The following is a 118,648-nucleotide window of genomic DNA, read 5'->3' as shown; positions in this document are numbered from 1 at the left end:
GGAGACTAACATACCTTTCTTAGTCTTTAATGAATCAAATAAAAATTAAAGGTCCATAATATTATAACTTAAAAAGTCAAATGAATACAAATAGATTGAATTTTGTTCCCTTCAGAGAATACACTTTCTTCTCCAGTTTCCTGGGGATAAAATTAAAAATTTATTAGTTCCCTAGAAAACATCAATAAATGCCAAAATACACAAACTTACAGGCCATACCCTCTTTGATAACAAGGCAACAAAACCAGAAATTTGCAAAAAATGTTAATAACAACAACAAATATCAAACTACCTGGAAATTTAAAAGTAGAATATCAAATAACTCTAGTAAAAAATAAAGTCAAATTTGAATTTATAAATTATTTATAACTTAGATCATATACACAAATTTAAGGAATACGGATAAAGATGAATTCAGAGGAAAAGTCACAGCCTTACAATGTTAGTAACTTTTTTTTTTTTTTTTTTTGAGAGACTGAGTCTCACTCTGTCGCACCCTATGCAGTGGTGTCATAGTAGCTCACTGCAACCTGAAACTCCTGGGCTCAAGCAATCTTTCTGCTTCAACTTGCTGGGACTACAGGCGCACACCATGATGCCTGGCTAATTTTTCTATTGTTAGTAGAGACGGGGTCTTGCTTTGCTCAGGCTGGTCTCAAACTCCTGAGCTTAAGCGATCTTCCTGTCTTGGCCTCCCAGAGTGCTAGGATTACAGGCATGAGCCACCACACCTGGCCTAACTATGTCTTTTATTAAGCAAGGAAAAGTTAAAGTGGCATTTCACTTGAGAAGGTGAAAAAAAAAAAAGGAAAAAATACAAAGAAAACCAAAATAATCATAAAGTGGTAAAACAGTAAATTAAGATATAAATCCCAGAGTTGGTTCTTGGAAAAGGCCAATAATACTAATTCCGGAAAAGCTAATCGGGACACAAAGGGAAAGCATGGACACACAGCATCATGAGTGAGAAAGGAAGGTAACCATGCCAACAATTTGAAAATTTTAATAGAATCACTATTTAGGAAAATTTAAATTGCCAAAAACTTATGGAATAGGAAGGTAGTTTGAAGAGACAAATGAACATGGGAAAAAATTGAAAATATTATAATTATTTCCTAAAAAGGCACTAGACTTGGACAGTTTTATATATGTTATAAAAACTTCAAAGAGCAAAAAATTCTCAATTATTTAAACTGTAACAGGACATGGAAAAAGAGACTGTCCCAAGTTCTCTTTAATTGTTTTAAGAAGTTAAACTCAACATCAATACCTGACAAAAACAGCAGAAAAAAATTATACAACTCTTCATCTTACTGAGATGAAAAATTCCAAAGTAAAATTAACAAACCAAATCCAGAAGAGTGTTGTTCTCATTTTAAAGCTCTCATTTTTATTATATAAGTCATACATGATCTCTGTAGAAAATTCAGAAAATACAGATAAGAAACACAAAATAAAAACCTATCATGGACCGACCAATCATAAATAACCACTGTTAACATGGAAAGGAGACGTTGAAAGAATGATGCACTGTGACTACATAAGGTTTCTGTACAAATGCGGAGGCCATAACAGTAGCAAATCTATTAAAATGACTCATCTGAAGTCATAATAGAGAAAAAAGATTTGACCTTCTTGATGTGAAAAAAAGCCATTTAATAATAACATCCATTACTGATAAAATTTTCATCAAATTGGAAATAGAAGAGCATAACTTTAATATATAAATTCAAATATTAAGACTATCTTACACTAAAAGTCAAATTTATACTTTTTGAGAAACACTAGAGGTATTCTCGCTAAGTAAAAAAAAAAATTTATATATATATATATATATATGAACGAACAATACCAGCACAGTTATAGATGTGTTATTTAACATTGTTCTAAAAGTGCTGCTTGATGTGATAAGAAAATAAAACAAGATTATTAAAAATATGGAGATAAAATTATTATCACTACCCAAAACTATTACTTACCTGAAAAAGGAAAAATAAATGAACAACAAAAAACCCTATTAGAACAAAGAGAATTCAGTATTGGCTAGTTACAAAATAAATAACCAGTTGCCAAATTAAATAAACTATTATACAACCACACACTATTCTCTTATGCAGAGGTAAGAATGAGGTAGATTGACATGTACTGACAGAACATCTATTGCCAAGAGCAAAATACAAGTAGCAGAAGGGGTATGTCATATGGTTGAAATGATAAACATTTTAGGAAAAAAATTGAAGAATATGAATCAACTGTTGATTGTTTATCTTGGGGAAAAGAGATTTTAGTTTCATTTTCTACATTATGTTTTTTCATAATGTTTAAATTTACATAACTTTCAATGTTCTAAATCAGAAAACCAATGGATTTACTTTTCATAGTGTATACTAACAATAAGCAGTTGGAAAACATTATGGACAAAAGGTCTCATTTATAATAGTAACCACAACTACAAAAATTACCTATACTAGAAAAAATAGGCTGAGGGACATAAAACAAATTTACTGAAAGGCTACATATTATAGGCTAAATGTTATAAAGATGTTAAATCTATTGTGATATATAAATTTTACACAATCTAATTTTTGGTTCTTCTAAACATGACAACATGATCCCAAATTTCCTTTGGAAAATATTAATATGCAATGTGAGGAAATTTTTGAAAAAGCTTGATTAATGGGGATATCTAGTCCAAAGCTATAATGACCAAAACGGTGTGGTGCCCGTGCTGGAAGGGACCGCAGCAGAGTCTGGAGTGTGCTGAAGGACAGCCAGTGCGATCCAGCCACCAGCAGGAGGACTGGGTATAGACGGAGTAAAAATGGGATTTCAAACAGAGAAATGGGGTTTCATAGAGAGTAGAGAAAGAATAGACTTTGCAATAAATAGTGTTCGGGCAAGTTAGAAAATAAATTCCAAATCAGATATTCGATTTTTTTAAAAGAAATACTTTAAAAGTGCAAGAATAAAATACTGGTGAATATTTATACAACCTTGGAATCAGACTTGGGAAGACCTGAATAAACATGATAGCAAAGGCAGTGATCATAAAGGAAAAGATATACTTGACTAAAAGAGTTTTTTATTTAGTGTCTGAACATTTAAAAACATTTTTTAATTGAGACAGGGTCTTGCTCTGTTGTCTGGGCTAGAGTGCAGTGGTGTTCACGATAGCTCACTACAACCTCAAACTCCTGGGCTTAATCAATCCCCTCACTTCAGCCTGTCTAGTAGCTAGGACTACAGGTGTGCGCCTCCACGCCTGGCCTTTTTTTTTTTTTTTCTTTCTTTTTTTTTTAAAGAGAGACAGGGTGTTGCTGTGTTGCTCAGGCTGGTCTCCTGGCCTCAAGTGATCCCTCTGCCTCAGCCTCCCAAAGTGCTGGGATTACAGGCATGAGCCACCACACCCGGCCAAATGTTCAAACATTTTTAAAATGCCACACGTGCAACTTGATTTTTTTTTTTTTACAATATTTATAAAATAAACCTCATAGAAATCAATAAAACTGCTAAATACCTTATGAGAAAAACAACTAGAGGCAATGAATAGGGAAACTACAAAACATAGAGTTAAATAAGTATTTTTGCTAGTGAGGGTCACATTTTAATAACAAAATTATTATTTTTTTTTTTTTAGCTCCCTGCCCCTGTGGTAACACCAGTGTTACAGAGGAAGCAGGGCACTCTCAGACACTGCTAGTGGGAGTATGATTTGGGACCATCTTTCTGGAAGGCAATTTGGGGAAATAGATACTAAAAGTCCTAAAAATATACATACCTTTTTTATTGTTAGTTAGGATAGGATACTTTATGCTGCAGTAACAAATTAACCCTAGAATCTCAGTGAAACACTCAAGGTTTATTCTTTGTTCATGCTACATGTCCATGCAGGGTGGAGGGCAAGGGTGACGTGAAGGGAGGAGGGGAGCTGTCTGCTCCACAAGGTCACTCAGGGACCCAGGCTGAGACTCCACCCCTAGGACGTAACCATTTGCTGAGAAAAGGGGACACAGACACTTGCACAACTGCACATGGGCACTTCACAGTCTCAGCCTGGAGTGCCATGTCACCTCTGCTCACGTGTCATTGATCGCTGTACCCAGAACGCCTACAGCGGCTGGAGAGTGAAGTCTCCCGTATGCCCAGGAAGGAAAGGAGCTGCACATACAAAGGGGCATTCTTTGGAGCCAGCAAGTCCAATTATAGAAAATTATCCTAAGTAAACAGTCTGAAAAGTTCACAAAAAATGTTAGAAGAATTTCATCATGTCCTTGACTACAACAGTGAAAAGCTGGAAACTAAGTATCCAAGGTATGACCTACATAGATGTTAAAAATGATGTAATTACATATTTACTAATATAGAAACACATTCACAACATAGCCTTTAAAGGGGAAAAAGCAAGTTATAAAACAGTATGTATATTTCATGGAAAAATAAAACAAATAGAGATGCATAGAAAAATGTCTGAAAGATATATATACTGACATGTTAACAGTGGTTATAATCAGATGGTGTAATAACAGGTGGTTTTTTTCTTTCCACTCATCTGCAGTTTCTTTTTTTAAAAAAAGGTATATATTATTTATGTACTAAAAACCATTTTTAAAAAAAGGGGAAAAGGAAACCCAGTACTCTTGGGAGACTCCACTTATCCACCCCATACTTTTATATATCATTTGATGCAAGAAATGTCTTCCTGCCTGTCACATCACAAGACATCGCTACAAATGATGTAAAGTCAAGACCTTCTATTGAAAGTGCAACAACAGGGTAAGAACAGGAACACCCCCGGACAGTTGCGCGTTGTCAGTCCTGCCAGTCACCTGCCAAAAGGTACACCAGCCGGGACTCTGTGCCGGGGCTGCTGGGGCCCAGGAGGCCACCGCAGGGGCTCTGAGCCGTAGGAGAGCGCAGGCGCGGCACGATTCCACCGCGAACACAGACCCGCACGCTCTCCTCGCTACTGGATTCCAGAACACAGAATGCCACCACCAGACATATGAAAATAAGTTCTCCTCTTAGGTCTACACATATGTTATTAAAAACTCTTCCTCACCGTTGCTCCCACCTCCCCGTGCTCCCTCCTCCCCAGCACACATATGCAGTCCTAGGCTCACCAGAACATTTCATCCCGCTCAAAATTATCAAAGTCACCTTCTTGCTTGCCCGGTCAACCAGAAAACCCATATTTTTGACATAGGTACACGGAAGAGACATGCAAATCACACATTTCTAGAAAGGAGTCCCTCTCCATGCCGGTACCGCCACCATTACCAGAACATATGCTGTTTCTCTGGGGAAGCCACATACTCAGAAATCAGGGCCCTTTTCAACCATGCACATCGTTTGAAAATACATATTGACATCGATCTACAAGCCTCTAGTTTGCAAGTGCTTCAAACCCAGTGGCATTGCAAGGCAGTAGAAGAATCATAACTTCTAGAGGGAAGAATGGCACACACAGCCCACTCTGGGTAGTTAGCAGACAGTGGTGGCGCCACCAAGTGCCTGCACTGAGTCACGTGCCAGCTGCTTTTTTTCCAAGGGTGCACCTGGCCACGTGTGAGGACACACTGTAAGGTCCCCGGCACACCCCACGGTTGGCTGATGTCCAAAGTGGTGCTGGTTTCTATAGAGAGGGAGGCTTCTGGGCAGCGCATGAACTGTGTTATGTTCCACCCTTCGTTTGATGTTTCATGAAAACAGTCCACACCAGCCAGGGCCTGTCGGCCACCACTATGAGGCTGTGTGCACAGAGCCCGCAGGCGGGGACAACCATCCTCTGTGGACAGTCATCCTGGGTGCTGGCTGGGTTCCACTGAACCCGCTCCACCCACCGGGCGAGCCTCCTCCCTCCCCAGGAAGAGCTCAGCTCCAGGAAGGCGGCGGGCAGCGGACAGGCTGCCTCCCAGCCGGGCTCCGTTTGTGTCCTGCAATCTCAGGGCCTCCCGCTCGTTTGGAACAAATTGCTCTGCCTCCGCTAAAGCCATCAATACAGAACTCCAGGTGGATTTGTGTTCCACACAACCGGCCTCCTCGCAGAGCACGGTCATTTTAATCAACCCTCTTGGAGAGATCCCTGCAAAACCAGAATTATTCAAAAATGGAACTGTTTATAATGAACATTCCTAGAGGTAATTCTGATCATGCCTTTGTGAATTGCTCTTTGCTATGGACACACGTTAAAATGATATAATTGCAATGTGCTCCTATCAGGATACATAAGAATGTTTTTTCTCTCGGCACCCAAGGGTCACCAAAAGGGGAACAGCGATCTGGCTCAGAAAGACACTGTACCAAGGCCCGGGACATCTGGATGCAGAGCCCGCACTACTGGTCACAGTTGGGTCACCCTGGGTACGTCACTTTCTCTGTCTCTACTTCCCGTCTGCAAAACCTGGGTAACAATCTCTGCCCAGTCCTCTCACCCGAATAAGGTCTAAAGCGACCGCCCGCAGCAGAGATGAAACCGAGGGACCGCACAGCTGACCACTTTAAAATGCAGCCAGTCGGGTCTTTACCTCATGGGTAAAGAGGTTCCAAGTTTTCATTGTCGAGTTTTACGCCCCAGGTTTCCCAGATGCAGAAAAGCAGCCCCACCGAGGGACAGAAAGCCAGTCTTGGAAATGTCAAAAACTGGGAGACCCGACCTGGAAACTGAAACGCAGCCCTGGCTACACCTCCTGGGGGGAGCGACGAGGGAAGGGCTTGCGCCCCGCCCGCACACACCGCGGCACTGAGACGGGGCTGGGCGTGGGAATGCACAAGGGCGTCTCCCACCGGCCCAGGTGAACCCCAGGATAAATCCAGCGGGACATTTTCACCGAATCGAGTCCACCGTTCACAGCCCTAGAGGCTATCAGAGAGGGCCAGTCTCCGACTGCCTGCCTAGGTTGTTCCTGGGCCATTATCATCATTACTATTTTTAAAAGAAAATGAAGAAACACTAAGATCTCCAGAGAAAAGCAGAAGGATGGGGAGTTCAGTGCTTTCGTAAGGCGGTGCTCTCGCTGCCAGACCCAAGTCACCTTCCCCATGAAGGAGTCCCTGCGACTCTCGGCTCTGGGGCTGCGAGTTTCAGAGCTGGGCGCAGGGGGCGAGGAATCTACGTCCTCACCTGCTGCCGGCAAGATGCTCACAAGCTCTGCAGTGGCTGGTGAGCGGGGACCAGGGGTCTCCACCTCACAGTAGCCCTCGGTGGCGGCGGCTCCTCCCACTTTCCTACGCTTCCACTTCTGTGGTTTTCTGAAGTCGCTGATACTGGGATGCGTAAGTGGCTTTAGCAATTATCCTACGATGAATACGTCACCTGAGCGTGCTCTGGTCAGTCAAGATGGCTCCTTCTAGACTAAGAAGTCACCTAACAGAGGTGGAGGCCACCTAAAGACCCAAAGCTGAGGGTGTCTGGATCCAGCATCTCCTGCTCCTGCCCAGTCCATGGACAGGTGGGCCAGGCTGGATCGAGAAGCAGCCCCTCTGTTCCCTCCTGGGCCATGGGGCCAACTCTGGGCCAGGCCAGCTCTCTGGTCTCCTGGCACAGCCAGCAGGGAGCTGCTACCAACTGTCCCAAGAGCCACATGGCGCTCTGGGGAAACGGCAGGTCCAGCAGCGCCCTAGCTCGAATCAGCTAGAGGCCAGACCACGCGTTCATTTCCTACCTGCCAAGAGCCCCGTGTATTCGACCAAAGCCCCCCATCCCGCCTGCAGGGTCTCCCCTAAAGTGCTCTGGTGCTGCAGGTCACAGCCTTCCCTTCTATCCCCATCCCAAACAGGACTTCCCAGCTCAGAGAGCTGTCCTAGCGTGGGGAAGCAGAGCAGCAGGACTTGGACGCTCACCCTGGGACCTGGGTCAGGCCTGCGTAGACCCCTCCCCGCAGGCTGCCAAACCCTAACCCGTCCATGTGAGAAAATGTTTCCAGAGGGAGAAGTTCTCTTAGGTGGTTCTCAAAGGGGTAAGGGGGCACCAAGGCCTCCCCTGCCCAAGGCATTTAGAAACGCGCAGGGCCAAGGATCCAGACCTCGTGCCGTGCACAGCCACTCCCTCCTAACGGGGACGCCAGCAGCACCCGCATGCCCGCTGGCCCCACTAAGCAGCTCTGTCAGAGCAGAGGGTTCCTGGCTCCAGTCCCTTCCTTAGCAGGAACCGAGACAGAAAGGCGGGGCGGAGGTGGGCAGGGTCTCTCTGCTGCGAAGGCCAAGGCCAGCCAGCCGCGTTCTCCCCCTCATGGGCCTGTGTGATTTCTTCTCAACTGTGCGAACCGTAATAGGATCCCACCCTAGATCCCAATCCCTAGGCAGCCCCTATACCAGGGACAGCCGGTGGCCCTGGAATCGCGCGGCCATAGGCCTCCCTGTCTGGAGAAGGCGGTTCCAGGGTCACAGACCCCCAGGGGCAGAGCATCACCCAACGGGGGTTTGAATTCTGTTGTGGGGTTGGATTAAAACACTAAGTTCTGTTTCTATGTTTAACTGAACAAATATTTATTAAGCACCTACTTTGTGCCAGGCACCGTGCCAGGCCCCTCGCTGGGTGCTGTTCTCACAGCACAATCATCTGCCTAGAAATTAAAACCAAGAAAAGGGACATCATCGCAACCATTTGAACTGGCAAGCGCGGTGGATGCAGGCGGTCACCATGCCAGAAACTCACCCGCCAGCAGCTTGTTCTCTTTCTCTGGCTGAGACTCGACCAAAGGGTTGTTTTAAAGCATCTCAGCGCTCACCGAGAGGGACGTTGCTCCCTCCAGCCTCAGGGACTGGCCTCGGTGGCCGTTCGGGGACTCTGAATGCCATGTGACAAAAGGAGCCATGTGGCCTGGTGTGAAGAATATTGATATTTGGATTAGAAAATACTTTTTTCCCCCCAGTTCCTATGGTTGCAACAGCCCTTAGGAAAGATAGAAACATCCCTGCCCTGACTGCGTAAGTGGTTAAGGTAGACCTAGTTCTGGATTCCTGAGTCAGAACCTTGCGGGCGTCCACAGCCTCACGAGGCCGAGAAGCGAGAGGAGCCGTCTGCGCCGGAGAGGAGGAGCGGGCGGCCACGAAGTGACACGACAGGGACGTCCCGGGCGGGGCTCCTGGCGGCGCACTCGGGGCTCCTGGCGGCTCTAGTTGTCGGTGCCCAGCTTGGAGAGGCCGCGGCGGAAGTCGTGCAGGTCGTCGATCTTGCCGTCCAGCACCTCCAGGAAGCTCTTGAGCTCCACCTTCAGGTGGCGCTGCCGGTACTTACTCTCCTCAATGTCCGTCTTCAGAGAGCGCACTTTGTCTTCCAGGTTCTGGTTGTCTCGCTCCGCCGCCTGGGAAGACAGGAGGGAGAAGGCTCTGGAAAACAGGGCGGCGGTGGGAGTCGTCCACAACACCCGCTAGAGCAGAGCCCGTCACTGGCCACCAGGAGCCGAGGCTCCCTGGGGACACGTGAAGCCCAACACACGAGCCTGCGATGACGTCAGGGAAGCTGAGCGCACTTGGCTGTACTCCTCCTTTCCTGTCCTCTCACGGCCGGCCGAGCGTGCGACCCACACCTGGCCCGAAACCCCAGGACAGACTCGAGAACGCGGGGTCCTGCTGGAGGGAGCCCTGGCGAAGGGCCCAGCAGAGAAAGTAGGAACCAGACGTCACCTTTCAGTTCCATCCTGACAGGGACAGAGCAGACGGGAAAGGGCCCTGCCCTCCCGCTCCCACGGAGAAGCGAGGCTTTCTCAGCCCCAGGGGCTGGCCGCCAGCCCTTGGTGAGGGAGCCCTGGCCACGGAGCGACTCGGGACGGCCAGTCAGTGCCCTCCATGCTGTTACCATGGAGATGTTCTGTGGAGTCGGCCCCACAAGCCAGCCGAGGCTTGTCCAGGTAAATCAAACACAGCAGACAGGACAGCGGTGAGGCCGTAAGTGACCTCTGCCTCCCAGTCTTCGTGTCAACTGAGGGTTTTTTTGTGGGCATAAACTGAGGCTTTTGGGACCCGTGCACAGGAAGCAGTTCCCACGCTGGGTTCCATTGTGCTCTTGGGGGTGCTGAAGGGCCTGAAGGGAGGAGACCCACAGAGGGGCAGAGGGAACTGGAAACCCTCATTTGATGGATCAGAAATCTGAGGCCAGGGAGGAAGGCCTGCCCAAGGTCAGCGCCCAAGGTCAGCGGCTGGGAACAGCCAAGGTGGACTCCCACCATCCCGCCCCCTGCTCCCCTGAGGCTCTGCCGGGACTTTCTGTGGGTGGGAAACTGTCGCCTACTATGGTTATACACAGGACAGCTTCGTTCAAGTGGAAAACCCAAAAGACAAATGCCACTGAGCCTGCCCCCGGGACATGGGTGGCCCGCAATGCCATCTGGCGTGCAGTCACCGCCAGCTCTTCATGAGTAGAAAATTGCGCTTCTTCCCCATCCCAGGAGCGAAAGCGAGAGGCGGCAGAGAAGCGAGTAACACGACGACTGCCTCCAGTCTGAGCCGGACGGCCGCGCCCCCACCCTCTGCTCACCTCTAGCTTCTCAGAGACATAGTCGCACTCCGACATGAGCTGAGGTATGATTTCGCTTTGTTTGCGGAGATCTTTCAACTCCTATGGGAGACACGAATTAGAGAGAGAACATGGCGGCAAGTCAGATAAAACGTGCTCTTGATCGTCATGGACCCGGCACACCCTAATGGAAGGGGCTTTTGGGACCTGTCCCGTTTGCACAAATGACAGTAGGTGACAATGCTGACACTTAAACATCGGGTAATCCCAGGGGCCACGTGACGTGCGTTAGCGCATGAAATCCACAAACCGACATAAAAAGGCAGATGTTCTTATGATTCCCATTTCTAGATGGGGAAACTGAGGCCTAGAGAGGTTCAGTAATTTGCCCATGGTCTGCAACATGTGTGTACTTAACTGTGCTGCCCACAGAAAACACATGGCTGTGTGGCTGGGGCCCTCGAGGCCCTGACTGGCCAGCAGGACTCCGCTGCTGACAGGTGACCCGCAGAAGTGACCGAGTGTCCTACCAAACGTAGCGCCCTCTGAGGCCTGAGCGACTGACCACGTAACACTGCGACGAGGACGCTGCCGGGTGACCACGACGCCTCTGCCCTGCCACAGCTGCACTTAGGGGCGGCTCCGGGTGCTCTCTGTGCCAACATCCAGGCAGCTGCCAGGGCTGGTCACATGCCCCAAGCCACCTGCTCCGTCCCTGGGTGGAGGTCACCTCCCAAGGCCCACAGGATGCCAGGGGCTGTGCCCAGAGCAGCGTCACTCACCGTCTCCTTTTCTCGGAGTTCTGCCTCCAGCTCCTCGATCCTCCTCTTCAGCTGGGAGTTCTTCTCCTTCTCCCTGTTGATCTCGCCGCACTGCTCTTCGAGCTCGTCAATCTAAGGGACACCGCGCATCAGTTTGCCGCAGTTGCTAAAGAGGGCTCAGCACAGCTACGTTCGTGCTTTCTTTTAAAACAAGCCATACACGAATCCACTCATGGATATTTCTTTGTGGCTAGGGATAAACTCCCCGCACGGGGCCATTTGCCCTCATGTGCACGGGACACCTTGCTTGATACCGGCCGAGTCGGTAGTGACACCCGGCTGCAGGACGCTCTGGGCTCCTGGTTTCTCTCACGGCCACAGGAGTAACCTTAGTTTGCTGTATGGATCTGTCTCAGGCTAGAGCCAGATGGCCCCCGAATTCATCTGCTTATCCCCAGAATGATGTTTAGATCACTCTAATCACGTCCTGAATTATTCTGTTTCATCTTAAGGATTTAAGCCGGCAGCGTAGACAACCGAGCTACTCTGTGGGGCGTGGCTGCCAAGTGGGAAGCCATGACATTTCAAACACTCTAAATCGAGATGACCTTCCCCTACTTATATGCACAGAAGGGGCCTGGCCTGTGGCCGCCTCTCACGGCTGAAAGGCAAATGCCCAGACTGCACCTCTCCCTCCTCCCCAAGTCTAAGCCCTCAAAAGGGTCACCCGTGTGGGGTGAGACACCCTGACACTGCCGTTAGATGCTGGGCACTTCCTGGGGGCCAAAACGTGTGTGCAGAGTGGACAGCAGGAGTGGACCCACGTGTGGCACCAGAGCACTGCAGCCTGCGCCAACCCTCAGGGGGCAGGCTCCCTGCTTTGCTCTTGCTCCGCTGCCCGCACTGCCTTTGGTCCTGATGCTCAGGCCCCAGCAAGAAACTCAGCTCTTTGCTTGAAAAATGAAAGAGAGGGCCATCGGTCCCCCTCTGGCAGGCAGCTCTGCCAGGCCTGGGATGGGAACGTGCAAAGTCAGCAACTGGCCTGGTGCCCCGACTGTCAGCACTTCCCGCATGGAGATGTAAAAGTGACACAAGCCCGTTTTACGGGCCACCAGCACCAAAGCAAGATGGTGTGACAGAGGCCTGCAGTGGCTCTGTCAGAGCTGAGCAGGGCAGGTCATAAACAGGGCTGAAGGGGAGTGGACACCAATCTTAATGGGTCGTGTCCCCCCGACACCCTCCCTGATGGCACAGACCTCCATGCACTCACAGCTGGGGGACTGACTACCGTCATCAGAACGTGGTTAGTGCAGAGCCTCAAGGCCTCAATGGGGGAGTCTGTGGCCGCCCCCAAATCACCTTCTCAACTCGGCAGAACGACAAAGAGCATGAATGACTAATTACAGGTGAATTTTGAAAAAATCAAAGTGCTGGGATGTCAAGGTCAGAGAGCACACGCGTGGTCAGCAGGCGCCCATCCCCCATGCCTGTCACGCTTCGAGCGCCATGTTCCTGTCTTGACTTCCAAGCTGACGTGTTTAGAAATGCTGACTGTGGGGAAGCCGATGCTTCTCATCATTTCCCAAACCTCGTTTCTCACTTGCCCCCGGATCCCTCCTCTCCAAATGGAAGTGCCACGGGAGGGCCCCCACAGTGAGAGGCCAACCGACGACTAGGATCAGGGTGCCCTGGGAGAGGGACAGGGCTGACACCTCCAGTTTGTCTGTCTTCGCCTCAGCAGCATGAATCATACACCTTGGTTCAGGAAAGGTAATGCTCTATGTGCATGTTACAGGCCTACCAAGAAGGGCAGGGAGGTGGAGGACGTTCCGCGGGAGGGGCAGCAAGGCCTCTGGACAAGGGCAAGCGAGAGGGGTGAGAGAGGACCACGGGAGGCCCCGTCCCCCACAGCCCACCGAGGCCCACCTTGTTGCGGAGCCGGTCGTTCTCGTCGCGGCAGATGGAGAACTGCCGCTTCCACTGCTCCACGCTGGCTGCCGACTCCTGCAGCGCCGTGGTCAGCCGGGCGTTGCTCTCCCGCAGGGTCTGCAGCTCGATCTCCCACTTCTTCACGTTGGCCGCGCTGCAGGGCAGGACAGGCGCTGAGGACCACTCTGCTGCCCCTCAGCCCAGCCCAGGGGCCACCCCTCTCCCGCACTGGGCTGGCTGGTGGGCCTGGCTGCACCGACCAAGTGCCAAGAGGGACTGGCCCCCTCTGCTGTGAGCACGTCACCTTGCCGGCTGGCTCCTTAAAGAATCCCCTTACAGGAGAACAGAGTTCTTAATGGATGAAGACACAGAGCTAAGCGTGAAGGCCGCAGAGTGTGGCGGAGACCTGACCCCAGTCCCTGCTGACGTGCTGCCAAGGAACCTTTCACGCCGGCTCCTTCCCAAGGACCGAGGCTCTGAGTTGCCAGGCTGGCCCAGGGGCCCTTTGAGAATCTCACGGAGGCCTGGGACGCCTCAAGGACCCGGGTTTAAACCAACAATCGAACATGCACCCTGGCTCCAGGGTGGTAACAGCCCATCTGTGACCTGGGCCTCCTCAGAGCCTTTAAAGGAATCCGTACTTGAGAGCCCAGGGCTTGAGGACAGAGGGGCAGTGACAGGGAGTCCACCACTGTGGGCAGAACGGGGGCTCTAACCCCGAGGTGTGTGAGGGAGCCCTGGCTGGCCCACGTCCCCTCAGGGGTGTGAGGAGACCGGTGGCCTGAGGGACACCTATGGCATCTTATCTTCTATTCTCCGTGCTCAGTGTGGAAGAAGTTCAAAACAAACAAACAAACTGGAATCAGGTTCCCTCAGTCACTGTTCCCTTCAACCCTCCTCTAATTTCCTTGCCTCCGAGTCCCGGTATCTGTGGCGCCCACTGTGACCTGAGTGACAGGGCAGAGCTGCGCATGACAGCCCATCAGGACGTCCACGCCTGGCAGAGGGGAGTCCTCTTTCTAAAGGATTTACATTTTTTTTTTTAAAGTAAACACAATTGTGTCTGAATCATCTGTTATCTTTCATCCCTTAGCCTCGAGGACCTAGGAATGCAAGTGGGAAATACTTAGTTTCAGTTTCAAACACTGACAGAAAAAATAGTAAAGTGTTATTATCTGGTGAATTTTAGAGTGGATGATTGAGCATTGAAGCTAATTTAGGGAAACGGCTTCATGCCCATTCCTGTAGCTCACTGTTCATTGAACTTAGCTTTGAAAACGTTTATTTTTAGGGGTGAAATGCTTTCATCCAGGCAGCCCATTGTGACTTGAACCACCAAAAATAGCTCACAATTTCCTGATGAGTAAGAAAAGAGATTGGTCACAGTTGTGTCCTTTGAAGTACCTGAAAAAGACCCACCGTCCAAAGGCAGGTGGTCAGATCTAAGGGTCACACATGCTTTCCAAAACCTCCGTGTCAGGTGACTGGAATTGAGCTCCGAGCACTGGCCAGGCCAGCTGTGCGCCAGCTGTGCAAGGGACTGGCTGCCTCTGAGAAGGTTCCTGAAGAGACTGCAACTGCAGCCTTGAGAGGAAAGCAGGCAGGGAAGGTGATGGAAAGATTCACCAGCTAGGTGTCCCTGGGTAAGGAGTCACTTTGTCACTTGGAACTCAGTTTCCAGAACTGTGAGAAATAAAGGTTTGTTGTCTAAGCCACCCAAGTTTGTGGGATTTTTTCATAGAAGCCTGAGGTGACAAAGCTTCTAAGATGATCCAGTTCTTACACGGGCAGCTCTGGGGAGGGCAGTTTCAGGGGGACTGGGCAGGATGGGCAGACCCCCGGCTGGTGAGCGCAAAGCCCCGACTGCGCACATGAGCCCAGCCACACCATGACGTGCAGCCTGCGGGAAGTGAGCCATGTTCTCAAGATACAAAACCAAGCACGGCTCATACAATCATTAAAAATTAAAATCTTACTGACATCATTATACGGATTGTATTAAATTTATAGGTCAATTTAAGGGAAACATTTTTTTAAAAAGATATCAGGGCTTTCAACCACTTCTCAATAGAATATACAGAATATATGTTTTTAATTTTTTAAGAGGCAGGATCTTGCACTGTCACCCAGGCTGGAGTGCAGTGGTATGATGATGCTGCTTACTGTAACCTTGAACTCCTGGCCTCAAGTGATCCTCCCACTTCAGCCTCCTAAGTAGCTGGGACTATAGGTGTGCACCACCACACCTAGCTTTTTTTTTTTTTTTTTTTTAGAAATAGGGTCTTGTTATGTTGCCCAGGCTGGTCTTGAGCTCCTAGCCTCAAGTGATGTTCCCACATTGCCTCCCAAAGTGTTGGGATTATAGGTGTAAGCCACTGTGCTCAGCCAAAGAATGTATCTTTCTATTTGTTGAATGATTTATTTATGATCCTCAAAATCATTTTAAAGATTGCTTCATGTAGATCTTATACATTTAAGTTTATCCCTGTGTATTTTATGATTCTAGATCATATTGTAGAAGAAATCTCTTCTTCAAATATATATTCTATGTGACTTTTTGTATATAGGAAAGCCATTCATTGATTTTTGTGTGATTTCATATTTTTAATAGTTTCTTAGGTTTTTATATGTTTTTCTTAGATGCCCAACCAAGACTCAGACTTACATGTGAATAATGAGAAATCTGCCCCCCGGAAAACAAAAGCAAGCTTAAGCACAGGGACACACCACACACCGACACACACAATCACACCTCTCGCACTGACACGCTGGTACACTCAGCTGACGCTGACGTGGCTGGCCAGACAGAAGGGCCAGGAAGCCCTTCTCCCCTTCCAATCTCCAGAAACCCTGCCCACCAGGACAGGCTCGCCAGGAAGTGCCGAGCATGGGGGAAACGGGACCTGGATTTCAGACCGCCCTTACCTCTGCGTCAAGGCAATCTTCAGCTTGTCATTCTCAGACTTGAGGTGCGTGTCGGCTGGACCCGCGTGAGAGGCCTTCTCGTCGTCCGTCCCGTTGACGCTGGATGCCTGAGCGGAAGAGGGGGTTTCACACGCACATTCTGGTCAGGGCCAATCACCTGCACACATCACGGCTCAGCCTCACGTGGGCAGCAGATCAGGCGTAAGGAGAAACTGTCGTGAGTGCGGCCGAGCCAACTCCCCCAGCCAGAACACAGCGGACACTAACGCTCAGAAGGGCTGACTATGGGAAAAGGCCTAAGGACCACGTGAGCCGTCAGGTCTGTGCGCTCTGCTGATAAAAGAACTCCAGGCTATGCTCAGAGCGCCTCTTCGCTCAAACTTACAGATAAACCTGCCAACCTTGGATACCTGGTCTCCTTAAATACCACAGGAAGGAAGTCACAGAAGAGGAGGGACTGTCATAAACAACAAGGAACGGGAAGTAGTGACTCGGGAGGGAGAAAAGTGCGACAACGAAGACCTTGGGGCTCTGGAGAGTTAGATCATCACGTTCATTAACAAAACAAGAACCAAATAGGATGTTTGCCACTGTCTCACTGTTTAGCACTGTTATGAATGCTCTGATGTGTTTTCTGTAATAAATCATACCACATGAGGCCGGGCGCTGTGGCTCACGCCTGTAATCCTAGCTCTTGGGAGGCTGAGGCGGGCGGATTGCTCAAGGTCAGGAGTTCAAAACCAGCCTGAGCAAGAGTGAGACCCCGTCTCTACTATAAATAGAAAGAAATTAATTGGCCAACTGATATATATATAAAAAATTAGCCGGGCATGGTGGCGCATGCCTGTAGTCCCAGCTACTAGGGAGGCTGAGGCAGGAGGATTGCTTGAGCCCAGGAGATTGAGGCCACGGCACTCACTCTAGCCTGGATAACAAAGCGAGACTCTGTCTCAAAAAAAAAAAAAAAAAAAAAAATCATACCACATGGAGGGGAAATCTCATCTAGTGCTACATAAGATCTTAGATCTCATTTAACCTCCAATAAGCACAAGGCAAAGAAGGAAACCAGAAGAGAATGATGTATAAGTCTGACTAAATTTATGCACTGCAAAAACATGCCATAAACATAATTAAAATGCAAACAAAAACTTGCGGGGAAATATATGCAGCACATATAAGAAGCAAAATGTTAATACCTTTCCTGTACTGAAAAACTATTAGTCCTCATCCTTTAGAGCTACACACTGAATATTTATGGATGAAATGGGAGGATATCTGGAATTTGCTTTAAAATATGGGGGAGGGGAAAGGGGAAGTAGGGAAGAAAAATTGGTCATAAACTCCTAATTGCTAAAGCTCACCTATGGGTACTACGTGGAGGTTCATTACACAAGTCCGCCCAGCTTTGAATATGTTCAAAATTTTTCATGTTAAAAAACAAAGCTCTTGGAAATCAATATTAAAAAAATGAACACCTTAACTTAAAGAAAAGGCTAGGCAACTGATATTTACAAAAGAAGAAAAGCATAGTCAATAAACATGAAAAATATTTAATCTCACTAGTAAAGAATACAAAATGAAAAAAGCCAATAGGATACATTTTTCATCTGTCAAACCAACAAAGCTTTGCTGATGACGGTGTGGGAGGAAAAAGCCTTATTCACTGCTGGTGGGAGTGAGAATTGTACATTTCTGTAGGCTAAGTTTGCAGCAGGCATCAAAAGCTTTACAAACATCCGTATCTTTAACCCAGAACTTCCATTCCAAGAATTTATCCTGCAGATATCATATACACAAAGATGTGCAAGAACCTTCAACACAGTGTTATTTATATTAATGAACAATTAGAAACACAGATGGCCCAATTTATAGAAGGTTAATGGAATAAGTTTTGATACACACACACACTCGAATACTGTTTAGCCATTTAAAACAGTTTTAAAAAGGAATGATTGTGACATAAAAAGTTTTAAAAAGGGTAATATAAAAATATACTAGAGAACTATATTAGAAAGATATACACAAAATTATCAACAAAATAAATCTTTGAATGGTGAGAGTTCAGGTGATTTTTTATTCCTTTCTTTATAACATGGTATATTTTTTATTTCTACAATAAACATGTATTGCTTTTATAGTCACAAAACCCCCACATTAAATGTTTTTTAAATTAGGTTGGTTAAATCTTCAACTATTTGGAAACCTTGGTCAGGAAACCAAGCAATTGTGTGGTTTCTAATGAAAAAGAAATGTATAATAATATCTGTACTGGGGCAAATATCAGGAAAGGTAAAAACAAAGTTTAGAGGCAAAAAAAATTTCTACATAATTAATGCATATACATAAAATAATATCTTATTAAGTATACTTGACTTTTTAAAGGTTTAAAATACTTTTGGGGGGACAAATATTAAAATGAAACCTGATTTAGAGAAATTCAGATACTGACGTTTAAAGATATCACTGTAATAAGTGGTATTCAGAAAAAGATATTAGAGACTTTCTAGACCATGGATCATTCAGGTGCCCAATGATACAGACTCTCAAGTTAATTAGTATACAAAATTAACAGTGTCCGTCTTAGATTATATTAAAGATGATTCAGAAAGACTCAGGGAAGTTCCCATCTACCTGAAGCCCAATATATATTCGCTTCCATAAATCCATATGGAGCGTTTGTCATACGATGAGCCCAGAACGAGGTGCTGGGATATAACTCAAGACAAACATACATAGGCTCTGCCTTCGTGAAGCATCTGGAGCCACCAAATCTCCTGTCCACAGCAGCTGGCAAGCCAGGGCCCTTATCGGCAATTGCTCTCTGAGCACTGATGTACCGAACATGCTCCTCCCTGGGGTTCAGCCATGCTGAAGTTCTCCTCCCCTCCCACACCTGGGGCTCATCACCCAGGGCTCGAGCTTTTGCCCTCCTCTCCCCACTGCTTCTCCGTACATCCAAGTCTCCGGCTACTGCTTCCATGAGGCTGATAGTCAAGTCCAGGGTGTGGATCTTGACTGCTCAAGATGCCCAGGCCTCCTGATTCTCTTCCTGTACTCTGTCCCCATTTGCCCCCTGGCCTAGTCACTCTCCACCCCACAGTCTCCTCGATGACCTTCCTGCCCTGTCACTCCCTGACTGCCTTACCACCCGCACACACACTCATGTCCATTCTAGATCAACAGTCAAAAACCACTCCTAATGTCTACCAATCACCCAGTTATAAACCATAAAACCGACAGCTAATAAATAATCAACTGGTCACTGATGAAGAATGCTAGGTCCTTCCCAGCAACTGCAAGCGCATCTCCGTGCGTCCCCCGCCAAGCGGGGCCCTGGCTGTCTTGTTCTTGACCCAGAATCACTCCTAAGTCTCCCCTTTCCTTGTCTGTCTACATATGACCTTGTCACTAGGTCAGGCCTTCCCCTACCATCACATACACTAATCTAGACATCAGGAACACAGGTATTTTTATTTCGGGTTAAAACAGGTCCTTTTCAGTCAATCCTCACACTTTTAAGTAAACAGACTACTCAATTCCTGGCAAAGCCAGATCTCTGGCTAAAACAGAGCTGTTGGAGCATCATCTCCTACCTGACGTTTGTTAAAACTGGAAGGACACAAGGACTCTCTGGCTCAAGTTTTCCCTCTCATGGACACAAGTACCTGCATCTACGAACAGCATCCTACGTCTAGGCTCACCTCCCACCAGAGCAGAGAAACATGATGCTTTGCCCCTGGCGTTTAAACAGAGTGACCAGAGAACATCTCTCAGGGCTACAGACATATTAACTCGAATCTCACCATTTTCTGCCAAAAATACAGTACCACATCCTGAAAAATTCAACAGTCTCATAAAAACACGTCTTGTCCATTTCACTGTGATCAGGCTCATAGTTGAAAATTTGAAATTGCCCTGCTACCAAAGTTCCCTATTTCTCGCCCAAAGTGACAAGGAACAAAGAGCCTCGATTACTGATCCCACTCAGACGTATTTTGTGGACACATTTCTTACCTGGGAATGATTACTCGAGGTCTCGATTTTCTCTTGGGACTTGTCTCTGGCTAGTTTGGCAGCTTCTTTCACCTCCTGGAACTTCTCTGCAAACTGAACAAGGAGAATTAAGGTTTTTATTAACTTTATTCGTGGCTGACATTCTGAACCCACCTCCATTATTCTGCATCCATTTAAACCAATAAAATCTGCATAAATCCAGAAGAATTGTATTTGAGATTAAAAAGAAACGAACATAAATAATGCTTTTTCCAGTAAACACTATTAGCCAAGGTCAGACCTGAATCAATTTATAAGCTACGAAAGCTAGTTTGATGACGAAGTATTAAAACAAACCCCAAAGCCTTCAATGAACTAACACAAAAGCAACAAATGAAATGTAGCTATACCACCAAAGGAATCCATGAAAAACTTCAAAATCTATGCTGCAAAGATCCAAAAACTCCTATAAGTTGAAGTTATGAAAAATACTCAAAAAGTTTGGAGGCGGGGGAAGAATGGCTCTAGATTTTAAAAGCTTAAGATATAAAAAAAGTAAAGTGCAGCATATAGCTTATGATTGGATCCTACTCCAAACAGACCAACTCTAAGAGACTACTGGGGACAAACAGGAGAATTGGAACATGGACTGGATATTAAATGCTACCCAGGAGTTATTATTTTGTCATAAGTGCTAATGATGTTGTAGTTATGTGGGAAAATATCTTTTTTTTTTTTTAGAGATGAATACTCATGTTTAGGGGTAAAAGGTCTTCATATGTCTAATTTAAAGCAGTTCAACAAAATAAATGAAGAAATGTGGCAAAATGTTAATAACTGTTAGTTCTCGGTGACATGTATATGAGTGTTCATTATCCTATGCCATCTACTATTTTTTTAAAATGTTTTAATATTTCTATAATAAAAATTCTTAAAATCCTAGGGCAACCATATCAATCACTAGCTCAGTCACTGACAAGGTAACTGATTTTCATTAGCAAATTTATTGTTTGAACAGAGAACAGCCTGTGATAGATAATGCTGGTATGTATTAAAAAGCAAGAGAACGCTAAATGTGGTTGCTATAAACCGAAAAAAACAAAAAAAAAAAGCTAGTGAGTTGCAAGGCTACTGACGCGTCTGTGGGTTTTGCTGGGAACTCATTTATTCCTGAGCCCGGCCATCCTCTGACAACCGTGGTCAGCTTCGGGAAGCCTTGCCACATACCAGACACCCTGGTCCTAAGCAGCAAAGGTCAGCCTTTCTGTTCTGGCCTGCGTAGCTCCTGCCAGTCCTGTCAATAACGGCACAGCCACAGGGCTTCACATTTAACCTTTCCAAGACTGTCAGGGGAGAATCACATTCCCTGTTGCTTAAAATAGGTCCAGCGAGGATGGGAAAAGTCATTCTCCCGCCCCCCGCTTTGGGGACCCCTGAAGTAAAAACATCATATTGTGAACTCCCTGATGGCAGAGTCCACACCTTTCCTCTCTGCACACTTCTCCCACACCTGGCAGAAAGCAGGCACGGCACAAATAAGGTTGTTCAGAGGATGAATGAACTCTGGGTTCCAGGCTTGCACACCCCTTGTGCAAGAAATAAAAAAATAATCATGTCAAAGACTTGGTTCCTGTCCTCAGAGGCACACTGAGTTTGTAGATGATTTTGTTTACATTCAAAGAGGCGAGAATCAAAAAGAAAATTTCAGACAATAAGCTTAAAATGTAATGAGGTAGGATAAGCCCTGCCGGATATATTTTAAATAATCATTTAACAAAATGTGGTATTAGTAGACGTATGATGGAACAGAACAGGTGAGAAATGGATCTTAGCATTATATAAAAATTACCTATGACAAAGGAGGAATGAAAAATTGATGGGGAAGATTATTCAACATATGATTGAGATAACTTCAATAAACTGGGGGAGAGGGGGAGGAATGAATTTAAATCCTTAACTGTAAACCCATAGCATGAGAAATTATTGATGACTTAAAGGGTTAAGATTAAAAAAAAAAAAAAATCAAGCCTTAAAAAGTCTGGATGCTGTTAGACTAATTTTTTTTTTGGAACAGAATCTCGCTTTGTTGCCCAGGCTAGAGTGAGTGCCATGGCATCAGCCTAGCTCACAGCAACCTCAAACTCCTGAACTCAAGCGATCCTACTGCCTCAGCCTCCCACATAGCTGGGACTACAGGCACGCGCCACCATGCCCGGCTGATTTTTTCTATATATATTAGTTGCCCAATTAATTTCTTTCTATTTATAGTAGAGATGGGGTCTCGCTCTTGCTCAGGCTAGTTTCGAACTCCTGACCTTGAGTGATCCACCCGCCTCAGCCTCCCAGAGTGCTAGGATTACAGGCGTGAGCCACCGCGCCCAGCCCTGTTAGACTAATTTAAAGAAAAAAAAACCTGGATCCAAACAGAAATGAACATGTATCAAACTTCTGCTTGAGAGGTGGGAGGGTAATTTTCTAAACTTGGAAGAAATAAAAGAAAAATCACAGAAGTGACAGACTTGACTACATAACAATTTAAAGCCTTTGAATAGAAAAGGGAAGAAAAACTAAACCAGCAAGGAAACAAGAGCCTGGGGACAATATCCAGAGCTAGGCTAGCACAATTAGAAAAGTGTTATTTTATTTAGTACAGAAAGAGTTTATATAAACCAAAAGTAAAAATATGAAAATCTCAATAGATAAATGGCAAATTCATGAATAAAAAATACAATAGCTAAACAACTTGTAGAACAGATCGTTCTGCCTAGCTAGAAATGCAGATCAAACTAATGAGGCACCATTGTTTGTCTGCTAAATTAGCAAACACTAAAGGCAACTGCAATAGCTGGTGCTGGCGAGAGATTCCTGGTTATATATTGGCACAGCCTGGCTGAGAAGCAACATGGAAATGTGTATTGTAAGCGAAAAGAAATGTTCATATCTACTGACCCAGTGATAGCACTTCTGGGAAACTATTCTGTGAAAATGACTGAGAACACAGGGACAAAAAAAAAAAAAAGGCCTTCAATATGAAGATGTTCATTCCATCCTTATCTACAATAACAAAACTTTGGAAGCTTCCAGAGCACCCTGGGAGGACACACAGAACACTACCTCTCTAGCCTCCACCTGTGAGAAGAAAAGAGCCAATGTCATGGGCTGCCAAGTGACTGGTCTTTGATAACAAATCCCCTGCCTCCAAGTCTTAAGTTTTCTAGAATTTCCCTTTTTATAAAAACATAGCACGTATGCTTATAAATTTGGAAAACACAGTTTAGAAAAAAAGATGTTTTTAAACCTACAGTCCCATCACCCAGAGATTAGCACTAAGCACACAAACTTCTGACATTTTTCTATCTGTATGTGTGCATCCATTTATATATGTCTTTTAATAAAAGGAACAATACTGTATACCTCACTTTATAGCCTCTTTTGAAATTAACGATATGACATTAATACTTGTGTGAAATTATATGATTTTCTACTACATTATCTTTCTTAATTGCTATGCAACATTACCCTGAAGACATACTAGAGTTTAATTAACCAATTTCCTACTGCTGGACATTTAGATTGTTTCTCTTTTTTCTTTTCTTTTTTTCATGCTGTTATAAATGATGCTGCAAGGAAAATCCTTGTAGCAAATCTTTGTTCTCAGTTATGGTTATTTCCTTATAGTAGATTCCTATAAATGAAACCCACAGATCCAAGGATTTTCAAACCACAAAGGTTTCTGAAATACATTGCCAAATTCTCATGTCTTTATTTATTAAGGTCATTTTCTGTAGTTTTTAAAGTTGTGATGATAATTTTAATAAAAATCACCATTATTATCCTGATAGAAAATGAAAGACCATTATTGCTTGATTTTATTTGTAGCTTTTGTTTGGCCTTGGCCACTGAGGATCTACAGCAGACTCTACTGTTTGCTTATTCAAAATCCGTTTTTCTTTTTGCTTAATTTAATAGAACCTCAAATTTACCTGTGGCAGGAAATTCCCTAGTTGCTGGAGAATGAGAGCTGGTTTAAGCCAATCATGGTGACCCATTTCCCTGGTTTTTTTGTTTGTTTGTTTTTTGGCGGGGGTTGGCAGTGGTGGGGACAGCCAAGGGACTGGGGTTAATAATGGGACCCAACTGCTGGGGCAGTTTCCAAAGAAGATGCTGTCGTTCCACCCTCCCCTCCCCAGAATGCCAATGTGATGGATGGAGCTTGAGAAACAATCTCGTTGTCATTAGGGAAAGGCCAAGAAAAGAAAAGAGAAACGAAATTATGCAGAAAGAACCCACACCTCAGAACCAATGTCAGGGAGCCACTGTCCCAACGCCAGCAGCCACCTGCCCCAAGACTTCTCTCCTGCAAGAGAAGAACCCCACTTGTTTAAGCCCTGTGATTAGGTTCTCTGTCACCTGCAGCCCAAAGCATCCTAACTAAAATCTATCAAAAGAACGATTAATACCCCCATTTAAAAAAGACTGGCCCCTTAAATCAGGAGGCAGAAAAGTAGATGATAGAACAAAGTTCTTACAACTACCTGAGTTAATGAAGTGAACGTAAGGGGACAATTTTGAATTACAGATGAAATCACTGAAATGGGTCAAAAGCAAATACCAAGGAAATTTGGATTTTGAGACGAGAAGGTCTGTCATGTTCCCTCTTTTGCCAGCAAAGTAATAAACCCCCCCCCCCCACCACCAAAAAAGCAAACGCCGCGTGTGTATCAGGGTGTAGGCAGGTCCACCACACAGCACTAGCAACACCATCCCGGACCCTTCCCTCGTAATGGCAGAAAGCATTTCCTCCGTCTTAGAACAGCGACAACTCAGGTCAGATGCCAGAAAGAATCTAAACTTCAACATTTCGTTCTTACATTTGGCTCTCCCTCCTGTCCCTTTTCATAAGCTCTTTTATCAGAACACGCAAGTCCCTTTTTAACACTCTGCAGCAGGCTGAGGTAGGATGTCCTCTCCGGTGGGTAGACAGACGAGTCCCAGTTTAATTCTGGGAATACACAGCTTCTATTATTTTTGGAAAGCTTCTCTCAAGAGCAGAACGCTGCCCTGCAATGCTTGCTGGACTGCGGTTGAGCAATAGTCCTTCTAATGGCATCAGCGAAGACCAAGGCGTCTACTTTCCTTCCGGGAGGTAGAGAGAGAAGGATGGGCAAAGGGTTCTTAAATGAAAATGCCCACACTGGTGTTCCCTTCCCTAGACTAGTTGTAGTGTTTGGTTCCCAATTGCCCTACAGGCCTGGGGTGGCGGCTCAGGGAGGGCAGGAACACTCACAGCCTCACTGTCCCCTTAGCACACTCCTTGGGATCCCTTTGGGCGATTTCCTCTGTGCTAATTGCTACTTGTCAAGACTGCCAACCTCACTTCAAGATAATTTGTGTCCGCGTGTGGTTAACAGTTCCCTTCAAAGAGAAGAGGAAGAGCTGATTTGGAACATTTTGGACAAAGGAGACATCTGAGGGCTTATGTGAGAAGTCTCGGTGACAGTGGCAGGTCACAGTCACGCAGCGGGGACTCTGGTGCTGCAGCCTTGGCCGGGCGACTCAGGAAGATGGGACACGCCTCCTTAATGATAGGACATTTTCCTCTGATTTTCTGGGGAAAATCAGAAGTGGCCATCCTGGAAAGCAGACACAGCTCAAGGTCTCTCCAGTCCTCAGAGGCACAAAGAATTGAACTTGAACAACGTATTCTGGTTTTTGTTTGGAGTTCTCCCTTCTTTCAATTTTTTTTTTTTCATAGAAACTTTCCCCCTTTATCCTTCCTAGCAACTTGGATTCCTCCGAAGACTGAAGAAACTGTTCCAGGCAGCTGTGAGTGATTCTCTCTAACTGTCCTGGGCTTCAGGGAAGAACTCCCAGCCCTGGGCAGGGTCAGCAGCATGTGACCAAGAAGGGCCTGGCAGGACCGTCTCTGTTCATCTGGACGTGAGGCAGGTGAGAGCATGGGCCCCTCGGCAGGGGAGGGGGATCTGCAGGAGGGAAAGCCACACACCCCACTGCCCACCTCAGACCGAGGCTCCAGCTCGTCATTTGTTCAACAAGCTGCCATCACACCTGCTCCCCTCAGCACCTGTTCCTCTTCCATCTCAGGAAGCGGCCTCAGCCTCCCACCTGTCACCACCCGAGGCTTTCTGCCCTCATCGCCCACCCAGTTCTGCCAATTTAGCTCATATATATATATATATATTTTTTTTTTTTTTTTTTTTTTGAGACAGTGTCTCACTCTGCCACCAGGGCTAGAGTGCCATGGCATCAACCTAGCTCACAGCAACCTCAAACTCCTGGGCTCAAGCAATCCTTCTGCCTCAGCCTCCCGAGTAGCTGGGACTACAGGCATGTGCCACCATGCCCGGCTAATTTTTTGTATGTATATTTTTAGTTGGTGAATTAATTTCTTTTTATTTTTAGATGGGGTCTCACTCTTGCTCAGGCTGGTCTTGAACTCCTGAGCTCAAATGATCCACCCACCTTGGCCTCCCAGAGTGCTCCCTCAGTATTTTTTAAGTCCCTCCAACTCTTACTCAACCCTTCATCAGCTCTACCCTGGACTAAAACATTCTAATCTGACTTGCTGCCAGGAAAAAAAAAATCTACCTAAAATGCAAATCTGATCATTTTCCTTCTAGGCTGAAAACCCCATCAGGCCAAAGGATCGAGTCCAGAAGCACTGCGGGGCCTCCGAGGCCTTCTGTCTCTGGCAGCCTCCCACATGCTGCAAAGCCCGGCGCCCCATCTAGAGCGAATCGCCGGGGCTTCCTCATGCACCGAACTGAGCTGTGATTCCACTCAGCTGCTCCTGCTGTCGGAGGGCGACCCGCACTGTGGCCTGGGACTTCACCCCGTGCACGGGAGAGGCAGCGGACTTGGGACCCACACAGAAGCCTGGGGAAATGGCTGAGTGCCTAGCTGCATGGGAAGGGACCAGGAAGAAACAAAATGACGACGAGATTTGGGAAATGGCAATGTTAATGAAAATATTCGTGTTCCACATGAGCGCCCTTCAGAAGTCCCTACCCTTCAAGCACAAGAGGATCTTTCAAACCAGGCGCAGGAAAGGCTGTCCTGTGGGTGACCCCGCCATTCGCCTCCTCCCGGCAGCCTAGTACTTGCTCAAAGGATCTATGGGCACACTGGCCACCGCGCCAGGGGTAAAAGTGCCCCATGGCCTTGAAAACACGCTCACGCTCGCCACGGCCACCCCGACTCAGCCCTGTCGAGGTCCAGCAGCCAACACAGAGCCCCCCACCCGGCACTGCGCCTCTGAGGCCCAGCCCGCTCCCTGGCGAAAGCTTGTTACGCCAGGCCCCTGCTGCCAGGGGAGCAGAGATCTGTCCTCCCCAGAAAGGCCACTGTGGCCCGCTGTCTCTCTCCGGCTCCGCTATCCATAGTTACCTGACGCTCTCTACACCACACAGCACTGCTTCAAACCAACTGAGGCTGCAGGGAACTCACTTCCCTGCAAACGAAGTGAAGCAAGAGTCTAACTGCCACAGGACTCTCAGGTCCTCCTGCGTACTGTACTGCATCAGCCAAATGCGGCAGGTCCCGCGGAACTCTGCTGTGCCCATGCCTGCTGGAATGTCACATCTTCCAGAGTCACGGTGCACAAGTCCAGGGATGGAGGGATCAGGGCTGGAGAGGACAGATCCCCTGACTGCATCCAATGACCGACCCTCCTAATGTTTGCTCCCCGCCATGTGTCCCTGGCGCTCTGGAGCTTTTAGCGCCCAGGAAAGAATGCTTCTGAGAGAGGGTGGCACGGGAATGGGCGCTCAGAGTGCCACCAGCCCGTTTTGGGTTTCTCAAGCTTCTAAGGGAACAGAGTCCTCATGGAAGTATCTTAGGATGCAGAGGAGGACAGTCTGTGGGGTGTCCCCACCGCAAAGCTCATTTGTGACTGGGTGTAGGATGGCTGGATCTGCTTGCTGCGGCCTCCTCAGCAGCGTGTGTACGTGTTTACTCTGAACAGATGAAGGGTGCAAGTCGGCAGGCCCCTTCTTTGAACACTGTCCTCAATATATACAAGAAATCGAGCAGCTGAGTCTGTACCGGGAAACTCTGTCAACTCCCCAAGAACCTGGGATTTTGTGAAGCCCCTGGGAGCAGGGACCACGTACGTCTCCGCATCTTCAGTGCCCAGCCCAGTGTCAGGAGCTCGCTAAACACGTGCCTGGCCAGCCAGCCAGGTGTTTACAGGAATTGTCTAGAGAAAAACAACTCAGAGAGCCAAGCTTCTGGAAGCCAGCCTGGCTTCAGTCCCTCCTGAGGCCTAGATTTCCAAGTCTCCCTTGGATTCCTTGAGATACTCTGACATTCTTCCAATATGTTTCTTTGTCATGTAAACTAGCCAGTCTTACTTGAAGCCAAAATATTCTTAATACCTTCAACAGGGCTCCTCCACCCCCTAAAAGACAGGCGTTTAGCCCCTCAAACTGCTGGGGCGATCAGTTTGTTCCCTTGGTTCCTGGGGTTCTCTGAGTCTGTGGGCCAACCATGATTTCTAAACACCTTTTCAACCACCCACAGGTTATGTCCTGGACCACGTGGAAAATCGAATCAAAGCTGTGAATCCTCTCCCTAGGAAAAAGAAACACAACACAGTGTGGCATTTGAAGGGGTATGAGAACTCTGGGCTAAGACCCCTATGAGCATCACCTTACTCTGTAAGGGCTCCAGCCAGGGTCACAGACTTTGGTGGCTGTCAGAGACAAAATACAAACTGCACCATCCTTTCAAAGACGTAACACGCTCATTTCATCAAGACGCACCACTGGCAGTGGGAACACTGTCTTTTCCTTGGAAGTCTTAAAGTAACAACTCTCAGCCAGGCACGGTGGCTCACACCTGTAATCCTAGCACTCTGGGAGGCCGAGGCGGGTGGATCATTTGAGCTCATGAGTTCAAGACCAGCCTGAGCAAGATTGAGACCCCGTCTCTACTAAAAAATAGAAAAAATTAGCTGGGCATGGTGGTGCATACCTGTAATCCCAGCTACTCGGGAGGCGGAGGCAGAAGGATCGCCTGAGCCCAGGAGTTTGAGGTTGCCGTGAGCTGGGCTGATGCCACCGCACTCTAGCCGGTGCAACACAGTGAGACTCTGTCTCAAAAAAAAAAAAAAAAAAAGTAACAACTCTGCAACAACTGTGCCCTCACACGGGAAAGCCACCTAACCCTCAGAGTCCTGAAAATCCAGTAGACCTGGTTGCAGCAAACAAGCCAGCCCCTCGGTGTGCATGCCTACTCAGCTGGCACAGAGCAGTGGCTGGCACCCGGAGGGGAGGAAGGACCCACTCTGTGGCTCCTTCATGCTCCAACTTCAGGCCCCAAAGCAGCATCTGTTAGATGTGAATTTCCCTCCCCTAAAGTCTTCAAGGAACCTCAGCAGGCCCCTGTTGAGATGGCTTCCTGCCTGACTCAGCCTAATTTCTCTTCTTTGAAAGTCGTCCTCAGTATATACCAGGAACCCAAGCAGCCGAGTCTGCACTGGGCAACTGTCAACTCCCCAAGAGTCTGGGGTTCTGAGAAGAGCACCTGCTCCAGCAGCCCTGCAGGGCCAGACGGGGTGAAATTGAAGACTATCAAGGAATCCTGCTCACCAAGAGCACCCTCCCTCAGTGGCGATTACGAACGAGAACAGCGCCCGGCGTGGCACTTACTGTGCCGTGGAAAGGACGTTACCTTTGTCAGCTGCTGCTCAGAGGAAAACCCCAAACCAAACACCGTGTTGGCTCTGCTGTCGGCCCACTGCCCAAACTTCTGCGACGTTTTGGTGAAAGTCATATTCGGTGTGATTGTGCTGTTTATGATCACCTGCGGGAAAACAGCCCAAAATGTGGAAATTAAAACATTGAATTAGACACCAAAGCCACTCCTTAAGTCTTCTGTTGTCAAAGCTCAGCGCTTACAGCACGCGTCCTCCGCCCCGTCGTATTCCATCCCGAGCGCTCTTCTTCCGGCACATCCCATGCTGAGTCAGATACACAGCCACGTAAGGGGCAATTTCAGGGACTTAAGACAGCCAGCTAAAATAAGGTCTTACACACTATCTGTGGGAGAAAGTCTCTCCTAAGCAGAGAATAGTTCTAAAACTGCTATTTATCTCCCCAAAGCTGCCATGTCCCACATTCTCTGAAGAACTGCACTATGTCGTTTTTTTTAAATGCCCAGAGCCCCAGTATCTAGCTCAAACAATTCGAAATCTCCATAAGCAACTGGGGCCTGCTGCTTCCCACTAGGATGGAGCAGGTACGCTCCAGTTAGGGTAATTTGTAGGGGTTAACTGACAGAGAGACTAATTATACACATGTGAGCAAGGTACAAGGAAACTATAAGGGGTGGTGCAGGAACCTGGTGCTAGCTGGCACCACTCCATGGTCCCAAAGGATGAGGGATGGAGAGGCTACAGAGCCTGGGGGGCGGGGACATGTAGAGCAGCTGCCTTGAAAAGAGGTCCCCACAGCAGCACAGGATGGGGAGCCAGGGGATCAAATACCCTCCCATCTCCCCTCTGATCTCCATCTGCCACTGGCCAAACCCAGCCAGAAGTCAGAGCACCTGGGAGCCCACCGATGCATCTGCAGGTCAGCCTCTCAGAGACCAGAGCGGGGCGAAGAAGGGTAGAGAATGGATCTGGAGGGGTAAACGGATGATATCCAGCACATGGTACATTTAGTCATTCAACAAACATTTGCTGAGCATTTACTATATGCCAGACATTCTGTTACATACAAAGATGGGATGAGTCAAGATTCCTGGTCTTCAAGTTGCAGGTAGTCAGGAAGAAGGCAGAGACAAGTAGATCATCATCAGAACTATTGATATGAGTCATAGAATATCAACCCAAGGCTTACGTGGGCAGAAAGCACTGGAAGCCCTATGACTCCAAGAAACACTCAGGAAAAATATCCTTGGAAATAAAGGATTCTTGGATGTTTACTTAAGGGCAGGGGTGGCAAAAACCACAGGCTGTTTCTTCATCAGGTAATCTGAGCAGGGAACAGCAATAATCTAAGCAAATATTCTAAAGGATGGATCTACCAGCAATTTTACTTATTAAAGTTGTGTTTATTTTCAACATCTCAGAACAGTTTCCTTTTAACTGATAGAACAGGGAAGAGGAAACTGTCTTTGAATGGCATAGGCCTGGCTTTCCTTGGTAGGAAGTTCAGGTAGCTTTTTGCTAAAGGACAGACTTCCAGATACAGACCCTTACCTTAATAAGGAGATCTAGACAGTGAGTTATAGCTGTCACTAATAACAGAGGTGTCATTAATATATCAGTCTACTGAATTTTATGAGGCATTCGTTTAAGAATAAACCTTAGTTTAGCTGGTAAAATAATTTTTAGAGTATTAATAGCAGCAACTACTATTTACCGAACAGTTGAGTGCCTTACCTACATTAGCTCACTTAAACCTCACAACAAGCCTAGGACATATGACTATTCCTTCATTTCAGGGAAGAAACTGAGGTCCAGGAAAGGTAAGAGTAACTTGCTCAAAGTGTTATAACATAGCAAAGCTGGAAAACAGCGGAGCATACAGATAAAACCCACTTGTCTGACTCCAAAACGTGCACTGTGAACTTCTATATCATGAGGCTTCTCATTCCAAACACAAAGACCACAGTCTTATCACCTCTCTTCTCTCCTCCATCTGCAAAGCACTGACGTACACCCACCATAGTCCAAGGGCTTGTCCTTTCTATGATAGCTCTTCTGTAACATCAATGCCCATGTCAGTTAGGACAATTTATCAAATAATTTCCATCTGGAAAACTAAATCAACACAGTAAAGAGCTCTGCCTGCTATCATTGGACACTATCAAGAAATGGGGGCAGGAGAGTGGGATGTGGAAAACACAGATCTACCCCACAGGCTAGAAGAGGGGAAAGCTTCCAGGACCTCAGAGGTTGGTGGGATTCAGTCTCAGCCTGCGGCACTACTGCTAAGGGGGAACCAAGGCAGACCTGGGAAAGGCCTGTGGCTGGGAGCCGGAGCAGAGTGGATCCCATGATCCCAGAAAGCCAACCCTGGTCATCTCTCAATGCCCTACCAGGATCCTGGGAGGGCAAAGCAATGACCACACAAGATTTGATCATTTTAAATCTTGCTATTGCCTCCCTGCAGACCTTTGCCTTGGGTCAGCTGGCCCCATTTCCCAAATCCCCGTAAAAGGCAGTGGATAGAGGCTGACCCCAACAGGTCGTCCCAGAGTCAGTGAAGCTAGAACAATAACAGTGATGCACCCTGGTATTTCTTTAAAACTTAACAGTTCCCAAGGCACTTTTTCATATAGTCTTTTGTCTAATCCCCATTTTTATAGATGGGGAAACTGAAGCTCAAGGAGGTCAAGTGATTTTGTTCAGATCATGAAAGTAATAAATGGTTAAAAAGATTATAACGTATATATTACTCAGAAGCAATGATTAACTGATTTCAAGAGCTAAACCTATTTATCATGGTTAGGGGTTCATTCAGCTTCTCAGATCTGTGAACTCATCCCCTGTTTTCAGAAAATTCTTAACCATTCTCTCCATGAAGGTGGTTTCTGCTTCATTCTCTCTCCTTGCCTCTCCTTCTGGAACTCTAAATACGTACACAAGAGACCTTTTGAATGTTAGATGTTTTTACACTCAATTATTTCTTATTTCTCCCCATCCCCAATTTTTGCTTCTCTCAGCTTCAATTTGGGTATTTTCTATAGACCCATCTTTCAGTCCACTAATCCTGCCTCTACTGCTGTATCCAATCTGCTGTTAAACTTATCCACCAAGATCTTAATTCCAGACATTGTATTTTCAGTTCTATGTCCATTTGATTCTTTAAAAAAAAAAAAAAAAATCCTACATCTCTGGAGATAATCTTTCATCTATTTTGTCTATGTTCCCCTCTATTTCCTTAAATATATTAATCATGGTTATTTAAAAATCCTTGATGCTAACATCTGGATCGTCTTTGGATCCATTTCTATTATCTGGGTTTCTTTTTTCCTCTTGACTCTAGGCATATGGTCTTGTTTTATGTGTAGTAATTTTTAGTTTTATTTCAGAGTATATAGGGTTGCAAATGTTTTTGTTACATAAATTGCTTTTGTACACTGTGAGTCAAAGTTAAGTGTGCATTGTACCGGTTAGGTATGGATTTACTCATCCCCTCTTCCCTCACCCCACGATTTCTAAAGAGCTTTATTTCCCAAGTGATTTTTTTACGGTATGTTGAAAATGGGTGTAAAAGAATTGTTAAGGCTCCACGTTATCATACACCAGCAGACGTTTTCCCTTTCCCTGCTGGGCAAGTAGGGTAGACGGAGAATCCTGACTTCATTCAGGAGCAGAGCTGGCTGAGGGCTAGGTTTCAGTTCTGGTAGGGCCAGTCTACCTCTGGCTCACCCGTGTTTAGGGCAGGATCTTCAGAAATTTCAGTTGAGAGCCTAGCAGGTCTTTATTTCCTCTGCCCTGAAAGACTGTCTTTGAGGGATTTTCGGCTTAGTTCTGCAGCCTTCCCAAAGCACGCATCTTCAAAATCTGGTAAGTCTCGAAGAGGAAACTGGCCATGTGTTTGGATCCACTTAAGTCTCCCATTTTGTCACTCAAGCCACACGTAGATATCGAAGTCTCTGCTGGTCTCTCTCTGCCAGCATCAGCCTTTCCCAGGGAGTGGCCTCTCGCTGCTCCTAGAAACAGAAGTGCTCAGGTCTTCAGGGTCAGTTCCCCACTCTTTGGGGCTTTCACGTCTGAATTTTTTTTTTTTTAATTCCTTGGCAGGTCTTTCTTTCTATGCACTGTAAATTTGAGGAAAATGCACTCTGCCTCTCAGAAACATGCAGCCCCACTCTTCACACTCTGGCACAGATCTGGAATTCAGCAAATGTCTCATGGGAAAGCCAGCCGTGGCTTTGCAGCTCCTCAAATGTCCAATTTTGTCACTCCAGCCCTGCACAACTGCTAAATTCTCCGCTGGTTTCTCTTTCCCCTGGCAGCATCCCTCCACTGGGGCCAAGCCCCAACCTGCAGCCTGCACCCGGAATCGGCAAACGCTCCCAAGAGAGAATAAAGCTGCCAACTGTCATCTGAGTGGTCCTCACCTCTCTGGAATTTTAGTCCCCCTAGTCTTTTGTCATTTCTGTGGCACTCTGATGCCTTTAAATTGAATTTATCTGTTTCTTTTTTTTTCTAGTTGTCGTCAGAGGAAACACTGGCCTGCTGGACTCTAGGTACCTTACTTCTTAAGAAGAAGCAGGAGTGTTGAGTCTGTATAAGTTCATAGAGATGTAATTTACTATGAGGCTCATGTGACATTTTTCTAAAACGTGTAGGGCAAGCATGCAGCCTCTCACTAGGTTGCTGTTTATAGCAATTAAGCAAAACTGCTCAGATGTGCCAGTCCAGCCTACTGGTGTGACTTCAAGCTGCAGCTACTCCCCAAGCCCTCCAACATCCCCGGTACAGTTACACCTGAGATATTTCAGGGTCGGTTCCAGAGTACCACAATAAAATGAACACTGTACTAAAGCAAGTCAGGCAAATATTTGGTTTTCCAGTGCATATAAATGTTTATACTACACTGTAGTCTATTAAGTGTGCAATAGCCTTATGTCTAAAAAGATATATATGTAACTTAATTAAAAAATACTTTATTCCTAAAAAAATAAGGGTCATCTGAGCCTGTAGCGAGTCGTCATTTTGCTGGTGGAGGCCTTTTCTGAAGCTGACGGTTGTTGCCTGATCAGGGTGGTGGCTGTGGCAATTTCTTAAGACAACCGTGAAGTTGGCCACACTGACTCTTCCTTTCATGAAAGATTTCTCTGTCGCATGTGATACTGTTTGACAGCATTTTATCCACTGCAGAAATTCTTTCAAAACTGGAGTCAACTCTCTCAAACTCTGCTGCTGCTTTATCAACTGCGTTCATGTAGTTTTCTAAATACTCTGTTGTCACTTCGACAACGTTCACGGCATCTTCGCCAGGAGTAGGTTCCACCTCAGGAAACCATTCTCTTTGTTCATCCTTAAGAAGCAACTGTTCATCTGTTCAAGTTTTATCATGGGACTGCAGCAATCCAGTCCCATCTTCAGGCTCCACTTCTAATTCCAGTTCTCTTGCTGCTTCCACCACAGCTGCAGTTACTTCCTCTGCTGAAGTCTTGAACCCTCCAAAGTCAGCCATGAGGGCTGGACTCAACTTCTTCAAAACTCCTATTAATGTTGATATCTTGACTTCCTCCCATGAATCACAAATGTTCTTAATGGCATCTAGAACGGTAAATCCTTTCCAGAAGGTTTTCAACGTCCTTTCCACAGATCCATCAGAGGAAATACTGTCTATGGAAACTATAGTCTCATGAAATGTTATTTCTTAAATCATGGGACTTGAAAGTTGAAATTGCTCCTTGACCCACGGACTGCAGAATGGATGCTGCGTCAGCAGCACAAAGACACCACTCGTCTCCTGGTACATCTCCATCAGAGCTCTTGGGTGGCCAGGTGCATCGTCAGTCAGCAGTAACAAAAGGAATCTTTTTCTGAACAACAGGTCTCAACAGTGGGCTTAAAATATTCAGTAAACCATGCTCTAAATGGCTGTGTTGTCATCCAGGCTTTGTTGTTTCATTTATAGAGCACAGACACAGCAGACTTAGCATAATTCTCATCATTCTTAAGGGGCCTAGGACTTTCCAAATGGTCAATGAGCTCTGCCCTCAACTTAAAGTCACCAGCTGCATTAGCCCCCACCCAGAGAGTCAGCCTTTCTTTTGACACTTTGAAGCCAGGTTTTGACTTCTCCTAACTACAAAAGCCCTAGATGGCATCTTCTTCCAACAGAAAGCTGTTTCATCTACACTGAACATCTGTTGTTGAGTGCAGCCACCTTCATTGATGATCTTGGCTACATCTTCTGGATAACTTGCTGCAGCTTCTCCATCAGCACTTGCTGCTTCGCCTTGCCCCTTTATGTTACAGAGACAGCTTCTTTCCTCAAACCTCATGAACCAACCTCTGTTAGCTTCAACTTTTATTTTGTAGGCTTCCTCACCTCTCTCAGCCTTTACAGAATTGAAGAGAGTTAGGGCCCTGCTCTGGATTAGGCTTTGGCTTAAGGGAATGTCGTGGCCAGTTTGATCAGAAGATCCAGACCACTCAAACTTTCTCCACAACAGCAACAAGGCTGTCTCACTTTCTTATTTCTGTGTTCACTGGAGTAGCACTTTTTCCACTTTCTTTTTTGTCTTTCCTTTTCCTTTTTTTTTGAGACAGAATCACACTCTGTCTCCCTGGGTAGAGTGCAGTGGCATCAATGTAGCTCACAGCAACCTAAAACTCCTGGGCTCAACAGCCTCCTGAGTAGCTGGGACTATAGGTGGGTACCACCACGTCCAGCTAATTTTTTTATTTTTTGTAGAGACGGGGTCTCACTCTTGCTCAGGCTGGTCTCAAACTCATGACCTCAAGAAATCCTCCCACCTGGGCATGTACCAAGCACAACCCACAGGACCCCACAAGATCAGCCACGAGGGAGAAAAATGAGAGCCGGCCCCTTCACCATGATGCTCTCCCAACGCCCCAGGCTGGCTCCTTACCAAAGGCACTGGGACTTCCTGGATTCAGAAGGGAGGAAGAAAGGGGAGAAGAGAGAAGAAAGGGAATGGAAAGCCACCATGTCCCTCTACAACGTCCTGCTACCTTGCCCTGATGTGCAGCGGTAGCTGGTGTGAACAATCTCAAGGCCGCACGGCAGGCCCATCTCTACAACTCAGTGGGAAACTGGCCAGCTGCCTCTCCAGAACCCCAGCACACTGATCTTCACACAGGCAGCAAGCGGGACAGCTGGGGAAACCATGTGGTCAAAACAGTCCACCCCGGAGTCTTCCTCCTTCACTCCCCACTAACATGGGAACTCCGTCCACGCTACACTTGACTCAGCCCCCCAGGACCAAGCCCTCCTGAAAGGCTGGGCAGATAGACGCTTCTAAGGATATATAACTTCACAAATGTCCCTTTCAGGCCCCTATACCGTTTCTGGCTAACTGCTCTTGTGCCTGACACCCTCCTTAAGGCCTTTGTTTCCTTTTGAGGCTCCAACTCATTTCTGACTTTTGCCCTCCTCAGGCACAAACACAGCAGGGAAAGAAAGCAAAGCGTCCACACGTGAAAAGACCTTTGTCTGCTTCGAGCGTGCAGTTGTGTGGGCAGCAGGGACGTCCTGGGGTTGGTGCCGACCTGGAGACCCAGGGGACCAAGGGAAGCTTAGTCCTGGGCGGGTGAATGGACCCTTCTCTTGCAAGACTGCAGAGAACGAGGTAGGCTGGTTTGACGGACTAAGACCTGAGCTCAACGTCACTAGTAATGGGGAAACTGCATTACCAACACGTGCTCATCAAATTCAAAATACAAGCGCTGTACGGAAACTATCCAGCCATGTATAACCGTCCTTGTTATATTAACAATGGCTGGATCCTTCCCAGACAGCCCTCGTACGTCTGAGGATACCGAGGGTATGTGTGAGGATGCGAGGCAATGGGAGCCCTCGTGGATTAGCGAAACCACTTTGAAAAGCAACGTGGCTTATCCCAGGAAAGTTGAAAATACGCATTCTTACCAGCCAATGGTTCCAATCCTCAGCATATACCTGAAAGAAAACCTTTGCATAGACACAGGAGAAATGTACACGCGTGTTCACAGTAGCAGCATTTGCAAAGAGTGTCTACCATCAGCAGGATGGACACAAACTGTAGTATTTTCATACAATGAAATATTAATCTAGCAGGAATATCAACCAAGGCTAACAAGATCAATCAACATGGATGAAATTTATGAGAAAAACAAAAAAGAAGTCACAAAAACACATAATGAGTCTCTAGTATGATTCTATTTAAATCAAGGTTAAAATTAGGCAAAACTGACTAATATATTGTTTAGGGCAGGGGTCAGCAAATTATAGCCCTCAGGCCAAATCTCCCCTATAGCCTGTTTTTGTAAATAAAGTTTTATTGGAACACAGTCATGCCCATTCATTCACCTACTGGTCTATAGCTGCTTTCTTGCTACCAAAAAAAAAAAAAAAAGAAAAAGAAAAATACCTGCCACAGAGATTGTACTGATACAATTTTTTTTTTTAATTACTCTCTGGTCCTTAGAGAAAAAGTTTGCCAATCTCTGGTCTAGGGATATATACACGGGGCAAAACCATAAAGAAAAGCCAAGGAAAGCTTAACACAGATTTCTACAGGGTGGTGATCTCTGTGGCGTGGATGGGAAGAGCAGACGGTTGGGGAGAGGTCCATAAACACACGTTTGTGATACAATAAAGACGTACTTCTTCAACTGGGTGGTGGGCACATGAGAATTCACCTTGCTATTAGACATTAAATAGTAGACATAAGCAGTTAAAAATAAAGAACACAAAGCTGTAACAAAGCAGGCAGAACGACTCATCTCCAGGGCATGCAGACGCTTGTGAAAAGGGCAGGCATTGTGTCAGGGACAGAGGAAGGGCTAGAGCTGCGGGTTCTGGCTTCCGAGGAGGGGTGGGGCTCTAGCAGACTGAGGGGTAAGGGGTGAGCAGTGAAGGGGTCACAGGAGTAGAGGGTGTCACTCCGTGGGAGGGAACAGAGGGACAAGTTGCCTGGGCCAGAGGGCAGACTTTAGGCAGCAACCAAGCAGGTGAGGGAGGGCAGACACGGCCGGGATGGAGCAACGGGAATCAGGGAAGAATGAAGCCTGGGATCCCGGAGCAAGTGTGGAGGACGAGGGCACAGTGGAGCACTCGACTCGACGCAGCCATGGTTCAGCAGGATGGGAGCTGTGCCTCACCAGGCAGGGAGGAGGGTGAGTCTGGGAGGAGAAACTGACGCCCAGGAGGGAGAAGGGCGTCTGTGAAGCACGCTGGGCACGAGCTTTAACGTGGGCTCCCAGCTCCCGCACACACCCGCTCCCTTCACTGCCAGCCCAGAAACTTTCACAGAGAAAGAAGATGCCCTAGCAGAAGACCCAGTCCCTGCAGGTCACTGGAACCAGGTTTTCTTAAAATGCACAAAACACATAATCGCGAGCTCCTTGGAGGAAGCAAAAAGCTCAGCTCCTCCTGTGTGTGGCCTCCCTGCTCCGACTTCAGAGGCAGCTGCTCGCAAGGCGGGGTGGGGACAGGCCCACTGGAGTCCTCACGGGAAGGCTTTCCCAAGTCCAGGGGATGGGAGTCAGGAGAACTTGGGCGTTTTCCACAAGAGGCTGGGACCGGGTGACAGCGATTAAAGGATATGTTGTCTGTGTCCAAGGTAGTTATTAATGGATGCTTTTTTCAGAAACCACAGACAGGGGAGAAAAGAAACCAACGATCACTGAAAATTGACCATGTGCCAGGAACCTCTATGTGCTCATCCCTTACTAGGAGGTGCTCTATATTTATTCTAAAGAGGACACTCTCATGATGAGTAGAGGAGGGGACCCCAAATGCATCCTTGGAAGCAATTTTACTTTCCCAGAATACCAAACAAGACAGGGGCCTGGATAAGGATATGCTCTGAGCCATGATCTGGGGGTACCTGCAACCCAGCGGGCGCTGCTGAATATTTGTAGAACGGATGCCCTCTAAGGTCTCTCCCAATACGGATTTCTCTGATCTTATTTATAGGAGAACCAAGGGCAGCAGAGTCATCCAGAGCTCCTGGGAGCAGCACCTGCTCCAGGCAAGCCTTGTCCGCAGGCGCAGTTTCTCACGAGGATGGCAGTGATTAACTCCATGTGCACACAGTGCCAACAGCACAGTGAAATCCAGCACTGTGACGGCTCAATTAACAAATGCTCTGGAAATGGAGTTTCTTTATAATGGAGTTGGCCGTTCTGCCCCAAAAGCCACTGTAAATCACGGGGCTGTTGGTGCGTGCTGCGTGGCTCACAGCAGTGCTGGGAAGCTAGGAAGGGAGACGCCCTCACGTGGCTCCCGTCTGTCCACTGCCCGTGAGCAGGGCCAACCCTGGGTCCATTCTAAGGTCTTGCTTGGTCCTTGGTTCCCCCTTGGTGGTGGCCCTGCCCGCCCCCCTTCTTTCTGTGGACATGACACACCTGTGCAGGTCTGGAGAGGATGCAGCCAGGCCTGACCCCTGCATGCCCTCACCCCCAGCCATTCCTATGGCGTTGCCCACTCTGGCTTGGGGCTGGGACCCAAAGATGAATCAAGGTGGTTCCCATCCTCAAAGAGCCCAGTCTCTTCCCATCTCCAGACATGGATCCCCATCATCTCCTAGAGTTCGGGCAATGCTGAGGCAACACACCGCAGTATTCCCAACCATCCATGTCTTTAGGTGGCAGGTGGAACCGACAATGAGGAGGAAGTGCCTCGTGTTTCGAGAACAATGAGGAACAGGTCTAAGTACAAATCTTTCCTATGATGAGCTGCACCAATTGCTCCCAGGGAAGGAGAGGCCTTCCACGCATCCTTCCACAAGTGGAGCATGACAAATGCCTGGACAGGGCAGAGGAGCTGGCTGTGCCTAGTGTAGAGTGACAGCTGTTCACACCGCTGGCTGTGGCTCTTCCCTTCCCGGGGAGTCTGCTCTCCAGGTTGCCCACAGTTGATACAGCGGCCGGGTCTGGTGTGGCCTTTGCTTAAAACCACCTCCCAGGCCCTTCCACTCCAGCCACTTACTACTGCAGCATGTGTCCTTCTTCACTGGGGAAGGACAGAGCAGGCTTCCTCGGTAACAGCCTCCTGCCTTGGGAGGGACAGATGGCCCTAAAGTGCCAAGCAGAAGCTCAAGGTCATAGACTTGATATGCCCAGGCCAACAGAGAGAGGCAGCACCCAGCTGCAGACCTGCCCACGATCACAGAGGAATAGCCCACAGGCTGAGACACAACCCCAAAGGCTAAAAGCACCTGACCACCTGTCATCTCAGTTCAGATCAACACTTGGGATTGAAGGCCTAAAGCAAGGTATGGAACACAACAATGGGGAAGCCAGAAAGTGCCCGTGCTCCCAGCCCAGGTGCACCCAGGCCTGAGCAGGCAGCCCATGATGGCGTTCTGCAGTCGCCCAAGGTCCCACGGCAGGTTTGAGACCTGGGACGTGCAGCTGGGTAGGGAGCAGGGCTCCAGGCTTGGGTGACGAGTACACATGGAGCCAGAATAGATGCTCGGGAATAAGGACAGGAGCAGAGCCGAGCTGACCGGACAGGGACGGCAGGGGGAAGGAGTGTGGGCAGGGCAGTGGACAAGGGCCCATAAGAGGAAGGTGGTGGCAGCAGCAGCACAGTGGCCAGCAGTCGGCTCAGCACACAGCACCTACGCCAGTCCACAGAAGACAGGCCCAGGATTCAGGCAGGGTGGAGGCTGGGGATGGGGCAATCAGGACCTCAGCAACAGGCAGGGAAGGGGGCAAGCTTCAGGGGACCAGGCAGGGTCAATACCCACTACCGTTCTGGGGTCCTTTCCCCACGTCCCACCTGACTCGTGGAGCAGGAGGCACAGGATCTGCCCAGGTGCTGGTTTTACACGCAGCTGCTCGCCAGGTCGAGAGGGGGCCCAGCAGGGCTGGGGTGGCGTTGGGATCACCATCCAGTGTGCTGCATTCCTGCTCTCAGGTAGGAAACTTGTCCCCTGTCCCCAGCCCCGAGTGCCAGTGATAGTAATTAAGGCCACACCAAGGCCTGCCCCCCCTCCCCCTCCCCAGGGCCTCCTGCTCCCTTTGGTACAACGAGCCTCTGTCACAGTTCTCTGGTACCACAGTGGCACAGCAAGAACTCCGGCTGGGCTCTAGGAACGCCAGGCAGCGAGGCGCCACGGAAGGGGTGGCCCAAGATGCTCTGGTTGGATCTCTGAATTCCAGTGGTGGCCCAGGTTTTTTAATCCCACTTTTGAAACGACTGTCTCACTTGATGGGTCTCCCACATGGAGCCTGAATTAGCTGTGTTCCGCAGTAAGGGGTCTAGCCCACCTTCCCACACCCACCTGGCTCCTCACAGCTGTCTCGTTTGGCTCAGACTCCACCACACTGTCACAGCCTCCAGGAACTGCAGAGCCGTAACCACACGGTGGCTGACACTTTGACAAATTACTAAAAGCCCAGCTAATAGGACTAAAGCACTTGCTCTAAGAAAAGTCTGTTTTATCTATATTTAAGCCCAATATATCCTTGGATAACTCAACTGACAAAAGTGCAAACCCATCTAAGGATGGCAGATGAACTGACAGAATCTGCAGATGAAAGGAAGCAGGTCAGCCCGATTCGCCACCCCATCAGCACATCCTGGAGAGAGTCCAGGTGGTGCCAGCTCAGAAGCAAAGAGGAGAGAAGCGGTAATTACAACTGCAGCATCACCACATCTCCCAGAAGGAAAAGAAACGAAGGCATCTTTCAGACGTTCACGCGTCAAACACGAGGTGCTTACCTACTACGTGCCCGGCACTTTCAGGCATAACTGCTCCCCAAGCCCCAGGATGTGCTACACCCCGCTTGCGTAGATGGAAAGACCAGTTCTGTGGCCCTGCAGGCCTGTCCACCAGACCGGCTTGCTCTCTGAGGGAAGGAGAGAACATGCTACCTGCATGACAGATGTCAGGCAATGCTCCTGCACCAGCCAGGGAGAAGGCTGCTCCCACCTGCCGAGCCGGGACTGGGGTCTAACTGGGCAGCAGCCCCAGCCTGCCAAGCCCCCAGCAGTGTGCATTCAGCCAGGCCACTGCCTCTCCTTCCAACCCAGCTCCAAAGTGAGGCCTCGTGGGCTCTCTTCCTGAGGAGGAAGAAGGGCTGTGGCAGCTGGAAGGAAGAGAAAAAGGATGGTGGGGCCAAGCCACCTTTATGTGCAGTCTCCATGGTGCAGACGGCACAATGGAGGTGCTTAGAGAACACGACTGAACAGGCCTCATCAAGGTGTCAGGTGGCACCAGCAGGCTCCCGAGCCTTCTGCTCTGGGGTGTGAGGGGAGAGTCCTTTGCCCAGCCCCCACCACCCCTACTTCCCGTTGCCTAGGGAGGCTGACCTGCAGGCTGAAGTCAAGCCAGACTACAGGTGGGAGATGAGGAGGCTCCTGCAAGAGTCCCAGCAAGATCACGCCAGGACAAGAGTTATGGTCTTAAAAGAAAACAGGAAGTGTAAATGGAGACACTTCATAAGGCAGATTCATTTGACAAACTTAGAAAGGAACGATTGTGTGTTTTGTTTTGCTTTTTAGCCCAAATGATTGGGAAACACAAATGGAGAGGCGGTTTGGAGGGTACGTAGGGGAACTCTGTCTCAGATGCATTGAATTTCAGGTGGCAGCAGATGGTCCATGTAAAAAACGTCCAGCAGGATGGACACAAATTAAAAACAGAAAGAGGCTACAAATTGGGTCCTTTTTGTTTGTTTTGTTTTGTTTTTAAAGACTTGGTGGTTCCTCTACTGGCATTACTTCTTCATTCTGCTACCTTGATAATATGGCAAAAATATCGAGGGAGATGGCAGAATGATGAAAGGATGAAAAAATATTTCAAGAAATACTCTAGAACTATTTAATAAAATTCAACTCCTGTGCCCAATAACACCACAACTAGATTAGATATAATACCAATGCTGGCAAGGGTGCAAGAATTGGCATTCTCATACGTGCTGGAAGAAAGAGCCCTTTTGGAAAGCAACTTGGCATCGAGAGCCACAAAGTGTTAATATCTTGACCTGTAATATCACTTCTAGGAAACATTCAAAAGCAAGCAATAGGTATGTGATGAACAACTGAGGATATTTAGTACATGAAGATGCACATTAACTATAATGGTGAAAAACCGGAAGCCACTTAAATATCCAACCATAGGGGGAAAATTAGGAGCATTACAGGCTCTTGGTGGAATTATTACACAGGTATTAAAATGTTATGAAGACTATGTAGTAACAGGGAAATCTTTTTTTTTTTTCTTGCCATTTGCCATCATTTCAAATGAAAAACAGGATATAAAATGATCACAATAACTCCTGTGTTAAGAAAGCAGGATTTGGGGTACACATTGCTTTGGATGAAAACAAAGCAACTGGAAATGTTAAACTCAGTCAGGGGGGAGGTACCTTGGCTCCATCCACACTGATGATGCGATAGCTGTTCCTCGTGACATCGTAGAAGTAGGAGACGGTGACGGCCTGCTTGCTTGCAGGCACCCAGTTCTTCTTGGTGCTGGGGTCAATCTGGAAGACGTGCGCTCGGGTGGTGAAGATGGGCTGTTCTCTGCAACGGGAGGGTGGGGGCGTGAGAGTTGGCAGAACATGACTTAATGTATAATTTATGATTTCTAGGCCACCTACTGCCCCAAAAGATTTTAAATAGCTTATGGAGAAAGATACATATGCATGAGGACAATTAAAATAAGAAAAGGGAAGAGAGAAGGAAAAAAAGAGACACCAGTGAGTAGTTTCCGCAGCCCACACTCCATTGAGCTGCTATTACCCTGAGGCTGCAGGGCCACTGGCCTGATGAGCGATTGGCTTAAGACAGCTCCTTGTTGAGCCGTTTTTTTTTTTTTTTTTTGCAACCTGTCAAGCAAGTGTCCTATTCTTTTTTTTTTTTTGACATCCTGCTGGCATTTTTAGGATTTGGGAACAAATTTATCTTTGGGGATTCTGCAACAATTTTAGGATTTTGCAATGCATTTGCAGCTTAATATTATAACTCTATTAAGTACTTCTCAAAGTTGCAGCATTTTATGAATGGTGGAATTATTTTATAATATCCTTGTAGATATCTCTTTAGACTGCTTCCAGAACCATTTAACAACTTCATCAAGCCTTCAGGTTTTATGTTTCCAACACGTAAACCTTTTGAGTTTTATGTGGAATTCACCAAATCCATCTCTTGCTGCTCTTGCCTCCGTATTGTTGCTTCTTCACTCCACATGCCCGTAAGATCTTTATGTAATTATCAACCAAATTAGCACATTACCTATGTTTCTTTCTGTTGAGTGGAGAATTAGATTTTGACAACACGCATTAAGAAATAAAGCAGATGAATGAAAACTGTAATGATTTCACCACACTTCACATTTTAGTGTATTTACTTCACAAAGCAACACAAAATGAAACAGACTCATTACAAAAAATATTTTTAAAGAAAGGGTCCTTAGACAAACTGGCTCAAAAGTCCTTTACATCTTAGAAATCAGATGAAAATAGAAAAAAAAAAATCCACCACCAGCATGTAAGCCACCACCACTCCCATTATTCATAAAATGCTATAGATTTACTCAGTACTTATTAGAAATACAAAATTAAAAAGGTAACAGACTAATTTTTTAAATCCTTACAATGTCAAAAGAGATGACGTAAAAGAATAGGACACCCAAGTGGATACAAAAATCAAAAGGGAAACAGGAATTTTCAATGTTCTGGACTCTAGACGGAGTGGTTTTAGGTGACGCAGTCTTTGCGTCCATCCTGACTATAGATGGCTCATGATGGGAAAGAAAGCCCTTAGGAGAGACTCTTTCATCGAAGAACAATTTACCATTTGTCCGCCATGCAAGGGATGCTGAGTACCACCATGGACATCAGCATCAACCATCAGCTGTGGTTTCAGAGAGAGGCAGAGGCCTTCCTGACTGTCTTCTCCAAGGGCCTGCTACTTCAATCCCATGCAGCTGTCTCCGGGGGCCAGCGTCCCAAAAGAACGGGACAGAGACTGGCATCCCTGCTCCCCGTCACTTCCCTTCCAGCTCCCCTGTAGCAGGATAAGGACCTCCAGGGACGTAGATTACCAGGACATTTCTCTTCCCTTAACAGGAACCAAGTCCACTCAGTCCTAAACCAACACCCTTCCAGGGGCTGAGTGACAGCTGCAGAAACAAAAGGAATGTCCTCACTGTGATTTCCCGAGTCTGCTGTCAAGAACGGGCCGTGGGGAGCGCGTGCACACAGACGCAAGCCCCACGACCAGGTCCGCATGAGGCAGCCTGGTGCCCAGACCACCCAGCTGTGCCACCCTCAGCCCAGCACACTGTGCTGATCATCTACGTATAACACGGCCTCACACAGTGTTCTCTTGCAAATGTAAGAGGAAGGGCAGTAACCACAGAGAATTTTTTGGAGAATCCAATTATGCTAAAACGTCTTCCTGCTCTCGAAGAGCAGTGAGCAGGCGGGAGGGCAGCAGGTCAGGCTTTCAGACCTTCCCTCTCACTCCCCACACTAAGGAGGGACTGGGTCCGGGTTTTCACGCACTTAGACAAGTGTCTCCTCACCCTTGGAGACAGGAATTAGCTGGGGCGCCTACTAAAAACACAAGTTCCTGGGCCCCGTCCCAGCCCCCTCAACCTAGCTCTCCAGGGAAGGGGCCCGGTGGGCTCCAGGTGACTTTTATCCTTAAGGAAGCTAGGTAGACGCTCGAGTTAGACAGTATCAGATGATCTAGAAAAGAAACGGAAGCAGCCCTGACAGCCAGTAATTCTCCAGAATGAGACGGCTGACCGTGAATGACACAGAACTCAAGAAAGTCCTCCCACAGCTTTCAGGGGCCAACAGTGTGACCAAGGACAGGATTTCCGGATGCAAAAGATGGGGAGAGGGTGTGAAGGGAGGCAGAGGTGCTCTGGTCAGGGAGGAGGGTAAAGACTAGGGCAGCTGGTGGAGGCCCAGCAGTGGCCTTCTGCAAGCGCTTTCTGTCCCCAAGGCCCACAGGAGTGAGGAAAGCAAAGCAGGGAGCCAGAGGGGAGAATGAGGAAGCAAAAGGAGACAGCAGGGCTTGCTGACCAGGTGCAAGCAAAGCAGCAGGCGTCTGCTGGGCAGGACGCAGGCCAACGTGCGCACGCAGCAAGGGCTCCATCTCCAGACCTGCCTGCTTAGCTCTGCAGATGGACAAATTCATCATGGGGTGCCCTCGGGACCCCAACGAGAACCGCAAGGATGCCAGGAGAGCACAGTGCCTCAGCTGGCACATTCTCAGTCACCACAGTCAAGCCATCCACCGGGGAAGTGGCTGCTCCAGCGTGGGGTGTGTGCAGAGACCGGCAGGGGCACTGCAGGTAGTCCTGCCAGCCCTGTCCTGAGGGTGCTCCCCTCCTGACGCCAGAGACCTGGGTTCCTTAGTCCTAAGGCCCTGGGAAACCGGGGAGGGTGTGCACCGCCAGGCTGGCAGCAGCTCTGTGCCCACGGCACTAACTACCCACAGGACTGGGATTTCCACGTGAATAGCTAAGCCTGAGGGCACTGGGGGGGTTCCATTTACTGTCCTTCTGAAGTTAAAAAAACTCTATGGCATTTCAAGAAAAGGCAAATTAAAAAGGGGGGGGGCAAGAATGAAAAGCTCATAACTGACATTTGCTGAGTGCTTACCATTCTGCTAGGCTTGCTCTCCCACTGGATCATAACAATCCTATGGGGAAGGAGCCATACACGTGGGAAACAGGCTCAGAGAGGCCAAGCAACCTGGCTTGGGTCATGCAGTAAGTGACAGATCTGAGATTTGAAGTCATTTCCAAGTGACATGGCAACCCTCCCACTTAACCATTATGTTATACTCTCTTCCTAAAATGACAGCTTTGGATGTGGCTCCCAGCACCCTCCACCTTCTAGTGTTCACGCCCTTAGGTAGTCCCCTCCCCTTGAGTGTGGGTGGGACCTGTGACCTGCTCTTAACCAACAGAATATGGCAAAGATGACAGGATGTCATCTGTGCGATTACATTACATAGGACTGTGAATTCTGACTCCTAGGAGACTCTCTTGCTTTGGTGAAGCAGGTTGCCACATTGGGGAGATCCATATTGCAAGGAACTGAAGAAGGACTCAGCCCACAGCCAGACAAGAACCGAGGCCTTGCCAGGCTCAGTGGTTCACACCTGTAATCCTAGCACCCTGGGAGGCCGAGATGGGAAGATCGTCTGAGCTTGGAGATTTAAGACCAGCCTGAGCAAGAGCAAGACCCCATCTCTATTAAAAATAGAAAACGGGCCTGGCGTGGTGGCTCACGCCTGTAATCCTAGCACTCTGGGAGGCCGAGGAGGGCGGATTGCTTGAGGTCAGGAGTTCGAAACCAGCCTGAGCAAGAGCGAGACCCCGTCTCTACTAAAAAAATAGAAAGAAATTAATTGATCAACTAAAAATATGTATACAAAAAATTAGCCGGGCATGGTGGTACATGCCTATAGTCCCAGCTACTCGGGAGGCTGAGGCAATAGGATCACTTGAGCCCAGGAGATTGAGGTTGCTGTGAGCTAGGCTGATACCATGGCACTCACTCTAGCCTGGGCAACAAAGTGAGACTCTGTCTCAAAAAAAATAAAAGAAAAATAGAAAACATTAGCCAGGCATTATGGTGCACATTCGTAGTCCCTGCTACTCTGGAGTCCGAGACAGGAGAATCACTTAAGCCCAGGAGTTTTGAGGTTGCAGTGAGCTGTGATCATGCCACTGTCCTCATGCCCAGGCAACAAAGTGAGACCCTGTTCATATATATATCAAAAAAGAGAACTGAGGCCTTTATTTCAACACCACTGGAGGAATTGAATTCTGCCAACAACCACCACATGGGGCGGAAGCAGATCTTTCTACAGTCGAGCCCTCAGATGAGATTCCAGTCCAGCCAACACCTTGCTAAGAGCCTTGTGGGAGATCTGTGAGCAGAGGGCCCAGCTGAGCCATCTCTGACTCCTGACAATCAGAGATGTGTTTTAAGATGCTGAGTTTGTGGCAGTTTATTACACAGAGATAACACATTGTCCTTCACAGACAGCTTACAACACGCCAAGCAGACTGCATATATTCCTGCTTGATCTTCCTGACAGAGCTGTGTGTGGGCAGCGCTATCCGCATGGAAAACTGAGGGGCCCAGGATGATTTCAGGCAATCTGGCCAAGAAACCTTGATATCTCTATGGGCAAAATCACAGTACTTTACGAACCTTGCCACGAAATTGAGAAAAGCAGACCCCCGACTTTGCAAGAGTATCTTGCCTCACCTGAGAAGGCAAGAACTGCAACTAGGACACAGAAGTCAGTTCCTCTGAGTGTGCAAATCAGTATAAATAGAAAGATTCCAGAGAAGCAGAACTTTCCAAGCCGAATACCCTTCCCAGCAGGGAAAAGCTACAGAAAGTGTATATCAGAGAACAGACACTACCTTCATATCCAATTTTATTCTCCTTTCTTTGGTGTTCAATGCTCAGGGAGTAAATTTCAATTATACTCCCATTCCTTCTTCAGCGCTTTAAATAGAAAGCAGATGTTTCCGGATGGCAAAGCGCTTCTTTAGGCAGACAATATAACCTACTGTTCCTTGCATAGTCTCTTTAGAGCTGAACAAACACCAATTGCTGTTCATTGAACACATTTTGGAACCTGACAGTAATTGTCTCCAAAAATAATTAGACACTCTGTGCAACATATGTATGTTTGGAATATGAAAAACACTCAGCAGAGAGGCCACTCCTGCTTTGAACGATTTCTGGCTCCATTTGAAACAATTCTGCAAAGAACTGGCATGAAGACTATTTGCAGGAAAAAAGGGAGAGAGAGAGAAATTATGTTTTAACTTATAATTTTTTCACTTGCAGTGCTCAGCTCCAGGCTTTTTCTGACATAAACCTGTAAAACCTCAAGATTCTTATTTTTCCTACTTTTATTTGAATTAAAGCAAACCATTCAGACATTATTTTACAGCATAACAGCATTTCAAAGTCTCATAAGGTGTCCTAATTAGTTTATCTGTCTTGAGTGTTGAACCCCTCCAAACACCATAGGTTCAGCACCAACTAGCCCAGAAGGGTCAGATACTGCCCACCAGCTTCAAAGGCTTCCCTCGCTCTGTCCCCCACAGGGCCAGCTCCAGGTGCTCTGGAACGATCCACAGGCCTCTGACCACACAGCTCTGCCCTCTCACCAGACTACTGCTGCTTTCCTTCTAGCACTTCTGAGTCATCTGTACTTTGAAAAGTCCATGCCGAAACTCATGCCCATTGCTGGGCCCAAAATGCCCTCCCCTTGGCAGGTCAGAAGAACTCCCATTAGTCCTTCAAGTCCTGCCACCGCATCTTGTGAGGTCTAATTTGTGCTCTCAGGACACAGGCCAGGATTGGGCCCCCACCACAAGGGACCAGAAGCGTGGGCTTGCCTGGCCCCTGCCCTAGACGGTCAACAGGCTTCGCCAACCAGCAGGGCCACATTTCCAGAGCCCAGGACAGGAAGCTCGGAAGAAAGAAGAAGTGGACAGAAGTTTCTTCTCGCACATCCTCCCATGCAAACAATGTAACTCAAAAGCATATTGGCGCTCTACTTGCGTACATATTCCACACAATAAGGTTATCGTTATTCGCAGATAATATGATCACACATCTAGAACACCCAAGAAAATCAGCTGAAAAAGTGAAAATGAGTAATTAAAATTCAGTAAGGTGGCAAGGTATAAAATTATTAACAAGAAACAAAATCAATAGCCTTCCTAAATACACAACCAAAGGGAAAATATAATGGATTTTTAAAAATCCTTATAAGTAGCAACCAAAAGGATATAATTTCTTAGGGTTTGTTTAAGCAGCATGCAAGATCTATATTTAAAAAATAAAAATAAGCTGGGCATGGTGCTATGCACCTGTAGTCCCAGGTACTCCGGAGGCTGAGGCAGGAGGATCGCTTTAGCCTAGGAGTTCAAGGCTACAGTGTGCCATGATCACACCTGTGAATAGCCACTGCACCCCAGCCTGGGCAACATAGTGAGACCCTGTCTCTAAAATAAAAGTAAAAACTTCTAAGGCACACAAAGGAAAACTTTAATAAATAAGACATAGCCTGTTCTTAAATGAGAAAGTCAATATAAAGACGTCAATTATCCCTAAATGTATAAATTTAATATAATAAAAACATCAGTAGGATTATTTTTAGAACTAGACAGGGTTATTCATGCAGAAAATTCGATATGTGAGGAGAGCCAAGAAAATTCTGAAAATGAAGAGCAATGAGAAGGTTTGGCCATCTCAGACACTGAAATGTATTATTGTGAAGTTACAGCAAACAAGAAGGTCTTAGCAAATAAGCAGACAGAATATTAGCAAATAAGCAGACAGAATAATGGAACAGAGCACAGCCCAGAAACAGAAGCCTAAGAAACTACACATGTGACACAGGCGGTACTGCCCATTAGTGGGGACACAAGAAATTATTCCACAAACCTGTTACGATGGTGACTACCTGGGTGGCCTGCACCTGCGGGACCTTGGCCAGAGAAGTCCGTTTTCCTGCCTCCTGGTGGGGACCCTTGGGGTGTGGCTGCCCCATTGTATCATTTTTACCTTCTGCCCGATGAATAGCCTGATAAATCAGAGACCCCACATAAGAAACACCTATTGCAAATCCTTCTGGTTTGCCGATTAGGGATTCCCTTTTCAGGTCACACTCACAGCAGGGAATGGAATGAGGCGAGTGTCCCTGATGAATGCTGACAGGCCTTAGTAACAACACTACCTTACTCCCTCAGTGCCTGACAGTTTTTAAGGAGCTTTCAACACTCCCCATCCTGTTGGTCCTCCTCAGGCGTGGGCCTGACTACGTTCTGGGGCTGGTTCACAGGCCGGGGGCTGCTGGATCCATTCCCATGTACTTTGGGAAAGCTTGTGCTTTGACATCTCTGAATGGGGTGGGTGGGCCCAGAGCAGCGGGTGAGGATGTGGACAGTCAGGGGGGACAGGCAGAGCTGCAGAGAAGCCAAGCTGAGATGGAAGGCAAACGTGTACATGGACTGGGGGTTGGCAGGGAGAGTGGGGTAGGCATCTCTGAGGATACAGGATGGGTAAACAGATTATGGGAGGATGATGGAAGGGGCTGTCTTGGCCAAGGAGAAGGGAGAAAACGAAACGAAACTCACTAACAATATTGCAACGCCATCCCAGGTTCAAATGGCACCTCTCAACCCCTGCACAGAAAACTCCTCTCCACCTCCACACACACGCGTCTCCCTCTACCCCAGCCCACAGCCAAGCAAATCTGCCAGGTTTAACCAAGAGGGGGACACGGTTGTCCAGGCACCAAAGGTGTGCTCAGAGACCAGCTAGGGCCACCGTGTGGCTACAAGAGTAGGTGGCAGGAGATGAGGCCTGAGGGAGGGCCAAAGCCGGATAGCCATGGACCCTGAGCTCCATGCTGAGCAAACCAGTCTTTGTCTTGGGGCTGGTATCTCCTGACCATGCTCTGCGGAAGGTTTGTATCAAAGCCATTTTCTCTTCCAAATACATTCCAAAAAATATACATGTAGGAAAAACGTGAAATGTATTTGGACAGTTGTTCCCATAATTACGTGCCGTCACTTCTCAGAAGTGGTGTTCCCAACCCAAGCCTGCTGGGAAACAATGAGCGGAGTGCACACGTGCCTGCACCTAGAACTAGCCAACACACGGATGGACACCTTCTATTCCCGGGGTGTTGCGTGCGGAAGTCGTCTTAGGATTTCCACACACATTCATGATTTTATTCTCTAGGTAGCATAGTGAACACTTAACACTATAAAAACTCATTCCACCTGAATCTACGGTGAACAAAGGACATTTTAACCAAAAAAGCAGAGTTTTAGGATTTACATGCTAGGAACCCCACAAGCCAAGAATTGGGAAACATCCAAGTGGTGATTTCTAAAAAGCCAGGTGGTGAGCTGCCCGAGTCACCGTGATTAATGATTTCTGCGACAGCCTAATTCAAGAGAGCACAAAATCTTGCCGGAGGAACAGTGTGTGTTCTTCCTTTTGCTCTAACACATCTGTGCACAAAGATTTTCATATTATACTGCAATGAAACAAAATATGGAAGGTTTCATGCCATACCTGATACGAGGACGTGACTTGGCAACATCATTCCTAATATTAACCAGATAGAATTTTTTAAAGGACTAAAAGAAAAATATTCTCGATTTTAAATGTTGATGGCTTTTATATTTATATACAATAAAAATGAAATTAGATATTTGACGAGTGTACTTTGTTCTTAATAAACTAATTTTCTTTGATCTTTTATGCTGTAGCAATTAAGCGTTCAGATATAACAACAATCTTGCAGGAACTAATCCACCTGTGAGACCACATCTTGCTGTCTTCACTTGAGCGTATCGTATGATCAGCCAATCTTCCACTAGTATATCAAAATGGGTTAGCTGCTCCATGGTAAAATAAGTTTAGGAAATGCTGAGATTTGAGCAAAGGAGTAGCACGATCAGAACTGCAATTCAGAGGGACCACTGTGGCACCTGTATAGAGGGCAGATTAAAGGGGAAAGGGACTGGATACTATTAATGAGGCACCACACAACCACCCAGGCACCTGGAGACAGGGGCCTGGAGGACCGCAGTGGGGACAGCAAGAAGGGAATGGGCTCATGAGCTTCCACACATGGTGTCAGAACGTCCAGTTTCTAGCCCAGCAGGGAAAGCATTTAGAAGTCGTCACTCCACCCTAACAAGCGAAAAGCTGAACAAGCTGAACAATCAACCACTCTTCTCAGCTTTCACAGCAGTGAGGTCACAGGCAAACCACTGCCCCCAACACTGGAGAGAAAGACAGGCAGGTACAGAGAATCACAACTTACTCGAGCAGAAATCCACGAGCGGAAACCGCTGCAGGAACCAGGGCCGGGAGACCTGAACTGTGATTCGCAAATCGCTGAAGGCGCAGAGGGGACAAGTCTGAGAGTTGAAAGCTCCACGGGACCCAGTCACAGGGGGCACCCACACTTTCACGAGTCTTCCAGGAGCCCCACTAGGTTCTCGCAGTGAAGAGCAGAGAAAAATCCTCTCTCGATTCTGGCAGCGGGAGGGGAAAGTGGCCATTTTAACTGCACCTGAGCACCTGTTCGCCTTAACAAGGTCTGGCCCCAGGAGAAACTGATCTACCAGAACCTAACCTGCTGGGGCATAGTCAGAGCCCAGCTCACCTGGAGGAAGGGAAGTATCCAGCTCCAGTCCCTCTAGCCTTCCGTGTGGGAAAAGGGCACTACCCAGTTCCAGCCCCCTTTGACCATCCAGTCTCACCTTAGAGGGGTGGGAAGAACTGAGAAGCCCTGGGAGTTCACAGCCCCCCACAACTGAGACCTAATCACAGGACTGCAGAACTCTTCCCCCCAACCTGTGCCTTACTCTACATCACTAGATGCTGATGTCCCTTTTACCCACTACGTCATGTCTACCTTTCAACAAAAAATTACAAGGTATACTCAAAGTTTAAAAAAAAAGGAAAAAATAGTTTAAAGAGACTGAACAAGCATCATAACCAGAGTCAGATATGGCAGGAATGCTGGAATTATATCACACCAGGAATTTTTTTAAACTATGATTAATATGCTAAGAGCTTTAATGGAAGAAGTAGACAACATACAAGAACAGATGGTTAATGTAAGCAGAGAGATGGAAATTCTAAGAAAGAATCAAACAGAAATACATGATTAAAAACACAGTAACAGAAATGAATGTTTTTCATGGGCTCATTAGAAGATTGGATAGGGCTGAGGAAAGAATCTCTGACTCTTCCAAAGGCAGGCTGAAACTGCCTTTGGAAGGCTTGGAGACTGGAAATTTTGAAACTTTTAAAACTGAAAAGCAAAGAGAAAAGACTTTTTAAAAACACCTCATGCGGGGTGTGGTGGCTCAGGCCTGTAATCCTAGCATTCTGGGAGGCCAAGGCAGGAGGACTGCTTGAACTCAGGAGTTTGAGACCAGCCTGAGCAAGAGGGAGATCCCATCTCTACTAAAAACAGAAAAATTAGCCAGGTGTGGTAGCTTGTGCCTATAGTTCCAACTACTTGGGAGGCTGGAGCAAGAGGATCACTTGAGCCCAAGAGTTTGAAGTTGCTGTGAGGTAGGCTGATGCCATGGCACTCTAGCCCAGACAACAGAGTAAAACTCTGTCTCAAAAAAAGAAAAATAGGCCGGGCGCGGTGGCTCACGCCTGTAATCCTAGCTCTCTGGGAGGCCGAGGCGGGCGGATTGCTCGAGGTCAGGAGTTCGAAACCAGCCTGAGCAAGAGCGAGACCCCGTCTCTACTATAAATAGAAAGAAATTAATTGGCCAACTAAAAATATATATACAAAAAATTAGCCGGGCATGGTGGCGAATGCCTGTAGTCCCAGCTACTTGGGAGGCTGAGGCAGCAGGATTGCTTGAGCCCAGGAGTTTGAGGTTGCTGTGAGCTAGGCTGACGCCATGGCACTCACTCTAGCCTGGGCAACAAAGCGAGACTCTGTCTCAAAAAAAAAAAAAAAAAAAAAAAAAGAAAAATAAAATAAATTAAAAAAAACTCAGAATATCCAAGAACTGTGGGAAAACTACAGAAGGTATAACATGCATAGTAAGAACACTATGGCTGGGCATGGTGGCTCATGTGTATAATCCTTGCACTTTGGGAGGCCAGGGTGGGAGAATCACTTGAGGCTAGGAGTTTGAGACCATCCTGTGTAACACAGCAAGAACTCATCTCTACAAAAAATATAAAAATTAGGCAGGTGTGGTGATGTGCACCTGTAGTCCCAGCTACTTGGGAGGCTGAGGCAGGAGGATCGCTTGAGCCCAGGAGTTTGAGGTTGCAGTGAGCTATGATGATGCCACTATACTCTAGCCTCAGCAACAGTGTAAGACCCTATCTCAACAAAAACAAAAAAGAAAAAACAAAATAAAAACACCCAAAGGAGAAAAGAACAGAAGCAACATCTAAAGCAATAGTGACTAAAAATTTCCCCCAAATTAATGTCAGACATCAAACCACAGATCCAGGAAGCTCAGAGAACAGCAAGTGGGATAAATACCAAGAAAAACAACACCTAGGCATATCCCATTCAAACTTCTAAAAATAAAAATAAATTAAAAATCTTGTAAACAGCTGGGGGGGACCTTATCTATAAAAGAGCAAAGATAAGCATTAACGTCTAACTTCTCAGAAACCATACAAGCAAGAAGAGCAGAGTGAAAGATTTAAAATGTTGAGAGAGAAAAAAACACCAACCTAGAATTCTGTGCCCTGAGAAATTATTATTGAAAAGTGAAAGAGAAATAAAGACTCCCAGACAAAAACCGATGGAGTTTTTTGCCAATAGAAGTTCTTCAGAGAGAAGGAAAATGACATAGGTCAGAAACTTGGATCTACAGAAAGAAAGCAGAGCACCAGAGAATGAATAAGTGGAGGTAAAATAAAAACTTTTTTTGTTATTCTTAATTGATCTAACAAATAACAGTATGTTCAAAATAATATCGACAATGTATATGCATGTGTAGGCATGTGCATATGCTTATATGTATATAAGAGATGAGAAGGGAGAATTAGAATTATTTTGTTATTATAAACCACTTACCTGTGACTCGGTATAGTGTTATTGGAAAGTGGGCTTGGATTTATTGTTAACCGTATATTGGAAGCCATAGGGCAACCACTTAAAAAAGTTAAAAAAGAAGTATATTTGACATGTTAAGAAAGGAGAAAAAATGGAACCAAAGGACATGCTCAATTAAAAGCACAAAAGGCAGAGAAAGTATGGAAAAAAAACCACTAGAACAAAGGAACAAGGGCAACAAAAGACAAAATGGTAACAAATTATGATAGATATCAATCCAACATTAAGGTGATCAATAATCACCTTAATGTTGATGGTCTAAATATACCAATTAAAAGACAAGAGACTATAAAGGGGATCAAAAAATAAGACCCAATTATGTGTTGTCTACATTAAGAAACCCACTTTAAATATAAGGACACATGATTAAAGGTAAAGGGATAGAGAAAGATGTATCATGATAACACTAATCAAAAGATATCAGGAGTAGCCATGTTAATTTCAGACAGCAGACTTAAGAGTAAGGAAAATTATCAGGGATAAATACAGACAATACATAATCATAAAGGGTCAATATTCAAAGAGAACATAACCTTAATGAGTATGTGTCTAACAACAGAACACCAAAATACAGGGTGTCCCATAAGTTGCCATACATAGGGAAGATGGGAAATTGTATCTAAATGGATCTTTACTTATAAAACATTCATTACAAAATTTTTCCTTTGTATGGAGACTTTCGGGATATTGTGTATTTAAGGCAAAAACTGATAGGACTGCAAGGAAAAACAAATGAATCCACTATTATAATTGGAGACTCCAACACCTCCCCTGTTAGAAATGGGCAGATCCAGGAGGCAGAAGGTCAATAAGGACACAGTTGAACCCAACACCATCAATCAACTGGTTATAACTGACAGCTATGGACTACTTCATTCTACTTCTCGAGCTCACATGGAACATTCACCAAGACAGATCACACTCTGGGCCATAAAACACACTTTAACAAAGTTAAAAGAACAGAAACCATACAATCTCTGTTCTCAGACCACAATGGAATTAAAGTGGAAATCAATGACAGGAATGGCCAAAAAAAGAGGAAAAGGCCCAAATATCCATCAACGGATGAACGGACAACAAAATGTGATTTATCCATATCGTGGACTATTATTTGGCAATAAAAAAGGAATAAAGTACTGATAAAGGCTATCACATGATGAACCTTGAAAAATTATGCTCAGGGAAAGAAGGCAGTGACAAAAAGCCATATACTGTATGATTCCGTTTGTATGAAATGTCCAGAATAGGCGACAATCTATGGAGACAGAAAGTAGAAGAGTGGTTGCCTAGGGATGGGAAACAAGGGGGGAGACTGGGAGTGGCTGCTAATGGGTTCTGGCTGTCTTTCAGGAGGAATGAAAATGTTCTAAAATTAGGTTGTGGTAACGGTTACACCAGCTCTGATTATAGTAAAAAAAGAAATCCATGTATACTTTGTATAAGTGAATTATATATTATTATGTGAACTGATCTCAATAAAGCTGAGTTAAACTAAATTCATATGCTTTGGACAGAGCTCTTGCACTGGCCCCGACAGACTAAACCAAAATGGAGTCACTTAAGCTAAGTTCCAGGCCACAGGCCAAACTACGCTGTTTATCTGACCTTTCAAGAAATCAGGACAGAGATGACAGCCAAATCCCCAAACAGGCCAGTTTTAGCCAGCACGATAGAGAAGTTCCCTTTGCTTTCACCTTTACAAGGAAGTAACCTTGAAATGACCAATCTGCTTTTTGTTCTATGTTTCTGCTTTTTTTTTCTCCTTTCTCTGTCTAAAAATACTCAATGCTCATGTTGCAGGTGGAATTCTCTGAACCTCTTTTGGTTCTGAAGCTGCCCAATTCACGATTCATGAATTAGGCTTTGCTCAAACAAACTCTATTAAATTTATTTTGCCCAAAGTTTCTCTTTTATCAGCTGTTTTGTATTTTTTTTTTTAAAGGATCAAATGTGGAGGATGAAGGAGGAAAAAAAAGACTCACTGAGGTGAAGTTTTCTAGCTCAGGCAACTGAGAGGAGGCTTCAGTCATGCTGATGTGCCTTGCCCTCCCCCCCCCCCCCCCCCCCCCCCCCGCAGACCATCTAGAAAAGATGTTGGAGGGCAAGTGAGAGCCCTCTTTGGGGTGACTCTGCAGGGTGAGCCCACCGATTTCAGCTGAGGAGACATCACAGGTGGATGAAACCACTCAGGAAGACTCTGTGGGGACGAAAGAGGAAAGGAACCACCAAACCGGGAGGCACCTAGGCAGGGGCAGGGAAAGGAGCATCCTCACTTGAAGAACAGGGGCCACGAAGGTCGTGGGAGAGCCAGGAAAGATCTCAGGATCATCACAAAAATCTCAGGATCATTCAGGTGGATTCATCTTTCCAAAAAGCCATCGGGCTGCACATCGTGTTAAAAGCCAACATGTTGCCCTAGCTTTACTGGGAAAGGAAAAGAAAGTGAAGGATATCGGAAGTACACATTGGAAAGATTTAACAATCCTCATTTTGTCTCAGGAGTGTAAAAGCATCTGTGAGGGCTTCTTTCTGCCTGCCAGGGACAATGATGAACAAGAGGACAACTGTCCACAAAACTTTTCAGTTTCCCTCCTTAGAGAATAAGGAACAAACTGGTTCAGGGACCGGATACGCTTGAGGATGCTGTGACCATCCTTGGCCAAGTCATTTTTACTCTCTGTGAGGTGGGACATTAATATCACCACCTCAAGGGTTTGTTAAGATTAAATGTGATAATGTGTGCAAAATGCCTTTTGTTATTAATAGCAACCTGTTAATGGAATAATATAATACGTTAATTATAGGTGTAAGCTGCCACTGCAGAGAAGAGAATCCCTTTCCACCTTAGACAGCTCCACCCGCCCAAACAGAATTTAGTTCTCTCTTCTTATTACCATCAGCAAATTAAACAAAGAAATCTTCAAAAAGAATAACTGGGTGCTTTTATAATCTTTAAAAATTGTTCAAAGTTTAAAAATTAACAAGTCTGGAACTTGCTTTTTTCCTTTACTGGCAAATTAATGCTAGTTTTAGAAGATTGGTTTTGTGGTTCATTTTCCCCTTTTAGGTTCCCAGGTAGCAGCAAGGAGGATTCTAGTATCATTTCTAGAAGCCAACTCTTATAAGTGTATGGCTACTATTCTGAATGTGGGTTTGGGAGGGAAAAGCTATTTTTGTTTTCCTAGGAATCACTCTTGTTTAAAATTGGAATTGCATTGTGTGAAAAGGCTGGTAACTTGCCAAGTCAATTGTAAAAGATGTAAAACACAAAACCAAAGGTACAGCCATACCTCAAAAGAGTGTTTATGATATTTTCATTTATACTATCAGTTGGTCTCTCAGGCTAATGGCTATATGTGTGTTCCAATAAAACTTTATTTACAAAAACAAGCAGCAAGTATAGAGTTGCCAGATTTGACACATAAAAATACAAGACTTAGCTAAATTTAAATTTCATATAAACAATACTTTTTAAAGTTATTTTTTACTGAGATGTAATTCAGATACCATAAAATCGACCTTTTAAAGTATATAAGTCAGGCCAGGCGTGGTGCCTGTAATCCTGGCACTATGGGAGGCCAAGGTGAGAGGATTGCTTGAGCTCAGGAGTTTGAGACCAGCCTGAGCAAGAGACCCTGTCTCTACTATAAATAGAAAGAAATTAGCCAAACAACTAAAAAATAGAAAAAATTAGCTGGGCACGGTGGCAGGTGCCTGTAGTCCCAGCTACCCGGGAGGCTGAGGTAGGAGCATCCCTTGAATTTGATATTATAGTGAGCCATGATCATGCCACTGCACTCCAGCCTAAGTGACAGAGTAAAACCTTGTCTCCAAAAAAATAATTTTTTTTTAAATTTTTAAATATTGAAAACAGAAAAGTGGGGTTTGGAGAGACAAGAAAGGAGTCAGGTAAACAGCCAAGCGAATGATTTTTAGGCAATGCAATCCTGAGAATACGAGCAGACCCCCAGATTGTGGGTGGGCCACACTTCAAAGACCAGGAAGACATCCTACTGGCCTTGCCATTCTCTGCCTGTTTACAGTGGCCTGGATGGAGTTGAAGCCCAGCATCCCTGCCCCCTGGGGAGGGTGATGGGTATAGAAGCCCAGTGCCCAAGAAGGATGTCCACTTTTCTTACTTTGCTTTCAAGTTACTCTGATCATCTGAGGCTACATAGAGAGGAGCGCTCCAGATCCTTCTAGAACTTCTCTTACGCTGGAAACCCCATCGGCTCCTGACCAATGGTGCCTGCCAGCAGGGCCTGAGAGTCTGCCCCATGCCTGTGGCCAGAGCACACGCCTGTCTCCCCTTATCTCCACCACTGTCCTTGCTTCTGTTATTTCATCCCGACAGCAGCCCTCTCTTAGGTCATCTTCCTTAAAGCAACACAAAGCACTGCTCGGAAGAGCAAACTAACGGCAGGGGGACAGTCACTCACACAGTCAGCTTTCCATGCCTAGACCCCTCTCCAGACTCCCACGCTCAGGTTCCCCACAAGCCAGTCCCTCAGCCTGGCTCCCCACGAATGCTCATATGCCATCTCTTTTCTGGTCATTTGTTCAAAACGCGTGCTGGGACCATGGAAAACGATTTATTTGGTGATTCCTCAAAAAGTGAAACACAGTATTAGCACACAGTTGTGCATTTTCACTTCTAGACATACACCCCAAAGAGTTGAAAACAGAGACTCAAACATCTACTTGTGTGCCCAAGTTCAAAGCAGCGCTGTTCACAACAGCCAAAAGAGAGAAACAACCCAAATGTTTACCGGCACATAATGGATAAACCAAACGTGGCATGTGCTTACGGTGGAGTATTATAAGGCCTTAGAAAGGGACAAAAGTCTGACACGTGCTACGACAAGGATGAACCTTGAAAATATGCTCAGTGGAACAAACCGAGCAAAAAGGATAAATATTGATGTCTACTGATACAAATCAAACCGTCAAATTCATAGAGACGGAGACCAAGACAGTGAAGATTGGGGTCGGGGAGGAGGGAGTGGGGAGCGATTGCTTAATGGGTACAGAGTTTCAGTTTGGGGTGATGAAAAGGTTCTGGAAGGGGAGAGACTGTGCATGTACTTAATGCCACCGAGTCATACACTTAAAAGGATGCAAATGGTAAATTTTATGTATGTTTTACAACAACAGAGTGTGCTGGGAGCAACTCCTGGTGAGGCAGGGGATGGCTTCAGAGTAACGATGGGCCGAGTGCTCAGGCGGACGGCGGAGAAGAGCAACCCGAGGAACAGCTCGAAGGCGCCGAGGAGGCAGGCATGGCACAGACGGGTGGCGCGGAGGCAGGAGGAGGACGTGGCTGGCAGGAGGAAGCGGGGAGAACACCGACTCGGACAGTTCTGGCAGGGAGTGGCCCACAGTGGAAAACGGCTCAAGGGAGCCAAGCAGGGTGACGCCTGCAGAGTTCGCAAGGGAACAAAAGTGGCCACAGGCACTGGAGAAAAAGTTACACTGTCTCAGTAGAAAAGAAATTTGAGGCCGGGCGCTGTGGCTCACGCCTGTAATCCTAGCTCTTGGGAGGCCGAGGCGGGCGGATTGCTCAAGGTCAGGAGTTCAAAACCAGCCTGAGCAAGAGCGAGACCCCGTCTCTACTATAAATAGAAAGAAATTAATTGGCCAACTGATATATATATAAAAAATAAGCCGGGCATGGTGGCGCATGCCTGTAGTCCCAGCTACTCGGGAGGCTGAGGCAGGAGGATCGCTTGAGCCCAGGAGTTTGAGGTTGCTGTGAGCTAGGCTGACGCCACGGCACTCACTCTAGCCTGGACAACAAAGTGAGACTCTGTCTCAAAAAAAAAAAAAAAAAAAAAAAAAAGAAAAGAAAAGAAATTTGAACTAAGTGAGATCCTTTTTAGCATCAAATGGCAAAAAACGGGGGGGGGGGGGGGGGGGAGGGATCAGTTGTGCCCAAGACTGGAGATGGAAGTGGCGACGGCTGTGCACGATAGGAGTGGACCTGATGCCCCACATACACACTTAAAAATGGCTCACGTGACAAATTGTATGTTCTGTACATTTTACCACACTTTTTTCCAAAGACTGGGAAAAAACCACTGTCCGCTAGACCGGGGCACATCTGTCTCTTCTGCACTAGCGATGGGGTGTCCCTTGACAGAATTCTCTGGGAGGCAAGTTATCGTCACATGTCGAAGCCTCAGAACTGCAAACTCCTGCGCCCAGCAACTCCAGTTCTAGGAATCTATTCAAAGGCCATAAATCGAGACACGCACAGATACATAGGCAAAAGACAGTCACTGATGACCTGCTTATCAAAAACAAATAAACAGACAAGTACCATGGATGTGTTGGGCAATTAAAAAGAAAAAAAAAGAAATAATAATTATAAAAAATTAAAAAAATAAACACAAATAAACAATAATACACCTGGAAATAACCTAAATGCCTCAAAGTAGAGGACTGGTTAGATAAAGTATGATATATCCATGCAAGAAATACATTCAGCCTTTCAAAATTATAAGTGGGCCCGGGCGTGGTGGCTCACACCTATAATCCCAACACTGTGGGAGGCTGAGGCAGGAGGATCACTTGAGCCCAGGAGTTGGAGGCTGCAGTGAGCTGTGATCGCACCACTGCGCTCCAGCCTGGTAACAGAGCAATATCCTGTCTCTAACCAGAAAACAAAAAACAAACAAATAAATTATAAGTGAATATTTACTCACATGAAAAGATGGTCTATTTTTCCTTAACCATTCTGATGGATTCTCTACTATGTGTTACAAAATAAGGAGGCCACCAAGTGTTGCTGAGTCCCTATCTAGCTATGACCTTCTCTGTCCCCTTCCCTACCACATGGAACTAGCCAGGTCTTGGAAGACTTGAGTCTCACCTGAAATCTCTTGCCTCAGAGGAAACAAAACAAAACAATGGGGGAAAAATAATTCAGAGGTTCCAGAATTCCAGTAATAACTAGCCAACACTAGGACTGCACAGTGAAAAGAGCAAGTTACAAAATAGCATTGTCCTCTGCTCCCATTCTTATAAATGTGTTTACAAATATACATTAACTTAGCAAATATTTAGTACATGACTGCAAAGGAGAGCCGTGCTGGGTTGCTGAGAACATCCCAGGAAACAAGACAGGCGCAGCCTCTGCCTCAGAATCCAGGAAACTGGGCCCCTGTCTGTGGCTGAGTACCTGAGTGTGCACGGGAAGGGGGGCAAAAGGGGAACCCTACACCTGGGGTTTTCTCCAGTAGGGCTGAGCACAGGTCGACTGAATGAATGCATGCGAGGTACAGACATGAGCCTTGCTACAATGTGCTGTCACGTCTGGGCAAGAGAGGGGCCAAAGGTCAAGCGCAGAACCACCTGGACCAAACAGAACAGGTGGGAGGGAGCTCCAAACACCAGGTTGGCAGAGAGGGAGAGGTAGGCACCCTCAAGAACTTTAGAAGGCAAGGGGACCAAGACAACAGAAACTGGGTGGGGACGTGGCACCACCAGAACTGAGCCCTGAGTGGCCCAGCGCTTGGCCCAATACCACCGAGGTATGAGCTGCTCTGCAAAGAGCCGTAGTCCTCATTTTAAACTTTTGTTTGGTTTTGATCTAACCCACAGTTAACCCCCACGTTTCCAACCTAGTGACCAAGAAGTATCCATTTATCATTTGCATTTTCCCTATAAGACCCACTATTGAAAGATTTTGGCCTTCTCCAGGCAGAATTTATGAAGGGTAATTTATTTCCTCATTTCTTTGTGGGTCTAAGTTACACTTTATCTGCCAAACTGCTTTCTAATCTGCAGGATTTCACCAAGGTGGCCTCAAGAATGGATAGGATTCCAGCCAAAAATGACGGTATGTTAGTTACCAGATTGAGCAACCTGAAAGCAGAACAGCTGCCCTTTGTCTTGGGGAAATAATGACACTGGGTGGGCACCTGCCCCTGCTCACCCAGGCACCTGGGTGGGAATTGCTGGAGCAGCCATTCCCTTTGCACCCAGGGACCTAGCAATGACACCAGAGGCAGCACATGCAGGAAGGCGAAAACAGGGAGGCTCTGCCCCCGTGGGGTCAGCAACAAGGCCCGGCGTCCACGAAAGGGAGAAGTGACATGCTTAGAATTTAATATTATGAAGCAGTTAAGGGCAGTTTTCAGGGAAGGAAACCTAGTCAACAAGAATGACCCCGTCGGTCCAGAGGCATGGTGAATTTACTCCTGCATGTCCAAACAGTGTCCCTCCCACCAGCCCTTTATTTGCCACTGCCCCGTGCACACAGTAGGTCCAAAATACTTGCTAAACTAGATTATGTGGCTTTGATGTAATGTGGGTACTATATCACATGCGCCCAGCAAGGCAAAACTCCTTTCTATTATTTCCCACAATGTCAAGGGCAAAAGTGTAACCAGCCTTATTTGATCTAAAAGGACAGGTATGGGGACCCCATGGCGGACCCCCAACAGGCTGGGACAGCTGCTGTGGCCAGAGCCCTGCAGGATTCTGGTCCCAGCTGGACCATGTGCTCCGTGGAGCAGCTCAGAGCAAGTCAACGAATAAACAAAAAGAAACTGGGGGCTGAGAACAGGCAGGGCCGCCAGAGCCTCGCTCTCATCAAAGTCCCAGCTTCTACCCTCATATGAGCCCTTAAAAATTTAACACTTATTCAGTCTGCTCTGTGGAAGAAAAAAAAAAAAAAAAATTTAACACTTGAGCCTAGGGACACAAAGATGAACAGATGACACCTCCCCCTGACAGCACTCGCTGGCAGTGACACAGAGTGAGCAGCACCTGTGGGTGCAGACGCTCAGGCCATAGTGCTGTCGGGCTCAGGTATCACAGCCAGAGGTCTTGGCCAGGGATCCTCTAGGGCAGGCAGATGCTGTTCTCGGGATGGCATGATCTTGTTGGGACGGTGCCCATAAGCCATGCGACAGGACACCACAGTGCTCAGATTCCCCTCCAACTGGGACCTCATTTCCGCATGATACTCAAATATTGGGCCCCATCTCAGCAAGAGAGGCTGGGCGGTCCACTGGGGGCTCATTTCCAGAGTTTTTCTCCATGAGGCTTTTCCAACACACACCTCCCCCCACAGCTTCAAGGACCACCTCCACACAATGATGCCTGAATGCACACTCCTAGCCGAAGTGTCTCTCCTGAACCCACGCTCACGCCTTCCCTCCCTGCACACCTATTTCAGTGACTCACACCAGCAGATCTGTCCCCTGGCAGAGACGGAGGAGTCTTATGCCCAGCAAATGGCAGGAACATCTCCCATCTCTGTCCTCTCCCCAGTGGCCCAGGCCCTCTGCCTGCTGCCTAGCTGTCCTCCGTGGGCCACCGGTGTGCGGAGCTCGGCCCCACCAACGGCTGCATCGTGCACGGCTCTGAGGGTGTGGATCACAGTGTGCTCATGAAAGACGTGCATACTTATGTCAACTGCCTGGCAGCTTTTATAACTTGTACAAAGATGTCATTTGGGCAGGGAAGAAGCAGCCTGCTGAGAAAGGGATCTCCACCCGCAGGTGCAGAGCGGGACCTGGATGACTGGAGTATCAGGGCTGGGCACTGACTATGATCCGTCTTGTCCATTTGCCTGGGTGCTGTGAAAATATTTTCCATGTGTCCATGACACTAAAACGATTGGGAAACACTGACCTAGATTATAACAATAGCTTCTCTCCGTCGCCGGATCTTCTCTGTTTGCATATAAACAAGCTCAGGTCTCCCCGTCTGTACCAGACCTGTAAGTCAGTGTGCCTGCTCCACCCAGTGTGCCCTGCTGCCGCAGGCCCTGCTCTGGGAAGTTGCACCAGGCTGCTCCTCCAAACAGGATCAGGGACAGGTTGGCCTGTTGGCCAGACGCCCAGCACGGGCAGCTCAGCCCAGCACCGGAGAGAGTCATCGCGCCCATCGACCACCTCCCTTCAGAATTCAGCACGTGGAGCCCTTCCTCATTATACATAATTATACATTCCTAGCAGCATAATTCAATTCTCCAACTCTTCCAACAAAGAAGGTCTATGATCAAACCGACCTCAAGTTCCAGCTGTATTTATAAAAAGGTCAACTGGAAATTAACTGGAATGTCCAGCACCAGGAAAAGTCAAATTGATAAATGAACACAATAGAGTACTATGTAAAGCTTTAAAAAAAAAAGAAAATGAACATTATTATGCCTATACAAATATTGTTCCCTGTAGAGGCAAGAAATGTGCCAGGATCAGAGTTCTCTCTGTACAGTTCCAACGTGAAGACCGGAGCAGTACTTACTCGAAGGAAAACACCCTCAGCATCAAGATCAAAGAAAAGCATCTCCTTTCCAGCACTCTCCCAGTTGTTCAAGAGCAGGCAGAACCTTCGGGTGCTTCATATTTGGAACACAATGTGCTTGCAGACGGTTTTTGTTTGTGTGATGTTCTGCTATCGCCTTCTTTTTCTACTGAGAAAACAGACACAGCCTGTCTGACCCGAGGGTCTTCCAGCTTGTTCCCTCTGTCCACTACCTGGCATGTGTCCCGTCTCTGTCCTGAAGATGCTGTTCTGGGAGCCTGGACTGAGTGCTTCTGAGGCCCATTCACAGCGGGCTGTCTGGGCGCTCTTCTCAGTTTCCTAGAAGCTGCCAATGCTTCTTGCCACCTCACCACCTCCTTCAGTCTGTGCCTTGTTTTGTTACAGTAGATCCTTAAATGAGTGGGAAGTTGACTTCAAGTCGCTGCTTAACTGGAGTGGCCTTGACTTCCCTCTTCCATCGGAGCGGTTTGGCTGGAGGTATTCGTGTCCTGTGGCTGCTGCACCAAATGACCACAAACTTGGTGGCTTAAGACAACAGAAATGTGTTCTCTCGCGGTTCCAGAGGCCAGAAGTCCAAAATCAGTTTCACTAGGCTGAAACCAAGGGGCCGCGCACTCCCTCCGGAAGCCACTGGACTGGAAGCGCTAAGGGAAAATCCATGTCCCCACCCTTTCCAGCCTCTACAGCCGCGTTCCTTGGTTCATGGCCTCTTCCTCCATCCTCAGAGCTCCCTTGCTGAGCCCTCACACGCCTCTCTCTCTCTCTGACTGTGTGTAGTAAAATCTCCCTCTGCCTCTCTTTTCAGGACACTTGTGGTTACACTGGGCCCTGGATCATCTCCCCACATCAAAATCCTTCATTTAATCACATCTGCAAAGACTCCTTTAGGATATAAGGTAGCATTCACAGGTTTCAGAGATTAGAACCTGGTATCCATGGGGGACATTTTTCAGCCTACCACACTGGGGATAAAACAAAAAACAATTTTATTTTTACAGAGATAAAGTCTTGCTGTTGCCCAGGCTGGATTTGAACTCCTGGGCTCAAGCGATCCTCCTGCCTCGGCCTGTCAAGTAGCTGGGACTACCAGCGAGAGCCACTGTGTCCAGCTTAAAACAATTTTTTTAAATGATTTAAAAATTATTTTCCCCCATGAGTCACTCAGAAGGCTTTACTTCACTGTCTTTCCAAATTGTCTTATCTGATGGGAAGTTTACCTTGCTGGCTCTTCCTCCTCTTCCCGACTCCTTGGCACTAGGGTGCTCCATGCTTTCTCCCTAGTTGATCCTACCTGCTACCATGTTTTCAAATACCATCCACCTACCCTGGGTCCATGCCAGACCCAGAAAGACTATTCTAGAACACCAGCACCCACTCGTGCTGCCTCTGGCTTCGCGCTGGCAGTGAGGTCCACTCGTCCCCTTGCCCCTAAGAGGCCCTGAGACCTCCAACTCTAGCCCCAGCTTTAGCACCACCTCCCATCCCTGCCCCCAACTGGGTGCTCGGGCTCAGCGGGGGTGGGGGGTTCTCTGGAGTCCTGCAGGACGGACTGGGCTCTGTCCGCCCCCCTCCAGCCCCTCCACGCGTGCTCTGGCTCTGGTCTCTGCGCATGGTTCTGATGTCGGCATTCCTTCACTTGCTTTCCATAGTCCAAAAATTTGTTGCAAGCTCTCTCAACTGCTGATAATTCACTCCCATTCATTTTTCTGTCCTGGGATAATACTGTTAATAATCTCCTTATTACCATTTTAATGGGTTCTGAGGAGAGAAGGTATAAATAAGCCTAAGTGCTAAATCCTCCATCTTGAACTTTAAGCTAATCTCGTTCATTCTTCAGTTATAACCTGCATACGCTTAAAAGATAACAGACATTCTATTCTAAGCCCCTTGTCCAAGGGCTCCTATTCGAGGGAGGCGGGGGGGGGGGAGGTGTTGGCAGGTCCAGACTTACATCCCAGCTCGTCACACCCGACCCACCTCCAACACCCAGAGAGCTCCCTGTGTGAGCACCACCGCCCGACACAGATTTGCCAGGACACATTGGGGAACTGGCAGACTCTATGCGGGTTTCCTCTTTCCAGGATTTGTTTTAAAGAAAATTAGCTTGGTGGCCTTCCCTATAATGCCAGAATACAAGCATTGAGGCATTAAATGAAAATAATGCACAAATTTTTTTTATTTTTTTTTAACACTCCTCAGAATGGTATTTCAACAACTTTAAATCAAGAACACCTCTTGTAGGTTCCATTAGCCCAAGAGAACCTTTTTACTGAAAAGCAAAGCCTGCACGATACATTCCTGTTTCACAAAGGCTCAAGTTTAAAAATAAATGCGGACATTTGAAGGAGCACAAAAATAGTTTGTGCCCGCAGCTCTGCAGAGCCCCCGAGCACTAGGTGTGTGCTGACTCTCTCGGAGGAAGCCGAGAGAGGCCACATTCAATCGCAAGTCAGCCCTTGTGGACCTCAAACGAGCGAGACACGAGTGCAGGGAGGCTTTTTTTGTGCTTGGTTCCCTTGTACTACACCAGGCCAGCCGCACCCCATTCAAACCAACCACAGGCGTCCACCCTGCTCAGCTATTCATAAGCAGGCTGCGAAGGCGGCCTCCTGAGCTGCAATCCAAGTCCTCACCCAACCTCTGCCTCCACCTGGCTTTGTGATCTCCTCCCCATCAATCCCTGCACCCACCCCACAGACCCTGCTCACCCCACACCTGTGCCTTCCGGCCAGCTGCGCCCTCCTCCACAATACTCCTGCTCATGTCACCCCCATTCACCCCACTCCCAGTGGTCAGAATCCTACCATCCTTCCAGGTAAAGTGCAAACTGGTCACCTCTTCCATCAGAGGCACCTGGCTCCAACACCAGACCAGATTCTCTCCCTGGAGCCGGCTCTTTTTGTACCCACCTTGTGGCCCACATATGTTATTATATTTATGGCCTCATCTTTGGTAGCTATAGGTGTGTTGCACACCCCCTCCCAAACTGGCCTGCAAGTCCCCTTGGACAGGAATCAGGTCTTGATTTCTGGGGCCCCTGCAATGCCTTGATAGAGGCGGCGCTTGAAGTTGTGGCCAGAAGCTTTGAGTGAACCCATGCCTCAGAGGGTTAGGGTGACCAGCTCCCCCTAACTAGTGGGACCCTGCATAATTCCAAAGGCAAACAAGCAGATCCTTGTGGAACGGTAGTGGGAAATGAGAACCCCTCTCTCCAGCAGAATTGCTAGGTCATGTTTTCCTCCCAGGTATGCATATGCGTTCATATGTATGCGCACACACTCAGACATGCTGAGGTATACTGACCCCCAGCTCCAGGCTGGGCCAAGACAGCTGAAGCCCCCTGTGGCTTCCCCACCGTTAGCCTCCTCCATTGCCCCGGTGGGCTGCACCAGTGACCCTTCCCAGCGGACCCTGCTGGCCTGATAGAGGCTGACAAGCACAGCTCTGCGGGTGAGTTCATATTACATACCGTGTCGCGGCCAGAACTGAGACAGAGCCAGGCACCCAGAAAGCATGTGTTAACAAAGGGGTGAGAGAGAAGGGTGCAGAAAGAGAAAGAACGTGAGGGGTTGGGAACGAACACCCAGGAAAGTTCTTTTCTACTTCTCTGAGTTTGAAAGAAAAATGTACCAAGTATGGGTAGATCTTCAGTAGACAGAAATAAGAATGACATGTTCTGCTGTCACTCTGTGGCGGCTCTGGCTGCCATGTGGGTAACAGGTTATGATCAATCATTTGTGGGGCAATAGTACTGGATCTTCTAGAGTTTCTTCTCTCTTTTGGAAAAGGTTAGATGCTCAACTTTTAGCAAAAAGAGGCACCAGCAGATGCCCAGACAGCTGGGGCCCATGTGTGCCGGCCCTGAGTCTGGCCCCAGAACAGCCTGTGCTTGTTCCTATGCACCAAGGACACGATGCCTGTCTCCTCCCAAGGGACAGATGGCCTGTGTGTGTAGACTTCTCCCCTCTTCGTTTTTGTCTCCCCCACACTCTCTTCTTCAAGCTTCCGTTTTCATATTCGAGTTTCCCTGCACATTTGCATGCTAGGGCTTCAGGGCAATTCACATCCCCCTCCTGAGAGATCTGTCTTCTAAATAGCAAGTGCCTTTCCACGGTATATAGCGAATCTCAGATCCACTCTGCTGAGAGCTCAGCAGCATCTTGGAAAAGGTACTGGTAGTTCTGGTGCTTACTGATCACCTGTTGTGTGCTGGGCATCGTGCTGGGCCCTGATGTACATTATCTCACTTAATTTTCCCAACAACCTTGGGAAATATCGGTACCAATCAACATCGGTACCTTCACCTTACAAGGAAAACAGAAAAGAGCAAAAGATTACGTAACTTGCCCAAGGCCACACACAGCTATTATGTAACAGTCACCTAAGTCACCTGAGCCCAACACGATGCTTCAGGCTCCCTTTACATTTATTCCATTGTCCATATCAACAGTTATTTCCTGCACTTTTGTTCAACCCACCCTCCTCTCAGAGCACCGCAGCCCTTTTCCTTTCCCCCGGCCACCACGTTCAGGCTGAAGCCCTCCTGAGATGCTCAGCTGGTCTTGGCAAAAACAGGTTCATCCTCATCCATCCCTTACCAAGGCTGTCACCCCAGGCCTTAAGAGAGGGTTCAGAAATCCAAGTTCTGCTCACCAAAGCATCCCCACAGCTTTCCCAAAGTCCCACAGTCAACAGCAAGCCCCCCAAATGCTCCCTGACTTCCTCAGACCTTCAGGTTCCTGCCCAAGGTTTCACAGCCTGTGCAGCCCACACTGACCAACCAACCAACCACGAAATCAGTAAGACGGGGCAGCAGGTACTAGCAGCCCCCCCAATCTCATGTGACCCCTGGGTCTCCCTATAGCCACCAGCTACCACGACAGGTCTCTTCCTCCCAGGAACACTAAGCAAATACCTTGGGAAACCCCTTTCCTCGCATGCTCCTGGTCTGCACTCAGCCCCCAGAACTGTGAAGCCTTGAGAGTTCCTTCCACCTTTGACCTTTTCTAGACCACATCGGCCCACCTGCCACCTCTCACATGCCACCTCCCCAGGGAAGCCTTCCTGGCCCTCCAAACCAGGTCAGACACTGCTACCATTTGCCTGAGCATATTCTCACGTCTGGACCAGAGCTCCTCACTGCCCCTTGCAGACAATTCTCCCCAGATTCTCCAGCCCTGCATCTCATGTCATCAGATTCTGTCAACCCCCCCCCCGTCACTCCCCCTCATTTCTCGAGGACTTCAGCTCTGATCACAATCCCTGTCTCCCACACTATTCCCGTCTTGACTGTTGGTGATTTCAGTGCACACTAGATGGTCACCCTTTCAACTGGGCTCCTAGCTCCTGACCTTCTCTTCTCTGGTCCGTCCCTCAGCCTCTCCAACTCCCTGCCATAACCTGTCCTTACCAATAACTCTGGCCCCTCTACGATCTGCATTTCAGGCCTCCCACTCTCCAAAACAGGCACACCTTGCCCTAGTCCACGTGGGCTGCCATCACAAAACCAGAGACCAGGCGGCTTGTAGACAACAGGAATGTACTTCTCAGAGTTCTAGAGACTGGGGAAGTCTGGGATTAAGGTGTCAGCAGATTCCCCACCTGGAGAGGGCTCACTTTCTGGTTCACAGATGGTGCCTTCTCGCTGTGTCCTCCTATGGTGGAAGGGAAAAAGCAGCTCTCCGAGGCCCCTTTTATAAGGGTGCTGCTATGTTTTGAATGTCTGCCCCCTCCAAAACTCATGCTGAAATTTAATTGCCATCGTAACCGTATTAAGATGTGGGACCTTGAAGAGGTAATCAGGCCATGAGGGCTTCCTCATGTGTGGGACTAACGACATTATAAAAGGGTGGGTTCAGCCCTCTTCTCTCTCCCTTTGCCCTCCCACCTTCCACCATGTGATAACCACCCAGAAGGTCCTCCCCAAATGCCAGTACCTTGATACTGGACTTCTCAGCCTCCAGAATTATGAGGCAATAAGTTTCTGTGCATTACAAATTACCCAGATTGTGGTATTCAGTTACAGCAGCACCAAACAGACTAAGATAAGCACTAGTATCATCCATGAGGGCTCCATCCCCACAACCTATTCACCTCCTAATTCTGTCACACTGGGGATTCAGTTTCAAGGCATGAATTTTAGTGGGGACACAAACATTCAGACCACAGCACACATAACACCCCACCGAGCCCAGCCTCTGTTGTTTCCTACGACACTGATCGCCTCTGACATGCCATCAAATGTACTTGTTATGGTTTCATTTATTGTATGTCTCATTAGAACATAAGCTTCATGAAGGCAAGAACTTTTAGGTCTGGCTCACTGATATCCTCACTACCGTGAACAGGGCCTAGCAGACTAGATAACCAATTTTCATTGAATGAATGAATTATAATTGAGCAATTATTTTTGTAATTATTCAATACCCATTTTTCCCTGCTATGCTATAAGCTCTACAAGGACAGGGGCCAAGTCAATCTTAGCCACCCCGGAAGTACTCAGTAAATCTTAGTTAAGTGAGTGAATGGAGGAGCGAAGTTAGGATGTAACAGGTGCACTGCTGGCTAAATCTGCTGTTTGCAAGGATAACCCTCTCCCGGACTGCGTGGATGCAGCACTCTTCCCACTGGCTGTCACTTCAACACAGGTGACCTAAATAAAGCTGTTGATTCTGATAAGCCAGAGCACAAAGCATCAGAACCCCTTAGAACATAAGAGGCCTGAGAGCACTTAGTGTTTCTGCTTCCGCCACGCAAGTATTTGATTGCATGGCTGTGGGGGAAAACTGATTTTCCCTGCTACCAGGAACAGGCTACCTGAAAACTTTCATTCTAAAAACAGACTGCCTAGAAAACCTCAACCATGACCTTCTTCCAGGAATAAACACTTAACAAGATAGTATCTAGGTTTAGATCATAATTTCAGTCTGCGACTTCGTCACCAAGCTGCACGCAGGATTCCTTAGGTTATCTTAGCCTTTAATGGGTAGAAGACTTGCTCCAGGAAAAAAGGTATACATCAAACAACCAATTTTTGTAAGACGCACGAAGAAAACCAAATTTCACTATTTCAGCATCAGTCTGACCTCTCATCTTAGGATGGAGGGGCTTGAAACCCCCAACTTCTATGGAGGTAAGTGCTGTGTGATTGGGAAGCCAGTCCTAAAAACTGCATCACTGAAGCACCTCCCCTCTCACGTTCCCAACAGATGAGTCCTTCTATTACAGACAGGGGTGTCCCAGCCACAACAGAGCAGCTGCAACAACTGGCCAAAAAAAGACAAAGAAAAAAACCAAAAAAGTTCTCACCCGTCTTTGAGACAAACAACCCAGGCTCAGGCAACCACCTAAACTGTACTCCTCGGAGGAGTGAGAGAAAGATTCTGACTCAGGGCCAAAAAGAGGGTGAGCACTGTGGGCTTTGGAGAGCTCATGACCCTGGTCTTGTCAAGATTCACATCAGTACACAGCTGATCAGATACAAATCCCGCCTAACGGGGTTACTTGTTTGAGATCTCCATTCCTACCACGTAAGCTCAATAATATCCTCATAGATGTGATCACACAGTCCAACCAGATTGAACAGTTGAGTCACTCTGAGGACCTCTGCTGAAATCTGAGAAAAAAGACCAGGGGGAAACTGGGAGATAAGGGATGAGAAAGGGAAGACAAGGAGGTTCCAGGCAAAAGAAATCTAGAAGGTTCCAGCCGGTGTATGGTCACAACAGCAGAGGAAATCTCTGCCTTTCACCCTGCCCTGTCAGAGGTTCACTACCACAGCTTCCTTGAGGCACGTCTCTGCTTTTTCTTTTGGACTTTAACTCATACTTTTAAAATAAAGGCTGTTTTTCTCATGGAACTGTAAAAGTCCTACAAAATGTGAACCTCAGAGTGGAAGCTCTATGCAGTCACAGAACGGGCAGATGACCGGGAGACACTCGGCTCATTCCGAGATGCCACTGTCGCCCCTGAAGGGAAGGGCTTCTGCCAGAAGACAAAGTAGGCTTCTCTTCCCTGCACAGATCTCCAGAAATTTCCACCGAGTACACACAGACACCAGTGCCAACGCTGTAGTGGCTGGGAGGAGACAGACTTGGCCCGAGGCCACAGTCCTCGCGGGAGGACGGTCACGTGGCTGGGGACGGACAAATAAGACCGACCAAGAATTCCCAGGTCTGACACCCACAGCTGTGTGGTGCAGCCTCTCAGAAGAGACTTGCCTTCTGTCACATGCCACCTTCATCCTCTTTCGTGACATTTCCACAGTTGTGCCAGTTTCACCAAATGCTTACAAGGCAGCTTTTGAGGCTGCGTCCACTTTTGCTCTCCGAGGACGACCTCCTCGCACCCACACAGCTCTGTCCTGGGGACAGAGGCTCCCGGGGCCACCGTGTGACCAGGCCTGACGGACACTGCCATTCTCGGTGTTCTTCACTTAATTATTTAAGGCGTGAGGCATTGTCTCCCTCGCAGGGCAAAGCCTTCAGAACATTTAAAATTCATGGGAGAAGCCAAGGAGTGGCTTTTTAAAGCTCCCTCCCTTATAGCAAGCGGTATGGCTTTCACTCAGGCTGTGGGATCCCGATTCCAGTTTTGCAGAATATTGCACTCTTGGTGAGGCATGTCTGCTTAAAAAAAAAAAAGACGCTCTCACAAAGTCAAACTTGATTAATCAGCAGTTCTGTCCCATGGGAGTCACCTTTAAATACCGTGGATCAGATTCTGTCAGTGCCAAAGTAGGGCAGGAGCCCCAGCCATCGCTCGGAGCACGCTGGGTGGGGGGGGAGTGCGGGGTCCCCCCAAGGGACAAAGCTGCGTTCAACCCCAGGCCTGGCGAGCCCAGTTCAGCACTCGTCTCACCCAACTCTACCTCGTGGGAGAGGCCCAATGTCAGAGACGGTCCAGGTGGGCGACTGGGGGCCCATGAGGTGTGCTCACCACCCTAAATAAGTACCCACACACCAAGGCAGTGCCGTAAGGACTGTCATTCCCACGTCACAGAGGAGTAAACTGAAGGCCAAGACAAGCTACGTGCCCCCTCCCTCGGGTGACGTTTAACCTGCTGTCTCCAGAAAGGTGGCAGCTTCCAGGGGCCACGGCAGCTTGAAGCTGCACCCGGAGCACCTGCAGGTCCCCACCCCTCAAGTTCAGCCCTCAGGACGGTCCCTCGGAGGACAAGGGAAACTTGGCAATGCCCGGAAGTGTTTGCCCCTCAGGACAAGACGGTTTGGACAAAGTACTGCTGGCATCACAGGACACCTCCTGCCCCCTGCCCTGTGCAGACCCCACCCACGTCAGGTGCTCTCAGGCTGCTTGAGACGGCCACACAGAGCCAGACGCAGGATCCCCTCCCACTGAGTCCCCCAGTCAGGTCCACACGGAGCAAGCCCCACCCTAGACGGCAGCTGGTCATCTCCGTGGAGATGGCTCTCTCCTCCCTGACCCTCACCTCTTGGCCCACGCTCTCCCCTTGCTAGGCTAAGCATGCCCAAGTCCTTTAAACAGGTGGGGCTCATCTGTTTTGGGTCAAGGACCCTGTTGAAAATCTGATAAAAATTATGGACACCGTCCCCAGAAAAGCACACACTTATCTACAGCTCTCCATATGGTATGCAGGGTGTTCACAGACCCAGGTCAAGATCCCCTCCTCCTAGCTGTCCTCAGGCCACGAGCCCAGTCCCCTCCCACCCTGCACCCTGCCCTTAAGCACAGCGACATCTGGAGGACCTCGGATGCCCAGAACCCAGCACAGGATTCTGGATGGGAGCAAAGCAGGCCCACCACCTCCTTTCCTGCAGTCTTTCCTGTTTCCACTAAGGTCCTCAAAAGTGTGAGTTGGCGTCTGGGGCAAGTGCACCAGCAGGCTGATTCATGGGGAGCTCACCGTCCACCTGAAATGCCCGAGTCTTTCTCAACTCACCCAGGACCTGCCCCACCCCACCTCCACCTCGGGGAGAGGCGGGAGATGGCACCTGCCCAGTCACCCAGAACACTGGAATTGGCAGCATCAGCATCCCTGGCCGGGACACCCCCCTCCCCTCATGCCCTCACTGGAACCAGCCAACCCCTGAGGACGACGCTCCCATCCCTCCCAAAGCCACTTTGTCCTTCTCACACCCACACATGCAGAACACAAACGGAGGGGACTGGTGTCCTGGTGGCCCCGTCATGTGGCTCAGAGGTGAGGCCACTCCAGACACCACCATGTGATGCACCCCCCACCCCCGCCTCTGGCCCGGCCGCCTCCTCTGCCCATCCAATGGGTGGCCCCAAGACTCAGCTCCTCGACTGTGACTGCCCCGTGCCTCCTTCCCCGCTCCCTGCAGTGGTCCTTGCCCACAGCCAAGTGCCGCGCCTTCCTCAGCTAGAAACAGGAACAGCCGCCCCGGCCTCCCGCCCACACCGCGTCCTCCCAGCTCACCCGCAGGCCCTTCCCACCTGAGACACCGCCAAGCCCCCTACTCGCTACCATTCCTCACCCGCCACCTCCCACGTCACCATCTTCCTCAGATGGCTCGAAGCCATCCCGAGGTCTCCCATGGTCACTGATCCCACGAGGATGCCTCCCCCACCCCCACCCCGCCCAGCCCCAGCCTGATGCGCCCTGACACCCACCTTCGCCACACCACACCCAAGCCACTGGGCAAGAGCAGAAAACTGGGTGGACAAGTTCTACCCTAAATTCATCCTTCCTGACCTCAGACTGTCACTCTGCAGTGGCCCCAGGCCTGTGTTTCTCTGGTGGGCTTGCCACCCACTCCCAGACAGCAGTTCCACAGCCCCTCTCCTGCAGCTTCCCACACCTGCCCTGCACCCCACCCCCAGCCCACCGCACCCCCAGCTTTCTACGGAAGAGAAGCCGGGTTCTCACCACCCAAACACGCCGCACCTCCCCCGCAGCACGCGGCCTGGCCTGGCGCCCTCAGGCATCACGGCATCACGCGTGCTGCGGTTCCCGTCTTCACACGCTCTTCTCCTACTTCTCTGCTCCCTTAACAGTCCGCTTCCTCAAAAAGTGGCCCCACAACCTCTTCCCGGCCTTGCACTCACCTTCCAACCCACGTGGCCCTGGGCCCCACTTCTCCCCTGCCTGGGCTTTGGTCAGGGGCACCCACGGCGGCCATGCTGCCACCTCTCAGCAGTGCTCGACATCAATGCACAACACTCCTCCCTGGGACACTTCACCTGCCACCCTGTTGCCACCACCCCAGCGTTCCTCCTTCCTCACTGGCCACTCCTCCACTACAGCCACCTGAAGGACACAGGCTTGGGCCTGAGACCTCTCCTCCTCCGCCTGCCCTCCCTGCCTCAGCGGCCTCACCCAGACTCCTCCCGCCTGACCTCCGCTGAGCCTGGATTCACACGCTTGCCGCCTCTGCCCAGCGCCACGCGTACCCTTGAGCTGACGTGCTGCTGCTGAGCTTGTCTCCTCACCCTGTCCCCACCCGCTCCTCCGCCAAGGCTTCCCCACATCCACTGGCAGCACAACCCAAACCCAAGGGCTCCTCTAATCCCCCCTCCCTCACCCCTCACGCCATACCCCACCCATCTGAAAGCTCTGACAAACCCAACTCCACACGCCCTGCAAAGCTCATCTGCTTCTCTCCCTCTCCTCGTGGCCTTGTCAGCCTCAGCCAGCATCCACTTTTGGCCTGGAGACCTTTCGCCCGTCTCCTTGCTTCCTCCGACCCTCGTCCCCCTCCAGTGCGTCCTCCAGAGCACCAGCGTGGTCTTCTCAAAACTGCAGAAGCGGCAGTGACTCTTGCCTGTAATCCCAATACTTGGCAGGCTGAGGCAGGAGGCTTGCTTGAGGCCAGGAGTTCAAGACCAGCTTGGGCAACACAGCCAGACTCCCTCTCTAAAATAAAATTTAAAAATAAAGAAAAATTTTAAATATTAGGGCTGGGCACGGTGGCTCATGCCCATCCCAGCACTTTGGGAGGCTGAGGCAGGAGGATCAGTGAGGCCAGGAGTTCAAGCCCAGCCTGGGCCACACAGCAAGACCCTGTCTCTACAAAGAATAAAAAACTACCCAGGCAGCTGCTTGGGAGGCCGAGGCAGGAGGATCACTTGAGCCTAGAAGTTTAAGGCTGCTGTGAGCAACGATTGTGTCACTGCACTTCAGTCTTGGCAACAGAACAAGACCCTGTCTCTACCCGTCCAAAACAACTAAATTAAAAAAAAATACTGAAGGATCATACCACAGCCCTATTAAAACCCTTCAATCTTATGCAATCTCACTGCACATCAAATAAAATCCACAGTCCATGCCGCAGCTCACAAGGGCCTGCCCGATTTCATCCTTGCCTAGTTCTCTCTCCAACCCCAGACGGGCGCCCTCCCCCACTCACTGCAGCCTTGCCCTGCTGGTCTGACTGCAGTTCCCCAAACATTCCAGATGGCTCCTTCCCACTCAAGGTCTTTGCACCTGCTCCTCCCTCCACCTAGAACACTCTGCCCGCCTTTTCCACATGAGGCAGCAGCTTAAATGTCACCTCTCCAGAGGGGCATCTCACAACCACACATTCTGAAGTCGGTCCCAGCCCTTGCTTCTGTCCCTCTGGCACTGAGCTCGACCTGCAGGTATTTTATCTGTGGATCCATTTTTACATGCTATCTGGGAGTGGCAGGTAGGAACAGGTGGAGTCTGTCTCCTCACTAGAATGTAAACTCCATGGGGAGAGGGACTCACCATTGATTATAGTGGTATGAATAATTTCACCTGTTTCTTTTTAAATGTGGATACTGGGAAATGTAAAATTATACACATAATCCTACTGCTGTGGGACAGTGCTGGTCTGGATGGCAAGGGCAGGGGAGTCACAGATTATGATAATGGGTGGGCACAACTTCATATTGTAATGCCATGTTTCATGTGACAAACAACATAAAGGGGCCTGGACCAGACATTCAGGGTACACAGGGGGCTGGTAGGTTGGGCTGGGTTGTAGCAGCTTGAAACGTCCAACTAGTGAGGACGAAGTCACGAATGACCACGACGTAGCTAGACGCCTCCTCGCAGGTAGCTTACGTCAAACATCCGTTACACGTGCAGGTTTGAAGGCCAGCACCTCGATGACAGAGAATGTGTTTCAACACGGTGGCCCAGCAGGTGTCCTACCTTCCCTCCCAACTCCAGTGGGTCCCCAGCCGCTGTGAATGACACCCAGTCTAGATACTCTTGTCTGCATAAGACTCAGTGCTCCCCTTCTCGTGCTTAGTGAAGGGGACTCATGGCCAGAACCTTGGATGTGTCATGGTTCGGTGTCTCTGACCATCTCGACTCTGGGCTGCTGCTGGACGCTGAGTGGGCCGAGGCGATCGGCCCATCTTCCGTGAGACACACGCAAGTCAGATGAGGGGGAGGGACCCGGACAAGCCACCCCCACGCTGCCTCTGCCCTTCGGGTCAGCGCATTAATGTTCATTCCCTCCAAGAGATTATCTGCTCCCATGGAGCAAGAAAATCCACTTCTCACAGAGGTTAATAAACTTACCGATCTCATTACTCAGAGAGGTCACGCTGGTAAGAATTTTAATGCATTTTTTAGAAAAGGTCTGGAAGAATTATTAATAACAGAACAATGACTGGCTACTCAGAGAAGCGAGGCCCGCGAGATGACCGAGGGAGATAGCGCAGGCTCTCCTCCCCCACACAGTGCTCCCCACAGCTACTGACGGCAAAGCACTCAGAGTCGGATCAGGTGGCTGTCCCGCCGGGACTGGCTGCCTCTGCTCCTGCTCCCTGGTTGCTTGGCACGTAATCTACCTGTGGTCACTGGCACCTTTACAAACTCACAGTTTTGAATCTCCAACTGCCCCCTGAAGGCTGTTCACACGTCTGTATTTGCCTCAACTAACTCCCTGTCCCAACGCCTGCAACCAGCTGTATCAACCCACCTCCTTTCTTTCTTGATCTACCCCTAGTTCTCAGATCAATTCTTTCGCTCACACTGACAAGGAAAGGTCAGCTGATCCTGCTCACCCATTCCCCTTCCTGCCGCAGCCTCAAAAATGCCTCCATACATGCACCGTCCCTGGTCTCTGAGGATGATCCTCCAGGGCCCCTCTGGGAGGTCTGATCCAGACCCCTCCTGCCTCCAGCCCCACTGCCTCTCACCTTTCCCTGCTATTTTCAATCTCCCCTTTTCTTTCCCCTTGGCCTGCCAACATGCTCACCTTATGAAACAGAAACCAACCGTCCTTCTCCCCAACTCACCCTCACATCACATCAGCTAGACCCCTTCACTCCCTCCCCACGCTCCTTAAGCACATTTCACTGGCAAATGGGTTTGCAGCTGGCTGAAGCTGCTCTCCAAGTCCACCAGTGCCCTCAGCCCCATTGCCGCAGTGGCACTTAAAGCACCCACCTCCTCAGTCCCAGCACCCCCTCAGCTCTCACAGGCCTCTGACCCTGCCAGGACGCTCCTTCTTTTAGCCTCCCTCCCCAGACTTCTGCAATGCCCCTCGCCACCAGCCTTCCTCTGAGTCTCACCACCTCTTAGTCCCACTCGCTGGCTTCTCTCCTTCCCTGCTCCCTCCTTGTGGGGGTCAAGTGCATCTCAGAGGCAATGGCTCCCCAATCTGTATCTCTGACTCCACTCTAAGTACTGAGAGTTAGAGTTGAATTTCTCCTCACAGAGGACATCCTGTGGATAGCCCAGCACAAGTGGAAATTCACCATACCTACCTAACACTGAACTGCTATCATTTCCCCCAAAAGAAATACATCTGCACTTGTATTCCCAGTCTCGGTCGACATCACTGCTATGTGTCACACGGCCTAGAAACACCCACACTGATGTTTTAGCCTCTCCCTGTCTCTCACCCCAACAACCAAGAGCTGAGTCCATCTCCCACGTGGCTCTCAATGGGGCTTTGGACTCCAAAAAGTACATCTTCAGAACATGGATTTTGCTCTCAAAGAGGTTTGAGCTTAATTCCCAACTCTGCCACATCCTGGCTGAGAGCTGAAGCTGGTTATTAAATCTTGGTTTCTCCAACTAGGAAAGTGGCATTCTTGGGAGAGTTAAATGAGATATTGTATAGACAGCATTCTGCATAGTGACTTCAACCAAGTTCTCAGTAAATGGTAGCTTAATTTATGTCCTAATTTAGCAACACATAGGAAAGACCTTCGAGCTTTCTAACTCTATCCCCAGTGAGGCATGTTACATGTGTTTTTCTCTTTCATGGTATTAGGTACCCAGATGGTATTAGGACCCAGATGAAGGGTTCCTTGGCCAGCAACACAAATCCCTAGTCTAATGCCACCGTGGCTAGGCACCCCTCCTCTTTTGCCCACACTTGTGCCCCCCACCCCATGAAGGCAACTGGCTGGCAGATAGGTTTTCTAATTGACATCCGTGAGCGGCTCTCCTGATCTTCCCCATCCTCTGGTCGGTACATTCTTCCATCCACATCACCTGAGAGGCTTAGCAACATGAGTTGACAGTTCGGAGGGTAAGCCGCACATCGTCTGAATCACCTGATGACAGGGCGCTGACTCTGCTCAGGCCTGAGAGCAAAGTGAGTAGGTGTCCCACAGGGGGCTACAGAGCAGCTGAAGACTCAGGGAGTGCCCAAGGGGATTAAAGACAAGGGGACAGAAGGATTCATCCCTGACCACCCACCTAACTCCAGAGGGCACCTAAAGGGTCACCAGCCAATCTCCCACCCAAAGAAGAAATGATGATGATGATCATGATGATGATGACTACGATAAACTTGCACCATTTATTGAGCTCTTCTGTGTCAGGCATTGGGCTAAATGCTTTACACTCATTTTTCTATTTAATCACCGGAATTGTTTAAGAGATGAAGACAAGGAAGTTTGTCCAAGCTCACACGGCCAGCCAGGGCAAAGGAGGGCGGGGGTTTGACCCGTATGTACTTACCATCCTCCCTGGCCCCCGACACAGGTAGCCCTGCGTGACTATGAACTCAGCACTGGCGAGCCACGTCTACCCGAAGTCCACCGGGAGGAGGTAGACAACTCTTCCTCACACCAACTATGCTGAAACATGCCTCAATGCCACCTCCACCGGGAGCTCCTTTTCCTGCCCTTTGGAGCATCCTGGAACCAGGTCCATTCCTTTTCCCCATGAGGACCTTCTCCGTCACCCCCTCCCCCAGGACAGAAGCCAGGGCAACTCTCCTTTTCTCCATTTACCTAAACAACTCCAATTAAAAGCTTTGCCAATAGAAGATCCCAAGAGGGACCCAACATCTAGGCAGTGGGGCCTGCGATATTCCTCACTAATTAGATCCCTGTGGGCGCCCCCATCCCATAACCCACAGACAAGACTTCCCAGTGCTAAAGGAGGACTAAGGGCAGACAGGGCTCGGCCTGCCCCTCACTGGTGATCGGGACTGAGATTCCCCCAGGAAGGACAAAGAAAGGGGCCTCCGAGAGCCCCTTGCCAGCTGGGACCCAGGCTCGCTCCAGCCTTCCTTTGGCTGGGAGCCACTTGCGTGCTAAAGGGCTTTTTCAGGCAGGGCTCTCAGGCTAACTCCTCCTGGCTGTGGCAATGCCTTATCCTAAGCTCATCTGCACAGGGGTGGGGACTCCACTGTCCCCAATTCCTTAGAGGAATAATAATGACTATCAACCAGGCTTATGAATAAAAATGTTTTAAAAAAAAAATCTCTCTAGTCTTTGACAAATGTCTAAATGTGTTCCCCACAAGCGTATTTTTATTCTAACAAGCTAATTTGAAATATAATTTAAATAAATTCTACCAGAATGATACCATATGACTAACAGCACCCCGGTGGCAGAACTACTGGAGCCTTCATCACGCATTCAGAGACGCTCCCACCCTGCCGCTCTTCCCACACAAGACGTACCCCGCTAGGAAACCGGATCTTGATGCCAGCTCTCACCCCCAAACCTATAAATACGACTCGGGGGCAGCCTGTGCGCACAATACCTAGAAAATGCAGACACATAACAAGCCATGCCTAAGAGACCAGTGTATCAAAACCAATGCAAATTGGAAGCTTTTTGCCCCAATTCTGCTCAATGGTTCTTTTTGCTCAATTTATTTTCATGGGGGAAAAAAACAAAGTCTAACTTGTAAGACCTATAAAGTCAGGACTTAGCACGCCAGAGATTTCTAATATCCTGGAAAAATTCCTTTTCTCTGTTGTAAATATGCTATTTAACTGCCATTCGTGTCATATTTGACTAAGATGAACGACAAGGAGCCCTAGCCCTCAACTCCTGACCCCATGCGCCAAAACGAAGTTCTTCTCCTCCAAAGGTTTCAGACGCCTGTGCAGGCTGAAGTGACATGTCACTGGGTTTGCCCAGGGTTTATCATTAAAAAAATTTTTTTTTTAAATTTTCCTTACAACTAAAGCAGGGAATATAATGTCCTTCCTTTGTATGTGTCTCTGCCAACCCTCTCGCCAAGGGAACTCTCATAGAAGGAGGGTGTGATCTGCACCAGACACAAAGCCTCTGAAGCTCGATGAGAAGGGAGCCTTCCAGGTGTGGCTAGGGGTGCTCCCTGCCTGCAAAGAACCTTCTCATCCATGTCTTACAGCAGAATTACTCTGCCCTGATATTTCCAAACAAGGAGAAACAATTTGAGCAGCTGGGTCTCGGTCCACCAACCACCCTTAGCAACAAGGATGAATCCCTGATGTTCTTACTAAGATGCACTAAGGAGCGGTGACTCACCCCAAATTACACAGGCACTGCAAATTACCCAACGTTAATTGTGACCTTGGTCTCCTCCACCATTTCTTTCCTTCAGTAATTCATTTAAAACAAGCAACTGCTTTAAGAATTGTCAAAATGTCTTTAAAAAAAGAAAGAAAGAAAAGCCCCTGTCTTGCTCTAGAAAGGATTTAAGCAGGTTTACAAAGATGTATAAATTCAGCAAAATGACAAATCAGAAGTAGGTGTGGATTTAAATGACGATGTATTTTTATAGTTATTGGCATGGAAAGATGTCCACTCGAGATATTTTAAGATGAAAAAAATTATGTTACAAAACAAATGTATAAAATGATTCCATTTTGTTGAAAATATATTTACTCTATGTAGACATCCATGTAGATACACAGACATATACACGTGGAAAAAGGTGCAAAGACAGACATCAAATCATCAAATGCTGACAGAGGTGATGCCTGAGAGGTGGGATGACAAGCAATTTTCACTTCCTTCTTTATGCTGTTATTTTTTAGGATGAACGTGTAATATTTTTATTATTAGAAAAAAGCAAAGCTATTTTCATTTTGGTTTTTTGGTTGTTGTTTTTGAAAAGTGGTAGAGGAGAAAGGGAAAAGGCAAATGAGGGAAGGGCCATGAAGCTAAGCTAGGAGTAAAGGTAATGAATGAGTCTGACAAATCTGCTCAGGGTGACCACATATTTGGCTCCAAGTTCCTCAGGAGCCATTACAGAAAAGAAACCTAATAATTTACAAAAATCACTGAGTCCATTAGACAAAAACAAACCATCTGCATCCTGGAGATGACTGTGCAGAAGCAGCAAATGTGCCCTCTACTCTGTCCTAACAACCCTCAAGCCCAGGAATTTCACGACTGTTTCCAACAAGAATGATAGCATCTCCCCAAAGTAAAAGTCAACCCAAAGACATAATCTAGCCATTGCTATCTCCCTTACCTCCTCTCCTCCATGCTGTCTCTCACTCACTCTGCCTCAGCCACATCAGCCTCACCGTTCCCCGCACAAGCCTGACGTGCTCCTGCCTCAGGGCCTTTGCATGTGCTGTTCACACTGCCAGGAACACTCTTCCCTCAAATACCTACGTAGTTCACTCTCCTTCTTCCTTTAGGTCCTTAACGCCTCCTTCTCAGTGAGGTCTTCTAATTCTATCCCCTATCTACAAATCCCTATCCTACTGTGACATTCTCTAGTCCACTTCCATATCCTTTGTTATCTAATAAACTATGTATTTACTTTTAAAAAGTAAGCCCAAAGACAGTATTCATTCATGTTTATTAGTTCATTCATTCAGTACATACTTCTGTAGTGCCTACTCTATTCCACATCCTGTGTAATTTTTGAACTCAGACAGTAATGGAGATTGTTTTGTTTTTTTTTTTTTTTGAGACAGAGTCTCACTCTGTTGCCCGGGCTAGAGTACCATGGCGTCAGCCTAGCTCACAGCAACCTCAGACTCCTGGGCTCAGCGATCATCCTGCCTCAGCCTCCGGAGTAGCTGGGACTACAGGCATGCGCCACCATAAGTGGCTAATTTTTTTCCCATATATTTTTAGTTGGCCAATTAATTTCTTTCTATTTTTAGTAGAGACAGGGTCTCACTCTTGCTCAGTGTAATTTTGAACTCCGGACCTTGAGCGATCCGCCCCCCTCGGCCTCCCAGAGTGCTAGGATTATAAGCGTGAGCCACCGCACCCAGCAGAGATGTTTTTATAAATGAATCAGGTGATCCTAAATGCTCACTGCCCTTCAGCATCTCCCCATAGTATACTGGGGCATCTTTCCTAAATCCCTCCAATAAATGGGAACCTGCCACCACCTCTGACACCTTGTGGGTTACAACATTTTGTGCAAGCTCACAGCATTTCACACACAATGCTAGTACTTTGCGCGTGGTTTATCTCCCTTTCTGCGATATAAACTCCACGAGGGCAGGAACTAACTCGCCAACTGCCTTACAGAAAAAGGGGCTGAGGCCGGGCGCTGTGGCTCACGCCTGTAATCCTAGCTCTTGGGAGGCCGAGGCGGGCGGATTGCTCAAGGTCAGGAGTTCAAAACCAGCCTGAGCGAGACCCCGTCTCTACTATAAATAGAAAGAAATTAATTGGCCAACTGATATATATATAAAAAAATTAGCCGGGCATGGTGGCGCATGCCTGTAGTCCCAGCTACTCGGGAGGCTGAGGCTGGAGGATCGCTTGAGCCCAGGAGTTTGAGGTTGCTGTGAGCTAGGCTGACGCCACGGCACTCACTCTAGCCTGGACAACAAAGCGAGACTCTGTCTCAAAAAAAAAAAAAAAAAGAAAAAGGGGCTGAATGAATTTAGCTTAGAGTGTTGAAAAAACCCACAGGATGAGAGAAGACAAATCCACCTCCAAACAGCTGAGAGACCATATCTTTTTTAGCCAACTGGAACCCAAAGAAAAGCCCTGTAATTTGTTGGAACTATACAGTCTGGTGTGATTCAGGAGGAATGGAAAATTAAAGAAGGAATAAACATCAAAAGCAAGTTCATCAGTATAGAGCACCGAAAGGCGGCCGGGGGTGTCAGATAACCAAGATTGTGGCATCTGTACATTGCAAGGTAATCTTGGCTGAACAAAGTAAATGACTGTAAAATGAAGCCAAACAGTAAAACAGTAGATCTTGTTTATAAACACTGACAGAATCAGCTAAAAGTCACAGCAGCAGCTGGCTTTGCTGCTGGCCCTTTGCAGGAGAGTAAAAAGATAATTTATAGCCCCAGTACTCGAGTGACAGCAGACAGCCTGAAAATTAACCCGTGTCACAATAAAAGCTAAATGGCTTGCTTCAGCATTAAAAGAAAACTGCATCCAAATGTGATCTCTTTCCCTCTTGGCCCTTGCAACTCCCAATTAAGTAAGCTATATAAAAGGTAACCCGAAAATTATCACAACTTCCAGGCCAGCGTCCAAGCAAGGCTGCCCACCACACTCAAGCATTAACTCAATCAAAAATTATTTATTGGGGGCCTATTTGGTGCCAGATGCTGCATTAGGGGTTGGGATACACTAGAGGAAAAGAAAAGGCCATATCCTTGCAGGATACTATTGGGGGGACACAGATTATAAATAAGTAAACAAAGCCCACATGGTCACAGGTATGCTGTGGCCAGCAGTTGCAGGAAACAAAGGCAGGACTAGGCAGCTGTGAGGGTGGGCGTTCCAGACAGGATAGTCGGAAAGACCCTGAGCAGGTGACCCTAATGCCAAAAGGTAAAGGAAGGGAAGGAGGAAGCTATTGGCAGAGACAGGGCAAATGTATTCCAGGCAGAAGGAACAGCAAATTCAAGGACCTCAGGCAGGGCAAGAAAAGGAGAAAGTCTGTGTTAGTAGAAAGCAGTGAGGGCCACAGCAGTGCGGCCAAAGGAGCTGGAGATGGGGCAGAGGCCAGCACCTTGTCAGCCGGAGGTATTTAAGGAGAGTGACATGATCTGATTTGCAATTTTAAAAGCGGGTCACTCAGACTCCTGTGTGGAGAACGGACTAGAAACAACCCGGAGGGGACACTGGGGGCCTGCTAGGAAGATCCATCCAGCAAGGAGGTGGAGGTGGCCAGGAATGGAGCGGGAACTGTGGTCGGGCGAGGTGAATGTACTCCATAAGTAGAACCCACAGGACCACTGACAGGCAGGCATGCAAGGTGTGGGAGGAGAATGAGTGGACGGGGGCCACTGACTGGGATGGGGAAGGGGGGGAACAGAAGAACACTCAGAGCTCCACGTATACAAGAGATGGAGCCCTGAGGAAGGTCTGTGTTGGAAATAAAAGCGTAGGAGCCATTTGCCTGTAGATGGTATTTAAAACCACAGGGGGCTGGGAGAGCAACACCTAAGAGACTGTTGGCGGAGAAAAGGGACCAGAACCGGTCCCTATGCAACTCCATCACTGGGCTTCAGAAAAAGGGGCGGCAACCAACAGGGAGACCACAAAGGGACGACCAGGAGGGTGAGAGGAAAGCCAGGAGAGAGTGGGGCCTGAGGAGCAGAGAGGGCCTGTTTCATGGGGCAGGAGTGGCCGCTGGGCGGTGGAGCCAGATGAGGGCAGAGGTCTGACCCCACACAACCACCCCTGCCCTGGCAGTGCGGGCGCAGACGTGGGGGCTGAAGCCAGACTGTGGAGTGCGGAGGGTGAACAAATGGCAGAAGAAAGTGAACAGGGCTGGTGGGTTTGCACTTATCTTTTGAGATGTGTTCAGGTGAAGGGGAGCAAAGAGGTAGAACAGAAACCAGAGAGGGATGTAGGGTATAATGGGAGAGGCTACAGCTGTGCTGGCCAATACAGCGGCCACTGGCTACATGTGCTATTTAAATTTAAGTTTAGGTCCTCAGTCCCACTGGCCACAGTTCGAGTGCCCAACAGCCACATGGGGCTGGTGGCAGCTGTACTGGACCATGCAGATATAGAACATTTCCAGCAGTGCGGAAAGTTCTACTGGACAGTGCTGAACTAATGCGTGCTCCTCTACTGATGGAAAGACCTTGGAGTGAGAGGAGGGTAGGAAGGAGAGATGTTCTCTGAAAAGGTGATAAGGGATGGGACGGAAGCTACCCCAGGAGGAGTTGGCCTCTGGTAGCACAAGAGGAGGGTCTGGCCAGCCATCAAAGTAGGTGCTATGGTATGAGTATGTGACACCCGCCTTCAAACCTCATGTTGAAATTTGATCCCAATGTTGGAGGTGGGACCTAATGCAAGGTGTCTGTCATGAGGTCAGGTCCCTCATGAATAATAGATCAATACCCTCCCTGGGGAGGCAGAGTAAGTTGAGTTCTCACTCCACTGTGAAACTATGAAAGCTGAAAAAAGTCTGGCCCCTCTCCTCTCCCTCTAGCTTCCTCTCCCACCTGATCTCCGCACCCGCCAGCCCCCTTCGCCTGCTGCCTTACGTGGAAGCAGCGGAGGCCCTCATCAGAAGCAGATGCCGGCACCACGCTTCTTGTACAGCCTGCAGAACCATGAGCCACATAAACCTCTTTCCTTTATAAATCACCCAGCCTCAAGTATTCCTTTATAGCACCACAAATGGACTAAGACAACAGGCAAGCAGGAGAAGGTAACAGCAGCTGCATACTCGACTAGGCAGTGGGAAGATGAAGATGTTCCCTTGGTCTGTGGCTCCTATTTTGTCAATGAAAAGGGAGGCGAGGGGTGTGCACAGGGAGTGGGCAGAGAGCTCCCGAAAGGGGAGTGGGTACGAAATAGTTGCCTTGGGGAGTGAGAACACAAACTCGCCAGAGAAACCACACACTTAACACAGAACACTTCACAGAAGAGAAGCGGGAAACAGCAGTGAACATTTAAAGGAGGAAAAGCATCTTAAGTGTGGAGAGGTAAACTCAGATGGTTTAGGTTTTTGTTTTTTTTTTCTTAAATCTTGGTCATCTCTGCACAGTAGAGCCATGACAGAGCTATAGGATCACAGCAAAGTTTCCTACTGGCTGCCCTTTCTTGGTTCTTCCCCCCACCCTACTCAACTCTCAGAAAGGATGACATTAGTTCTATTTTTGATTAAAACGGCTCCCTCCACCCTCCTCTGTCCGAACTGCTTATCCAACCTTTAGCTCCGTCTCAATTTACAACCATGGTTTGCACATTCACATAAACTAGAGAAGAAGCAAATATATTAAAAAATTGCAGAGGTGGGTAGGAGTTACAAACCAGCTTACCTACACAAAGTGAGTAATATATACCACTTATTGTTTGATGTTAAAATTACATGAAAGACATATTCCTTGTTTAAACAAAAGGCCCAAACTACTCCTTCCTGCTTCTTAACAAACAAAAATTATTTTCTGACATTTTCTTTAAGCTTTTATGGGTAAACATTTTCCTTTCCACAGAACTATTTGTTCTCAACCACAGAGTTTCAATATTTGTTTTTGATCACGCAAGATGGTTAGGTTGGTTTTGTGTTGGCAGGGGGGAGGGAGGGCTAGAGAGAGAGAGAGAGTTAAAATTACCAGATCCCTTTTATCTTCCATCTTGTTACCTTTTCCATTTACCTTGTTACATTTTCCAACTCCTTCTTCCCATACTTTTTAATTATGAAATCTGAGAACCTCAAAGGTTCCCACTGCTCAAAGATCAGCCCTTTCATAGTCCACCATGACACACTGGAAATGTTGCAGGAAAACTACCTCCCAGGTGGGGCGCCTCTGGTAAACTCACCCACAGTAGCTGTGCCTGTGACATCTCCCAGCGGGCACGGGCACATAAGCTAACTTCCTCAGCCCTGCCTGCCCGCCCTGCCCCCTCCTCTCTGTCACCCTGTCCAGCTCGTGTTGGCCCACAGTCCTCACACTTGCATCCCTCAAAATCCCCCTTGGCCTGCCTCCAAACACCCTTCAGGCCTCAGTGGATAAAACGACTCCAGAAACTTACTGGAATAAAGTGCAATAAAGCCACTGACCCACGGGGGCTGGGTCAGGCCACCAGGACAGACCTAGACCCCTGGCTTCTCATGCCCCACCCGTCCCAAAGGGGAAAAAGCACGATCTCTAGGCCCACCCAGCAGAAGTGTCCGGGTCCTGTGCAGGTCTGCTTGAAGAATGGCAAGCTCCACAGCAGAGGACAGAGAGGTGAGAAACTCTGGTTCACTCGCCCACCCCCATGCCCACGGCCCGGGGGTGGCCCTGCCTCTGCTGGCTCATTCAAACACTCCCCTTCCACAAATGCTCACGAGCTCTGCAACCCCGAGGAAGTCGCCGAACTACTTTGAGCCTCAGCTTCCTCACCCGTACAATGGGCTTAAGCCCGTTCCCCGGCTACGCGTCCCCTCCGACGCGGCTCACGCGGGGCGCAGATGTGAGGAGTTGACGGTGTTATTCGCGCGGTGGCTCCCCGCCTCCCGGCGCCTCCGCTCGGAGACTCCGAGGAGTCTGAGGAGACTCCGAGGAGAAAGCAGTCCCGCTTTCAAATGACTTTATACACTCAGAAGCGTTAGTCACTTGGACGGAGTGCTTCAACTTCCCTCCCGAGCATCCCTCGCCGTGTCAAAGGCAGACGCCTCGCCCGCTCCCCGCGGAGCCCACCGCCCTCAGCCGCCCTCAGCCCCCTGGAAGCGGACTCCAAGTCCGCGGCGGCCGCGCTGGAGGCTCGTCATGATTCGGCGTGTCCCCTTTCCAGGAAAACTTCGATTTCCATTTTCCTTGTGACGAACCCAGCCACGGGGAACCGCGAACTGTTCCTCACTCGCACACAGGCCCGGAGTTGATCCCGCGGGGCGCGGGGGACCTCGGAACGGCCAGGCGCGGAGGCCGGCGACTCCGTCCCCGCCAGTGCCCGCGCCGGGCTGGCCGGCGGGAGGGAGCGGAGGGCCCGGGCTCCGGCGGGACAGCCGGGCGTGGGCGCTTCCCGGCGGGGGCGCGGGTCGGCGGCCGCAGCCCCGGGAGCGGCGCCGGCGCGGCCCGCAGACCCCCGGGGGCGCGCCCACTCACCCCATCTCCGGCGCTGCTCCGGCGGCCGCTCCGACGGGGCCTGTCGCTCGCTCTCCGCCTGCTCGGCAGCCGCCGCCCGCGCGGCACATGCGGCGGCCCGATCGCGCCCGGCTCAGCCCCGGCGCCGCTCCATTGCGCGGGGCTGCGCGGCTGCCGCTGCCGCCGCCGCCACCAGGCGCGGGCTGGCGGGGGCTGGGCCGCCGCGGGCGGAGGGCCGCGCTCGGGCGGTGTCCGCCCCGCCCTCCGCCCGCGCCCCGCCCGCGCCTTACGTAACCTCGTGGCCCCCGGCCGCCGCGAGCCGACAGGGGGGCGCGGCGCGGTGTGCGGCCCCGGTGCCGCCGCGCGTGGCCGCTGCTGGCCCGGCTGCGCCTTTCTCCTCCTCGCTGGCCCCGCGTCCGCGCCCCCGCCCGCGGCCCGCCCGGGTCTGGCGCAGTGCCCCAGCATCCCGCCCGCCGCACTGGAAGTCCCTCTCGCAGCTGGTGGGGACTCTGAGGCTACCTCTGGTTTGCAGATGGGGGAACTGAGGCCCAAGGAGGGTAAGCGATTTGCCCAAGGTCATTCGCTCAGATTAGAGTCCAGGTCGCCAGAACCCAAGATGGGCATGGCCGTGCCCTTCCTCGAAGCCCACCTTCGTCTTCCTGCCCACTGCCAGGCGGGTGGCCTTAGGGTGATAGCCACCATGAAATGCTGGAAGCCAACGTTGCAGGAAGGATCCTACAACCTGCAGCAGGTGCTCTGGTCTCTTCCCTGGGTGAAGATGGGGCGGGCACTCCCAGCTGCAGGGTCACCAGTTTTAAGAAAGCTTTCTCAAACTTGGCTTTATTTTTAGAGCAAAGAAAATTGGGGTGGCAAAAGTGGAACTTGAAGAAAAGCTAGCTCTCTTAATCCCGTTTATAAACATCATGTCCTGCGTCCCTACCAAGGGCTGGCACTGAGACTTACCTTGGGGCTAAGCTAACCTTCATCCCCCTCTGGGCCTTCCACAGGATCATTCATCTTCTGCTGAGAACACATGGCACACATGTGCCTCTCAGGACAGTAAAAGGTCAAGGGACAAGCAGATAGAGCAGGGCCACCACTCCAGCCTTGCCCTTACCTCTAACCCCCCTGGTATCCTCACGGGGCACCGGCCCTCTCCCAATCTATGCTTCACACTGTGGTCAGTGATTTCTTGAACACATCTGATTGAGTAAAATTCTTCAGTGGCTTTCTTCCCACTGTCCTTGGGGTGAAGAGCAAAGAGCAAAGCTCGGAACATGCCACCAAGGCCCTGCCCTGCCAGGCCGCACTGCCCTCTGCAGCCTTCTCTCCTGCCGCTCTCCACCTTGCTGTCTGCGCGCCAGCTGGCCGTTCTCTCAGCCCCAGGACCTTTGCTCTTCTCCCAGTCTGGGAAGATTTTTCTCCTATCCTGTCTTGCCTCGTTAATTCCTATTCATTCTTCAGATTTCAGTTAAACTATTACTTCCTTTGGAAGCTTTACCTAATGCCCTAGATGAAATTGTGAGCTCTCACAGTTTTTCTTCAGTGCACTTATTGTTTGTATTGTATAGTTGTGAAATTATTGGTTTAGTATCTCTCAGACACATCTGCAAACTCCTATGAAGCCATGTCTAGAAAGACATGGTATGCCCAGTGCCTAGAACTGTGCCTGAGAATCCTTCATAAATACCTGTTGAATGCACGAATAAGTGAATAGGCCAGGCCATAGAAGCACAAAATTGGCCAGGGTCAGTGAGCACAAGAGAATGGGTTCATAGCCAAGGCTGACAAGCACTTGACCCTAGGGGAAGTTTATCTATCACAGCTGAATTCCAAAAACCAGGGCTGATCTGGGGTACTTGAGGGAAGGTGTTCCTGGTGGGGCTCCAGGGGAGAAGTCAGCAGGAGGAGGAAAAAATAGCAGGAATCATCTCAGCTGGAGCAGGGCTACCAGAAGACAGCATCTTCATCTGGAGGTGCCAAGTAGTGGCCCAAGCCCTGAATGTGACTTTCCTTTCGCTCCACTGCTGGAAAGGGCACACCCACGCTACCTTGGCAAGATGCACAGAGGCTGAAAAGGTGGGGTGGTGAATCACTTCGGCTGCTTCATGCAGTCACCGATGATGCTGGAGTGGTGAGCCCACGGGAGGCTAAATACTCCGTGATTAAAGTGGCCGTCACTCTGGGACAAAGGCTTTCCCCTGGGGTGAGGAGAGAAAACAGTGGATTAGACAAGATTTGGAAATGGATGCCCTTCCTTTCCTGCAGCTTCTGGCCGCCACCCCCGTAGGGAACGGCCTCCACTCCTCTCCCGTCACCCCTACTCCAGGCCCAGGTGGGGTCTGCTTCTCCGGAGCTTTCCAAGACGGCATTGGCACTGAGTCTGATCTTCTGGGGTCGTCCTTCCTGGCCGTATTTCATCATCTTGACTCTTCCCCACAGAGAGGCCACTTAATTTCCCCCCGAGGGTCCGTCCACAGAAGCCAGTACAGTCACCCTTCCTCTGTGGAAAATCTCCCGTCTCCATGGTTTCCATGGCCCCAGTAGTCAAGGGAGATGGTCGGTGAGGTCTGTTCTTTCCAGAAGCCTGAAGTGAAGGGGAGAGAGATTCTGTGCCGGCTGGAGATTGAGGTAAGACGAGAGGAGTCTCCGCAGGCCAAGAGACTTGGGAGTCCTTTTAGAGGGGGCAAAAGGAGCCCGTGGGGGAGGGACAGGGCTGAAGAGGTGAGAAAGAGGGGGTGGCGTCCAGGCTCAGGTGGAGGAGTGAGCCTTGGTGAGGAGAGGAGGTGCTTTCCCGGGAGAAGGCGAGAGAGGTTGAGGGAAGCCATGCCGGGTGGGTTGCTTTTGCTAAAGGACGTTGAGGACGTCTGCTGCGCATGCGTGAGGGAGAGGCGGCGGGGTGGAAGCCAGGTGCGGAACAACAGCACCGGAAAAGTGAAGGCTGGGAGGCCGGGCTCCACCAGCACAAGCTCGGCACTCGGAGTGCTTGCCATTCTGCGGGCACAAAGGCTTCCAGAATCTGAGGAGCATTCTGCAGTCTGACTGGGGCGCATCAGAGAACTGTGGTAACTCCTTGGAGAGCGTAGTAGCCCAGCCTGGGACACCAAGGGAACAGGAGCAGCTCCACGTGTGCCCTTCCTGTTTATGGCCCGTAATTCTCCCAGGCGTCCTGAGCAGAGGAACCCCGTGTGCCCTCTCTCTAACCGGGTAACTACATTCCACGGCTCTGGCTTCCTGCCTCGCACACGACAGCTTCCGGAGAAACGGCTGGTTCTAGGTCTGGGGCAGGGAAAATACAAGATGAAACTGGAGCATCCTGAGGTACCAGAAAGCAAGGAGGTGCTCAAAAGACTAAAGGTGGGGCGTGTTGAAGGGACACAGGAGTCAACGGAAGGAGCTTCCAGTGGCCAAAGCTGAAACAATTTGAGCAATAAAATAACGTTGTATAGGATTATAACCCAAAATATGAAATAAATATGCATGATTCCATGCTGATATAAATTCTTGAATACATAAATAAGGGGAGAAGAGCCAAATCTTGCTTATGGCAGATGCTCCCCCTCCAGGAGGTGGAGTTTAATACCCCACCCCATGCCCACTTGAGAGTAGGCTGGTCTCAGTGTCTTAGTGATTGCTTCCAATGAACAGAGCATGATGAAAAGGGAAAAATAGTAACTTTACAGTGGAAAAGCCTGGAGGACACTACCTCAATGATCAAGGTCGGTGTCACCAGTGATGTCACGTGGCCACCACGTATCCCTCGAATGGGATGTGATGAGAAGGGCACTTCACCTGTGTGACATTTTTTCCCATTTTGACCCGTAAGCTCAGTCTAATGAGAAACACATCAGGCAAACCCACAGTGAGAGCCATTCTAAAAAATACCTGACCACTACGGCTCAAAACTGTTGAGGTCTTCAAAAACAGGAAAAGAGAAAGAAATTGCTTAAAGCCCAGGGGAGATTAAGGAGACATGACAACTAAATGCAATGTGGGATCCTAGATTAGATGCTGGGACAGGAAGAAGACAATCTAGTGAAATCCACGTAAAGTCTGGAGTTTGGTTAATAGTAAGGTCCCTGTGCTGATTCCTTAGTTATGACAGAGGGTCCATAGTAATGTAAGATGTTGGTGGGAACTGGGTGAGGGAGGGTATAAGAGAACTCTCTGTATTATCTTTGCAACTTTTCTCAAAAGCTTAAAGTAGTCCAAAATAAAAAGTTTATTAAAAAAGAAAGTAGTCTTGGAGTCTCCTATCTTCCAAATCCTCTATGCAATATAGTCATCGGCAATATTAGGAAGCTGAGCATATAGAATGCTAAACAAGTAATTTATCAGGTGATACCTGAGGACTTGAAAGTGTTTGGATAATAACTATAAAGGTAGGCCATTGAAATCAGTGTTTTTCTTTAACTGCAAACCACAAAAAGAAATATATTTTATGCTGCAACTAGTACATACTTCAACACATATTCTATCATTACATCTATATAAAATGGAAACAAAATTTACACAAAACACTTCTTGTCTTCTCATCTGCAATGCATTCACATGACATTCCCTTCCCCCTCCCTTTTTTTTTTTTTTTTTTTTTTTTTTGAGGCAGGGTCTTGCTCTATCTCCCAGGCTAGAGTGTAGTTTCATCAACATAGCTCACTGCAACCTCAAACTCCTGGGCTCAAGTGATCCTCCTGCCTCAACTTCCCAAGTAGCTGGTACTATAGGTACACACCACCACACCCAGCTAATTTTTCTATTTTTAGTAGAGACGGGATCTTGGTCTTGCTCCAGCTGGACTCAAACTCCTGGCCTCAAGTGATCCTCCCACCTCAGCCTCCCAAAGTGCTGGGATTATAGGTATGAGCCACCGCACCTGGCCCATTTGTTTAATTTTAACTGAGCACCTATTCTGAGTCCGTCTGTGTCCTCAATAAGCAAAATATAATGTAACCAAGGTATGAATAAAGTACCAGGAAATAACGACTCTGCCTACAGGTTTCAAAAAGGGAACGTGTGAGCTGAGTCCTACAGGATATGCAGAGGATATGGAAGAGCATTTCCAGCAAAGAGACCAGCACATGCTCAGGCACAGGGGCATTAAAAGGCATGACTTGTACAGGGAATAACAGGGATGTTCATGTGATTGGCTCGATAGTGTGTGGCGAGAAGTGGCTGGGGACGAAAGGTAAATTGGGGCCACACTGTGAAAGACCTTGGGGTCATGTTAAGGAGTTTGGACCTGATCCTGAGGGCCACAGGGAGCTAGTACAGGTTTTAAAGTAGGGTTTGTGTCTTAGCTCCTCTGGCAGCAGCGGGGAGAATGTTCTGAAACATTCTGGACAGAGACTGGAGGCAGGATAAGCTTGTTAGGAGGATCTAAGGGAGACACCAAGACCAGGAAGGGAGAGGATGCAGCTGCTCTCAATCAGCCCCCAGTAAGGGTGGGAGCCTGAGTAGTAGGGAAGAACCAGGAGCCTCCATATTCAGGGGCCTGGGAAGCCGCAGCTGTTGAGTGGGGTCAGTCACGAAACAATCCAACAACCTTGAAGAGAGGACTTTGGACCTCACTGGCTGCCTCCCAGCGGAATTCAACTCTAAGAGGCAAAAATAGAAATGAGCACAGGAGTAGCAAAGCCAACTGTAAGTGCCCCCAGGGGCATCCAGGTTGTGCTGCCCAATGCCCAGGGACATCACGCTGATTGTCACCTTTACCGCTCCTTTTGGAGGTATCAACAGGTGAGTCTCCTCCACTAGGCTATGGTCTTCAAGGGAAGGGTCTTCCCTGGGTTTTTCTTGTTCTGTTTGGACTCCATGCTCAGATAAGCTCTCTTCTGGGCTCTAGCCTCACTTTAAGTCTAGCAAATTCGTAAACCAAAGTCTCAGAATTGAGTCTCACTGTGTCTGCCTGGCCTACCTTGGGGCAGAGGCCCATTCCTGGGCCAACACTGTGGCTGGGGGACTGGGATGTCCAGATTGGCTCCGTCTGGTCACGTGCAGCCCGGGATGAGGTATGGAGGCAGCTTCTAACTGAGGGTGCAGACTGGGTGTGAGCCTGGGAAAGACACCCACAGGAAAATCAAGTTACAAAATGCAGGGTGGTGGCCAAGACAACAGATGTCCCCTGTGAGCACGCAGTTATATCTGTTTCCCCTTTGCCAGGTCCAGAGTAGATGGATGAATTGTTGCATGAAAGACAGTTGAGGACATCACGGAGTCATTCCAGGTTAAGCTATTCCTGGAGGAGAACGTGAAAGGGCCAGTCGGGAGAGCTGGAGAGTGGGCCCAGTTCTGAGGCTCCAAGGCATGGAGAGTGGAAATACATGCTTTAAACCAGCCGTTCTCAGCCTTGGCTGCACATTCAAATCACCTGGGGAGCCTTGACACCATACCAATGCCAGGGGCCCGCCTCCAAAGAGAATGATTTAATTGGTCTGGGAGGTGCCCAGGCACCAGTATTATAATTCTCGAAACTCCCCAGATTCCAATGTGCAGCCAAAGTTGGGAACCACTGCCCTAACCCTCATAGCGCCCAGCCCAGAGAGAAGCAGACGTAGACCTAGGACCCCAGGAGTTTGGGAACTAGGGGGAACAACAAGGAACACACCCTAGCTCATTGGCTGGGCTTTCATAAGAGTTGGGGCTCTGGAGAAGAACTAAGAAATCCAAGGAACTTGTGAGGCCAAATGGTGCAGTACCTCCTGTGAGCCCAGGGCAGAAGGGATTAACTATAAGGTCTGCCAGCTCTCTCAGGGAGACTGGAGCTCCGTGGATTATTTGCCTCAGCTTGGCAGCAGCAGAACAGAGAGGTGCCTGTTTGTGCATCTGGAACAGCTGGGATGGGTCAGGTTCAGACAGGAGCGGGTAGGCTCCTGAGCCACGCCTGCGGCAGACTCACCAGCGCTGGGGATGGGTAAGAAGGTGGTGGGGTCACAGGCAGCACTGAGGTTTCCAAATGGAGACACTGGCTGAGGGCAATACCGCTTGAGGATATGTGGACTCCAGGAGGGAGAGGAGCAGCGGCAAGTCAGGGAGCGAGAGAAGGGCAATTTTGGACATACTGAGATGCAGGAATCTGAGGAGCAAATGAGAGGAGATGTCCTGGAGCAGTTAGATACTACAGGTACTACACGGCTTGGAACAGACACTTGGGAGCCACCACCAAGTCCGTATCTGAACCCAGGAAGAGCCTGTTGGACGAACAGAGGTGGGGCTGAGGAAAACATGAAGAAATCATCAGGGGAGGCCAGGGAGCCCGTGAGGATGAAAGAGTAGCTGTTAGTATCCAGGGCCCATTCTCTTCTAGGTGTGGTCAAACCCCTTCAGCTGGACCTAGCTGAATCAAGTATCAACTTCAAAATTGATGTATAACTCTTTGCCAGTAAACTAAGAGCAAATAAAAACACAAACAGGGCCAGGCCTGGTGGCTCATACCTGTAATCCAGCACTTTGGGAGGCCGAGGCAGAAGGATGGATTGAGGCCAGGAGTTCAAAACCAGCCTGGACAATACAGCAAGACCCCATCTCTAAAAACAATTTTTTTTTTTAATGAGCCAGCCATGGTGGCATATACCTGTAGTCCCAACTACTTGGAAGGCTGAGGCAGGAAGGATCACTTGAGCCCAGGAGTTGGAGGTTACATCGAGCTATGATGATGCCACTGCACTGTAGCCTGGGCGACAGAGTGAGACCCTGTCTCAAACAAACAAACAGCAATTAATACAAAATAGAAATAAGTGTGTTTCCAATTCATTTCAACGTGGCAAATATTTACTGAACGCCTACTACGCGCCAGACTAGCCGCAGATGGCGCGGCTGGCATGGTCGGCTGAGCAGGCACACGGCCCCACTCCCACTCTCTTCCCCAGCCCCATCTGGGAGGCCTCAGTAGTCCTGGTTCCTAGAATCTTTGCTTCCAGTAAAGCTCAGCTGATCCACTAGTCGTTCTAAGTGAGGTCTCCCTGCAAATCTGGGGTTCTCGTGGTAAGTAATACCTTTCCCGGGAGCTCCCAGTTTCGTCTCAGCTGCCCAGTGGCTTTAGGCCTTGTCTGTTCCAGCTTGTCTGTGTGGCTCCCCTGAGACCTGAGTCGTGCCTAGGGCCCACCGCCAGCTTCTTCCCAGCTCCTGTGCAGGGCAAAGATGCATGATCTGACGACAGGCCCAGAAAGAGTGCACCCATGAGACGGCATTTCTAACCACCTCTCCAACTGCTTGCTCCTCAGAGGTCTCCAGGAGTTTCTGTCACTGCAGAGTTAGAACACTAAAATAGTCTTCAGAAAATCACTTTGAATCAAGACAATACCTCTCTACTCACGCAAAATGAGAGGCTGCTGTACCCCTCAGAGTCCCCAGAGTCCTGCAGAGACGTCCCATTTCCCCATGTTCTTGGCGGTTCCTCATCCCTCAGGCACCCAGCAAAGGCTTGTTGTACCTTGTACTGAGTTGGTCAGTGCCCTGAGGGTCGTGTCTTGAACTGACTCTTCCTTTCAGAAATTTGCTTTCTATTACCTACAATGCATTGTTCTCTTGGCACCAGCCATCTCTTCCATTTGCATAATTCTGCAATCTACTGATTTTCAAAACCATCACAAAAGCCAAGTGTTTGATGCACTTTACTCAAGTTTCCTTTTGAATTTATGTGCTTCATCACATTTGCTGGTTTATCCCTTTGTGACTGTCTTTCTCAGTTGGTTCTTGGGTATAATGTCTCCTGAACAAGTTGTTTTTTTTAAAAAATTGTGGTAAAATATACATAACACAAAATTTACCATTTTAATCATTTTTGTGTCTTTAAGTATATGCACATTATTGTGCAACCCTCACCACTATCCAACTCCAAAACTTTTCCATTATCCCAAACCCAAAAAAGTTTTAAAAAGTGCCCAGGAAGTAGAGACATGCTTAGTTTACCCTTTTTGTTTGTTTGATTTGGAGACAGGGTACAGATTTAGAAATAAAAAGTAAACTAAGGCTCATGCCTGTCATACCAGCACTTTGGGAGGCTGAGTTAGGAGGATCACTTGAGCTCAGAAGTTTGAGGTTGCAGTGAGCTATGACAATGCCACTGCACTCCGTCCGGTCTGAGCAACAGATCAAGACCTTGTCTCAAAAAAAAAAAAAGACAAGGATGGGGCCTTTGTCATCTCTTCCGAAATAACAATAAGACCCTTGTGGAATCTCTAGTCAGGCTATGAAATTAGTTGACAGGAAACAAAAGCACTAAGAGGAATCGAGTGAGCTCGTTACTACTGAGTAAGAAGAGCCCTTCAACAACTAGGGAGAGCAATGTTTCCCCACACCTGACTCATCGAATGAATCAGGGCATTTATTAAATACACTGATGCAGTACTTCTGGGATGAGATATGGGAATCTGCATGTTTATTAAGTGCCTGGAGTGATTCTTATGAAAGGCAAGGTTGGGAAAAAATGAACTGGAGTGTTCCATTAGCAAGGAGGGGCTCACCTGGCTTCATGGGGCTGTAAAGGTGAAGGCTCCCAGCCACCTGCCACATGCTCCCGGGAACTGCTCAGACCCTCATCTGCTTTTATCAACCCTCGAAGGCCCACTGGGCCCCAAGGCTCCTGTGAGCTGCTGCTTCTGCACATTTAGCCCTTCCTCCTCCAACATCCCCCACGCAGGGCCTTGTTACTGCCTCTTACTTCCCCGCTACTGCCTAAGGCCTTGGATGATCCCGGGCCCTGGCAGCCCCATCCCCTGGCTGCCTCCCACAGCTGAGGGATGACAATGAGATGTAGTCCTAATTTAGAACAAAGGAACCAGGTATTCCTTGGCCAGGTATCAATTAGAGAATGACTACAGATAGCTGCTGACATCATATCCTACCTTTAGATCCAGCTGGATCATTTTATGGAAATAAGCTGGGAGACTACCTATTATTATCTATCTGTATATATACATAATCTACCAAATCTGAGCTCAGTTTTTACAGAGGAAGACACTGGTCAGCAACTATAATTGTCAGAGCTGACATTTTTCCTTGGGGCCCTTCTGATGGAAGCCAGCCAAGTGGAGCCTGAGCGGCGCATGCACACACAAACTGCCCCGGTGGGCTCCTATGCCTACATGTGGCAGGACTATGACACCATCCGAGACCCCCCACAACCACCCGAGTACGAAGGGTCAGACAGGCTATGGAAAAACAGGCTGACCAGTGCCATTTGGCTAGAGAGAAGTTTCTTTCTTTAAATGAAACCATTAAGGCTTTGTTTTAATTAAAATACAATTTCTGAGACTCCTGTTCATCTTCACTTCAGAAAGTTCATATGCAATAGTGTTTCCATGGGATGTCAACAGGGTCACACAGCAGGGGAAGGTTCCGTGCTCCATCAGTTTGGGACTTACTGTGCTAAACAAAGTGAAATAGGTTTCTTTACTGTATGTTTTGTTTTTAGAACCTTTAATATGTGAATGTAGACTTAGAAAATTCCAATAAGTGAATACAATGTACTATATTTTCTAAATTAGATGAATTTATTAGTAATGAAAACTTGGGTAGTTTTCTGGAGAACACATTTTCTGAAATGCTGAAATAAAGGATACTGTTACCCAGAACCAACTTGACCTACAACAAATAAGCAGTACTTTCCCCCCTCTGAGGTACTGTTCTCTATAACCATAAAAACTACTTTTGGGGGTTAAGCAGTAGAGCGTAGTGGCTAAGTGAGCAGGCTGTGTGGCTTTTTATCCGGGATCACCTACTTATTAATCTTAGACATGTTACCCAACTTCCCTATGCCTCAAGTTGCCATCTGTAAAGCGGGCTGTGGGGAGAATTAGATAAAGGCACACATTAGGCAATTATTAATAATCAATAGAGGCACTGTCTCCTGAAGAGGAGTGTGCCCTCCAGCCCATTTCTCACCTTGATTTTCCAGCAGATACACTAGTGGCCACTTAAGAGGGTACAGCAAACTTGACACTGGGAGTATGGCAGAACTAAGGGGCAAATGCAAGGAGGTAGAATAAACTGAAGAGGGCCGTTGTGCTGGAGCTTGGAGCATCAGGGAGGCAATATGGAGGTACAGGCTGGGGCGACAGGCCAGGATGAAGGGGAAAGTTCACTAAAATGTGGAGAAAGAGGAAAATAAAAGAATCAAGTTGGCTGGGCATGGTGCCTCACACCTGTAATCCTGGCACTCTGGGAGGCTGTGGTGGGAGGATTGCTTGAGCCCAGGAGTTTGAGGTTACAGTGAGCTATAATGCCACTGCCCTCTACCCAGGGTGACAGAGTAAGACTCTGTCTCAAAAAAAAAAAAAAGAAAAAAGGATCAAGTCAACCTTGTAACGGGTGGTGTATTAATAAAAACCTGTGCTATGTTAGTCAGTAAGTGCATTATAAACACAAAAAAGAGAAGAAAAAAAAAAGATGAGTGGAGAAAAAAAGTCAAACAACACAATTTCTCTAAGACAGCATTAGCTGTGATGTCTGTGCATACTCCATTGTTCCCTGACTCAGGAGGCTGAAAGTCTGTGATACTAGTGTGGACAATGTGCAAAAGTGAATTTTACTAAGGAGTCTCCACCAGGAAAAAGAGGGTCATCCAGAACTGCATTAAAAGTGGGGAAATGTTAAGATACTAATAGCCAACAGGGAGAATGAAGAGGTTCCTCCTGGTGAGCCCTGGGGCTAAACTGGCACCTCTGAGGTCAGGATTTCAGTGGGCTCACTGGTGTTTCATGACTGTCCTCTACTGCCACACAACAGTGTGGGCCACAGCAGGCAAAGATGTTCCTCAGAAACTCTTGGGAAAACATTTGAGCAGCAATGGAACTTTAACAGCATCTTGTCCAACTTACAGTCGTTTTCAGACAAGAAACTGACTTCCTCAAGATCTCATGATGGCTGAGAATGACTCTGCCCTGTTAGTTCTGGGAAAACTAGTTCAGTCTCTTTAAAACCACAAGGCAACAAGTAACTCTAAAAAGGGTGTTTATGAGGTGATCTGTGAAATTTGAACACTATTCTTTGATGACATTAAGGAATAACAAGTTTTTAGGTATGATAATTTATTGTGAGTTTTAAAAAGAGTCCTTAGCTTTTAGACACACATGCTGAAATATCTACAATATGCTACAAAATAATCCAGCGGGTGTGGAGAAGTGGGTCAGGATATAAACAGAGATAGATTTTAGATTGGCCATGAATTGCTAATTGTTGAAGCTAGGTGGTAGATCAGTGGTGGTTTCTTATGCTGTTCTACTTTTGTATATGTTTGGAATTTTCCGTTAAAAAATTCCACAGTACTTGCTTCAGCAACACATATACTAAAAATTCCACAAAGGCCAGTGCAGTGGCTCACACGTGTAATCCCAACATCCAGGTAGGAGATCACTTGATCCCAGGCTGCAATCAGCTGTGCTCCCACCTCACTTGAGGCTGCAGTCAGCTGTGCTCCCGCCACTGCACTCTAGCCTGGGTGACAAAGTGAGACCCTGTCTCTTAAAAAAAAATTCACAAAGCAGAGACATCTCATTGCGACTTGTAAACGTAATAGGCATTTTATTTATTTATTCACTCATTCAAAAAGGTATACAGCATATATATAATTTGTGATAAAATTCATATATATTCATATCACATATATAAAATTTGTGATAAAATTCATGTAACATAAAATTCACCATTTTAACCATTTTAAAGTGGCATTTAGCACATTCAGTGGCATTTACTACATTCACAATGTTGTGCAACCATCACCACTATCCACTTCCCCAGAACATTTTTATCACCCCAAAAGGAAACCTCATACCCAATGAAGTAGTCACTCCCCTTTCCCTCTTTGGCCACCACTAAATCTGCATCCTGTCTCTATTGCTTTGCCTATTCTGGATATTTCTAACAAATTCAACATATATTTTAATTTTTTTAGCACGAAAACATTCACGGAGTTTAAAGTTCAAAAGGCACAAAAGGATTGGCAGTGAAAAGTCTCCCCCTCACCCCACCTCCCCAGCCACACAATCCCCTTTCCTGGGATGGCCGGCTTCTTATACATCTTTTCAGAGAGTAAAAACTCCTTTCCCCTTCTTTACCCAGTTGGTAGTATTGTATATACACAGTTCTGCAGTTGGCCTTTTTTCACTCAACATATCTTGGGGATCACTCTGTAACAGAACAAAAAGAGCTTCCTTTTTGCAGCTGCATAGTATTCCCTTATTTCAGAGTGTGCTTCACACACTGTGTTAAGTGTTTTGGGGCTCCAGAAATGAATAAACATACCGATAAGTTTATATATACCTGCTCACTGCAGGACACTTCCCATTCACTTCTGCATTTTAGAAATCCAGGAACTGCAGCTATAATAGTTTATTTTAAGGAGACAAAGAGACACCTAAGTTCATACAATGAATGAGATAGGTAAGACATGGAGGCAGACATGTATATTTGAAATTATCTTATGAAATTGAAACCACAGTGATGAATAAGCAGGGACAGAAAAAGAACAGTAGCTGACAGTTAAGACTTTAGGGATTCCAACAACTACTGGATAGTAAAAATGAAAATAAAAAACCCTGCAAATTAAATAGAGAACATTCACTTAAATAGAATAGAACCTTTGTAGACTACAGAAGATCCCTGACAAGCACACATAATTAATGTTGAATTGAACTGAATATGGCAGCAGTATGAAAGAGACCTAGGTGTGTGCCGGGCAGGAGGGGATTATCACACAGAACACACTGGTGCCAAAACACTGTGAGGGTCAGATATCGTAACCAAGGGGCAAAGGATCCAGCATACAGGCAGTAGTTGAAGCCATAGGAATAGATACAATCGCACATGCAGAGCATGTAGAATGAGAGGAGACCGTGGGTGGAGTCCTGGGCACAATGACCTGAGAGAGTGGTGTCATGGCAGCCAACAATTTTGAACAAGGTCTCCTCAATCTCAGACCAGAAACACTTCCTGCCTAAGGCAGGAGGAGGACAGAGCTGTCAGAAGGGGGTGAGGACTGTTAGAGGAGTATCTAGATCAGGAGACAACTTGAGAGGGCCCAGGAGAAGGGGAGGCCTATGTTTTGGAGCCTGAGAAGTAGTCCCTTATCACAAGTGATCTTATCCCCAGGGCTCTGACAAATGGATGGGACACTTCCTTCTCAAACAATATAATTTTCCCTGAAAGTGGACCTAATAATGTGTCTCACATTACCATCAAGGCTAAATTGGATTCCACTGACTCATAATTCTTTTTTTATCTTCAGTTCCGATCCTTGCTTCCCATTCAACTCAGTAAATGACAGCACTGTTGTTCTTTTACTGAAAAATCTATTTCAGTGCTAGGCAGTGGACAGTCTATAGTTGTGTGTGCTATTATTACTTGTGGCATAGTGGAATCCTTTACAGCATTCATTTCAAATGTAAAGGAAAGAGAATACACACAAAGAAGTAGAGTGGTATCTTGCTAGGTAAATCCTCTGAGATGAAATTCCTTTATAATGAAGTTAGCTGTGTAAAAAAAAAAAAAAAAAAAAAAGCCTCTTCACCAATCTTGTCGTGCAGTGTCTGTGTGGATCTTGTGGCTCAGAAACAGCCTTTGACTAAGCTAATGTGTGGGTAAAAATCTCTCTAGCTCCTATTTGACTAAAAATGTCCCCCCTCCCCCCCAAAAAAAACACTTATCTCTGTCAAAATTAAATTCCATTTGGCAAATATTTATTGATGACCAGCTGTGTTCCAGAGCCTGTGTGGGGATGCAGAGGTGGAAAAAAGCCACAGTCTACAGCCCCCAATACCACTCGGTACCCAGACATGAGGAAAGGGGCTCCCTGGATCACTGATGGGAAGGAGATAGTCCATTCTAAGGGAAGGTGCATTCCTCTTTTGTAAATTAATAAACTGGCATCTGGTTTACTGAGAACATCATAAGCTTGGTTAACATACGCCAATTTTTGATAAGCACTCTGGACTTCTGGATGTTTTCGGCTGAGGCCTGGCCTCTGGATCATGCACAGATGCAGGTAATTAAAATGATGGCGGTGGGGGAGAGGAAGCTCATGTGCTCTTTCTTATTGTTCTAACCTTTCATGGGGCATTGGCACATGGTTCTTGTTTGTAACACTGGTAATTCCTGTCCTTTCTTAAGAATTCTGAACCAGGTATGTGTGAGAGAGAGAGAGACAGAGACACACACACAGAGTTGCAGAGGGACAGAAGCTAATGGGGAGGTAGAGCCACTAAGGGTATAATTTTTTCTACCTTGACAATATTTTCAAATAAATTGTAGTAATTGTGACACTAAGGGCCCCCACCCTGGGTGGATAGTCAGCCTCACTCTGATATTTCTCTTTAGATGCAAGAACCTATACTGTGGATAATTTATTTAAAAATTCAAATAGATTTTAGAGGATTCCTGGAAGCAAGAAACTATAGCTCTTGCTATTAATCTCTTGACTCTGCTAAAATCAGTCTAGTTCTGGACAAGAGACTTAACAAATTTTCTCTGTGGAAGAAGGAGAGACATGATAAGGGGCTGGGGGAAGGAACTAGCTGTTTCTGTTACAGCCATTATCATTATGATTGTCATCTTTCCAAGGGGCGCAACAGGAGGTAGGCTGCTCAAAGTTAGAAGTCTGGACACCAAGATTTTAATCATTAACTCCTTAAGGTTTTCCAGGCCAAAATCTTCTGTTCTCTGTGGCCTATTTACCCTGGGGTGGTTTCACACAAGTGCCCCAAGGTCATATATTCAAGCTTGAGCAAGATCTTCTGGATCAAGAAGGTCTACCTTCTCTTTCAGGTATAATTTACATACGATAAACTTCACCGATGGTAAGTGAACAATTGATGAGCTTTAGTAAATTTATGGAGTGTGCAGCCACCACTACCATCCAGTTTTAGAACATTTTCATCACCCCAAAAGGATCCTTCATGCTCATTTGCAGTCAATCCCCCTGCCATCTCTAACCGCAGGCAATCACGGATATGCTGTCTATCTCTACCAGAGCTTCCTTTTTGAACATAATTTTGGCCTCAACCATCCAAGAACTCCTGCATCTCTACCTGAAGGTGGGTGGCCCTCTGGCTAAGAATACAAATTGCAATCTTAAAGCTTTACAATAAAATGCAACTTTATGCCTATGGGTCTATAGCAGGCCATGGCCAGGTCTGCCACGGAAAGCACCCAAGTGGACATAAATAGAAAAATTTTAGGTCCTGCAGGAGAGGGGCAGGAAATTAGAGATTTCCCCAAGTGCTGGCACAGCAGGGATTTCAAAGCCTAGGAGGTGGATATTAGCCCCAGCTGATGTGGCCTTGTGAGTAGAAGAATGGTTGCTTTATATGGAGGTATAAGCTGTTTCTGGCACTAAGATGTGAACCCACAATTTCTTATGCTTTGGACCTGGTGGACATCTCACTCTGTGTGCATTCTCAAGATACCAAACTTAGGGTACACATCAACCAAAGCAAAAGCAACTATGAACTGAGTCCAGGTTGGCACTTGAACCCTGATGAACTCCAAGTTCTGGCTCAAGCAGTGTCTAATATGAAAGCAAATAGATCTTGCTTCAATCAATATCACAGAACATCTGCATTCTAATCTCTCACCACAGAGCAATCTTGACTAGCTGGCCATACAGCTTCTATTTCTCAGAACTACAGCTCAAATACATTTTTCTTAGGTTCTTTGTTCTTTCTTCTATATACAGGGGACAGGCTTTGGAGACAGAATTAAATTCAATTCCCATTTCTCCTGCTTGCTTATGTGACCTTCGGCAAGTTATCTATCATCCCTAAGCCTCATTTGTAAAAGAGGGATATCTACCTAGGTGGGTTGTTGTGAGGATAAAATGAGAAAATATAACGCTTTGCTCAGTGCCTGGTATGTAGTAAATGCTCAATAAATAGCAGTGGTAGCAGTGTTTGCATTTCAACATGGCTTTTTCACAGGACGATAACAAAATGGTTGTACCAAAATCTCTTCCTGTTCAAATATGCCAAGTCAGAGTGTTTTATTTTGGTTTGGAAAAACAGGGAGGAGCTAACATTTGTTTATGCTTATAATCTAGGCTATATAAAATCATCATCATAATCTCATTTTAGAAATCAGAAAACTGAGCCTCAAAGTACCTTGGCCAAAATCACTCAGATCATCTGCATCCATCTAAAGTCAATGCTCTTTCCACCCAAAATAACTGTTAGAGATCTTTGTATAGCAAAAGCTCTCCACCCACCTGTGAGAGGGGCAGACTCCTATCTGCCAGGGAGAAAACAGAATCAACACTCAACAATGTCTAATTGAAAAATGCTCCAATCTGAGGAGAGACACATTTCCTCAGGTGAGTCGGGATCACAGCTCCTATTCCAAATATGACTGGGATGCTAATACACAGGGACTTCCTGAGGGGACTTGGGAGAGAGGACTAGCAGAGAGCTTTGCGAGCTGGCCTGCAGGGAAATGGAGAAGGCTTGGAGTGTTTCTCTGAAGAGTATTCAAAAGAACATCCAGTTACCACACTCCACACCCAAGCATCTATATTCCTCACAGGGTCTCATTTTTGGCAATCCATATATTGTGTGTATGTGTGTGTGTGTGTGTGTGTGTGTGTGTGCATGCTCTGTGTATATGCTTGTTGCAGAATCACCTTATTCAGTAAATTTCTCCTGGTTAATTTCACTTTCCTCTTATTCTTCCTTCACCCTTGAAGTCCTTCTACACTTATGTACCTAGTTGGAATTACATTTTCCTGCACCCCATTAGGTTATAATGCACTGTTTTATATAATGCATATGTTGTATCATAACTAACTTCTGGTTGACTCTTCAATTAGATCTTAAGATTTGTATCCCATATTTTTTTGAACTCTCTCCACTCCCCCAACACTAATCCTAGAAATATACTGGGGCCAGGCATGGTGGCTCACCCCTGTAATCCTAGCACTTTCAGAGGTCAAAAGACAATCTGAGAGGATTGTTTGATGCCAGGAGTTCAAGACCAGCCTGGGCAATAGTGAGACCGTGTCTCTACAAAATATATAAAAATTAACCAGGTGTGGTGGCACGGGCCTGTAGTCCCAGCTGCTTGGGAGTCTGAGGCAGAAGGATTGCTTGAGCCCAGGAGTTTGAGGTTTCAGTGAGCTATGATGATACCACTGCAGTCTAGCTCAGGCAGGCGAGCAAGACCTTGTCAAAAAAGAAGGGAAAGGGAAAAGGAAAAGGAAGGAAAATACTGTACAACAATAGCAATAAATTATTGTGGGGTAAAAAAATCCTAAGAATCTAGGGGTTTTCCCTGGATTTCTACCTGAAGAGAAATAAAATATTAAATAAATGACCTTACTTTGTGTTAACAAAAATGAGCAAATTAAAGCGAAATGCTAAAGGGGAAAAAAGAGGAATTTTTGCTGCAGAGAAATAATGTACTTGAAGCTCCTTTCTAGCCAGTGGGGTTTAGTCATAGGGAAGTTGTTAAACACCTTTCTGAGAAGCTCTCGAGGCATGTGTGTTATTGGAGGGAACATATGGAACTCACCATGGGTGCAAAGGGGGTGCTGGGGACTACTTACATGCAACAGTTTTGCTAATGTTCCCCATCCTTTTGGAGGATTCACCTTCATTCTGATTCACTTTCTTAAATGTTTACCTTTATATTTGCCAACTGTTTAAATTGGTGCTTCAACTGTTCTGACCATCTGTTCAGAGAAACTTCTAGATTATGTCACAATTTTTGGAACTTCAAACCATACAGTTTCGGAGTTGGAAGAGACCTTAGAAATCAGCAAGTCTGAGTCCTTCGTTCATATGTTCACAAACATCGCTTCACCACCTGATGTGTGTCAGCCCCAGGGCTAGGTGCTAGAGATGCAAACACATCACATGTGGTCCCTGAGTGCTGGTGCTTACACTCTACCAGGGAAGATGGACATCAAAACAGATTCAATTAAGTAATGTGAATGCTTATCTGATAAACGGGTATCTGGGGAACAAATGTATTATCCACAGGAGGTGGGCTGAGTCTTTATACATGGTTGAATGTTTACTGAAGAAGGAGGTAGTGGGAAAAGATAAGTCAAATATTAAACTAGAGAGAGAGGCAGGGGCCTGATCAATGAACATTAACTGAGCACCAACTAAGTATCAGGTTGCCAGACCCTATGCTAATTGTTAAATATGTGAAAGATACAGCCTTACCCTCAAGGAGATTATAATTTTGGTGGATGTAAGCAAACTACAATTCATTGTGATAAATGTGTGACTATCTAGTCATACATACGTGAACAATATAAAGGAAGAAAAAATTAGTTCTACTTGGAGGTGGGGACAAGTGGTAGGTGCGTTATGGAAGACCACCTGAAGATGACATAATAGGCTAGGTAGGGTTAGGTAGACCACAGGGGAGAGCACTGCAAACAGAAGGGACAGCATATGTGCAATACAGCATGAAGTCTTCCAAGAACTTTAAACAGTCTGATATGGGTATGCATTTAGTTGATTTAGGAAGAGTGGCAGAAGATGAGACTGGACAGATAGGACAGAGCTAAATAGTAATGGGCTGTACACTCCATACTAAGGAGCTTGAATGTATCCCTGCAGGAATTCCAATTAGGAATCATTGAAAGATAGACGGATCAAAGACTAGATGTAATCAAATTTGTATTTTAGAAAGAACCTACTCTGAGCTGGCTGATACACAAGAATTGGTTATATTATTATCAGTTCTTTTCTGTGTGTTTCACAATAAGAAAAGAAGAATGCTCCATGAGTGGGGTGGAGAAGGGAGGGAAGCCAGGCTGGATATAGGGACTGATCAGTTAGAGGCTATCAATCACCATGGTTTGTGAGAGAAGTGATGAGGGCCGGAACTAAGAGAGTGACACAAAGGGAAGGAGAGTGGACAAACAGAAGAGATGGTCAGAAGCTCAAGTCCACAGGACTTGGGGAGGGCCTAGGTGTGTGGGGTGAGAGAAATGGAGGAGTCCAGGATGGCTGCCAGGCTTCTGGTATTGGTAACTGGGAGGAAACATTCTCTGAAAATGGAAATAGAGGCAGATAAACAGGTTCGGGAAGGCAGATGAACTCACATTTAGACACATGCTGCAGATGCCTGTTGGACATCCAGATGGAAATTTCTAGTAAGGAGGAATATTTATGAGTCTAGAGCTCAAATGTGATAATGGCTAGAGATATCCATTGTTGAGTCATCAGCACAGAAATGGAAGCTGAAGCCACAACAGAGACAGTCTGCCCAGGCAACACAAGGAGAGTACAGACAGAGTGATAGGGACACCAACATTTGAGGGCCAAGAAGAAAAATGAGGAGTCAGCCAAGGAGATAGAAATAGAGAAGTATACTGTATGTATATATGTTTATATATACACACATACATAAATATATATTTAATTTTCTGTACATTATGATGTTTTGATGTCTTAAAAAGCCTTTCTGATGGGGTGGAGATGGCCCTGCCCTGGGCTAGCCAACTGTTAGAGATAACAAAGGGCCCAGCCAGGAGCACACCTTTAATATACAAAGTAACCAGTCAAGAGCCATACCCCCTCTATCTGGCTCCTATACCCTAGGAGACAGTACTTCTGTCTCAGTCACCCCAGGGCCAGGCACTAGGCAACTAGGGACCACGCCTATAGTTTAGAGCCCTCTGAAATTATTCAAATGAGCTAATCCTAAATTGTTCATCCTGCCCTTACCTGCCTTTCCCCCAAGGAAATCCCAATGAAGGCCCTGGCCTAATGCTGTCCCCTGGCTCCTGTCTTCTGCCTCCTGGCCACCCTGGTCTTTCACATGTGCTTCTGTGTGGTGGGCTGTGCCTTCTGTCTCCAGGACCTGTGAGTTTAATAAATGTAGTTTTTCTGAGCTTCTTCTATGTCTCCTGTTGTGGCTGCACCTGACTGTCCATCACATAAAATACGGAACAACGTGGAAACAGGGAGCCAGGGCAGACGAGAATTTTGAGAAACTCTGAAACATACTGAGAAGAAGGTTTAAAGGAAGGAGATAAAAGCATCAAATGCTGCACAGATACGAAATAAACTGAAGACTTTAGACAGGGTCTTGCATTTGGCCCTAGGTCAACTTTTGCCTAATGAACTCTGCCAGAGAGGTTTCAGTGGAGTGCTAGAGGACAGAAACCTGACTGCAGCGAATAGAAAATGTAGAAAAGTATCAACTACAGGTGTGGAGTGTTCTTTGTAAAAGACCCACCTTGAGAAGGAAAGGAGATCCGAGATAGTCAGGAGAGCACACAGGACTGAGGGCAGGGTATCAGTTTTGTTTTGAGACTGAAGAAATTTGAGCAAGCGTGGGGGTGGGAGCAGCCAGTAAAGAGGGAGAGTCGAAAACAGAAGAGAGGAATAACTGCAGGGGCAGCATGCGTGAGCAGAGGGTGCACTGACCCAAAGACACAGATGGCAGCAAGAACTGGGAGACCAAAGGTAAAAGGTAGAAAGGGATAAACTGTGGGTATGAGATTGGGAAATCAAGAAAATTAGTGCCAAAACCTCAATTTTAGCTGCAAAATAAGAAGCAAGTGAGAAACCTAGGGCTCAGTGAGGCAGTGACTTGCCTGATAACCTACAGAGAGAAAGATTTTAACGTAAATTTCTTGCCTGGTGCTCTTTCTATTCTTTATACAACACTCGCCTCTGTTGAAGATACTTTCATCTCTTGAACATGTTTTAAGATCAAGATTTCTGTACCTTCCTTTTGAAAGATTAGTAGGCAAGGCTGGCTTCAAACAAGGGCAGAATAAGCCACTTGTTACCAAGGACAGAAAGCTTACCAAAACCCTTGAATTGAGACCCACAGACTTGCCCTCTTACAAAGAGGAACAGAAGTTCACCCTCAGATAAGGAGCCTGACTTATTCATGCCACTTTTGAATGCTTAGAAAATGCTCCTGACACTCGAACTATGGTTATCACTTTACTGAAAAAGATTCTAGAAAATTACCTGGAGGAGAGAACATATGGTATGGGGGAAGGAGTAGTTAAGAGTAAGCTTCTGGACAACTCTCTTGGTCTCTCTACACATTTCCAAGGTCCCTTCTAAATGTAACACTCTTATTTTATGAAGAGGTAGACAGGACCAAAACAATGAAGTATGACAAACCAATGGGGCATACACAGAAATCAGCCATAAAACAATGAACGAAGGGCACTAAAGATTAGAGCCATCATTCGGCCTTGGATGGTCCTACCAAATGCAATAAGAATAGGCAGATATCATGCAACTTGAGACAAAATTACTCCCACTTAGAAAACATAGTTTATACCGCTATAACAAACATTAGGAAAAGGAGAAAAAACATCTTCATATCACAATCACAGATTTAAGAATTGCAAAATAACTTTTTTTCATTTCAGCATATTATGGGGGTACAAATGTTTAGGCTACATATGTTGCCTTTGCCCTGCCTGAGTCAGAGCTTCAAGCGTGTCCATCCCCTAAGTGGTGCGCACAACACCCAGTAGGTGTGAATATACCCATCCTCCCCCTCACCTGCCTGACACCCGATGTATGTTACTATTATATGTGCAGATAAGTGTTGATCAGTTAATACCAACTGAATTGCAAAATAACTTAGTCGAACCCATTAAGCCCAATTCACAGCTTTTTCACCCCTGAGAGTTTTTTCTCTTCTGAGATTTTTTTCAGCATTATCAACTGGCTTCTATGGTAAATAGTAATACTCAAGTGGCAAACAAACTTACAACTACTAGTTCACTTCTTGTACTCTTCTGAAAAAAATTCCCCTACAAAAGATTCTTCTTGTGGGAGGATGACACTGATGTTAACTTGATTAGGATTTTGTGATCTCTAATCAAAACAAGTCCAAGTAATCAAAGGCACAGGAATACAGATGTGATCTAAACCAATGCCTCATATAATGTGAATGTCTTCTTAAACAGTAAACATTTATGTAACTTATGATAATAACTCTATTATTAGCATTTACATAGCATCTTTTTCACTTGAGCCTAAAGTACCATATATATGCAATAATTCTCACAATAACATTATGAAGCAGAGACATGGCGTGGATAATTATTTCCATTTTGCTGAAGATAAAAACAGGGCAGGGAAACATGATTATTTCCCCAGATCAGAACAAGTGAGTGAAAGGCTGTCATTTAAAAAATTTTATTTAGTAATTTATTGAGTTTCATCCATGTGCTTGGCCCTGTGGAGGACAGTCAGTTTGTTTGTGCAGGGGAAGGTGAGGGAAAGGTGATTTGAATAACACAATACAAAGAGAAGAACAATTTGAGTCTGTAACTCCAACTCAAGCTGTCAACACAAAAGTTCAATTCGCCATTGGACACAGTCTAAAAACTACAAACTCATCTACAGCTGCCTTGTCCCAGGAGCGAGAGATTCCTTACTCACTTATGACAGGCATGAATGTCAAAAATATTCAATTTTTACATTCCTGATAGGAGGGGACAGTATGAGGGACTTCCTCTTATGAGGAAATGGGATGAGATGAAAACTATATACTCACACATTCCCCTATGATGCCATCCAAAGTAGCAGCCCATTATCCTCTGTCCCTTGCCCTGTTTATTCTTCATAGCACATGCACATTCATGTTTTAAATTGTCTATATTCCCAACAGAATATATGCTCTAGGAGCATACATTTGTCTTTATTCATTAAAGTTTTCAGGGCATAGAATAGTGCCTAGCATGTATCACAGGAACTAAAAAATATTTGTTAAATCAATTTAGAATGCCCAAAGGTTATATAGTTCCAATTCTGCCACTGATGGGTTTCATGACCTTAGAGAAGCCATTTCATTTCCTGGGGTGTCAGTTTAAAAAAAAAAAGGCATTCAACCATAGAATCCCTTTCCATGATTCAATGCTCAATTTTCATGTACACAATGAACTATAACACAAGGCAAAAGTGTGATGTGATAAACTAGAGTGTAGTGGAAAAGTGTCATGTTTCCTGGCTGCCCAGCACCTTTTGAATATCCTATTTCCATTTACAGAATTTGCTACCTTTTGATTCCTGCTCCTCCAAGGAGGAGTCTTGAAGCTCACCCACCTAGCCTTCCTTTTAGCTAGTGACTGGCTATATGACTTAGGTTCTGTCTATGAGCTGCCCCTTTAAGAGATTTATTTAAAAAGTAAGCAATGTAACAAAGCAGGTACTTTGTGGAATTCATTTTTGGCAGGTAGGCTGAAGGGGAAGAGTTCCTGCACTCCAAGGCTCCACCAACCATGGAGTGAGAAAGTCTGGGCTATGCAGCAGCAGTGGGGGCTCTGCTGGTGTAATCTTGAGGTGTGATCTGCGGTTTGGGTTATATTCCTGGCTACATGGCCTCTAAGCCACTCATCTCAAGATTCTATGAACTACTTCATATCCTTTAATAAATTACTTTCTACTTATACTAGCTAGATTGGGTTCTGATGTTTGCAACTAAGAATCCTGACTGATATAAGGAGATACAAACATAATGTTGGAGACACAGAAGAGAATGGTTGACTTTATTTGGGAGAAATCAAGAGAGGCTTCAGGGTAGAGGGGAGCTTTGAGTGTGAGTAGGCTTTCAACACATGAAGATGGGAGAAGGGGCACTCTAGGTTGAAATAACAAGAGCAAGGGAACATTCAGATACACTGTCAACAGGCATACAGATTAACAAGTTGTTTAATGTGGGTTAAGATTTGTGGAACAGGGAATGAGAAGGAGAAAAGTATTTCACATAAGAAAACACAAAGCTTTTTGAAGTACCATAAACCTGATGCAAATCCTACTCTGCCATTTTACCAGGTGTGTCCTTGAATAAATAATATAATCTCTCAACCTTTAGTTTTACCATCTTTAATGTGGCTATTGTGCAAGATCATAAATGGCCTCTAAAAGCAGAGCTCTTTTGATGCCAGAATTCCCCGGGACCTTCTACTGGTACATTTTGCCTCCAGATCATTTGGTCAAAATAAGGTTTAAAGTTAGGGATAATTGCACCCTGCTGGCGAAAATGTAAAATGGCATAGCTGCTATGGAAAACACTATGGCAGTTCCTCAAAAAATTAATAGAGTACCATATGATCCAGCAATTCCATTTCTGGGTATATAGCCAAAAGAACTGAAAGCAGGGACCTCGACAGATTATTTGTGCATCTGTGCTCACAGAAGCATTATTTACAACGGCCAAAAGGAGGAAGCAACTCAAGTGTCCATCGACGGATGAATGGAAACAAAATATGGTATAAACTTATACCATGCAGTACAAGGGAGCATTACTCAGCCTTAAAAAGGAAATTCTGACATATGCTATAATGTGGATGAACCTTGAAGACATTATGCCAAGTGAAATAAGCCAGTCACAAAGAGACATATATAATGTATCATTCCACTTATATGAGGTTCCTAGAGTGGTCAAACTCATACTGACAGAAAGTAGGATGGTGGCTGCTATGGGCTGTGGGGAGAGGAAAATGGGGAGTTATTGCTTAATGGGTACAGTGCTTCAGTTTGGGAAGATGAAAAAAGTTCTGAAGATGGATGGTGGTCGCACAACAATGTGAATATACTTAATGTCACTAAACTGTGTGCTTCAAAATGGTTAAAATGGTAAATTTTACATTATATATATTTTACCACAATTTAAAACGTAGGTTGTCCTAAGTTAAACAAAATGACCACAACTACTAGAAAAAAACTATAAATTTCACGGTGTAACATTTTCATACCTGAGAAAAAAACTTCCATTTTTTTCAGAAAAACTAAAAAAAAAATTATGAGTGAAATGAGGTCAATTTATAAAGTTGCTAGAAGATGAAACACTGAGATGAGACACTTAATTCAGGGACCATCTGTACACATCAATGATTCCAACTATTGTTTCTTCATGGATTATTCACATATATACATATTTAGGCATGGCCTCTCTTTCTTAACTTTTAGTTCTAGATTTCTTTCTATTTAGGCATGGCCTCTCTTTCCTAACCTTTAGTCCTAGATTTCTAACAATGCCTAGAAATTTTCTTTTGGATACTTCCCTACCACATCAAAATTTACAAATGTATTTGAGCTCTGAGTTCATTTTTGCCTTAAAACCAACTTACCTTTATGGATATTCCTTTTCAGTCCCAATTTTCCAGGCTCACACAATTGGAACCTTCTTTGATTCCTACCAATCCTTTTCTCCCATCATCCACTTGGTTATTACATACAGTACTATTCAGTTATTGTAACCTTGGTCTCTATACCTCTCACCTTTACTACACAACACCAAGACTGTCATTGTCATCTCTCCCCATCCACACTATTACATACACTTTTGCTAGGTTAATGTTTCTAAAACATGGCTTGGAACATTCATAGTTCCATCATTCATTCTGCAAACATTTGCTGAATGTTTACTTTACGCAAAGCCCAATGTTACTCCAAAATGCAGAAATGAATTAGATAAAGGTCTGTTTACAATTTAGTAAGAAGAAAAACTTGCACATAAATAATTTTAGCTCAAAGTTAGAAAGTTGTAATAACTGAATACACAAACTTCAGAAAGTATGATGGACATTCAGTAGAAGGAAAATTTATTTCTAGATGAAGATGTCACTTTGTAAAGCTTTAAAGAATGGATAGAATTTCAACATCTAGAGATGATGGGAGGGATAGGTATTCCAAGCAAGGGATATAAGCAATCTATAGAAACGTGAAGGGTAGTTCATGCATGAAGTACTTTACAAGGTCTGGTTTACCACAGAAAGAGGGAGAATGGAAGGGGAACAGCAGATAATAAAGTTAGGATTTGAATCCAATTAATAAATGTGGCCTTTAATCTACAGGCAACAGGGAGCCATTGAATATTTTGGATCAAGGCTGTGCTTCAAGATGACTAAACCTATAGCAGCTATATGTAAGATAGGGTGGT

General features: G+C 47.2%; 1 protein-coding gene across 1 annotated transcript; it reads right to left on the bottom strand.

Annotated features, from left to right (window-relative positions):
- Nucleotides 1-8,467: 8,467 nt before the first annotated feature.
- HOMER2 (homer scaffold protein 2) lies at nt 8,468-92,009 on the bottom strand. Its single transcript, XM_020289124.2, has 9 exons — nt 91,808-92,009; nt 44,108-44,264; nt 29,755-29,886; nt 20,083-20,175; nt 16,069-16,175; nt 13,141-13,297; nt 11,236-11,346; nt 10,475-10,555; nt 8,468-9,302 (listed from the first exon to the last, which is right to left on the bottom strand). Exons 1-9 carry the CDS (start codon nt 91,894-91,896, stop codon nt 9,114-9,116), a joined length of 1,116 nt encoding a protein of 371 aa, XP_020144713.1. The 5' UTR covers nt 91,897-92,009; the 3' UTR covers nt 8,468-9,113.
- Between the last annotated feature and the right edge of the window lie 26,639 nt (nt 92,010-118,648).

The sequence above is a fragment of the Microcebus murinus genome, chromosome 7, assembly GCF_040939455.1.
Source record: "Microcebus murinus isolate Inina chromosome 7, M.murinus_Inina_mat1.0, whole genome shotgun sequence".
NCBI lineage: Eukaryota > Metazoa > Chordata > Mammalia > Primates > Cheirogaleidae > Microcebus > Microcebus murinus.
The sequence above is the reverse complement of the archived record's forward strand: the minus strand, read 5'-3'. Positions and strand labels throughout refer to the sequence as shown.

What these genes read in the sequence shown, in the direction of transcription:
- HOMER2 (XM_020289124.2), bottom strand. Translation starts at nt 91,896, where the DNA reads ATGTGCCGCGCGGGCGGCGGCTGCCGAGCAGGCGGAGAGCGAGCGACA. An exon ending in TCAGTGTGGATGGAGCCAAG is followed by an intron (nt 29,887 to 44,107) that starts GTACCTCCCCCC and finishes GTTTTCCCGCAG; the next exon opens with GTGATCATAAACAGCACAAT. An exon ending in CTGAGCAGCAGCTGACAAAG is followed by an intron (nt 20,176 to 29,754) that starts GTAACGTCCTTT and finishes CTCCTTGTTCAG; the next exon opens with TTTGCAGAGAAGTTCCAGGA.